Source organism: Macrosteles quadrilineatus, unplaced genomic scaffold, assembly GCF_028750875.1.
Source record: "Macrosteles quadrilineatus isolate MER2022 unplaced genomic scaffold, UCM_ALF_1.0 Scaffold_5__1_contigs__length_97177068, whole genome shotgun sequence".
Lineage (NCBI taxonomy): Eukaryota > Metazoa > Arthropoda > Insecta > Hemiptera > Cicadellidae > Macrosteles > Macrosteles quadrilineatus.
The window spans coordinates 94,814,715-94,958,893 of record NW_026542598.1 but is presented as its reverse complement, the minus strand read 5'-3'; the positions used below and the strand labels follow the sequence as shown (position 1 = coordinate 94,958,893).

General features: G+C 34.5%; 7 protein-coding genes across 11 annotated transcripts; 4 read left to right on the top strand and 3 right to left on the bottom strand.

The window, feature by feature from the left end:
- Nucleotides 1–8,798: 8,798 nt before the first annotated feature.
- Nucleotides 8,799–9,476, top strand: LOC128995804 (probable transcriptional regulatory protein GOX1679). Its single transcript, XM_054420823.1, has one exon. It carries the CDS (start codon nucleotides 8,799–8,801, stop codon nucleotides 9,474–9,476), a length of 678 nt encoding a protein of 225 aa, XP_054276798.1.
- A 970-nt stretch (nucleotides 9,477–10,446) lies between these two features.
- On the bottom strand, nucleotides 10,447–11,331 carry LOC128995307 (uncharacterized). Its single transcript, XM_054420283.1, has 2 exons — nucleotides 11,232–11,331; nucleotides 10,447–10,982 (listed from the first exon to the last, which is right to left on the bottom strand). The coding sequence occupies exons 1-2, from the start codon at nucleotides 11,245–11,247 to the stop codon at nucleotides 10,552–10,554; spliced, it is 447 nt and encodes a 148-aa protein (XP_054276258.1). The 5' UTR covers nucleotides 11,248–11,331; the 3' UTR covers nucleotides 10,447–10,551.
- Nucleotides 11,332–30,936: 19,605 nt separating this feature from the next.
- On the top strand, nucleotides 30,937–32,153 carry LOC128995927 (uncharacterized). Its single transcript, XM_054420983.1, has 2 exons — nucleotides 30,937–31,212; nucleotides 31,788–32,153. Exons 1-2 carry the CDS (start codon nucleotides 30,990–30,992, stop codon nucleotides 32,024–32,026), a joined length of 462 nt encoding a protein of 153 aa, XP_054276958.1. The 5' UTR covers nucleotides 30,937–30,989; the 3' UTR covers nucleotides 32,027–32,153.
- A 19,325-nt stretch (nucleotides 32,154–51,478) lies between these two features.
- Nucleotides 51,479–81,434, bottom strand: LOC128993822 (ATP-dependent RNA helicase A-like). Of its 3 annotated transcripts, none has more exons than XM_054417868.1 (14): nucleotides 81,351–81,434; nucleotides 76,740–76,864; nucleotides 72,563–72,732; nucleotides 70,909–71,133; nucleotides 70,027–70,166; nucleotides 67,078–67,124; nucleotides 64,838–65,067; nucleotides 63,387–63,548; nucleotides 61,685–61,882; nucleotides 59,102–59,315; nucleotides 55,641–57,429; nucleotides 54,986–55,189; nucleotides 54,034–54,206; nucleotides 51,479–51,982 (listed from the first exon to the last, which is right to left on the bottom strand). In XM_054417868.1, exons 2-14 carry the CDS (start codon nucleotides 76,816–76,818, stop codon nucleotides 51,912–51,914), a joined length of 3,702 nt encoding a protein of 1,233 aa, XP_054273843.1. In that variant the 5' UTR covers nucleotides 76,819–76,864; nucleotides 81,351–81,434; the 3' UTR covers nucleotides 51,479–51,911. The 3 variants fall into 3 exon arrangements, with proteins under 3 accessions (XP_054273843.1, XP_054273844.1, XP_054273845.1); XM_054417869.1 differs by lacking the exon at nucleotides 81,351–81,434 and adding an exon at nucleotides 81,245–81,277; XM_054417870.1 differs by lacking the exons at nucleotides 70,027–70,166; nucleotides 70,909–71,133; nucleotides 72,563–72,732; nucleotides 76,740–76,864; nucleotides 81,351–81,434 and adding an exon at nucleotides 67,902–68,362.
- Nucleotides 81,435–81,696: 262 nt separating this feature from the next.
- LOC128994434 (MTOR-associated protein MEAK7-like) lies at nucleotides 81,697–95,695 on the top strand. The gene is made up of 8 exons (XM_054419001.1): nucleotides 81,697–82,040; nucleotides 87,390–87,620; nucleotides 88,298–88,450; nucleotides 89,358–89,748; nucleotides 92,073–92,191; nucleotides 93,413–93,595; nucleotides 94,098–94,263; nucleotides 94,868–95,695. Exons 1-7 carry the CDS (start codon nucleotides 81,909–81,911, stop codon nucleotides 94,230–94,232), a joined length of 1,344 nt encoding a protein of 447 aa, XP_054274976.1. The 5' UTR covers nucleotides 81,697–81,908; the 3' UTR covers nucleotides 94,233–94,263; nucleotides 94,868–95,695.
- A 604-nt stretch (nucleotides 95,696–96,299) lies between these two features.
- LOC128995359 (zinc finger protein 182-like) lies at nucleotides 96,300–103,247 on the bottom strand. 2 transcript variants are annotated; one of them, XM_054420357.1, is made up of 6 exons: nucleotides 103,086–103,247; nucleotides 101,532–101,639; nucleotides 99,668–99,906; nucleotides 98,335–98,531; nucleotides 97,562–97,648; nucleotides 96,300–96,799 (listed from the first exon to the last, which is right to left on the bottom strand). In XM_054420357.1, the coding sequence occupies exons 1-6, from the start codon at nucleotides 103,120–103,122 to the stop codon at nucleotides 96,520–96,522; spliced, it is 948 nt and encodes a 315-aa protein (XP_054276332.1). In that variant the 5' UTR covers nucleotides 103,123–103,247; the 3' UTR covers nucleotides 96,300–96,519. The 2 variants fall into 2 exon arrangements, with proteins under 2 accessions (XP_054276332.1, XP_054276333.1); XM_054420358.1 differs by lacking the exon at nucleotides 97,562–97,648.
- Nucleotides 103,248–104,316: 1,069 nt separating this feature from the next.
- Nucleotides 104,317–136,869, top strand: LOC128994033 (probable phospholipid-transporting ATPase IIB). Of its 2 annotated transcripts, XM_054418236.1 has the most exons (21): nucleotides 104,317–104,429; nucleotides 104,627–104,808; nucleotides 112,513–112,657; nucleotides 112,860–112,973; nucleotides 113,949–114,116; nucleotides 115,084–115,326; nucleotides 115,687–115,872; nucleotides 117,139–117,260; nucleotides 117,593–117,676; nucleotides 118,273–118,411; nucleotides 119,197–119,445; nucleotides 120,781–120,942; nucleotides 121,501–121,677; nucleotides 127,407–127,577; nucleotides 128,284–128,472; nucleotides 129,586–129,775; nucleotides 131,818–131,920; nucleotides 132,553–132,690; nucleotides 133,891–134,057; nucleotides 135,155–135,358; nucleotides 136,477–136,869. In XM_054418236.1, the coding sequence occupies exons 1-21, from the start codon at nucleotides 104,406–104,408 to the stop codon at nucleotides 136,608–136,610; spliced, it is 3,291 nt and encodes a 1,096-aa protein (XP_054274211.1). In that variant the 5' UTR covers nucleotides 104,317–104,405; the 3' UTR covers nucleotides 136,611–136,869. The 2 variants fall into 2 exon arrangements, with proteins under 2 accessions (XP_054274211.1, XP_054274212.1); XM_054418237.1 differs by lacking the exons at nucleotides 104,317–104,429; nucleotides 104,627–104,808 and adding an exon at nucleotides 104,942–105,183.
- Nucleotides 136,870–144,179: the final 7,310 nt, after the last annotated feature.

Below are 144,179 nucleotides of genomic sequence, written 5' to 3'. Positions count from 1 at the left end.
GAAATTTTTTCATTAAAATTTTTTTATGTCTAGTCTATAAAATTGGAGATGTCCGTTGGTATGTGAAATAAAATAAAATATATTAGACTTTCTTGCACTCTGGCAAAAATAACTAAATAAAAACCACATAAAATGAGGACGACTTATATTCTACTACCACTAACAATGAATCAATTCTGCTACACCTAACCAAGACCATATGCTAATTTTAACAAAAGAAATAAAATAGTTTATAACAACATAGCTTTGTTAATCAAAATTTACTAACAAAGAATTTAGAATTTTGTTATTGGTAAAATTCTGTCAAATCGATCGGTGTATAGCAAGGACTATTTGAACTAAGAAACAATGTGCGATGTGTTTGCAGTACCAACCTAGTTATTTCCTTATGTTAAGTGCGACAATTCACTTTCTCCCAAACAAAATTTTTCTCCAAATTTGTCACTTACTTATTATCTTTATCACATTGATGTCCGTTGTCCTTCTCTTTATTTTAAGATTACTCTAAGCAGTTTTAACAGATCTAAGTGTATATTTTTAGTTTTATCTGTTGTTCTAATATATAAATTGTCTGTTGATTTATTATTTAAATTTAAAATTGTTTATAGACAAACACTGAATATAAGTAAAAATAATAACACAGAATATATGTTTATAATCTTATAAACTCCCAAACCAGACTTTCTAAGAAATTTATCACATCATAAAAGAAAAATTTTAAACCTCTTCTTACATAGATTTGCAAGACAGGAAGTAGTTTTAATCAATCTAAAACTACAGTTTATAAATCTATGTAAAGGATTAGAATGTTTTACTAAAGAATATCCTCTAAATGTGTTGTGAGTTAACAATTAACTGTGTCATAATTTTGACATACATTAAAATGTCAATCTCTTCATGCTTAACAATAAAACCAACTAAAATACAGTACTGTAATTATAATTTTTAGTTTGAATTCCTAAGAAAACAGTTCAGTAATATTAGCCTGCTACTAGTTTTAGTAAAAACCTATATATTAGCGTACCTTTAAAAACAGACGGAAACAAAAACGTTCAAAATTTAAGCTTAACCCAATCTATAGGGTCGTTAATCTGGAAATTATCATTTTTCACCAACACTAAATCTGTCCAATAAGTATTTGACGTTACCCTGTCTGCGTAGAGTCTGTCCAGATCATCAACAGTCCAGTTAAAATTGTCCAAAATCTTCAACCTTTCTCGGTGCGTAAAAGGTGTACTAAGATACTTTGGAATATCCGAAGTAATCAAGACATCGAGGGCCGCTTTTGTTGAGTTTTTGTCATCCCACGACAGTTTAACCATTTCTTTCAAATAGTTGTTGAATTGCCTGATGTTTGCAATGAACTGATCACCTTGCCCAACAGGTATAGTTGTGGCCATGCCGTACAGAATGTCTCCCAGCTGTTGTATGTTTTCTGTCAGAGTAACAATATATTGAGCTTGGTCTTCATTGGATTCACACAACACTATGAGACAAGCTAGAAGTGATATCTTCATGTTTCCATCAGTTATAGAGATAGCTGGAGTTTAAGTAGGGGGGATTTAATTCTTCATTAATGTTAAGTTTGGTTATAGCTGGGTAGGTGAATAGTTTAAGTGCTTGCCTGGTAATCAGAAATTCACTGGTTTTGAATCTGAGAGGATACTTTTTGATGGACTTTACCCAGTAGCTCTTTTAATTACTTGGCTTTTCATGGTCCAGTCTAAAGATGAAAACTGCTGGTCTTAGTCAGTAACAAAGCTACACAAGGCACCTACTTCTCTATACTCTTACTTTACTCATACTTGTTTATAAGTCCAGTTGTGTCCCCATTTAATCAATGATTTGGTGGTATTTAAATGAAAAGTCTTCAGAAAGTAAGGTTAATTTTTAGGACCAATCCAGGGTCCATACTAGGTGTATGATTTTTTTTGGATGAAAAAACCAGAAGAATAGCAAATAATAAGTCGCGGAATAAGTCAATAAAACATACTTATTTGCTAAAACAATTTCAGTTTACTTGGGTCCACATTCTAGTTCTTATAGCTTGTAAAGATTACTGTCTAACTGACACACTGAGTGGTTAAGCAACTCGGCTAGAAATCGGATGATTGGCTCAATTCTGATAACAACCAATTTTAGACTCAGAGTTTTTTGAATTGATTTAATTTAATTTGAATTGATTTTAATTTCAAGTTATAGTTTTGGGAACAAAATTAAATTAAAGCCCCATAATAATATACCTTGAGTTCCTGAAACTGAAGAGAATCTTAACAAACAGTTTTTATTTCACATTTTTAAATATCTGTGAAGTGTTGACTAACCAAATGATCAAATGATTAAACACTGACATAAGCTAGTTAATTTATCTAAAAACAATAATAGGTGTGTTGCAAGTGAGTGGTTAGCATCTTAAACTTTGGTTTGAGAAACAGGTTCGATTCCTGGCTTATTCACACAAATTTAATGGGTGTGGGCCGCATGCTCTTAAAAGGGTTTGTGATTTATTAACTAAAGTTCCCCTGGTGTGGAGATACAACAAAATAAAAATAATAAAAACTTTCAAGTGACTGACAGTAATATTGAACAATTAATTGCACTCAACCGATGCTAAAATACACTGTAAAAGAACAAGTTTTAATGTATAGTTTCAAAGCTGATTAATGTTTAAAAATAAAATAAAATTACAACTATATTCTCAACACATCACTTCAGTCCTTTGTAGTAGTTGTTGTAGGTTAGAACATGGTTCCAATGCTGATATGTGCAAAGTCTCACAAAAAACCAATCCTCAATTTCCTTATCATCCCAACCGAAGCTTTTCTTTGCCTCTTTAATTTTTTCATCGTTCAACTCGACTTCTAGGAACTTTGGTTGTGGGCCGAGTGCTTTCACTTTTTCAATGTCTTTGTCAAGGTATTCGTCAGAATGTACGAGTTTTACGAACTGCCGTATACAGCTGTTAAGAGTTTCCGATTCTTGCATCAAATTCGCACCTTGTCCCTGAGGCAATTCTAGTGTCAGTTTTAAAATGTTATCACACAAAGAGACTATTCTATCCGCCAATATTTCAGTGGTCACTTTGAACTTTTTCTTCTTTAGTTTTTTAGACTGACATAAGTGCAGTAATATGTACACTATAAAGATTTGTTTGAAAACCGATACCATTTTATCACTGCAGAGATATTAGACAAAAAATTGAAGATCACATAACTGTTGTTAAATATTGTTGATCACCCACGGAATTGAATTGAAGAGTTTCACGAAAAGCACATTTCAGTCAGTCATATCACATAAAAATCATCACTGATGAACAGGTGTCAATTTATGTTGTGTTCTTATTCTGTGCATACAAAATATTTTTACAATGAAGCTCCGTGGATTAGTTTGTAATTTGCTAATCACTTTGAACAATCAAACACAAAGTTAGGCGTTTCCTAAATCTTAATTACTTTGATAAAACATTGTACAAGGTTGGCTGTTTATTTTGTTTATTTGTTTTTGTTCTGCTCACAAAGATTATTTTGTAATGTTTGCTATAACCAATTTCTACCCATTGTTTACATCACAAGTGATCACACTGTTTATCCTTCACATTTGTGTCCTTGGCAGTTGTGAGTCTTCCGAAAAAGATAAAACGCAAAAACTAAGTGTTTCAAATGAAGCAGATGAAGGAGGAAGTGTAGATGAAGCTGAGTTAGACAGCAAAATAAGTAAAACTATAGAAACTTTAACAACTTTAGACGCAACTTTAGCCAAAAACAGTAATGACCCACCCATCGACGGAGGAGACCAAATGAAGGAGATGGTTCAAAAATATAACAAAGCATGTTCCGATCTTTTGTCTCTTTGTAAAATTGATAAATTGAAAGTGTTAGATGCAGCTAGCGACATGCTCGAACCTGGAGGCCCCAAGTTTTTAGACGTTGAAATAAACAAACCAGAAATGAAGAGGAACTTTAAATGGGATGAAGACAATATTAGTGAATTTTTAGACTTAACAAAGAAGACTTACAGCTATTGGAAAACTCTATGGTCTTTGTATAACAATTTTCCATGATGTTGAATGTGATTTAGTTATGGTTTGGTATTTTGAATTTTTTACAGTAGCAAGATAGACTTTTGAACACTCATATGCTATTTATCACTCAGTTTTTATTTTTTGTTTGTAAATATTTTTTCAATTTGACCTGGAAACCATTATAAGTAAGTATACGATTTTTAGTAAATCAAGATTTGTTTATAGGTTATTTTTTCATTGTAAATTAATTTGTCCCACCAAGCCATAAAAGTGCCCAAGACTTAGATTGCCTCCATCTTTTGATCTTTGATACTTGATTATAGCATGATGTGTTCCGTAAATTAATATGTCCGAAAACTATAAATTCTATAAAGTGATCAACTATACTGACAATTTAAAATATTCATTTTTTGTATCGCCTTCCAGATTACTTAACAACTAATTATGTACAAAAGGCCAAGTAATACTCGAGTCGTCTATATGATGACTGATTTTGACGCCCATGGCATCCTTTCTAAGCTTCCTCCTGTTTGAAAATGACAACATAGGCGTGAACCGGTTGCCATATAGACGACTCAAGATTTACTTGGACAGAAAAAGCTAACTTCAGCTCTTGTAAATAATTAAATAAAAAAAAACAGTGTTTTGTTAAAAGTTGTAAGGACTTTTATCTTTTTTCTTGTACTCTGTTAGCTGTTTAAAGTAGGTTTTTACGTTATGCCCAATTATATACCAGCGTTATATTAGTAAAAATCGTAAGATAGTAGTTTTAAAGGTAAAATTTTCAATTTAACACTATTTATGTTAAACACTATTTATATTGAAAGTGTACATATTCATTTTAAATTTGAGCAATGTTTTTGTAATCAAATTTGTATGTATGATAAAGACTCAATAAGACTCAATAAGAGTCTTATTGAGTCTTTAAGACTCAATATAATAAGACTCAATAAGAATTTATTAATGCCATTAAACTTAGTACAGTAATAGGCAACGTCAAACAGTACAACAAATAGGGTTGTATGTAGCATTTTTGAGTGTTTCAACTTAGATACTACTTTATCCACATGACATTGATGGCTTAACTTACAAGTTTAAAAAATCTTCTACAGTGTAAAAGGCATTTGTTTTTAAGAATGTCATTACATACGATTTAAAATTGTTTACAGACAGAGTTCTAATTTCTAATGGTAACTTATTGAACAATAGATACTGTTGATAATGGTAACTTTTGAAGGTTTTACTTAATCTAATATAAGGTGTAACAATATTGTGCTTAGTTCTAGTGTTGTGGTGATGATTGCTGTCCTGCATGGGAAAGTTAACTAAATTTTCTTTTACATACATAAGGTTGGAAAAAATATACAGTGATGGCAAAGTTAAAATATTGAGCTGAATAAAACTAGGTTTACAAGATTCACGTTTAGTAAGACCCATAATAGTCCTGATAGCTTTTTTTTTGCCAAGTGAATATTTTGTTGGAGGCAGCAGAGTTTCCCCACAAACGAATTCCATAGCTAATTTGTGAGTGGAAGAGACTAAAATATGTCATCCGAAGAACTTCTAAGCTGACACTATGCTTAAGCTTTCTTAACAGGTGGACAATACGAGACAGCTTTTTAGAAAGTTGAGAAACATGTTCTTCCCAAGTCAATTTACTATCTAGATACATACCAAGGAGTTTGACAGGTTTAGTGAGGTTATTGCACAGTTGATTTTTCAAGGAAAAGTACAGGAATTCGGTTTTATCTTCATTTAAGGTTAGATTGTTGGCTGAGTACCATGACTTTGCGGTTGACAAGGCATTGTTGAGTTGAGTTTTTACATCAAATTCAGTTTTAGCAGACACTACAAAAGTTGTGTCATCAGCATACAACACACTCAGAACTGGAATATTGCAACTAAAATCGTTTACAAAAACAAGAAACAAAAAAGGCCCTAAAATGGAGCCTTGGGGAACGCCAGTCGTTACATTAAGCATTTCAGAAGCATTTCAAAGCTTAGTACTTATAAGAAAGTTTGTTTCCTGATTCCATTGAAACATAAAAAACATAATAATCGTGACAAACGTATACAATCGTACAACATGAAAACATTTAAAAAACCTATATTGGCCTAATTTGGAAATCATGTTTTTGTGGTAGAATTTTTAATTTTTAGTCATTGAGTTGTGACCTTTTATAATTTATTTTTTCTCTATATTTTAAGCTGATAATCCTGATAACTTTTTTTAAATGGCATCACAGTTAGGAGCTGTAAACAGGAATGAAGATTAGTATATGATAAATATAATTCCCTATTTATATTGAGGAGTCCAATTTGATTAACCCAATCTGTGGAGGATGGACAATTAGTTTTTTTTAAGATTAATGATATGGATAGAAGGTAGACTATTTGTAAATACAGTATTCCTGCTACTCCTCCAAAGACATGCAATGGATGAACAGGCAAACATAAAGTATTTTAAATTATTGCAATGGAGTAAGATTAATCCAATTTACTAAATGTTTCAATTGATTACTATTATATCATTAAAAATAAAAACAAAACAAAAAAAAAACACATTGCCTGGCCTTGAGTAAGAGGCATGCAAATGAAATACTTCTATTTAAATACATAAAAAATACAGTTTTTTAAGAAGTTTTTTTACATCAATGCTAATTTTTTTGGTATTTTAGAGAGTAAATTTGTTTAGTATTACCCAATAACATTTCTGAAAGTCACTTCATCTACTGTGTTTACCCATAAGATAGACCATAAGTTAAACCAATTAGCAATGAACACAACTATTAGCACATCCGAAAAACCCACATGTAACACCGTTGACCTTTATAAAGGAGATTTGGATCTCATAATGTGATTCTCGATGTAAACACTACTAGCGACAGAATGTGATTTGGACTAAGCTAAACGCTTTCTTGCTTTCTTTCCCATCAGAATGTCAAGCCTGACAATATGCAAATGGACAGTTTTAGTCTTCTTTGTCAACTCCTACGATTCTGTTAGTGCCTCGATAGAAACCGAGGAGCTCGAAGGACTCCCAAAATACGGCCTCGAGGCAGGCCGATTAGACATAAACATAACAGATCTAGAAAAAAACATAGAGAAAGTTTGTGAAAGATTGAGAAAACTCGATGACATTTTGACCAAGATGTATGAAGATCCACCGACTGACGGGGGAAATGAGTTTATGAGACTTTCGCGCACGTTTAACAAAGCTTCGTTGGATTTGTTGTATTTGTGTTCATTAAATAAGCACAAAGCGCTCAAGGCTGCGCAGGACATGGTGGAGAGAGGAGGGCCGAAGTTCCTTGAGGTGGATGTGGACGATGAGTTGATAGAGGAACGATTCAAGTGGAACGGAGACGCGGTGGATCACATGCATATAGTGAGGAAACACACACGGGAACATTGGTATGACCTTTGGCATTTGTACAGCAGTTTACCTTGATTTACATGTATTTTACGAACTATCTATTTATTCTTACAGCCATTCGTGCTTGGTTATGTTCCCACTTATCTAAGTTTCTTATTTATGTTAGTAAATCCATTATTTGCTGATAAAATGCTTCCACCTTAGCACAAAGAAGCAGGCCCGAGTTTACGCCTGCGCTGAATTTGAAATGTTACGCTGAAATGTTACGCTGAATTTAATTGTCAGTGTTCTGAGCTGCCAACAGTTTTAGCACCCTTCCTTAGAGAGTTTTTCAATAAAAGTAGCTGAAAAGAGTTTTTACTATTCGGAAGTGAAAATATTGATTAAAATTTGCGTAATTTAGTATTTTTTATCAAACTAATCAAAATTATAAATTTTAGCTATAGCCTAGTCAGCCCATATACAAAGTTGGGCCTGCAAAGAAGTAGACCTCATTTGTGTTTTAAAATAAAATATTTACTTGACTTGAAACAAACAATTTTTATATTGAAATTTTGAAAGGTGAAATTGGAAATAGGATGAGCTCTCTGTCTCATCCACACGTTTGTTTCTCAATCTCAATTTTTTTGCCATTTTTATCAAATTTCTCTTATATAATTACAACTGTGCTTTTATATAAAAAGAAAAGTAAAAAAATATGAGAAAGTATTTATTTTGTATGGATTTAACTCTTTCCATCAGTATAGTTTTCGTTGTTGTTGAGTTCCTTGTTAAGGAGTGTAAAAGTGTACCTAAGATAAAGCACAAAATGTAATTTATCGGATGCATTTGTAAATGATTCCTGGTATAACTACTAGTTTTTTTTTTCAAAATTCTTAAAAACCTGTTATTAAGAACAAGAATTTAAAACTATTTTAGGAAAATATTAAATTGTAATTTCGTATTAATATTTAGGACTGCATAATTGGATAGGTACTTTTTTTACCAAAATCTGCTGTTTAAAGAAATTGGGAATAAAGGTTTATTATCTCTTATGAAAATGTCTAAAATGTCTCTTATGTTTATTAATATTAAAATAAGTATTTGTCTGTGTTTCATAACTTTACACACATGGCTTAAAATTAAGTAATTGGTCTTGCTTGTAAACATTAAAGACTGATGGAGATAAAACACAGAAGCTATTAAGATGATATCAGCGAGCTCAAACAAACTTTATACAATTAACTGTTTCTAAAACCAATAAATAAAAAACAATGTGTGCCCATAAGTGATCATATTTATAATTTTTAGTAGTTTTTGCTGTATCTACTTCAGTAAGGAAAGTGAAATCAAATGGCAGGTCACAACAAGTTTTCTAAAATAAAAAGAAAAAAAGCACTTTTGGATATAAAAAGAAGTAAAATGTTTTCCAAAATAATCCGCGAGATAACAGTTGCAGCAGCTCGAGGCGGAATCGACCCAAAATTCAACCCGAGATTACGACTTGCGATCTTGTCCGGAAAAGAAGCCAACTTGCCGAAAGTCAGAATAGACGAAGCGATAAAGAAGGCCTCTTCCCCAACTGACACCAGTCTCTACAAGGAAGTGAAGTACGAAGGTTACGCTGCTTCCGGCGTCGCAGTCATTGTTGAGACTCTCACAAACAACAAGAACCGAACAGTCCAAGCAATCCGCTCGACATTCACCAAGTACGGCGGAGCCCTGGGAGAAAACGGCTCAGTGAGTTTCATGTTCAAAAACATGGGACTTATAACATATCCGAAAGAAACAAAAAGTGCAGACGAAATGATGGATCTTGCGATCGAAGCGGGTGCAGAGGATTGTCAGCTTGTAGAAGATGAACATGAAATATTGTGCAACATGGAGAACTTTCATACGGTCAGAGAGTTTCTAGAAAAGAATTTGGGTGAAGCGAGCAGTGCAAAGTTGATCTGGAAACCTAATAGCACTTTGACCTTGGACCATGAGAAAACTACGAAAGTGCTGAAACTATTGGACGTGTTGGAAGATCTCGATGATGTTCAGAATGTGTGGTCGAATATAGATATTCCGGATGATTTTAATATAGATGAGATATAACGGTTTCCATCTTCTTTATCCTGCTTGAAAAATTCTGGGAATTTTTTTTAACTACTTTCGCTGTATCCTCAAAGTTTGGTGGTATTTAAGGTAAACAATCCAAACAGATCCCTTGATAAATTCTGAATACAAACAAAGTTCTGACAAGTTTCAAACATTCTAAAGGATGAGTAAGGATGTAAAATAACCTGAACTGAGCTCCCTTGACATTAGTAAATTATATAATTATATAATAATGTCAGGGTGCTCAGTTGTGTTTAACTTTCTACTTTAATATATATGAAGCTCTATTTCATGAACACCAATTTCAAAATTAAAGGATGCTGTTTTCAACAGTAGTTGCTATTATTTGTGCAGGGATAAGCATTTCATTTTCTGATCAACGAAATGCTAAGAATACCTTCAGACAACGAATTGGCATTAAATAATTATTTTTTTTTATGAACATGTAATCACAGTTTTGTTTTCACAGTAATGCTCTTGAATTATTATTATTATTATTACCAGTTGAGCTGGAGACACCACCCATACCAGGTGCGTATTTTAACCAATAAATAAGTGAAGGATGAGTACAGAATGAAGAATGCTGCTCAAAATTGATTGGATCAAGTAGGGGGGTTTTATCCCTCATAAGTTTATCCACAGGTAACTTTTTTACCAGCCAAAATTCTATGTTGTAAGGTTTTGTACAACATACTTCTGAGGGAGTTGGGGAGTTGCCTACACTGCATACCTCTCTTCAATTTTTCTTTGACATGAAAGTATTAGGTACTCAGAGACAAAATGCTACTTCAGTATGTTAGAAATTGTTTTCTTTATAGATTATCCTGAAAGGGACAATTAAAATAAATCAACTAAATACGATAGATGAACCTGTATTGGCAATAAATGTCAGGATTTTGACTGTTTCCTTACAATAAACATTGAAAATGCTGAAGGCAAGGTATACACAGAAAAAGGGGTACAATAGAAATTACAATTTTCTCGAGTAACCCTTTCCACAAAAGTTTCATAATCAGCCATTCAGCCACATGGCAAGCTAAAAATAAATCACAACAAGGAAAGATGACATTTGTCAACCACTAATGTCAACATTGTTATATAACCTCCACAGATCGAACCAGAGAGCATTAGTCTTTTTCCTGGCGTGCAGCATTTCTTCCAAAGTTGTCTTGTCCCACTCAAACTTTTGCATTATGACTTGTTCGTTCACTGCTTCATCCACAAACTCAGGACCACCTCGTTCAAACAAATCATTTCCCACTTTGAAAGCCTTGGACTTTTCATTTGCATCACTTTTACAAAGCTCCAACAGATGAAAACAAGCTTGATTGTAAGTCCGCAACTGTTTCATCAATTCCTCTCCACCTTTCATTGGTGGATCTTTGCTCAGTTGGGTTAGAGTCTTTTCAAGAGATCTCATTGTATCACATAAACTGGTTACATCTTTTTTAGGTACTAAATCGCCTTCCTTCTCATCAATTGCGATAGGGAATCTCCCATAAACTATGTGAAGAAAAGTTAGTAAAAAAGTGTTTAAAGTCAGTCTGTAAATACTCATAATTTAAGATCTAATGTAATTTAGTTGGAAAGTTTTATCATCAAAATACAATATATTGAACCCCCATTAAATGTAGCAGAGGTTTCAAGAGCACTAAGTTTAAGTCTCTCTATTTAAGTATATTTACCAAATAAGTCATTTAATATCTTATAAAACTTAAAATTAGATTGTATCCATTATTGATAGAGGTATACCTGTGCTCATTAACATAAACCAGACGTTTACATCCAAACATTATTTTGAAACAAATAATACTATAAATTAAGTCCAGTCTTATCAAACGATCAAAGTATGACACCCTAGGAACACAAACAATGTGTGACAGTGATGATGACATATCGGAAAATTTTAGAAATTGGAGTGTTTTTTGTGTGCCTGTGTCTTGTTGTTAGCAGTCAACGTTTGGGAGAGCAGCTGTTTACGGCAGATCGTAACATTACACTTCTCGTGCGAACACCACAAAAGGGGGAAGGAGGAAAACTGCTAAGACATATGGTAACCTACCTTCGATTGATCGGTACGCTGATCGTCCGAGTCAGCAAACGAGTGGAACACGCTAGAAGAGCTGCGCGATACCTTTACAAACACGAGGGTCCTAAGTTCCTTCGAGTGAAGTTCTCGGAAGATAAACTCGTCAATGTTTACGATTGGTCATTAGTTGAACTAAGACACTTCCGGTTTCTCAAATCGGAAACTGTGAGTGAATTTGAACTGTTTTGCAAGTGTTATAAGAGTAATTTGGTGTGGTTTTTATAGTGAATGTGTTCTATATGTATTTGTTTCTAATTCTTGTATTTTCTTTACTGTGAATATAACTCTAAACTAATTTGTATTTCATTTACAAAACTGAGTGAAAACTTTTTTTCTGATTGTGGAATATCACCAATACCTCAAATAATATAATTTACTCTCCCCAAGAATGAAACTCAAACTTATTTCTATCCTATTGGCAAACCACCCTTCTCAATGCCAAGTGTTTGCTGTTCCTAACAGGAAAAAACCAAAATATAGGCTAGAAGACTACTGCTTTTTCTCGAATGATGGATACTGATGAATAATGCTCTATGATAAGAAATACCTAATTCTAAGTTCATAGTAATAAACTGTGTTTTCATGTTCTGTCAATGGCGTTATTAAGCTATCCATGCATGTTTTACTCAAAATTAAAATACTGGTTGGGGCAGAGAATTTGATATTAAAACCATATTGATTGTTGATATTGGATTTTTACAATTCTCTAAAACATCTACATTAAAATCAACTCTGCTATGGAAATATTCGTTAGTATTTTTTGTTTATAGTACTTTTTTAACCCTCAAACTTTTGAGAAACACTAATAAAAATAAACTAGAGGTATGATAGATCTACCCCACGTATCAAATTTCAAAAGATGTGGTCTGTAGCTCTGTACACATGGTCCACACACAAACACCAAAATTTTTAATTTTATGAAAAATATTACACAATCAAAACAACAAAAAGTGGCCAACAGCTTGCATGGCAGTGAGGGGTATTTTGACTGAAATAAGTTTGCATGTCTTAAAAGAATATTCCTCCAGATAGACAAAGAATAAAAATATACAAACTTGAAGTACTAAAAGAAGTAATACTTTTTTAAATAAAGCCAAGTGGAAAACTCTAAATAAAAGGCAAAGAATTGAAGATTTTACTGCCCTAGCAATTATAAATGAAAGACAAAACCCTAAAATAACTTACTCAACAATCAAAACAGCTGATATACAATCAGCTGATCTCCAAGATAACATGTAGTCAGAGTACAGGGAAAATGAAGCTCGCTCTGGTAGCAGAGTTGCTGCTTCTCGGAGTGTTTGTGATGAACCTCGCGGACCAAGACGGGGACAACTCAGCAGCAGTTTGCGACCAAGTAGCACAAGCGGACAACCAGGTGTGCCAACTGTTAGAAACACCACTCTACGAAAACCGAGAGAAGATATTCCCGAGCATCAAGAAATACTTGGAGAAACTAGACATGCTCGTCAAACGTATCCACGCAGACAAACAGGAGGTGCAAGAAACTCCGGCTTGTAAGGAACTCATCGACGATAAACCAACCGGGTCTAAGTATATGACGATAACTTTTGAATTCTACAAACTAATGGAAGGGTTCAACTGGACGAAGACGGACATGAGTGAATACCTTGATCTGAGAAGATCTACAATGGACATGTGGCAAACTATTGATAATCTGATTGAGTAAATATGTTATTAAATAGTTTATGTTAAATAATTACCTTAAATAATACCTTTGAGTACTTTTTTAGATATTTAGTTGATTCAGTGAAAATTAGGATGGTAGACGTGAGTGTAATATAAATAGTATTGTATCTACTCTTTAATGTCCAAGTGTTGTTAGGTCCATTTATAACACTGTAAAGCTATAATGATATATTATATAACTCCAGTTGCATAAACAAAAATTATGTGGTGATGTTAGGCCCAAATATATTGGAACTAGAAATATGGATCCTAGAATTATTTTTATTATAAGGTAAAACTATGTTACTAAATTTGTAGTCAATTTCATTATTGTTACAATTCCCTCACACATCCTTCAGAAATTTTAAAGTTAATAACTTATTCTTATTCAGGGGTATTCTAATTTTTATAAGTAGTAAGTAAATTAAAAAATTTTGTCATATATTTGAAAATATTTTTCTTTTGCTTGAACGTTAGACTTAAAATTTAGTGGTTTCCCCAGTTAAACTCCAACAAATCTTTAACTTTTATAATTAATAACAAAAATTACAAACATAGGTTAAAATTAAAATCTGAATCAAAATCAAGCAATGAGTGGTTAAACAATTAGTTACAAAAATAGCAACTTTCTTAATGTTGTAGAGATGAAAACTAATTAGAGATGAGCTATAAATATGTTTCTACAATTAGAGCCAAGTGTTGACAGTTAACCAGACTTAGGATTTAAAACTGTTTACATGCCAGTGTAAGGTTAGTATACTTTATGATTATTTTTATGTGGGCTATCATGTTGTATGTTTGTTCAAAATTCATATTCATTTGTACTTTATGAAAAAAATATACGTTTAACATCTGATGTAAACCATGCAGAAATGTTAAATCAATAAAACAAAATAATGAGAGTTTATTGTGAAAAATATAATTAAAATATTGCATGATTTGTATGCTTAACATTTAACATTCAATATATGTTGTTCTTCAGTACCAAATTTTCAGAATCACATGCGATTAATTTCCGTCTTAACCTTTGAAACTATCTCAGACAGCAATCTTGATATAGTGATGACAATCGAACCCACATTTTAAAATGAAACAGTTAAATAGTGTGTTCATACTTCTAACCGTACTAGTCATTAATATTGCCAACGAGCCCAACGAAGACGAAATAAACAAGATATGCAACGAGGTGAAAAAAAGAGACGACATACTTGTTAAAGATTTCCAAAACTTATCGTTTGACGAGAGGGACAAGATTTTCCCTCACATGAAAAACTACATTGACGCAATGGAAGAGTTTGTCAAATGTTATGAAAACAATCCGCAAGAAACAACAAAACTTTGTAAAGATGTTATTGACGAAGGTGGGCCGAAATATATGAATCTTCCTTACGATTTGGAGGTTATCCAGAGTAGGTTCAACTGGACAGAAGAGGATACAGAGGAGTTGTACTCACTGCGGAAAAAGACTTTAGACGTTTGGTGGGACCTGGATAACCTTCAACCTGCAGAGGACTATGTGCAGATGACGAGTAGGACTACGTGGTTTTAGACTCGGAAAAAATCTATGTGTGGTGACTCCCGCAAACCTTTTCCCCACAAGGTTTTTTAAATGATGTTCTGTGAACTGACGGATGATAGTGTGTTTTTACACAAATAACTTTTAATTTATTATAAGACTTCTTCAAAACAAATTGGTTTATTAGCTAGGATTTATGTTGTGACTAGGTTATGTGACTTGTGAAAACATATCTAAATGGTGAAGTTATTTAGAGGCAATATATGGAACTGGAAATATCTTTACATAGTAAAGCAGTTTAACATCAATTTTTCTTTTCCAATTGGTTTTAAAAATTAACATACAAAAGAAAAAAACTTCAATACCGCTGACATTATATTTTAAATATTTTTTATCTCTATTATTGGTTCTGTTTAAGCATCCTAATTGGACAGTCAGGTTTTTGTATACCAATATTATAAAAAGTATAAGAGCTAAGGACAGGGGAGACGGGGGTAGAAAATGTTATTTTGAGGAGGGGAAGGTGGAAAGACCTTTTCAAGAAGATTTGGTTGTCTAACAATAGATATAAAGTAATAGGCCTTAACTGGTTTTTATTAGAGAAAAACAGCAATCCAGATAACGTTTATAAGTTACCTTGAATAAGTGTAATTAAAACAGAAATGTCAACAGTTAATTGCAGTTATTAGAGTGCAGATTAACGATGTAAACACAGATAACAACACACAATCAGATATTCCCTAGAATGAGGTTGTAAGTAGTATGGTTTCTGATTGTTTAAGTGATGTAATATGATCGTCATTGTTTCAATCCTCGCTTTCAACTTAGCTATAAGTTTAACAACAGCAGAACTTGACACTTCTTACATTCAGACAGTTTGCGATCGTGTCCGCTCGGTTGACAGCTCGATTTTGAAACACATTGAAAATTTGGCAGCAGTCGATAGAAATGAATTTCTGAATGACATGAGATCATACGTCCAAGCTATTCGTAACTTCGACTCGTGTTTAGACCAAGATAAAGAAACTACTGTGAACCTCGCCCAAGATATTTTGGAAGAGGAGGGGCCCAAGTTTTACTACCATTACGATCCCGAGTTCATCCAAAACACTCTGAATTGGAGCGAGTCGGAAATGGACGAGTGTAACCAGCTGCAAAAACAGGCGGTCGATGTTTGGATTGAAATTGACCAAAAGGTATCAGGGAATTAACATTTTGAATGATAGCGATAAAATAATTTATTGATTGCTGTATTTTTATTAATTAGGTACCTATAAAACTTCATCATCATAATTGATTGTCACTTATTATTTTTTTGTAAAATATCATGTTGAGTGAAGAATAATTAACAACATACACAACACAATAGAATAATTAACATTAACTTGGGTGACGCTGTCAATCCCACATTGTGGGTAAAAGACGAAGAAGGAGGTACAGTAGAACCTCTTTAATCCGAACCCCCGTAATCCGAACGTCCACTAATCCGAACACCTCATTGCTGTACTTTATCCATAGTACAGTAGTTCTATATTGTATACTGTATTTAATGTACAGTACTGTTTATTCACTTTGTTTACTACTGTATATAATAAACACTGTATTTTACTTTATAAAGCATTTTTTAACTTTTCTTGTAACAATTACGATCCATTTTAGCCTTGTTTTAGCTATTGTTATGTAAAGACAACAATATGTTCTGTAATCTAAACTATTCAATAGTCCGAACTACCCCCGGTCCCAATTAGTTCGGATTAAGGAGGTTCTACTGTATTAAGGTTTTTAATTTTTGCTCATAAAAAAAAAATATGTGAAATTTTAATTATTTTTTATGTAACATAAGTCTTAGTTAAAGGGGAACATTTGGTTCTCAACTCAGATAAATCAAATGAACTACATTACATGATGAAGGTGTAGGGTTTACATTGCCACAGACTATAGGAGGGCTGGACTATTGCAGTTATTAGTATTATGCTTGTGAGTGACATTATAACAACAGACAAGGTTACTTGAAATATTAAATAGATTGGATTACCTAGCCTATATGTTATCATTACACCAAGGCATTTATTCTCGACATCACAGCAATCCGATACAGCTTTAAAAAATCTATTAAAAAGTATTAAAGTAGGGCCTATTATTAATCCTGTATATTGAAAACTTTTTTTACTAGAATTAAATTAAATTTGAATTACATTATATTGAATCTGTTACGGTACCTATACGAAAAAGCTGGATGAAAACACAATGACAAATCTCATAAAGTTAACATCTCTGAAGTAGACATGCAAACAGAGAGCAGAGAACAAAATTAGAAAGCAAAGAATGAGAAAAGTACAGGAAAAAACAGAAGAAAGGGAAAAGAACAATGAATATATCAGAGGTTTTTGGAAGAAATATGAAAAAAATTAATAGAGACTTAAGTTGCTCTCTAAAAGGAGGATAGTTAATAACAACGAAAAAAACATTAAATTCATTTTACTAATCTAAGATAGTGTGACAATGTATGATTATTGTAAATAATGCTTTTACAAAATCTCAAACATGAACAAGATAGACAACACTGTGCACCCTGAAGTTTTTTTTATATATATTCATAAGATTCCATAAGAGGAATGACGCTTTATACAACTATGGCAAGATATTAAATAGTAAACCTTCTAAACAGTAAATTATAAACAAATTAAGGTTGTTAATTGTTCTATCAGAAAGAAATTACAGATATGAAATCATAAAATGCACTGTTCCGAATCAAAACATTCATGTAAATGAACTCATAATGAATATAGGTGAATAAGAATCTCTTTTACCCTTTATACCATTCTTTATATCTAAATGTCGGTGTTTGTATTAATATTTCTATCTTTCCTGCGACCTAGCTTCCAGACAGGTCAAAAATCAATCTCTCAGGTTTGCCAACTGGTAAAAGACTGCGACGAAGATGTATACCAAGAAATGATAAAACCAGGACCCCTCAGTTATGAGGCTATGTTTGTAAAAATGAAAAACTATATTGCTGCGATGGAAGAGTTGATCAAACATTTACACAGTGATAAAGAAGGTACGTACAAAGTGGCTAAAGATATAATCGACAAGAAAGGTGCAAAGTTTGTTCAAGATATTCCCTGGACTTGGAAAATGGCGAGGTTAGACTGGGGCTGGGATGGAAGGGTTATCCAAGACTTTCTCAACTACAGAATGGAAGTGATGGAAACTTGGATGGACGTTGAGAAATATTTTGATCCAACTGCTTTCATACCTAAGGAACTTTATACCGAGAGTTATGAAGAGGCTGTGAAAAAGGCAATGTAAATAATGAAATCATAGGAAAATGCAACAGGAAAAGGTATTTACAAAAGAAACTTCTAAGGAAATAAATACTGTGAGGATAAATATTACAAATTTCAGCCTCCACTGGAGTTATGGGCTTGATACTACTTTTGCTTCTTATGTTTTCTTTGTTTATTTTACAATCTATTTCCTAATGCACTCCAGCATTTTTATGGCTAAATTATTCATTTGTTTAATGAAAACCTATATACAACAGTAAAAACTTCAGGATAAAATTATGCAAAGATTTCATTAATGCAATTATTCTATGTCATACTGTAAATAATATATTTTTATTCATTTAATAAGTTTGATTTGCTACTGAAAAACAGTTTTTGCAGGAAAAATTATGTAATATCTAGATAAAGTTTTTTATATGTGCACTAGATAAACTTTTATTCAGTCCTCGTTAAAATTCTGGGAAAAGCTTACAAAGTGTTGATATATTTTTAGAATATTTTTTTAAATAACCATGCAATATTTTTACTATCCTAGTTACAAAGAAAATTATCATATCAATCTACTAAATGGCCAAATCCTGATCAAAAGAAAGTTTGGTTTTTGCGTAATACACCATCTTTGCTCTAAAAACTTGGACTGATACACTTAATTTAATCAATCACATATTGATTAAGTAGCAAACTATAAACATCGTTAATGGATTGGTTTGTTGCTGTACTACACAAATGGACGTTCCTATATCAGTTAGACAAGTGTTAAAAATATTTACTCTAAAAAATGAAGCAGTTTCTTCTCGTGACTTTATCTTTGATTGGATTCACATCTCAAGAAGTTACTAAACCTATAGAGAAGGTTTGTAAAAACGTGCAGGCCCTAGACGAAGAAGTGTTTCAAGAATTACAAAAACCGGGGCCACTAGACAAAAATGTACTGTTTCAGAAAATGAAATCGTACATCGGTGCAATTGATGAACTCTTTGAATGTGTGAACACTGATAAAGAAGGAATGTACAAAGTGGCTAAGGACATTATTGATAAGAAATGTGCAAGTTTTGTTCTTGATCTTCCTTGGAATTATTTTATCGCTCGGACAGACTATGGATGGGATAAGAACGTTCTTGATGAGTTTTTGCAGCATAGGCTAGAAGTTCAGGAAGCGTGGCTACGTATAACAAAGCTGTATGATCCGACGGCTGAACTTATGTGAAATATTTAACAACCTGCATGAGTATTTATACATAAGTTGTAAGCTTTTAAACATAGTTTTGTGTATTTTTTTCTAAACTAGAATATATAAACATCATTAAAACATTATAAAGCTATTTATAAACTCTTCTTGTAAGTCAGGGCCAAAACAAAAAAAAATTAATTTTATTTCAACTAGATTTGTTAGCTAGTAGAAAATTCTAAATGGCTTGTAACTCAATGTGCTATATATGTTATTGAATTAACGGAATTTGAACGAAAAAGACGTCTAACAACACTTGAAAAATATTTAGTACTCTACCTATTTACCCTAATATTGTAATAGCACTAGTAATTTGTTTCGGAACTAAATTAAATTATTAACAAACATGGACTTACAACAGGTTGTTGATTGTATCAGTAAACTTAAACTTAAATAATCACATTTTTCATATAGTATCATGTCACTTCACGGTAATTAGTTTATTTAAACTAAAAAATCATCTCTAGAAAACAATGTTCAAGAGAAATTCCATAGTTATTTATATTTATCTTTCTACTCCTTTCCTCTTTGCGATGGAACGTTCAGAAACCTGTCAACAACCGTTTATAACATTATTACTAAAATCATACAACGATATTAAAATTTTGGAAGATAATCTACATAATAATTTACAAGAGGGAATTGACAAAGTTGGTAATGTCTCGCAAACAATTAATAGCCTCAAAAAGTATAACGTCTGTTTAACTAACCTGCTTACAATGATTAAGGAATCTTTAGGCAAAGCTGTGATGCCTTCTGATATTACACACACTGTTGATTCAAGACGACCTTTGTTTATACAACAACTCAACATGACTGTAAAGAGCAAATGTTGGTCTTCAAAGGAGTTTGATGAAATCTACAAGCATAAAAAAGAAACAATTTTCCTATGGGAGAAAATTAATGAGATCGTAGACAATGCTACGGCGGAAGAAAGTTTACTCGGTTCAAGTGATAATGTTTCTGATTAAACTTACTAATTTTGTAGTATTCAAGTTAAATGTTTTCTGTAACAGTCTGTGTCTATCTTTTACTATGAGGGGATAAATTGGTCAATCCAGATGTGTTTTGGTATGCTAAGATTTAAAAATGTTTTTTACAAACCCTGTGGTAATTTATAACCTTTTTTACTGGTAAAGTCCAAACTGTCGTAATTTCCTATCATATCATAAACTTTACCCAAAGATGAATGACTTCTGGATCTAGAATTGCTACTACGTGAACCAGCAACCATCCAATTTAAAGCCAAAAACTTAAACCACTACTTAATATACTTTAACATGTAAGTAACTAAGTTCAAGTTTTTTTTTAGTTTTAACTCATAATTTCACTATACAATTTTTAAGGTAATGATATAATCTTTATTGAATTTTAAGTAATTATTAATATTGACTGAGTGCAAAACAAAACATTAGGTCTTAAGACAATAGCTAAAAGATACAAAGTATTTACGTTATGCATTCAATTTCATGACATATTCATCAAGTTTTTAAACAGAGGCATGTAGCATAGCAGTGAAGTACCGTAGTTATTAATTACCGTAGAAGTTTTAATAATCTAATTAATATTAATTTTATCAGATTACAAATATCTTGATGTATTAGTAAACATGTATCCCTTCATTCCCACAGTCAACTATGCAAGGTCTAAATTTGGTTTTAACCTTTTTGTGTGTTAGTGTATTAACATCAGCTAAACACGTTGGTAAAGAAGCGGTAAGCAAATATTTCTCTCAAGTATGTAATGAAATTCACGACTTAGATTACAAAATCGCAGAATCACTGCATTTCATGGAGGACGGTGAAACAATAATACCGAACATCAAATCCTACATTGAGAAAGTGAAAGATGTTACGACTTACATAGACGATTACTACGACGAGTTTGCGCGTTTGGAAAAACTTGTGTTAGAGCGAGGTCCTAAAAGATGGTTTCCTGTTCATTTCATTGAAGATGTCGCTGTGGAAAGGTTCGGGTGGTCTGATCCAGACTTTCAGTCACTCAATGACCAGTTTAAAAACGCCCAAAATGCCTTTTTGAATTTGGAGACCAAATGTAAGAAGTGGAGAACTAAGGATGAGCCAGTCGATTTGTGGCATAATCCATTAGCCAAGAAATGATAGCCATGAAATGGTGTACAGGGAACGTGGAGAAATCAAAAGTATGAGTGCTGTGAATTGAGGCTACTGGTTAAAATTTAATGTGAAAATTGCATTAGTGTTTAAAAAAAAAAACGTCCTTTGACAGTCATAATCTGTTTCAAAACAAAATTTTATAAAAATTGTTGTTCAGAACCCACATAGTTGCAATTTAATACTATTTTGTTTTTGCCACAAAGTACCATACACACCGATACACATTCAAAAAGTCAGTTCAGTTAGAAACTAAGAGTAAAGAAAGTAAAAAAAGAAACTGGGTTTTGTTCACATTTCTGAGAAAACACAATACAAATTTATTTTTGGTAAGTAGTGCTCAGTAATAAAAATAATGAACTATAAAAACAATTTCATGACATTAGTAAATATTGTGCAAACCAAATAAATAAAGATATAATGAATACAAAGAGGTAGTGGGTTCTTGTTGGATAAATGGAAACAAATTAAACTTGACAGAAAGCTACAATATAAATTTCTGGTGAGGAGAGTTAATCCATGTGTTTGGAAGCTGAGGAAACATATGGGTTAACACAATAGTTCCTGGTCAAATGAAGAGTAGGGAGACAGGAAGGCTGTCTGCTATGAACATGACACTGGGTGTTGGAATCGCCAACCCATACGCCAAAAATTATAAATTTTAAAAACCCAAGATTTAAATTTAAATATTTTACTTTATGTCTATAAAGATGCTATGGTTTTATTCGGTATATTAACTTTTACAATCACAAAAAAGTGAGTATTTTTTCCTGTAACTAATCATTAATTAATTCTTTAAGCATTTCCCATATTCATTGTAAACACGAATATTAGACAGCACAAATCAAAACATTCACTTAAGAGACCTTGACATAGATTGGGTTTTTGCTTTACTGTATCTAGTTTATTTGTTGTTTTGATTCTACATTAACTCTATTCGATGAAACTAGCACCCACAGTGTGATGGGTAAATTTAAATTTAAGAAAATGTAGAATGGTTGAGTAATGGTTTCTTTCTACTAGCTAACATCTGCTGAATATGTCCGACTGCCCAAGCCGTTGATCAAAAGTTTAATAATTAAGGACAGTAGAATCCAGTTTTAACGCAACAAAAGTGGTTAAAACTTTAATTAGTTTAAACATGCAGTTTTGACAGAAAAAACCTCCTCTGAAGAGGTTTGTGTGTGACAAAAAATTATCATTGATTGCAATTAATAATCTTTTGTGTGCTTGTGATGTTAAAATTTAAATTTTTAAAATGATATAAATTTGTATACAAATATCTTGATTCAAAACAAAATAAGAATATTCTTCTATACTTAAAAAACAAATGACATCCTCAATCTTTACAAATTTATTACAACGTCCACACAAATAATTCACACAAATCTATCACGGTTTCACAGAGTCCATCTTTTTCTTAAGTTTTTCCGCAAAACTGTCGTAAGCTTTTTTCGCCGTTTCATCCAGCTCGTACATTTTATCTACTTCAGTCTTTGTCCAGTTGAAGCTCTTGTAAGTAGCCTCCGGTTCAAAATACGCTGGAATCCATTTTGGAGGACCTCGCTCGAGCAATGCTTTTCCGTAATGAACCGTAATGTTTGTGTATTCGTCAATGAACTGAGATAGATTATCCAGACTCATGGAGTACACTAGCATTTGTTCTAACACTTGTGGGCCTTCCTCCTCGATGAGGTACATCAAGTTTTCATTCACTGTATCGTCCATGTGCTTGATGATCTGAACGAGTCTGTGAATCCTTCGAGTCATCGCCTGAACACTCGTCGGCTTCACCTCACTCCAATCTACTTTCTTATCTTCTTCCTCATCGGAGAAATGTAGTTCGTTCACATCCAATGGAGAACTATTGCACAGCCAGGCTACAAACAGGACGTTGGCAAGAATAACAAAAAATCCCACTCTACACCCCATTTCTACTAATTATTGCCAAATTATTTTGCTAAACAAGTTTTTTATGAGGTTAGATTATGATTGCTAACTTTGTGTAGCTACGAGGCAATGAATAGTTCATATATCTGATTAAATCAGTTTAGTCTCACTGATTAAAATGTCATTTCACAATTGACGTGACACAAAAATGTTTCTATATTTTCTTCTCGTTCTTGTGTGGAATCAAGTGCACGTAGAAGCCTCACTTCAAGATGAGGTCTCCAGACTATGTGCCCATCTGAAGGTTTTAGACGACAGGATTTTCAAAACGCTCAAAGAACTGCCTAAATACGAGGGTGAATATGTTGTTAAAGATATCAAGGATTATAATTCTGGACTGAATAAGTTGCTTCAGTTTTTGGTTGACGATAGAAACTCCACTCTTGAGGTAGAAGAAGCTGTTGAGTTATTGAAAGACGGAGCTCCAAATTATTTTGAAGCTAACGTTGATCCAGATAAAGCGAAGCTGCATTGGGGCTGGCTAGACAAAGGGCTTGGAGAAATTTACCAGCTGAGAGCAGAATCAATCAAAATGTGGAGCAATATTAATAGACAATCACGTATGATCACTCTCGAGTACTACTCGTATCCAGAAGGAATGAACTACACCGGATATCAGGGTTCCAACATTCAACCCCTTAGAGAAAAAGAATGATCACTTTGGAATTTAGGAGTCTTCTTTACGTTACAGCGGTGGAGTAAACCGTTGCAAATTTACTTAAACTTACTTTAGAACTATTGTATCATTTATTAATCTTATGTGTTATCTCTTTAGATTTGAATTAACTAGTGATTTTAACATTTTCAACCGTTGACATGATTATTTATGTTTTTCTCGCTTCAAGTTGGAGCTGTGTGCTTTCTGACTCTACGATTACCGATAGAGTCGTTTGGCTTTGTAGAACTCTGAGAGAAATGGATGAAAGAATTGCAAAAACTTTTGAAGAATTGCCTACAGATGGTGGGGAGTTTGTTTTGAAGGATATATCAGATTACAACGCTGGACTTCAGAGGTTACTTCAGATGCTGAAGGAAAACAAGAAAGAAATTCTGGATGTAAAAGAAGCAGCGGACATGATGAGAGGTGGAGCTCCAGTGTATAGCAAAATTTCCATTGATTATGGAAAAGCTAAGTCTAATTGGGGATGGTTACAGGAGGGGATTGGTAAAGTCCAAAAACTAAAGGCATCTTCGCTTGAGATATGGACAAGAATTAATCAATTAACTTCAGTTTAGTGTTTTGTTTTGTGAAACAATGTCAATTACTGTCAATTTGTACGACTAGTTGTAAGTATGTATGTATGAACTCTTGTAATTGTAAGGAAAGTTTTTGTTATTTTTAAATATCATTGCAGAACTTTTTCAGTATTTCCCAAGCTTTCGTACTCTTTGTGATGTCAATAAAATATAAATCCATTTTATAATCTATTTTATGGGGGCCTTTTTTAAAGCTATTTCAAGAAATACATTTTTAAGCCTAGTATTTTTTACAATTGATTCAATTTAATTTGATTTAATTAATTTAATGTTTGATCAATTTGATTAAGTATTCATTAAAATCAAGTTATTTGAATTCCTCTCTGTCAATCTCATACTTTTAGTTACCAGGTTCAGTGACTTCTAAACTATTTAACTTCCGAGAGAGGTATGTCAAATGAAAACTCATTTAACAGTTTAATCTTTTCACAATAATTCTTGTTGATTTACATATAACATGTATTGTCAAACTCTATTGAATCTTCTATTCAATATAACCTTCAACTGATTGAGATGTAATGATATACTTATCATATGAATGACGTGATAGCGATTGAACACAACCTACCAAACTAAAAGCAAGAATGTTAGTTGCTGTTGCATTAAGTATATTATTTTTTAATCTACCAAACGTACAAAGTGATTCCACACCGTCTCCTGAGACAATAAAACGCATTGACGAGTTGTGCAAAACAATCAAAGCGACAGATCAAGCCATTTACTTGGCTCTTGAAACGACGCATGAACCAAGCAGAGACAAGCACATGTTGAAGAAGAATCTTGACGACTACAACACAGCTTTGGTCGACCTGATAAAAATGTCAGTTGATCATCGAGATGATGTTTTACGAATGGGGAAAGAAATATTCGATGAAGGGCTGCCTAAATATTTTAGAGTCGAGTTTGCCGAGTACAAACTGCAAGATGAGTTAGACATGACGAGCGACGAGATCGAGAATATCTACGTTTTCAGAGGACGAGCGATGGAAATATGGAGCGATCTTCACGCCAGACTTGGGATTCCGTGGTAAATTCTTCGTAACGTAATGCTTAATTCTTCGGTGATTCAAGGTAGAATATTCAGTCAACAATTAAGTGGAACACACTGGATCAACACAAAAGTGAAATTCAAGAACTAAAATATTATGAACCGGTATTTTAAGTGATTTAAAATAAATTTTTGTTTGAAATATATTGGTTTGCTGCAGTTAGAACTGTATAAATATATGCTTATGTGATGTATTAAAACCAAAACAGGATGGGAATTAGATTTTGTGAACTATAACCAAAGTTCAAGTGCTAACAACAATCGTGGTAAAGTAATTTCAATTCTTAAGTTTGGAAATTATTATTATTTATCATTTATCATGTCCTTCTCTATTGGATTTGAGGCATTTATTCAAGTAAGTCATTTCAACTATTAGTAGGCCTATCTGATATTTTGTTCTAGATTCTAAATTTAGTTCTGTATGCATTTTTCCAGTCTATCCGCTAATTGTCAAAATGATATGTTGTTTAGATATATGTTGCATAAATGTATAAGGTTAGTGAACATTTAATCTTTATCTTACATAAAAAGGTATCTGCTGTTTTATAAACTAAATATCTGTAAGAAGACGTAAAAAGCCTTTTAGACAGAGTTCTGAGTAAAATTTTCAAAAATACTTCTTAAAAAACATCTACAATCTATAAAAATCTCTTTTTGAATTTAATCACAGCCCATTTTTTTTAACGAAAAAATCCAGGTTTTATTTTTTGATGACATCAAAAGTATTATTATTATTATTATTGAACCAACAAAAGATTTTTGCCATTAAATTTTGAGCTAACTATTTAAGAAAAAACAATCAGCTAACTCAATTTTGGGCTAAGTGTTAAATGTCATGGAACATTAGGTCTAAATTTTATTTTGAACAAGTATTAGGTTATGCATTGTAATTTATAACCTATTAAACATGTAATGGGATTAAAACATAATCGTGACAACACATCATTGAGAGACTTAATCTATTGCCTTTAGATTTTATATACTGATTACATAACATGATTAGTTTATATTAGTGCCACCATGATGACAATTTACATATACATTGAACCAATGATTTGCAATAACTACTTTAACCTAAACTGTTAGCAGTTAAGTAAAATAATGAGTCACATTAAATTACTTTATTTATATTTATTGTAGTTTGCTTATGCTGCTAAATACCAATATAAACGACAAAATGAAATACTTTACCACAAATCTAGTGTTTGCACTATTCATTTCTCTGTGTGCAGTGACAGCACAGAAAACCGAAGCGCCCTTCGTACACGAGTACGAAGTCTCGGAAATCACTCAGATGTTGATCGACGCAGACAACGAACTCGTCGGAAAGTTACAACACAGGAAAAAAGGAGAAGGTGAATCCGTTATGAACCAAGTCCGAGAGTTTAACGACAACTTGACTTCAATTATCGAAAGGCACAAGGAAAATATGAAGAGGGCGATGAACGAAACTATTTTGGAAGCTGCTCCGCTGATAGATCACGGCGGACCTCACTTCATTGGCTTTTACTCGGATCAGCACACGTTAGAGCAAGCGTTTGGATTAAACAATGTTTCATCAAGGATTATGATTTGCCAGCGTCAAAACACTATTGATATTTACGAGGACTTTGTTTGGTTTTTCAAACAAGCAGCTGCGGAAAACGACGAGAACGAGTCTTCAGAATGAGTTTTTTCAATGAAACGTTTGTGGAACTTTAGTGAAGTGAAAGCATGTTAACCAATAAGGAGTAAACTATATAACATCAAACTCCGCATTATTTTTATGCACGGACTGAACTTTCCAACAGGGTAGGTTTTAGGTGAGAAATGTACCTTAAGATATGGTAATCAGTGGTAAAAGATTACGGAAATAACATATTACGAGCATCTAACGTACTTTTACTAATCCTGAAATACCGATGTTGTATCATTGACTTTGGATACTGCAAGTAAACTTGTCATTCAATAATAATATTTAAAGCCTGTTCATGTGTTTTATGTTGGCTACACAATCAAAACTTCAAAACACACACATAACCACAGCAGTAGAAACATAACTTAAAATTGCAATAGCTGATTTACAAGGACGGCAAGTTTTTAAAACGGTATCTTTAAGGGAGTATGTTAACATTGATTGACAATTTTAACTGCAAATAAAGTAAATAAACAATAAAAATGCTAATGGTACTGATATAGGTACAAAAATATGTATATTATTATTACTTAAGTATTTTAAATCTTTATTAATTAGTATGGTGGCATTAACATTTCTATAAAATACTGCTACAGTACTTGTTTAGGTAAAACAATCCAGTTATTCCTTTGAAAACTGAATAAAAATAAATAAAAAGGAAGAGTGAATAAATGTTGTTGAGTTGTTGAACGGTTTGTTTGTTAAATGTGCTTTGGTGAAATTTTGAATTTTTTGTAGCAAGAACACTAGCTTAAATTTTTTTTTTTCATAATGGGTGGAAAAACTGAATGCCTTCTCAGCAAGTAGAAAATCATTCTACTCTCTACCTGGTAAATTCCGGAGTTTGAAACATGTTTATGTGAGAAAATAATAAAAATATTCTCATTCGATAAATTTTTGTTTACTTATTTCAACACTATCATCTTGTAATATGAAAGGCAATAACCCTGGTTTTTCACTTAATCACCCAATAGTATCATTAATAAATAAATCAAATTTATATTTGACACAGAATCAAAATTTTAAAATGATTCTTTTTTTGGTTTCAGAAGGTGAACTCCATCCCATTCACTATACACACAGTAATTTGATATTTAAATGGTTGAATGATAGTTCTTAAACTTATATTAAAGAATAATCAGTTTAATCTGATAATTTAAATAGTCTTATAACAGTTTTACCTAGTTTTAGAATTGTGTGTTGTTCTCAGAAGTTAATAAGTTATTATCAAATGGATTTATAACATGGTTCTTTCTTTAGGTATCATCAAAGTCTTTTTATATTTAGTAATTTTAAGCGTTGTTTCACCTCAAACTGAAAACCAAGAAATAAATTATGAAAAAGAGACGGTTTCATATTTATGCAAGTTTCTAATCGAAACCGATAAAAAACTAAACAAAGAGTACAGAACTAGACCAAAAGGTAATGGTGAAACAATTATTAACCTAGTAAAAAACTACAATCAGGCTATGGCTTCAATTGTTTCAAGGGTAAAACACGATGAAACAATAGGTAAAAACTGTACGATTGCTGAAGCCGAAGAGTTAATAGACTATGGAGGCCCGGAGTTTGTACATTTCTATGTAGACACACCGTTACATGAAGTGTTGTTTGGCTTGAACAATGTTTCTTCAAAGGTTCTTCATAATGAACGACACAACACTGTCAAACTTTGGCAAGAATTCTTCAAGTGTTACAGTAAAATACCGGACGAAGATGACGTTAGTTTTGAGTAGAGCTGTGTGCTACAACTGAAAACAAAAACTTTGGCAAGAATTCTTCAAGTGTTACAGTAAAATACCGGACGAAGATGACGTTAGTTTTGAGTAGAGCTGTGTGCTACAACTGAAAACAACGTAAACATTTTAGAAAAGTTTTGTGTTATTTTCAAAAGGAGGATGTTGAAATTGCCTTGTAAATGTTGATGGTTTACAGTGTTACATTTTGAATGCAACCAAAACAATCTTTAACATAAAACTGATAAGTTTGTGAGTAATCTTAATTCTACATAATATTAAACACAACGTTGGTTGTTAAACGCTCTAAAATCTCAACTTTTCATCAAAAGTTATATTATTTTAGGATGTGTCATGTGATAAAAACAATTCTCTTTGCTCTCCTTACATTTTATCTCTCAAATGTGTCATTCAGCGATTCTGTTTCAAATGATGAGCTAAACGAACTTTGTTTGAAGATTAACAAAACCGATTTCAAAATTAAAGAGCTCTATCACCTTCTTCCACCAAGGGAGGGCAACAAAATGTTAAAATATTTACAAGAATATGAAGATCTATTTTCTAAACTGACAAACTACGTTCTTTCAAACAACTCAATCACACAGGAATCGTGTCAGTATATTCTGCGTCCAGGAGCATCGAGGTATTTTTACGCGCTTTACGACGACGAGCTGCTGAAATACTATTTCAAATGGACTGCTCCTTACGACAAAAACAAAGGGAAATATGAAGAAATGCTGGATTTCAGAGTGAAAACTCTCAACCTATGGAACCAGCTGCACGACTATTTAGGATTAAGTTATTTTAATTTTTATATGAGTTAAACATTTTGTAGTTTGTTAGTTATTTTTTTATTTTATCCATTAATTTTGTAACACATTCACTACCAGGTCATACAAGAGTCCTCACACAGAGGAGTGTGACGGCTGGTAGGCAACGTGTAAAAATAAACACTGTACAAAGACTTTGCTTACAGTTTGAATAAGGTTTCAGTTTCAAGTACCTATTCTGTTGTGTATGAAAGCTAGCGTTTTGATATTTTTAAGAACCAATTTTAATGTGCAAATATATGAAAATAAGAAAATAAGTCGTTCTGGGACTTTTTTATGTACCACATCTACTCTAACTCATAATGTTAAAATTGACGATAAATAAGTTACAGTAATAAAGTTTACAATGGGCTCAATTTCGACCAGATAAAGATTGTGTCAGTTAGGATAATGTGTGAGAGGTATGAGGGATAGGCTTTAACAGCATTGAGAGTCACACCGCTAGACGCTAGTTGAGTTGAATTGATCCAACTGCAATTGATTTTTGAGATTATTTATAAAAAGATAACAAAACTGAGGATGGTGGGTGAAGGATCAAGAATCAAGAGTTTTGTTGCCACTGACCTTTCTTTGTACAAAGGAATAGACACAGTCAAAACACGGGAGTTCTTGTACTCATGGTCATCCTACTCAATGCATGTCAGAATTTGGCCCGATAGAAGACAAACAGAATAAATAGATTCTTAGCTTTAGAAATTAGTTAAAATATAATCCCTTGTACTGTACTGCTAAGTTATAATGCAAATAAACTCTTGTTTACTCTCATTTCAATTTTCAAAATTAGGTTTGATTCATTACAGGACAAGTATTCTTATTAATTAGTGTTGACTAGAAATTATGTTATAAATACTTTGCAATAATACCATGTTGCAAAAACCGATTCTTTTCTATCATTATACAGCCTTATTCAATAATACTGAACTAAACCTCTCAATTACGTTGAAGGCATATTGAAAGACTTTAGTGTCTTCACATGTTTACATAACAATAAATATCCTAAACACTCTCTGATAACTGAGTCAATCAAATCACCACAATCTGATTATGTGACACAGTTTGTTGTAACACCTAACATGCGTTCCCTCGCACTTGTGTGCTCCATTTTAGTGTTCTCCGCCAACGCAGCTCCGTTCATCGGCAAGTTGAGCAATGTCGGCAACGCTGTGCGCAACATTGGAGCCAGTTTGTTCAACAAGTTGTCCGGAGGTCAAGTTCCCCCGTTACCACCGGCTGTTGCCGAGGGAGATCTTCTACGACAACTCGAGTTTATGAACAAGATGTTGAAGCAAGTCCGAGGTAAAACGATTGTTGAATCTCCAGAATAGATTTTTTAGAACCACGATAGTTTTAGAGTACAGTATAAGGCTTATGTTAAGGATAAGTTTCGTGAACTTGGTGTTTTAACAGTGAAGTAATATGTATAAATGTATTATATAACACAAAATTAACCAAATTGCTGGGCTATAATCATACTTGCACGAAAATAATTAGAAATCGGAAGTACACTAATTTGAATTTTACAAGGAAAAGACCACTTGGGTGCAAGAAATTGTAATAGATTGCCAGAAAGGTTTGAAAAATGAGAGTAACATAAGACAAAATTTAGGGTGCATGATGCTTAAAGGTATTTGTGTTTGAGAACACAACTCGATATTTTATTAAATATCAAGACTACTCAAATGGTCTAATGGAAGAGTGCGGGGCTTCAGTCTCTGTGGTCCCAGAATCAAATTCCGCCAGTACTATGGTTTTTGGCTATAACCTAGCATCCTAGGATTTGAAGGTAGGACAAAAAATTTAATTTTACTATTTATAAATAAGCTCTGTCATTCATTGTACATTTCGCTAAGAATAATTTGATTTGATTCAAGGTTTTGTGATGAGCCCTTCACCGCTGATCAGAGAAAAGATGCGGCCGTACTTGCAAACTCTGGTGGACCAAGTGATTCCGCAATTCGAGCAGTTGCAGTTCACCAACGAGGAGTTGCAGCACATTTACAAGTTGAGGCCGGAAGACATAGTAAAGTTTCGCGCTTTGTTGGTCGATACAATCGATGAACTGAAGATGATGAGATCATCCATGAATAAGGAACCAAAGCCTAACTGCTAGGGCTGGTTTCTGATCAGGTTTTGTATATAAACACATTTTGTGATTTGAAATTTTTGTTCACAAAAGTTTAAATGAATTTGTACAAATGTTCAGTTTTGTTATTAAAACATGACTACTTTTAAAAACTAGTTTAGTCATTATGCTGAATTTTATATGCCTTTTTATACATCTATATTAAAAATTATTGGTTTTTCTTTCCTAAATCGGTTTGGCTCTTCTAGCCGGCCGATTTTCATAATTTTGGTCTTAAATTAAAGTTATGCAAGCACAGATTTGCCATCAAGCATCATTATTCATTTATCTTCTTTATAACTCGACCAAAAAACATAAATTTTATGTTTTTTTATTTTTACTTTATTAACTATGTATTTCAGCAGTTATAATTACACTATCCTTTGAGTTTTGGTCTAAGAACCTTCAGTGACATACCAGCTTTCATTAGAGCTATTGATTATTACTATCTGTACAGAAGATGGCAAAGAAGTTACAAACAGGTAGAATAAATCTAATTGTTTAATCTTTCACTGTATTTTTAGAAGTTTTTAGAATCTTGTAAATTGCAATACCTTAAGTGACAATATAGCTTGTTGCCAATGATCCAAGATACGGTACGAAATAAATAACGAAAATACTGTAGTATAAAAATCAAGTCTCTTTCATTGAGATATTCTGTTAGTAATTTAAGAACGCTTGCAGGGATAGAGAGAAATCAAGGTTATAAATGTCGTTGAACTTCTAAAGAATATTTAAATTCATCAACACTTAGTGTACATTGAAGCTCTTAGGTTTTAAACAATTTTGGTTTCTTGGGAAAATTGAGAATGTAAATCTTCAATACAGTATATTGTTTGTTCATTAACTCCGAAACATTTATTTTTATATAAGTTTTTTTGTTGTATCAGGCACTATATCAGCAAGATCAGATTTGTCTTGTAACAATAACACAGTTGAAAACTGATTGTTGAGCTATTACACTGAATCATAAAGATTATAATTTATCTGATCGTACAACCTCCTAATGGGTTCAAATTTGTCATTAAAGTAAATAACTACCAACGACATTTTTATGTAATTACTGCAAAATAAAATTCAGCAATGTAAACTCTATTCACTGAATATGACTGTAAAATAAATCTTACAAAACGTTTCAGTTCATTACACACAATCAACATGATCAAAATATTAACAACCTAAACTTGATAACAAATTCCGTATCCAACTTCAATATGAAGGTAATCCTACTTAGTGTGTCCACTCTAATACTCGGACTAGGATCACATGGACAATTCGACCCGCAGATTCGCATACTGGGCAATCTAGTTCTGGCGATCGGAAATCACTTGTTCGCGAGATTTACAGACACTGAAGTTCCGTCTGGTTACGAGAATGGAACTTTCTTCGAGCAAGTAAACTACATCCACACAATGCTACACAGAATGAGGGATTTGTTTGTAAAACCTCCAGAACATCTCAAGAGTCAGTTTAGAGACCTCACTCAGACTTTCATCTTCCAAGTGCAGTCGCAGGTGCCGAGTTTGGATATAGAAGATCAAGTTTTGAAAGAGAAGTTCGGCTTGACTGACGCGGATGTGAAAAACTTCCACGATATGGCCAAAGACTGCAAGACGTTTGTGGAACAAATCGTTGAGACGCGAGGAGAGGAGATTCCTGATAAATACTTGTAAATATTTCACTCGTCGTTTTGTTTTCCTGTTTATTGTACATATTTGAATTTTGATTTTCAGGATGATTCACATCACAGCTGGAAGTATTTTGTTTAAGCTATTTGCATTATTAAACCTTGCATGAATATATCTTTTATTAACTAATTAATTTGTCAATTGATTATCTATACTTATTTAATTCATTAATAATTTTAGATTATTAATTATCTCAGGGTTAATCTTTGACACAGACACTTGAGAAAGTTAATATTATAGATATATGCAGGATGAATGAAATAGTAGCTAGTAGCTGTGTTATCGCTGTTTCCATGAATGTATTGATTAATTATTTACCAATTATATTTTAAGACTAGCTGAATCTTTGGCAATGATTACTCAATGGAGGGAAAGGTAAAGTTTAAAAATGACACTTAGTTTCAAAAAAACCTTCAGTGAATCCTTTTATCCTTGCAGAGAAATATTCTACAGTATTTTGCATTTCGGATTTACTAAGTGTCCCCTCTGTAAGAAGTCATTATTGTTAGGCACCATTTTTCAACTTACGTTTGAAATTAAATTTTGAAACCAATTACCAGTTCCAAAAACAAATTAAAATCTAAGGACAGTATTAAAATAGTTTATTTATTATTATTCCTGCGTTAAAGGTTACTGTTTGGAAACAGAAATCTTGTAAACACATGTATTTTAATAGAAAGACAAAGGTAGAACAGATTCTTTGACCAGTGGAGGTTCTCTTTTAGTATTGAGTCTTATTAATTATTACACTTATTTTTATCACCCCAAAACTTAGCAGGAAAAATATTGCACTATAGGTAAATGCCTAAAGTATATTATTAAAAAAACGGCATAAAAAATTGTCTTAAATCCTGCTAGAGTTACGCAAATGTTTTAGTTGCCAAAAAAATACTCTTCATTTATTTAACATAAAAATTATATAAGTACAAAAATAATTTGTTCCTTAATAAATATAAATGGGCTATAAACCGAAATAGATGTTATATGTGTCTTATTTTTATTTAGAAAAGCAGACAATTCTCTAAACAATAAAATCACTGTGACAAAGGAGAAATTGGTTTGCGCTTTTGTCTTGTAGCCACTAACTTATTTTTTTGCTATCTTAAATTTGTTCACTATCTTGTTTACACATTCAATTAAATAGTCATTACACACCTAAACATAACTCATTATTTAATTTACATCCCATTTAGCGAAATTACAAGCAAACTATTAGACTAATCTGTGACGATGAATCACGTTAGCATGTTCTCCGGTTACTACATGTTAGGCTGCGTTTCCATAGTGTTCAGTGCTGTTCCCCACTGGCAAAGACAAATCCCGTACAACGACATCGCCCACCTTTACCACTCCATGTATCGGGAGATGTTCATACCTTTCAAGGAAACCAATCGGACAGCGGGAAATGTGATTTTAGACAAAATGGAGAAAGTTATGGAAGGGGTGAGAGAACTTCACCACCTAACGGACGTAACACCGGAACAGGAGTTTCACAAGAAGTATTTGATGCCGGTGAGGTTCATGATCCTACGAGGTAAGAAGCAATGGAACATGATAACTTATCGAGATCAAGAACTGATAGATAAGTACGGATGGAGCGATTCTGAACTTCAACGCTTCAGAGAAATCTACAGGGAGGTTATGGACCTAGTGAATGAAATGGAGGAGTTTTGTGCGGTTCGCCACATAGACCTGTCTGACAAAAGATAAAGCTTTGAAACGTTAAAAAAGTGTTTAAATTTTGTTCTGTTTTCAATTTAAAATTCAGGGAGAAATTCATTGAAGTTAGGGTATTGTGGTTTTAAGTTGTGCAAATACAAATCAAACGAGTCTAAGTGTTATGTGTAACATAAAAACTAAAACTATAGAATATATTTTTGTGCACACAGTAATTTAAATATGACAAGGATATTCTTATGGCAGTACAAATTTAGACTATGAGAAAGTAGAAAGAAGAACTTGAACTCTTTCAATGTGATCACTACAAACACAGATTTGTCCTATGCGTTGATTTCAATGTGTACCATTACTTAATTGCAGAAGGTAAGTGAAGTTTACGTTTGCTATTTATAACCAATGAGACAACTAGATCAGATAAAGTGGTCGAATGGACAAAACATCAGACAATTATGAAGGTGTAAAATGATTGTGTCAAATGTTTTACTGACTGGAATTATTCTCACAGCAGCAATGTTTGGAGCTCCAATCACATGTCAGAATATAGTGCGGAAAATCACAGATTTAAGCAAGTATCTAACATTGGACAGAACTATCACAAACTGCATTCATCAAACTGTTATTCATCGTAATTACCAACAAAGCAAAGAGTTCCTACAAATATTATCAAAAACAGTAGATAATTTGAGGTATGACATTTTAGAACCAATAACTCGGAACAATATACCAAATTCTCCAAACTATTTTGATATTTACAACAATTTAAACAATATTATTACCAATATACGGTCCATCCAGTGTAAAAAGAAGATTAAAAAGAAAGGCGTGATGAAGAAGATAAAGAAGTACATGACAACAGATGAACCACAAGCGCAGAAAGAGGAAAAGGAAGTGATGAAAAGTTATGAGGATTTTGACGGTTGGACGTATGAACATTTACAATTGATGAAGCAATATTATGCTGAAATACAACAGTTGCTGGGGGAAATACGGGAAATTTGTCCTTCTTGAATGGGAAAAAAGGAATGATAGAAATGTCAATATGAAAGTGAAAAAAACCTGAGTGTACAAATATTTAAAATATTATATAAGTTACAAAGCTTTGAAGCTTTATATGGTGGTTATTTTACTAGCCCTTTTATGATGTTAAAATATTGTTCCGCACAAAGTAAAAGACTCTTCACATTCTTTGGTCAATTATACTAACGGGTTTAATTGTAAACAAAAAGATAATACTTGCAATTTTTATTAGTGTTCAATCATTTTTTACTCGGCTGACTTAACAAACAAGGAATTATTTTTCCTCAACTGTTTGTTTAAAACCCTAAGGAAATATTATTTTCCTACAGTCACCTGACAAAGTGGCCTTCCTTGCACCGATTATAGTACAGAAAGCCTTACTTTGGAGCACAGTTTTTACTTGGCGCACACCAGTATTCCAACCAAACAACACAAAACAGTGTGCTTTTATTATGCATGTAATCCATCTAAGCTTGAAAATAGGTTGGCAGCACTTAAAGATAACCGCAGGGGGCTCACGCTTGCGTGGGTTCGTGGCCTGGGCGACCACGCGGACCCTAGCTCTCCCAGAGGGGAGGTAACTGCCCGGTGTCAGACCCGGCACTTCAGGTAGACCACAGTTATGGACGACTGGTAAGCGCCAGCCCCTTAGGGGGAGCCTCCAGTGACATTCCCTCCATTCAGGGTGGGGGGGGGGTGTTTAGCTCTCAGTGACGCCGTTAATTCCGCCTCTCCTCATCTACCTGTAACTGTGGTTGTGACTGAGTCCTACCTGTTGTGTTCGACTGACATTTTGTGAGGCATATCCTCGACTTTGGAAGTAGCCTCGTCCTGGGAGGTGAAATACCTAGCCCCCAGAGGGGAGGTAAATGCTCCGTGTTGGTATCGGCATTTTCAAGTTGGCCACAGACATGGTCGACTGGGCATCGGGTCCCAGTGACATTCCTTTATCCAGGATGGAGGGGTGTTTAGCTCTAGGAGAGATGGAAGTACATCATAATCTCTAACCTACCTGTGTCTGTGGTACTTTGGGCTTCGGCCTGCTTGTTGTGTGCGACCAGCATTCAGTGGGCAAATCCTCGACTTTGGAAGTAACCTTTCCTGGAGGTGAAAACGGGCAAGTACCCGCAGCTCACGGGGACACTCAAGGGCAACGTAACTTTCCGCAGTGTGAGGGCAACGGTTTGTAGGTACTTATGCAAACCTATCCCTGTCTCTGAGCACGGACGGTATGGTTATCTTGAGTGTGGGGGGTTCTTCCCGGAACCTCAATTGAGTCAAGGGTGTCGCCACCTCTGGTGGATAGGTTCATCCGGGTGGGTCCCACTTCTATACCTGCCTCCTTTTGGGAAACCCTGATGGCCTGGCAGTGATGTTGGGTCTGACGGGCAAACGAAGTAGATCGGGTGCTGGGTCCGAGCCCGCCAGGGGTATCTGGGGATCTATCGCTCTGGTTATCTCTGGTTTCCCAGCAATGGGTAAGGCCTCGATCGGGCAGCGGTGTAAATGGGAGGTTGGGGTTCCCCCCGTCAGCGTGCTGATGGTCCCCTTCCTCCTGGCTATTGATGGCGGGTTCTGCCTGTCAGGGATGAGATAGGTCCCGAGTGTTGCTTGCACTAAATGCGTCGGGGCGCTCTACTATGGACCTCTAGGTTCCGACCTAGTGGAACCCAGGTGGAGTGACGCTTAAACAAGCAGCCGGAATCCCTGGTTAGGATTGAGGGGCAACCCTCTTTCCGAAGGGTCTGCTTCGGCAGCCGGCGAGCCTGATGACCTTAAGTCATCCGCCCATGATGTGCTAAAGGTTGATGCGTAAGCTTCGGCCTACATCATGGGGCCCGGGTATGTCCTGAAGGATAGGTACCGGGTAAGCAGTCAGGGGGCTTCGGCTCTCATGACAACAAATGTAAAAAAAAAAAAAAAAAAAAAAGCACTTAAAGATACTACGACTATGATCAGCTGGTGCAGTTGTTTCCCATTTCGTTCAACGCTTGGATTCAACCTAATATAAAACGTGTGGTATACTGTTTAAAAGACTAATTATTTCTATGCTTTATAGTAACTGTAGGAAAAATTTAATGTGTAACACAAGTGGAAAGTGCTTTGCTGCTCTTGAGAAACTTTGCACACTAGATACACAAATAACTATTTAAAGACGCTTTTCAAGAAGGACATTTTAAGCGTAAAATATTAGCCTACATTTCAGAATTATTTAGGTTTAAATACAATTTATCAAAAGTGTACATTACTTGGTGTTAGTTTTATGTTAATCATGCAACAAAATTCCAATTGAACAATTAATTGTGATAAATTGAAGTGTAATGGTACCAAATATGTTAAGTATGACCTCATTAAAAGACAATGAATCCAATTTTCTTTTTATTGAAAATAAAGTATAATTTAAATAAATTAAACTCTAGACAAAATAATTAATGTTATAACACAAGTTTATGAACACTAATTATTCTATAAATAATTCCTTTCAAGTAATTTACAAGTTTGCATAACAACTCTGTAGTCCAAAATTAACTAATACTTGTTACAACAATCTGTAGATTATAAACTATTAAGAGATGTTATTTATATTATTAGTAGCCGTAACACTTTACAGTAGTTGCCTGAGTCAAGAAGGGCCGTTGTTTAATGCCGGAGTGAGTCACATGTTCAAAGCGCTCGCTGTCACAATATATGACGAACTTCACGGAAAGAATGTCTCAGTGCACGGAGATATTCTAACCAAAATCAGTTTTCTGAACGGAGGATTAAAACAATTGATGGCTTTTGCTGAGGATAAATCGCCGAAAGTGTTCGATAGCATAAAACCAGTGGTGAAGGAAATCATGGAATCTGGAAAACCAAAGTTTGAAAAAATAAAATTTAGTGATACGGACTTAGTGCAGAGGTTTGCATGGAATACAACGCAAATAGCGGAGTTCAGAAACTTGCATCAAGATATAGGAAATATGCTTAATAGACTTAAGGAAATTTGTAAAATACACAGGTTTGAGATTAAATGATACAGGTTTTATGTAGCCAGTAATTATAGAAATAAAATTATACATCAAGGTAAGGCGTTCTACAGCAAGTCATATATTGGTTAAAGTTAAAACATTAGGCTTTATACTGAGATAAATATCTGTGATCGCCCCCTGGTATAGTTCCAGACTCTTATCTCTATTTCCCGACTGCCTTGCAATCTGCCGACAGATGCTTTGGGGGTTCTTCCTTTGATAGGGGAAATCAACAATCATCCTCTTGTACAAAAATGGCATCCTCTACCAGAGTAAATTCCTCATTGCTCTACATGCTTTTGGTATATTCTTTAGCGAGACAACGGTATTCTCGGACAACGCACATATTCTGTGTGTACCATGACATGTAAAGAATATTATGTGCAAATAAATTATGTCTATGACTATGTCAAGCACAATAAGTTGCCATCTGTCCTTTTTAAGGGTTTTCTTTTCTCATCTGTTACTTGATTGCCTTTGCTGGAGTTTGCTGGGTTATTGTACTCCTGCTCTCCAGCTTTTTCCTTTAATCAACTTTCTTCCTAGCCTCGTTAAGTTCAGTACTATGATCCAGGAATTGAATGTTCAGTGAATCCCTGTTCCACTGAGCCCTACTCCACATGGATTGTCCTTTCCCAGGTTCTCCTGGCTGGCCATATCTGTACATGATTACTGTTCCCACAAAAAGCTAGGGATCTGGTCAACCTGGACAGGGCCCCATGTGCCTAGGCAAGTCTACTTACTGCAGGTAATGTTTGAGACACCATTCAAAAGGTCTGGTGCCATCAAACTCTCCAGAAGGTCCATATGATACCTTGGGTTGGTCTGTATCAGAACCAGAGAAAAGGGAGGTAGAAAGATGAGTAAAGAGATGATAGGTGAAGACAATCAATCCATGTTTTTGGAAGCTTAAGTAACACGGAATAATAAAACAGTCCCTGCTTAGATGAAGATTAGGGAGTCTTGGAGGCTATCTGAGATGGACATGCCACTGGGTGATGGGATCGCCAAACCCTACTCCGGCAATTAGGATTTTAAAACTTAAAATTTAAATGTGATCATGTTCCTCCTTCAGTATACAATTTAAACTCAATTACAAACTATTTCCCAAACGTTCGCATGTAGTATAATACATCATGTCATAAGTACAACAAGTACCATTTAAGACAACAGATTAAGTTATCTCGTCTTTACAAACAAATTACACTTATCTGCTTAAGTTTTAAATACAATATAGTGTTTATGTATTTCTTCTCGATAATTCTTTAATTTTTTTATATTTTTGATAGGTCCGTGTGACAGAACGCATGTTTATACAGTAAATTGAGTCATCTGGCCTAGCCTAATTTTAGATTTTAAACATAACATGACTTTTCTGTGATGTGTAGCTCAATTTAATGTTGCAAATTTATCAATGTAAATCATAATACGATGTCTATTGCAAATTTTTTAATTTTATTGAATGACTAATACATGTCTTATTTGTCTTACAGTTAAAGCATAACAGTTTTCTTGTTTTATGTGCTTGCTTGTCAGTGTTAACATATCATTGTAAAGTACCTCATAGGGGGTAAATAAGTGTAAGTTATTAATTTCATAAACATTTTAATCTCAATGTTCAACATCAAGTGTTTCCTTTCAATTGTACTAAGTCTACATACTTTATGCTATAGTGATACAAGAAATGATACAGTAAATCTAGACGACGAGTTAATTGAATCAGCTCTCAAACCGATCAAACCGATTTTTGACGAACTCGATCTAAAAGACGAGTTTCCACACCTACAAGAAAGTATCAAGGAAAAGATTGCAAAAGAAGGAAATAAAACTGAAAATATACAATACTACATGAAGTACTTTTACGATAAAGTCAACGCAGTTTACGAAATGTTTAAAAATCCGGAGTTTATCACAGCAGAAACCGTGAAACTGACTGAAAAGATTTTGGAACAAGTTAGGCCTTGGTTTGATCAAAACAATTTTGATGATGCGACTTTGAGAGAACTTTTCAATCTTTCTGAAGATGAAGTGGAGGACTACCATGAGATGTATGCAAGTTCTAAAATACTCTTGGGAATGATTGAGAGGATGCTGAAGAAGCAGAGTAAAAACTTATAAAAAGTGGGAGAAATATCTTGTGATTACACCCACATTTTAAAAGTTAAACAATCCAAGAGAAATTTTTGGAGATGAATTTCATTTGCAGTTGAGACGGTAAATAATTTTCAGAATCCTTAACAATTTACCAAGACGATTCCAATGTGTCAGAGATATTTCTAATTATTGCTTGAGTCTCATTCATAATTTCTTTGTACCTTACAATCTGATCATTCGTCAGTTTAAACACATTGGCCAGCTTCGCATCGTTTAACTTAACCTTGTCAAACTCATAATCTATTTCAAAAGCCGCCGCTTTTATGTCTACTTCTACGTCTGCGTTTTTTATTGAAGGATTTTTCAAAACCCGGTCAACCTGCTTCACGAGAATGTTCAAAAAATTGACCATATCGACCAAAGTCCTGTTGGATTTCGGAGGCACACCGCTCGCTCTTTCCAAAATAGTCTCTACTGTGTCGGCGAAAAAGTCTTTGATCCCTTGTAGTTTGGCTGTGTACTGCAGAGGGAAACACACACTAAACAAAGCCACGCCTGTTACAAACAACACTTGATTCAACATAGTGTTTGTCAACTGTATCAGATCAAGTAAGAAATGATTACACACTGAAAAACAAACTTGAGTTACCTTGTTTTAATTACGTTTATCAAAATGTACTTGTTTATGATAAGGGAAGTTATATGTTGGATGGTTACAGACTGACTTGATGTTACAATGTTTATTAGTCCCTGTTACTTCTAGGAAACCAGTACTTTAAATACAAATTTATGAAGTTATAAAATGGTTATACACAAATTAATATTCCAAATTGAAACATTACATTAGTTTTACTCATTGATATTAAACTTTTGGTTGCTTATATTTGGATTGGCTAGGTGTACATATATTAAAGTTAGATTATGCCGTTTAACAGTTATCAAAATAAAGTATTACTAATAAATTAATTTACTATTTTTTTTAATTGATCTATTTTTACTATGCCAGAACAGTGTCACACTATTTCATACAAAATATAATACAAAATATATACTATTTCCTTAAATGTCTGGATCTAGGCATTTGTAAAATCAGCTGATTTTAACCTATCCAGACCAGTCTGCTGAGGAAAGAGGTTTTTCTCAACGTTTGGGAAGGTGTTGTACCTTCAAGGTAACTCATGAATAAATGAATAAAAAAATAATTAAGTGGAGTGAAATACTGTTTGAAGTGAACCAGCAATAATCCTCAAGAAGACCAGAAAACACTTTGCTAAACAGTTTTACTGGGACTAAAATAACGGACATTGCATTTATTATTTAACAAAAAAATAGGACCGTGATAATGTCAGATAACTGAATGTCAGGGATTAAAAACACTTAAAGTGCACAAAACACTTTTGCAAAGATCTCACAATCGGAAACCGCCATTCCCACAATCGCCCATGACGATGACATTTCCGTATCCAGGAGATGATCATAATTTTGCCTTGATCGTGGAAGACCACACCTGTCAAAAGATGCCGGATTACTGGAGTGCCGGATCTTAGGGGGTCCACAGTACTAAATGAGCAAATTAAGCAAAGATTGAAATGAAATGAAAAAATAAAAAAATTAAAAATTAAATACCAAGGTACTGTGTTTGGATTGGACTGTTATAATTTTCTTAAGATTCACTCTATTTAGCCTACTTTAGCTTTCCTTCTAGGCAAGGATTTTTCCCCCAGCATATCTACAAACTTTTGAGAGGTTTAGACCGCTCCCCTTAAAAGGGTTTGTGATTATCCATACGAGACTGCACTGGCATGGATACTGAAAAAAGTAAAAGAAACACTTTCTAGAAACATTGTATAGTCCATTAGTAAGTAGAAAAATTCAAAAGTTTTATTGTTTAGTATGAAAAACTCCTATGGATTTTAAATTATAATTTACCAGCAATTAGAGCTAAATTTAAGTACTGGAGAAGTTGAAACATTGGCGTATTAACAAACAAAATCCTAACAATTAACTCAATTTTGCTGATAAAGTAGAAACTAAATAAAACTGAATTTTATTCAACCTTACTTTAATTAGAAAAATCTTTGCTCTCAAACCTAAGCAGAGAAGAAGATTCAAAAACAACATTAAACACTCTATCCTTGTTTGTTTAAAAAATGTAATGGTATAACTTCTTAACAGTCTCCTTCAATTTGAAATCTGTCCTCTAAATCAGCAAACATAGATTCCACTTCACTGTACATTTTACGGTAACCTGCAGCTTCGGTCTCCGTAAGATTAAAGGTTGTCTGTAAAACCTCTTTAGTATGGTCGACTCTCGTAAAATCTGGTTTCAGACTTTTCATTGTAATTCTAAATACTGACTTTAAATCGTCAGGAATATTCTGTCTGTTTGTTATCTCATAAAACTTTTTCAGATTGTCTTTCAGCAGCAGCATTCGTTCCAAAACGTTTAAATCTCTGTTCCCGTACTTTTTGTGGAATTCTGCTTTCACTTTTTGGAAGATAGGGTCGGATTCGTACTGTTTCATTATCAAATCCAATTCATTGTCAAGGTTGGTAGAATTTTCTTGACACACAGTTTGGGAAACAAACCACACTATCGAAGCTAAGACTATCTTCATTATAAATAAAATTCACTGACTATGGAACTTCAAAATAAAGGAGTTTATTTTGAATACAATACTGTATCATATTTTTACCCAAATGACAAGTAAGCAAATATTAAAATATATTTTTTTTTTGTTTTTAATGTCTTTAACCTTGATACAACAACCAACCGTAGTATTAGAATCCTAGGAGTAAAGGGTTTGGTTTACATATGGTTAAACTTCATTGATCATTGTTTTGAATGAACTAAAGTAGGCCTATGTAAACTAGTTATTGCAAATTAATGAGAATCAGTTTACACAAATGAAACGCAATACTTTCACCTAACTGGTAGCTGAAGTAGCATTAACAATTAATTTAGCTATCAGAAGAAATTTAATTGTTAAGTGTAAAAATATCTACTACGTTTTAAACACCGTGACAATCTAAATAAAATAGCATTTGAACAATGTGAACGCTAAAATGCTGAATATATTCTTGTTGTGTGTTTTTGTGTTATTTATTTCCGTAAGTTGTAAAGATTACAAGAGTGGAGAGGGGGAAAGTTGGCCGACGAGCGAGGACGAGTATATAACGGACAACGAAGGCGAACGTTCACTCCTAGAGAAGCTGGACTTGGTGAACACACACGTAAACAACTTGATTCATGCTTTTAACGGAACTACGATGTTCATCAATGACTTGGAGACCCTGTCAAACATGGCGGTAGAGATGAAAACAATTCACGACGAAATAAATGAGCTGAAATATTCCGACAGACAGATGAAAATTAGATTTGGCATGACGGACGATGAAGTGCAAAAAGCTAGAAAACTCTATTCCGATACAATCCTTCGAATGGTGAAGCTAAAGGATATGTTGGATTCCATGAAAATAGTCGATCCAGAATAGTGAAATAGTGTTAAGAGGTGATAGGTTTCATGTTTAAAAAAATTTTTTTTTTAAATAAGCAAAATAACTCAAACTATTTATTTGTTTGTGTGGATTTGGATGAATAATTTTACAATTTACCTTGGTAATCTGTTTTCAAAAATCACTGATTTGACCAGATGACATATGTGGATCAAGTAAAATAATAGTCTAACGTGAACCAACAAAAACTGTTTGAAATTTGTAAAATAATTTTTTAAGACAGTAAAAGGTTTTTACAGATAAAAATTAAATTCTGAATACATATCTTGCACATTGTCAAAGAAAAACAATATAGTTGGTTACTCTAGCTAAAAAAAATCATAAATTACGATCTAAATACAAATTTGACAATGTTTTTTTTTAAATCCATACAAATATTGTTCTAAAAAGGGTTTGTTAATATAACTAGTTATAAAAAGACTACAAGAGGAACTTGTTTGGCTATTAATGTACATAATGTGTTTTAAGTCTATTTATATCCATTCATTGCACAATCAAGAATATGAAACAATCACAGTTTCGAAACAAACTGCTCTAAATTTACAACCATTAGTAACTAATACTTTTTTCTACCAAAGCTAATGCAAACACTTTGACGAATAACACAAAAATGTTATACTTATTCTGTACAACACTCGTGATTCAGTTTGTATTCTATTTCAAAACAAATGGTTTTATTCATGACCTGAGACCCGAGCAGTTTAGTTCTCTCTCGGTCAATAGCAGTTCTGAAGAAGTGATTCCACCTTTCATGGTAAACGGGACCGCTTTGCTAGGCGAACTTACGTTGATTAACACTCACGTACATAAACTAATCGACTACCTCAATGACACTAGGAACAACGAGGAATCTTACACCATGAAGGTAGCTCAAGTTCACGGAGAAATGATGAGTTTGTACGACAGTTTGGCCGATCTTCCAGTCGACGAGAACTACATGAAAACCAACCTGAGCATGACGAACAGTGAGATTGAAAAGGCTAATGATCTGTATTACAAATCTATAGGATACATCCACAACTTCAATAAAATGCTGGACAACTGAATGCTGGATGGAAATACAGTGAGTTATTGTTATTCACCTTTTACGATGCAAGATTTTACATTTTAGGTGCACTGAATAACATTCAAGATTATAAACTTTATGATTTAATTTAAGTTCTTGATAAAACTGTGATATTACACTTTATTACTCTTAAGACTGATATTAAATTAGCATTGAAAATTAGTCCAATGTTCTAAAGTAGGGGTTTTTGACATAAATCTAATTGATTGACTTGGACATTATAAGAGAGACCAAACATTTTTTAGGATGAGTAAAAATTAGTTGATCATGTGTATGGAATATGGAAAATTAAGTCTATAAACTAAATAATTTGTGCTGCCGTGAAAAAAATGGATCAATGTCATATTAAGATTAGGTACCCGAGAAGAAACTTTTTATAGTTATGACATACATATTGTCAAGTATGAAGCCTGTTTTGGGATTTGAGTGTGGTGAGGTCAACTAAAGTTGTTATTGTGTGCTTTACTGTTTTGAAAAGTATACCTACTTGTTGTATTACTGGACCAGCAACGGGTAAAAATCATTAAATTTACTCCTATCAGTTTAAAGTTGGAAAAATAACCATAAAAAGTAAATTTATAAAGCACTCTTCATTCGCCAGACCCTTAATACCTTAAAATTGGGGAGCGAGCTGGCGTAGTGGCTAGAGCGCGGGACTTCGGTCCGTGAGGTCCCGGGTTCGATCCCCGCCAAGTCACCAATGGATTTTATCTAAGTGATAATGCCGCAACCCCTAGGTCGAGCCTGAAGTAATGTGAAAAACAATCCCAGGCTCGTGCCTAGCGTCCTAGGACAAAAAAAAAAAAAAAAAAAAAAAATACCTTAAAATTGTCTTCATCTGATCTATAAATATTATGTTTAAAGGGAGTTGGGAGTTTGTTTGATCTATGGTTTGGGTATATACGTCAGTTGATAAATCTGTTAGTTATTTTCTGGAGATACATTTCCTTAGCGTCTAATCTGTATTATTAACATTTCTAGTTATCCAACTGTGGAGAAATAAACATTGAAATCAAACGGTTTGTCTCAAAATAAAAATACTTCACCAAATCTATTTCATCGTCAGACATTTTTAACTTCACCTTCAGATCAACTTCGTCAAACTGATGTTTACGAAGATTTTTCTGGATTTCAAACATCTGTCCAGCTATTGGCAACATTTGATTGGTGAATGAGTCATCATCGATTAGTTTTGTGCTGTTTATAACATCAAGAAGACTACACATTCTAGAATGTAGCTGGCGTAATTCATTGATCAGTTTTGTTCCGTTTGTTTGAATCGTATTGTTTCCAAATGAAGTAGGCTGTTTAAGATTGCTTTTGTCTGGTTCAACGTAAATACAAAATATGAATGTATTGTACATTAAAATAACATTTAAAATGTAAATTACATAACAACTGTTCATTATTTAGCAGTTAAAACTAAATTATAATACTGTATGTAGATTTTCAAGTGATCAATGATATTTCACTTCTAAAAATACAATTGGTTTGATATATTAGTATTTAGTTTATGTCACACTTCATAGTATTTTTAGTTATAAAACAGCTAAGTTTTTTTGTAAAATAAAATAAAATAAGAAGCTTTTTTATCTCCAACAATATAAGATGGCAAGATATAAAAATCAAACTAGACTATAAAACAGCCACTTAAATTGCTAAATTAGTTTTATATAACACAATGAAAAATTTTACACGTTAAAAACCCTTGTATCATGTTATTGTAGCACTGAAGAGTGACTTCTACATAAAATGATTCTGGCGTTTATCTTTTTCCAATTTATTTACCCCAGCAAGGGAATATTTTCAGTTCCGAAACACCACGAGACACCTTATGTTGACGAAAAATATACAACACCATTTGAGAAAAACTCAACAAATGGCACGCTTTTGGAAAAGATTACTTATCTAAATAAATTGGCACACAAACTTGTGAACAAATTGACTATTGACATTGAAAACTGCACCAGCAAGGAGTTTGTGGGATTTCAAGATGATTTGGACTTGCTTCATAACAAATTAGAGGAATTCCATTTTATCGAGTCAAACAAAACGGAGAATTCCGTCTGGTCGAACAAAACAGCAAGTCTTTATCTTGATACAATTAATACTGTGATTAAGTTTAATGAGATAGTCACCAGACTCATTTGATTTAAGGTTGAAAAATATTTTCTTTAAGTTAACTCAAAGTTTAAAGACCAATTGAGTAAAAAATGTGAAATTCTGTTAACCAATATAGACCGAAATAAAAATTAAAGAATGTTTACAACTTAACTCTGGAACCAAGGTCATTTGTACTTGAAAAGTTACTATAGTTATACTACTAATATACAAAAATCAAATATTTTTATTATTACTAGAGTCAAATAAAATAATTGAATTCTAAATTATCTATACCATATGATAGCCTATAATTCAAAGAATTCGCTAAATTAATTAACAAGTACATGTTTCTTGGGAGCTATCAATGATTTATCAACAAGTTATTAATTTGTGTGGACCAACACATGACAAAGTGCAATTTTAACATGTATACACTGTTGCGAGTATTGATAGGAGTCCTCTGTGTTCAAATAGTTTTAACAAAAAAAGACAGCAAGACGAGTGAAAAAATAGCAGAGTTGGACGATACTATCTGCAATGGAATCAAAGAACCTATGAAAGGTGGTGCTAAAAACCTACTTAGTGACGTAAAACTGTTTAACACTCTTTTCCGTAAAGTCGCTAAAGCTGTGTTTGCAACTAAAGACCAAGAACTGAACCATAAGAAAGCAGAAGTGGCAGAGATTGTCGTCAAATACCATCCACACTTTCTAAGAATTCTCATCGATGAAGACAAATTGAAAAGCGAAGGAGAATGGGAAGAGAATGACATAAAGAATTTGAAAAGTTTGTTTATGGCCGCGAAAGATACCAGGAATAAACTTAGAACTGCTTTACAGAGTTTTAAAAAGACTCATGTGGGTTATATGAACTAAAACGTCAAAAACATTGGAAAAGTGCAAATGAAAATAATTATACCTTAGACTTATTTTGTTAAGAAATTCATAAAAAAAAATTCATTTAACATTCATAAATATGTTGTACTGAGATTGTTAATTCTGTTTGTTAACCTCAAGATGATTTGCATCATATAGCTATTATTGAAATGAGTTCTCTACTTAAGAGAAAGATCTACCCACCTGAGAAGAGAAACCTTTGAAAATTATTTGGAACATGTTGTATTCACTTCACCACTAAAAACTCCATTCTTAAAATAAAAATAAAAACTAGGAAGTATATTTTTATTTCAAACTTTGGATAAAACTTCCCACTTTGCTTCTTTTGGGGCAAACTTCTTGGAAATATTTAAGATAAAAATAGTTTACAATGCATATAATGGCACTGTTATACCAAAAAGAGGATCATTAAGTTTAAAATGCAACAATTAACTTTTGACACCCTTGTCTTGATGTACGTGTAATAAGGTGATTCCAATTGGGGTTCAGAGACCTACTGACCTATTCACAGGTTTAGCACTATATCCTTTTACTTAATATTAATAATCATCACAACCAAGTAAGTTTATAAACAACAATCAGGATTGCGTTTTGGAATATTAAAACAACACAACGTACATGTAAAACACACCAAGCAGGCTTCCGATTTCACAACAGCATGAGATATGTCTATGCAGTATAAAAAATTAATAGTGTTATAGGCAGATAAGCTTTAGTTATCAAAGACATCTCCTATATCCCTAAAACTATGATTGACACCCCACAACTATGTAGTTTCTAATAATAACACGCAAGCATTAATATCTCTGAATAAAAATAAAAATATATATTTATTATCAAAATGGCAGTGGTTTTTTCGTCGAATATTTCACATACAGATTATATTTATACTTCCTAAATAATTCGGCACGTACCCTCTCCACCTCAGCAATAAGTTCATCGAGCAAATCTAGTTCATCGTCCGTCCACCCGTAGTCGCGTCTCAACACTGGCACTATCTCGTCCAAATCCAACAACAAAAACTTCGGTCTTCCTTGGTCGAACAATGCATCAGTGATCCGAATCGCTCTCCTTTTCTGTTTATCGATACGCAGTTCCCGCAACCGTCTCAAATACTTGAGGAAGTGTTGAATCTTTGCGATGACATTTTGAGCTTCCCCGCTCCTGGGGCGGCGGAAATAATTGTAAATGTAACGATCGGAAACCAACAGCTCCGTTCCTAACCTCTCATACATTGCAACGGTTAATCCAAACATTAAAAATAAAAATACTATCTTCATTTCTGTTGATCATTTCTACACAGATGTTGGCAAATGAATCATTTGCCTGAACACAATAACGGTTGAATCCACTATTTACGTCATATACACGTGCGGTTATAATTAACGTAAGATCAGAAGAATCGTTAAATATCAATGGGTGAGATAGTTAACTCACTTGACGAACACTCATAATCAGTGATATTTAATCTTTTTATATAATAACGGATCAACTCTTACTGTATACAGATATACTAGAGAATATACTTAGGAAAAAGAAGAAATATTAGTATAAGTGTTGCTTGTTCTTTTACATTATTAATAAAAAAAATTAAAAATGGAAATATTATGAAAATTGTTATAAGTTTCTTATTAAACACACATAAAAGCACATAAACCTAGTGATAATCAATACAATATACTTACTGACTTTTTTGTTTTTTAATCAATAGTAATTTAATCAGTCCTAAAACAATACACTATTGTAATTGACATTGTCATCATTATTGTAAAAAGATATACTGCAATGCTTATATACTTACTAAAATTAGACATGAAAAATTATTTGAATACTTAGAGTATGCCGTTAATTCAGTATTAAACAGGTTTAAAATAGGCAAAGTTAACATACTTAAACTATGAATGACAAAGGGTCCGAGTTAAAAAAGGCTAATGGTTATCACAGGTGTAATGGACTGATCATAATAAAACTTTAACATGAAAAATTGCACAAGTGACAATGAAATAAATCCAAAAGAATATTTCATTTTCATAATTGAATGAAAAAATTAGGTCGGTAAGGTTGGATAGGGTAGTTACTAATTAGCTATTAATAGCACAGATAATTAAGGTGCAGAGGAAACATTCAATGGTAGCCTACACTTAAGTGGTGTCTAGGGCAAAGTCCAACACCCCCCTCCCTTGTCCACTAAAACGCTTACGGTGGAGGAAGACCCTGTGCCAAGTGTGATGGAAATTTCCGCACAATGCTTACAAATTAAAAATAAAAAAACCAAAAACAGAAACAGAAAAAAAATTAAAAATGGTTATCTTCACAAATAAGAACTAAAAAATACAGTAAATCCAAGGGCACAAATGAAACCAAATTGTTATTATTCAGACATATTTATTTCATCAAGAATAAAAACAATAAAAACCATTTAAAAATCTTCTTATTTATAAGTTCAATTTTCTAAAATCATGAATTTTTACACAAAATTTTCCACAGTGACTTACAACAAAAATTAATACAAAAAATTACAAACATAAAGAATTAAAACCAACTTAAATGATTCAACACATCACATATTTCTTGTTTTTCATTCAACGTATAAGGGAAAATGAAAACAATGATACCAAATTGTCATCATTTAAGCATATTTATTTCTTCAGGATTAAAAGCGTTTATATTCATAGGTAAAATGTTTAGGTTTGTGTTCTCATTACCTGATTTTTCTCAAATAATGAAAAATATTACACTTAAAGAGTTAATAACATCAAAAAAATATGACAGGTGAGTCGACACATCAAAGATGTCGTAGGTTTAGTATCCTCCTCTTCCTCTGAACCCTCCTCGGAATCCACCGCCTCCTCGATAACCACCGCCATCATTGCCTGTTGAATAAACCCGTATTTTAGATTATGTCAAAACAGTAACAATAACAGATGTGGACAAAACAGAAACAACAAAAGTAAATGACAAAACAAAAAATACTTGATGCAACTACCTTCAACAATAACAGCTACAACATAAAGCTGGTTGGTAAAGGGTTGATTGCCTAGACCAATACTGCAGTGAAGTAAATAAAATATAGTGATGGTAAAATGTTAAAGTATAGTTCTAGATACGATTCCTAAACTTGAAATCCTAAATCTGCAATTAAACTAAAATGTACATGAAATATTAAAGAATCTATGTTCAAATCGATACTCACTATTATTTACTGAATAAGGGCCAAAACATGTTGCTTTGTTAAAAGAAATAAAATTATACTAAATGTTTACAGATTTGATTTATTTGTTAGCCTAGTAAAAAAATAAGACAATTTATTACAATGTTGTGAAAATACTTGTGAGCAGAATTAACTATCTGGGTTGCCGAAACGTTTTATTTCTTGCCTTCAAATCCAAAGGTCGCTGGTTTGATTCCAAGCGAGATCGTTACCTGACTCAGATGCCTTTTGTCTATCATTTAGTGAAGCTATCTAAAAAGGTTATGTTAGATGGTAACATGACCATGGTTCGGACCGTTCCTTACAAAATACATTTAAAAAAATGCCATTAGCGTAAATAACACACAAAAACAAAATCTGGTTTGATTACTTACTTTATAGTTTTTCTATGGCTTTGTAACATTATCTTGACAGTTTTTCCTATTCGTCTCACTTAACTCTTGTGTTAACATGCAGTTTTAACTATTAACTAATTCTATTGTTTCAGGGTTACATGTTGGTTTACGGCATCCTGCTCTGAAGACCACGAAGTAGAGTGAAATTGTGGAAGACTTATTTCCTGAGTTCAAACTAGTAACTGTTGACAAAGTTAATGCTACAAGAAATGTTATATAAAATAGCTTAGTTTTAAAATAGTAACTGTTGACAAAGTTAATGCTACAAGATGTTATATAAAATAGCTTAGTTTTAAAGCGATAAAGCCAATAACCGAGTTCTTTTTACAACCTTCAAAGATTTTAAAAAAAGCAAACCAACTTTATATATGACGATTTACAGTGTTTGTTTGATTACACTTAACCTAAAATAATATACAAGTAAGCCTACAGAGAGTCACTGTTTAGAGGCCTAACAAGCTCATAAGTTGGCAGCCCTGCTTCCTTTACATTATTACCAATCAGCTGATGTACATTGTTGCATTCAATTTGTTTATTAACGGCATAAACCAGTTTACAATAATATAGACTTAAATTAGTACTTTACAGTTAACAAGATAACAGTTACAGCAAACAGGCACCATTACACAGGCAGGATTACATTTAGCAGCAAGCAGGTACAGTACAATATAAACAAACCATTTTGACAATTAATTATTGCAGTATTTAAAATCTATAAATACAAATCTGAGCAAAATAGGAAGAGTGATATGAAGGGTGACAAAAGAACAAAAAAAAGAAGAACAAACTGCCTAAATAATCCTAAAAGTAATGAGCCAATCTATTAATAACTGCATTATTGTCTAAAAGGTTTTTGTTAATATTTATTGTTAATAAGGTTTAACCTAGTGTTTTTACAAGCTCACAGAGTATGTATTACAGAATAATACATCAAAAACTAAAAGTATATGATTTGTTTTGTGTCCAGAAGGGTTTGCAATTAGGTTTCCAGAAGATTGCAGTACCTAAAAAGTTACCTGAGACAGCACAGGTTGTAAAAAAATGTAAAGATCCAGAATACGATACTTATTTTTTCATGGGCACCAATTATTATTCTTAAAACGTTATTGTCTAATTTGCAATAAATTCCAAACCCCCTTATTCAAGTAAAGAAAAGCCAAAAATTAACAATGTAGTTTATATCAGCTGATCGGTAATGAAGTAAGGAAGCAGGAGGGCTGCCTTATAACTTATAAGCTTGTTTTGCTCCCAAACAGGGACTTTATACATGTAATTTGGGTTGCATGAAAAAAAAAACTCTGTATATTTGTAGACTGACCTCTGAAACCCCAGCCCATTCCTCCGCGACCTCTAAAGCCTCCTCCAAAGTCACCTCTGCCTCGCCACCCCCTGTCACCTCCACCTCCACCTCCACGAAACATCTTGTTTGGAGGTCCTCCGTCATATCCTCCTCTCCCACCAAACTCTCGGGGCGGTCGTCTGCTTTGGAACCTGTAACAACATGTCACTGTTAATGTGAGGTCTATGTGTTAGCTATCATTTCAGCCTCTGGATTGCTTATATAATCAAATAAATAGTAAAGTCTTACCTTAGCAATCCTTATTATGGTGGTCCGATATTAATTTCAAACCCAGAGGTTCATCATCAGTCGGAAGTTTAGGTAGACCAAATGTTTGTTATAAAATCCACCCGATGGGTTTTGTAGAAATGTTGACATTTAACACGAAGACACACATTACAGTTGACATAAATAATATTCGTAGTTTAGGGATAAAAACCATGGTTTTATAAATTATTATTCTATGTGTTAGCACGATCAGTGATTTAATTCTTCCTTTTATAGAATTAAAAATACCCACAGTAAATTAGGTGTGAATATTATTTGACCTTGAAATAGTCCGTGATTTTCTGCTGAACATTTTTGTCCATCAAATTATTGTTTTTTTTTTTTTATAAAACAATTACTGTACCTGCTTGCTAAGCACACTGGAAATAATCAACAAACTATTTAAAAATTAGGTCTACTAGCTCAACTCAGTAGTGCACACAGTAAAATATAAACAGACAAATCGCAAGAGCGTTTGAGTCGTGGAGACTAGCACAAGCAACTGCATCAGTAAGTCTGCTTCTGCCGTGGAAATTATGTTTTGATATTGGTTTCTGAGAAGAGTACGGATAAAAAGAGGACCAATAAAACTGAGGCTAGTTATCACGGGTTCTACTGTAAACGTTTTAGTGAGGATAAACGACACAAACACAGCTCTACATACCCTGACAGCCCTATCTGCTCCATGTTATGTCGTCCAGCGTTGAGTTTACACAATTGTCGGATAACATTCATCACTTTCTCCTCCAGCGGTGTCGGCTCTGCGATCAGTTCCGGCTCCTTGCTAGCTCGCACCACCAGGCTCTCCATGGCCGGCCGCAGTGCGACAATGGCAGCTGCCACACGAGGGTCCATCTTCAGGTTGATCCTGTAACAAATTCAGATAAGTTTAAGAAACAGTAAAGGTATGAAAACCAATTTTGGAAGGTACGATTTGATGATGAGAAAGTAGTCTTTAGGTATAAAAACAACTTTCTCTTCAACTGATACCTATTTGAAAATGCTGTCAGTGACAAAGAACAATTCTAATTTTTTATGAGTAAATGATGCCAGATTGGAATATTTCCCATTCAGGTAAGCCTGCTATTCTCACATAAGTCCTAATTATTGTAAATTGATATTTCATAAAGTAACACTTCTCAAGGCAAAGCACAAATCTACATGTTAAAGAATCCTTTTTTTTAAGGAGAAAGCAAAATCCAGATTTTTATTCCTCTTTGTATCTATGCTAGCTTTACTCAAACTTAAACACCAGTAAGTGGTAAAATAGAATATCAACACAATTTACCATTGGACAGAGATTTACGTAACAAACTCACCATCCGTCAAGGCGAATCACTCCTTCCAAGTAGTCGACTTTCCGCGACCCAAACAGCAACAAATGAATCGGAGTCACCATGGTGGTCTGTTTACAGCTGACTGCTCTTGTTCGCACTTTCTCTCCAAACACAAAGAACGGAGAGGGGAATGTTTGTGGCAAATTGCTGCAGTTCACCGACTGTTTGTGGATCAAGGCCGCTTTAGATTCCATGGTCAACACTTTCCTTTTCTCCTTGTGGAAGCAGACGTTTGGATACAGCCCCATAGCGAGTAGTGCGACGACCATGTCAAGTTTAGCATCCAGCCCGTTGAAGTTGTACGCCTGTGGAATCATGGCTTCTTCAGGGAACCCAGTAGAAACTAGAAGATCCCTGAGTTGATTCTTCGCTTCCCACGTCACTCTGAGAGTGGGTATGGACAGTTGTTTGTGTTCGCAAAAATTTGCTTCGGCTTGAGGTCCGTTCGTCCGAACATCCTCCCATGCTTGGAAAGCGTTTAACATTGCGACATGGTCCGAATAACGAGTCCCTGCAAACGCTCTTTGTTGATAGCTGAGTCTCCGATCAGTGACAAATACTTCAGGCATTGTGGAACTGTTGGCAGCAATAGTCGCAAGTGCGTCGCCACAGAAGAACATCACTCCCAGAATCATCATTTTTCCCAACCTCGGTTCTATCGGTAACTTGGCTAGAATTTTTCCGAGAGGAGTCAGCTCGTCGTTGCGATCCAAACATTTCATTTCACGTAGGAGAACTTCAGCTTCGATCACAGCGTCAATGGGTGGAGGTTCAATGGCTTTGCTGAGGAACTGTGGAATAGCTCCGAGTCGTAGGAGTTTGATAGAGAGAGCAAGCTCGTGCAGAGGTGTGCGGAACATTTCAGGAGTCATGTGTTCATCTAGTTTGGCGTATCGGGCTCTGCTGCAAAGATGGAAGGAAAATCCTGGTCTGACTCTGCCAGCTCGCCCTTTACGTTGCTCTAGGTTGGTACGCGATGCCCACACAGTTGCATAGTTGGTCATGTTGTTATGCGAAGTGAACAGCTTCATCTTTGCCTTACAACTGTCAATCACATAAACCACATCGTCAATAGTGATGGAGGTCTCAGCGATATTGGTAGACAGTATAATCTTGGTGACGTCTTCCGGCACCGATTCAAAAACCCTCCTCTGATCTTCCCGAGGCAGCTGAGAATGCAGGGGAAGAATGAGGTAGCCAGGACCCCCAAAGACTGGAGACTGTTGTAAATGCTTCATCAACGAGAATATAACATTCCACCCAGGGAGGAAGATCAAAACAGCACCTGGAATTCCTAGACCTTTGATATACTTCAACAACGCATCGATAAGTTCGTACGGAATTTCTTTCTCACTCATAGCTGCAACGCTTTTTCTAGTCGCCTCATTGTAATCTCCTGAGACTTTAGTGTTTAAATTCTCTTCAAACTCCTCTGGGAGTGTGTCTTCTTTATCACCTCCGCTTTTGCGTTTCCTCGTGTCTGGTGGTGGTACAAAGTTCAACATCTGCACACAATCTTCCAGGAAGTATTCTTGCACCGGGAAAGCTCTTCCGGGAACTTCAATAACCGGACAGCCGTTGAAGTAGTTGCTGAAGAGAGTGGTGTCGATTGTAGCCGACATGAGGATAATTCGGAGATCAGGGTAAGTGTGCACCATGTCTCGGAGAACCACCATCACAAAGTCTGAGTTGACGTCTCTCTCGTGAATCTCGTCTACGATGACATGCGACACTCCTCTCAAGCCGTTTTCCAGTTTGCGCAGCAACACACCTGAAATTTGAAACTTAATGAACTTTTATATACAGACAGAGACTTCATAACAGTAATTTATATGTACACATTTTACCTTAATAACACAAATTCAACTTGTACACAACTCTATCATTACAAGATATTAAAATCCCCAGAAACACAACCAAATAATAAAATACAGTAGAACATTGGTTCAGTAACCCGCTTCCAGAAGGTGTGTAATTATAGCCTATATTAAAGCACAGTTAAATATACATCAATACAGTGATTACATTGCATTAATTACTGTAATCCATTTACAACAGGTGCAGTAATTAATCAGGTGCAACACTAAAATGCACTTCTATGCTACTGGCAAGTGGCAATGGCAACAAATCGAGAAACAAAACCAGGACGATGTGGTTCTCCACTCATAGAAAAATACATTGCTTCTAGACTGCAGTTATTGCACATTAAAGTGTTGCTGTAAATCTTTCAGGGCTGTGCGAATAGTTCGAAAAACGAATCGAATCCGAATCTTTTTAGAGATTCGATTCGGATTCGAGAACGAATCTACTATTTCTAACTGGATTCGGATTCGGAATCGATATTCGAATTTACTGGTAAGAGATCCGGGTTCGGATTCGATATTCAAATTTCTTGGAAATAGATCCGAGTTGGGATTCGATATTCAAATTTACTAGATTCTGATTGAATATAATTTTCAATATAATTTTTTAGACACTAAAAAACTACTTGTGCACTCCGATTTGCTGTTGACTGGTTCATGTTAGGAACCTGACCAACTTGGTGTTAGGCTTTAGGCACATTAGTGTAGGTCGCATCGCATTTGAACCCTATCTTGGCTATCAGTAAACTTAACCTCACAGTGTTAGTTGTTACTTGTAATAGTAATGCAGACATAGGCTTGTTTGGAGGATTAACACCGAGGTGTATAATAGGCTGGGCCTATGTTTTAGACTACACAGATTGGTAGTCCATCACTTTTAGCGAGCAACTTAGGCCTAGGTGGTAGGCCTAACTAATGCCCAATTTTTTAGTTTCAAAACTTCAAATAGGTAGGCCTAAATTTTATAACTTTTTTATTTGGCCCATTTCAAGAATTTTTTTAAGCAATTCCCTAAGTTATTTCAGCCCCAGAAAATGTGGTCTAAAAATGTGAAAATTGGTACTGCTGACTTTCCTCGGATTCGGATTTGACTCTGAACAGGTTTAAATATTCGGATTCGATAACAGCTTTAAATTTCAGATTCGGATTCGATCCGGGTTCGATAATAACTGTAAATTTGAGATTCGGATTCGACCCAGATTCGACTCGGGATTAATTAAAATATTCGGATTCGATCCGGATTCGATAAAATCTGTACAGCTATGATTCGGATTCGGATTTGAACCAAAATTTCTGGATTCGCACAGCCCTGAAATCTTTGCAGGAATTCTGGACTCAAATTGACTTAATAGTAACACCAATTTACTATTTAAATGACTACTACTCTCCATGGTCAGGCTTTTTCCTAAATACGTTTTACTAGCTGCCTGTTTAAGCAGGATTGTCCTGGAGGTTCTACCGTAACAGCAATGACAACACATTAAGTATAGTATTAAAAGTAGCCTAGTATATATTTTGTAGATGTAAACGTTAAAAAAAGTTAAAAATAGGTACCAACTTCACAAAACACATATCACTCACCGACAGTGCAGAACATAATTCCCCCGTAGGGTCGAGGTAGGCAACTCTCAAATCGCACAGAGTAGCCAGAACTCACACCTAACTCTTCCACTCTCTCGCACGCCACTCGGTCCGACACCGACACAGCGGAGATACGACGAGGTTGAGTCACTACGACGTTACAGTACGCACCTTGGCCGGACTGAATGTAGTCGTCCAGTATAAACTGACACACCTACGGAATACATTTTGGTTACATTTTTATTTTTTGTATACATTTTGTTTGTTTGGAAAAACTAACACAGTAGAATTCTAAATATCCAATTGGGACCGGATCCCATTCAAATAGTAAAAACCGTGGATAATGGAATCTCTACGTGTTTTTTTATGTGTTGACTTTACATCCTAGGGATTCAGGCTCTATCCCCGGACTGTTTTATTTTACACATTACTTCAGGCTAGTACTAAAGCAGTGTTTCCCAACCTTTTTCCGTTCAGGGCACACTAACTAGAACACGTTTGTAGTCACGGCACACTTTTCTACAAAAATATTGTGACAAAAATATCATGACCACAGTCGTGTCCGCCGTGCTACCTGCGTCAGTTTGTCCCTTATAAATGTGGCAGACTACCTTCATTAAATGTATTTTGTGTTAAAAATGTGTGAACTTTATGTTTAATGTTGAATGCAATTTTTTAAGTTGAACTTTATGCTTAATTAACAAGATGACGTGTATTTGTATCTTATAACGAAGACTTCTATCAGATTTATGGACCAATCAATTTGATGACATGGGTTTGAAAATGGGTCATTTATGACCCAAAACTAGTCACCCTTGACTATTTTAAAGACTGGACACGGAATAAAAAGGTACGGAACCTATCATATCATTCGTACATCAGTCCTGGTGGCAATGATGTTCGAAATATCAAGGGATAAGAAGTACTTTTTTATATTTCCTTCAAACAGACGCAGACTTTTCAAAATTGGAAACATGGATTTAACACTTACAAGTAATTCTACACAAAAGAGCGTGTTCTCATGAACGCGCAACCGCACTTAAAGCACCTCTATTACGACATAAAATTTTTTTTAACTACTTCAAATTTTGCGGCACACCGGTTGGGAAACACTGTACTAGAGGGTGGCGGCTAGTGATGTGTCAAAACCGAATCTCAAATCTCAAAACTTAGGAAAAGTTTCGGTTTCGAGATTCGATCACCAAGTTTTGAGATTCAAAAGTTTCGAAATTGAAGATTTTGCCAGTTTTATTTTTGAAACTGCTGACATTTTTTTTGTGTCATTGTTATTGTTTTCACACAACACTGTTTCCAAACAAGATGGTGGCAATAGAGCAAACATCACCATTAAACAGTAATGAAATACAAGTAAATTTTATTCTGAACTTCAAAAGGTATCTTAAATACTATAACTGGTACAATTCAGTTTCACATCAATATCATAGACAAACCAACACAAGGGAGTATGTTTTATCTATGTCAATATTTACTTAATACAAACAAATATTGACCACTAAATGTTCTAATTAATCTAATATTCATGTTAATGTTGGTGTTAGAAGTTTAAATTATTTATTTTTTGTTGGTTGTTTATGAAAAATTATTTTGTATTGGGTTTTAAGATTATCAGTCACATTCACATATTTATATTATGTCACGGTCGATCTCTTACAGTTTTGATTGCATACTTAACATTTTATGATTATGTGTATTTTTTTGTAACCTTGACCTTTGTAACCAGCTAAGTAAAAAAGTTTCGCGTTTAGGTTTTGAGATTCGAGATTCAATTTTTTAAAGTTTTGGTTTCGGTTTTGAGATTTGAAATTTCTGGTTTTGACCATCACTAGTGGCGGCATTGTCACTTATGGATCAAATCCATTGACGATGGGTAGGATTTGAACCTAGGACCTTAGGAACCGAGCTCCAGCGCTCCACCACTAGACCAGCTCGCTCCGTCAATTATAAGACACAAAAGTATATGATGGAAAAAATTGGCACACATTGAAATATGTAAAAGGTTGATGTAAACTGCAAAAAACTTAGTAATTCTTTTTATCTTGAGGTGATACTGATAGTTGGAGTTTGGATAATTGCTGTTCTACTGTGTTTGCAACGTTACTCAAAGTAAATACCTTTCTATGTTGCAATGAGAATAAGAAATTATTTGATTCAAATTGATTATGACTTACTACTCTTATACCAATTATTTTGCTATTTATATCCAAAGTGGATTCCAATAAATCAAATTTTATAGCTACAAAAAAATTTTAATTTGTTTTTGGTGAGATCCCCCAACTAAGTGCTTTGTGCTCTCATAACACAAGAAGGTCGCCAATTCAATTAGCATGCATGTAATGAATGTGACATTCTAGACAGTGTATCAAACTTAACAGTGTTCAAACTTTAAATACTACATTATGACAACTCTAATCTGTTCTCAAAACGTACCTTGAAAAATTCTTACTCAACATAACTAATTGTCTGTTTACAATATTATGATAATTTTAAAATTATTAAATTTAAGTCCTGGATAATGAATTTTGAAATTATAATTCAAATACATGAATAACAATATGAACATACCTGAGTAGTTTTGCCACAGCCTGTATTTCCCCGGATGATAACGACCGGGTTTTCGTTGATAGCGTTCATGATTTCATTTCTCTTAGCAGCCACGGGCAGCTTGTTCCTAGCCTCAATCATGCTCTGTAGCTTCGTATCACTCATCAATCGCTCTTTCTGGCCTCGCAACAAGTCCTCACTGATTTCATCCATGCTCACCTGCAAAAGCAAATCTTGTAGCAACTTAAAGCTTCAAAGAGAGTATATTATTTTGTTTGCAGTTTGGATGAAATTTGTATAGCCTACGATGATAACTAATTATTTGCAAAAGCAAAATTTTTAACAATATATAATGTTATCACTCTGCATGAAATGCATCAATCGTTTAGATGTTCTGTTAATTTCACTTACTTGTCAGAGGCCTATTATACAGGGTGTTTTTTTAAAAACTTGCATCTTTATTTATGTAAAAACCGCAATAGATAGAAATATGCAGTTTGCGGGAATCATCTATTGACGTAGGGGGCCCAATTGTTTTGAATTCAACGTTACATTTACATTCCCCCCCTGCCCCCAACTTATTTTTTTTTAAATAGCAAGGTACCCTTTGTGACATATCAAATGAAAGAGCATGAAAAAAGAAAATTTTTGGTGAAATTTATTTTTCATTTGATATGTCACAAGGGCGGGTACCTTGCTATTAAAAAACAAGTTATGGGTAAGGGAAAAGGGGGGGGGGATTATCTCACAAATTCATGAGCCGATTTTAATTTTTTTTTCACCAAAAATTTTCTTTTTTCATGCTCTTTTATTTGATGTGTCACAAGGGGTACCTTGCTTTAACAAAAAAATTAAGTTCCAGGAGGGGAGGGGGGAATATCTCACAAATTTATGAACCAATTTTTTTCATCAAACATTTTCTTTTTTCATGCTCTTTTATTTGATATGTCACAAGGGGTACCTTGCTATTTAAAAAAAATAAGTTTGGGGCAGGGGGGGAAAGGGGGGAATGTGAATGTAACGTTGAATTCAAAACAATTGGGCCCCCTACGTCAATAGATGATTCCCGCAAACTGCATATTTCTATCTATTGCGGTTTTTACATAAATAAAGATGCAAGTTTAAAAAAAAACACCCTGTATATTATTCCCACATAATTCTACATTTTACTGACCGTTTTACTATCTTATTATTTGTTTTTATTTATTTGAAAAATTGTAGATGCCTCTCAGAACAAGATTTCTTGGGGAAGAAATCACATTTCTCAGAAAATAAAGCAGATTCCACTGAAGGAAAGAAAGCAAGCCTCTCAGAAATTTAAAGCAGATCTTTTAGAGGAGGCAACAGGCCTCTCAGAAAGTGGCTGGTCTCTCGGAAAAAAGTGACCGATCTCTCAAAAAAGGAGACAGTTTTCTTTTGAAAAAGGAAGCAGATTTCTAATAAAATGAAGGTGGCATTTCAGAAAAGAAAGCATAAATCTGTGAAAAGAAGGCAGGCTATTGAGATAAACACTCAATTATCATTAAAGGAGACATGCCTCTCAAAAAAGGAGGCAGGCCTTTCAGAAAAAAACTAGACGTCTCCCAAAAGAAGGAAAATCTCTCAGAAAAGGAGGTAGGCCTAGCCTGATAACACATCTAAGTATTATTAAGTTTGGGACAGACAAAAACTGCTGATCATCATGACAGCTTACTCCACATACAACTGCTTGTAGAGTACTCACTGTAGCTAGAGGTCCCTCGTCTATGTTGCAGCCTGTCCAGGGGTTCCAGTTGGGTTGGGGCGGAGACCACGACACTACACCTGCGGGTTGAGGCTTGCTGGCTACAAAGTCATCCAATACTTGGTCCGACAACAGGGACTGCGGATCCTTACTGTCTTCCCTCTGCAATACATACAAGATTAGTTCAAGTTTGTTTTTGGTGATGGTGATTTTACAATATCTGACAAAGTAGCCTATAGTGGATTATTTGAATCTTATTCCAGTAGACTCCCTCTTATCCGGACATCAGTTTAACCGGACTACACTAGGCGAAAATGACATATCTTTAACCGGAAGATTTTTATCAGCACATCGGTTTAACCGGACTAGATCGGCAGGAAGTGTGCGGTACTGAAACGACTGTTCTCGTGGGAAAGATTTCAGACCAGTGATCACGTGTCTAAATACAATGCCCTCCTAAATTTAAGCCAAATACTACTGTATACAGTATGCATTTAAATAGTCAGATCAAACGAGTTTTTAGGGATGTCGGTTTAACCGGAAAAACTGTTATCCGGACTAGCCTCGGTCCCGAGGAGTCCGGATAAGAGGGAGTCTACTGTAGTGAAAAACAAATGTTCTCGACATGCCGGAATTTGGACCCCGTATTCAGGTGAGAGAATGTATATAACATTACAAAAATATTAGGACATAAACCCAGCAGAAATTTGGAAAACACAATGAAAATCACCAGCAGAGCAGTATAGCAGTCAAATACAAATCCTTAAAAACCATAAAAGTCCTTAAAACGGAAATCATAAAAAATTAACATCATTGGAGAAGTTTTCAACAAGTGGCCAAAGCGATGGCAACGAGACCCAGAAAAAGTGTTCTTGAAATAAACAACATAACACAGTGACGCAAATAGCTGCAACCAACACACTGCATTAACTCAAAGCAAGTCACATGAGAATTAGGAAATAGGTAAATAAATAACATAAATATGACAATCACTTGAATGTAAGTTTTTCTGTTGCTGCGGCTTAGAACTTATAGTTTAAATTATCAAGTAAAGAAGCAACTGATCTTAGTAAGGATACAAAAGTTCAGAATCACCCTCCTCAGACACAAATCCCTCAATACACCATCAATGTGTCTCCAAATAATGGTTATCAAAATACAGCAAGTTTTGGATGCACAAGTAACTTACTCGGGAAAAATTTTCTGCCAGTTAACAGCTCACAAAAAGTTCACAATACAATTGATTTGATTTTTCGGCCCCACAAGGGTAGAAGGAAGTATTAGTAAGAATTTTACTATTTCCTTCTAAACAAACCCCTTCGTAGGGGTGAAATATCAAATTAATCGTGATGTGAACTTTTGGCGTGATCTGCCTAGACCTCGTTTCTTGCGTAAGTCAGCTGTGTATCCTTAATATAAAACAATTAAGTACTTAAGTCTGGATTTCTTACGATCAGAATAGGATTTATCTTCAAGTCAGTCAGGACTTCAACAATCTGATTCTCCAGTTCAGGGTCGACCGCCACTTCGTAGGCAGGGATCTGTTCAGCCTCCTTGTTCTTCTTCAGTGTTCCGCTGAACGCTTCGATGACTCCCAGATGGAACAGTTGTCTGACTAAAGACAGGGCGCAAGACTTGGACGCAGACTGCTTGTTAGAACCTGCTTCTCGTGCGAACACCTCTACAACAAGACATGGTGTTTACTAGAGGTGTGCGAGCTTCAAATTAAGCTTCCAAAAAAAGCTGAAGATTTTCTGAGCCAAGCTTTATTTTCATGAAATTACCTTTTAATTAAAGTAATAAGTTAATCAGACCTAGTCAAAAACATTTAATAATACACTTTAGTGTTAAGATGTAGAGTGTAATATATTTTACAAAAAATTAGGGATGGACGAGATTGGATTTTTAGTTCGAGACGGGACGAGATTTTTTATTTCTCATAAAATTTCGAGACGAGATTTCTCTTCTCATACACAACGAGAAATGCTCATTCGAAATTTTTACCTGATTTTGTAACATGACTCTTTAAATACAAAAATAATGTTAATAGGCAAGAATATTTACAATCTTTTTTTAAATAACATCAGCATAAATTTTTTTTATTAATCACGCCTAACTTATTAAAAAGAAACATGGTGATATCAGTTAGGATAGAGTTCAACTTATCCTTAAATAAAATAAATCATAAAATAAAAACAATATTAATTTTTATAAAATAGTTACTTGTTTTGACTTTTTTTATAGTAATAAAACATTCCTCACACTGCTTACACTAAACAAAACTTCTCAAATGTTATTAAAGTAATATTATTAAAATAATTAAAGTAATATTTACATTGAAAGAATTAATTAAATAAGAACGCCTTCGCAAAGGAAACGCAACTACAACACGCTCCTGTATTGCGGGTATTGCATTGACTTTTTGCAGGCGTTTTTAAATTTTTTTTTTTTATTCTCGTCTCGATAAAAATCTTGGCCAAAAAAAATCTCGTCTCGTGTAACGAGATTGAAAATTTCCCAAAATTTCGAGACTTGACCATCCCTAAAAAAAATAAAAGGATGAAACAAGGAACTAAGTTTGAAATAAATTTCAACTCATTTCATTTTATTCAATAAGATTTTTTTTTTTGCCCCCCATAGATGAAGAATACAAGTGAATATTAAAATAACAAACAACTATTCCAACAATAAATTAAACAATTTATTGATTTTGTTATTTTTATTTGAAGTGAATGAATGAATGAATGAAAGTAAACTTACTATAGTGATAATGTTATTATTTGAAATGAAATATAGGATAGGTAAATAGTTTATGATAAAAATAAGAGAATATTTATTTTAGGAGGAAAAGTTAAATTTGCATTCCATTTTAAACGCCAGTAGGCCTACCTCAAATACTTGAGTTTAAACTAGCATGAGTTGAAACTCAGTTTAAAGATCACCGGATTTCGTTACCAGTATTAAATTTAGTAATAACATAAATCATAAATCTGTTGTATTTGTATTCATCACAATGCTGTTCTGACTATAATCCTTAATATGTGATCATTTTCATTATCATCATCACCTTAATATGTGATCATTTTCATTATCATCATCACCTAAGGTACATTGTAAGATACATTGTCTTCCGCAATCATGGTAAAATCCCTAATCTCCCGCGGTGAACAGAAAAGTCATCATCATCGTCGTCCGTGACTAGCGGCAATATCCTGAATATCTGTTCATGAAAACATCATCATCGGCGGCATGATCTTGAACAACTCTCGTGGTCATAGAGACATGATAATTGTCATTACCCGCAGTCGCGTGGTCATTATCATCGTCTTCAGCGGTCATGGAGACGTTATCATCGTTATTCGCCATATAGAATATCTCCTGCGGTAGTGTGGTCATCATCGTCTGCCGCGGTCAGAGAAACATTATATCATCATCCGCGATCACGTCACAACCCTGAATATTGGCCAAAAGCTGATAAATTAAGTGTAATTAATGCCGTGGTCGTACTATAGTAGGTATTAGTTTACTTGGTGGTTTGCTGAGGGATATAATGCACTAGTATAATATTTTAACCGGCCTCTTTTTTGCAACATCTATGGTACTCTTCTCTGGTAGCTCATTTCTCTTCTTTTAGTTTTTAGCTAGACAACAGTAAAATAATATATTCTGTTTAGTAAGTAAGTTTACTTACTTCTATTTAGCTGTTTTACGAAGAATCCCATTTCACAAATGAATGACCTGAAATTGTAAAATTATCAGATAAGTCAAAACAAAGTAGAAAGCATTTAAAGCACTTGAGCTAGACATAGCCCTAATATAAGATTTAATTTAACAACACGAAACATGCATGTGCTCAAAACTTTTATTTTATTTAAATATGGGCAGTTCATACAAATTTTTTTTTTAGCTACCCGTATTTTCATAAAATGTAGAAAGAACTTTAAAAACATTCCTAGTATGAGGATTTTCTCGATACATTTTTATTTAGAATAGTAAAATTAAATTCCATGCATCAAAATTTAATAAAAATAAAAATATTTCAATAACTATTGTCTCTAATAAGTATAGGAGATACTAGGAATTTCAAAAACTCAGTTTTCTCTACTTTTAGAACCAGAATTGTTACATTAACGGTGATATTATTTTGTTAGGACAAGTAGCCTATTTATGAACAAAAAAAATTAATCAAATAATATTAAAGCTTTAATTGAGTGATCATTGGTTTTTCTGAACTATGATTAATTGTGCGGGATCAACTGCCATTTAAAACCTTATTGCATATTATAAATAATAAAAATCGAGCCACTGCTGTGGTCTATATGCCCAGTTCCGTAAAATCCCACCTACCTACACACACACACACACACACATGTCTAATTCACCAAAGATATAGATGAAAACGTATAGAAAAAAAAGAGAAAGTAAACTAGAAAAACTAAAAACATATATTACATGTTTTAATCCATATTACTGAAAGGCAAAAACGATTACTTTAATCAATGTTACTGGACTTACCCTCACACCAAGATTTCCTCCAGTCTTAGGCAGCTTCACGCCTAAACAAGATGGCAGTGCAATACCAAAGATGTGTTTGCTTCTTAGAGTTTTGCATCCCTGAAGGTAATTTTCACAGGTGAAACAAAACAACAATCTAAGATCATCATCACAGCCCCAATCCAACTTGCAGCATTAGTTAAATAATGGACACGTGTTAATATTTTTAGGTTTTATATTAGAAATTTGTAATTGAGACTCACTAACCAATAGAGGAAATGAATCAGAATATATGTTTGCATGGGTAATTTCAATTAGTCAATGTTACCTCAAAAAACTTTACACAACTAATAAAATGGTTTAAGTATAGTAGACTCCCTCTTGTTCAGATTCATTTGGTTAAAGTTTGGACGACCATGCACTCAGTCACGTGCACTAACGACCAATTTCTATAGAAATGTTCAGTATGTTATTGTTATATTCCTTTGGTGATTGGTACATCACTGAGGTTTCCTAATTTCCCTTCCATAATGTGTTATATGAAAAATCCATTTATTTTTGTACTAATTGTGATGTGGAAAGCGAAAAGGGACCTCTTGTCAGAGATTTTCAAAAAATTGTCAGTATGTCCGATATAAGTAATTAAGGTCGAAAATATCGAATTTCGGGTTTTTATCGATTAATATACCTCATTTAACATAGAACATGACAGTATCAGTTAAAATCTAAAACTGAAGACGCAAAAGGTCGAAATAAATCATTTTGTTAGCCTCTGCACGGTCTGAGAAAAGGTACCTCTTGTCGCTCAATGTTATTTCACCATAACGACAAGAGGTCCCATTTCTAATATTCCCTTTTTTAACAGATTTTAGTCCAAAAAACGAATTGTCCTGCATTCTAGTGGAAATTTAGAGAACTGCAACAAAGTTCAGTTCACGACGAACAAAATATCTCCCGAATTTTGCGGTCCCGACAAGAGGTACCTTTTCTTTATGGTAAAATAACATAGCGCCGACAAGAGGTCCCTTTTCTGAAAGCGATTTTTACAACATGCTTCAATAAAACAATTATTCAAATTAAAACCATCGTGAGTTAAGAAATAAATTTGTATTTCTTTCAAAGAGGACATTATAAGCTTTCTTTTGATACCAAAATCGTTTCTTAAATACGAAAAAACACAATTTTTATGCGTATTTGAAATTTCAAAACAGTTTTTCTCAAAATGACCCTTTTCCATAACAAAATTTTAAAGTCCTATAACTTAAAAAAAAAAATCATACATGCGTGGGAATTGCACAAATCGATTTGGAATTTAATAAGGAACTCAAATATGTTTAGGCCTATAACTCAAAATCGAAAATTCCCGACACGAGGTCCCTATTCGCTTTCCACATCACAATTAATGGCTGAAACTTGTTTTTAGTTCACACAAGCTTCATTCAGTCTCAAATGCATCCGAACAAGAAGGAACTTACTGTTACAAACGTTTACTATTTTTATTACATTTTTTCAGGCATTAATTTATATGTTTATACCATACAAAGTTTTATGTCCATCACAAAACTGGCTGTAAGTCGGGCTGAAACTTTCCACAATTATTTTCACTATCATTCTGTGTACATTGTATATGGTATTGCACTGCCATTCTTGTCCAAGTGAAAACCAGCTGATTTTCTGCCAAGTCCACCAATGGTCAATAGTGTACACATGTTAATGGCCAAATATTTGACAGCTCGCTCAGGAGTGAATCATTGCTAACTATTTCACAAAGGTGGACTAAGCGTAAATGTTTTACCAAAATGTTTTCATTTAAAATTGAAAACCTCTTGGTATAAAATTGTCTTTCCAACTAATAATCATACTAAATAGAGACTTACATAACTAATATTTTACATCAAAACATACAGTAGAGACAGGAACAAATCATAAAAACCCATCACAAGACGGTGTTGAAATTCAATAAATAAAAAGTTTGACTTTGTCTCTTAAAAAATAATACTGAAACTTATTTAGATAACCCCTTTTAAATGTATTAGGCCTACACAAAATAATGTGTTATCATTGATATTTTTGAGGTTGATGTTATCATTGATATTTTTGTGATTTCCAACAATTTCGTAAAAACAAACCTACTCTAACTCCTTACTTGAAATTATCAGGCCCTACGGTTGTGTAGGCGTACTCGGACTTGATTTTATTGACGTTCATAAACTGGTGAAGTTTAGATTTTGCGTTTTCAACAGTCCAATTTCCATGAATGGCAGCATTCATGTCTACATCTTCGGCCTGAAAAGAAAATTATAATAAGCCTTCAAAGTCAATTTAGCAATTTAAACAGGCACATACCTTTCTACTGCATTAAACTCTACATTCTAGTAATTTTTTAATAATAAGCCTCAACAATTTCTTGGTTTAATTTAAACAACAAACTGCTAGCTCACCTTGTCTGTTACATAGGCACAAGAAAAATCATTAATCTCTTCTTAAATGATGAACCTTGTGACATTTTGAAACAATCTGCTTCCAGTTAAATACAGTGTAAAAATTAATAATAAAATAGGCTACCAACTACCAAAATCCCACTAAGACGAAGGTCTGGCAAACCTGAAACCCTGTTGGAGAAAAAAGGTCATTGGATTGAAATTAAAAACAAAGAAAACAATACCAAGCTAAGTGTCCAGTTGATCGAGAAACCGGGTATATTGTGCATCAATTCTGTAAGGAACCTTCAAATTTGGAATGATTTCACCAATGTCTGTCCTATGGCTTAGGACATTCATTGATTGCTTTCCTTTGCATCTATTTTCAGGATGTCTTTAAGCACGAACACGGTAGCAGGAGAGGATTAGGTATTTTCATTTTGTCGTAATCGCAGGCAAAATGTATATAGTCATAAAACTATGTTTTTTTTTTACACAATTTACTTCATTTTCAGAAAATCTGAACAATTAGGAAATCCAAAAAAGGCCAGGTCCTGATTATATCAAATTAGGACTCTATGGTGTATAATTAACCAATCAAAACACACCTCTTCAACTCGCTTCTGGTCAGCGATGATGTCATGGTAGGTCTGTGGTGTTTGGCCGTCCCGCTGCAGAGGGGTGTAGGCTGAGCCAATGGTGTTGGGTCCTTGGCCGGGTTGGAACACTGGCCTAGCGTTGAGGCCGAGCGCCATGTGAGGTGGGAGAGCACCGGGCAGCGAGGCGCTGGGAGTTTGACCATCCTGCATCCCTGCGCCAGCGCCATCTAAACTCTGTAACAGAGCCAGGGTTTGTTTACTTTATTTTTAAAAAATAGGTTAAGTTGAACAATATTTTTCAAATTTTATCTCCAACATAACACTTCACAAATATATATATATATATATTTTTGCATACCACAATTAGGAATATATATGGAATATTAATATTATAATAACCTAACTCATTTTCCAACTATAACCATGAACATTTTTTTTTTAATAAGGTTGTATTTTTGCAGTTGATGAATACCTAAAAGAAGGACTGAGCACTGAGCTCAACAATTTTCATTTTGCCCATTTTAGGAGTTTGAGTGCTATTATTTCAAGTTGGTTATTACCCAGTACCTTAAACAATTTGTTATCGTTCCAACCTTACGTTGGACTAAACATAGCTGATGTGCTGTCAGTAGCCTAGACAATCCTGACATAATATTTGAGCTAAGAACCTCTCCAATGGTTGGGAAACACTTCTGTAGACCAATGTGATAGCAAGGGGCCATTAGGTAAAAATGTTGATCGTTCTTCACGAAGGAGAAGAAGGTAAGGTTAGTTTGGACGTATGTTTTAGTTAATTCGTTGTAACATGTTTGTTTTCATTTCAATATCTTTATTCAATGATCGCACATTCTACGAGGCATGTTTTTTTAGCGAGTAGGCTACCGTTTTTTCACACCGTGGCCATAGCACTGTGGTTGGCATTCTTGGCATGCACACTGAGTCCGACATCAGTAGCCTACGCACTGACACAATTACAATCTGATTCTTCATTGTTGATGTTATGTACTTATTGTTAAGTATGCCTCCAATAATCGTGAGTCCCGCCGACGGTGAAGTGCAGGCTGTTATATGGTTTCTTATTGCTAAAGGCCTAAAAGCGATCCATGTTCATCGTGAGATCGGTGCAGTTTACGAAGAAAACATTACAGTATGAGTGATGGAATGGCAAGAAAGTGGGTGAGAGCTTTTAAAGATGGCCGCACAAATGTACATGATGAACAACCAAGTGTACGCCCTTCGGTCATTAATGAGAGTTTGGTGCAGGAATTGAACAATCAGGTGAGGGAAAACAGACGTTAAATGATTTCGTCCTTGCAGTATGACTTTTCTAATGTTTCTCTTACTGTAGTGTTTTGTATAGCATTGTGACCGAGCACTTGATTTAGGCCTACTGAAAATTGTGCGCACGTTGGGTACCGAAAATATTGACAGATGTGCACAATTGATTTTCTAACCATTGATGGTTATTTCATAGCTTTAAGTGGAAAGATAAAGGTTTTATGTTTGTTTGAAATTGTAATTTTTTTTATAAACACCCTGTATTATTAGGCCTAGGTATTACAAAAACTAATTGTTTTCAACAGTTTGATTTGAAATAATACTTTAGATATTAGGATACTTAAGAATACAAGTTATACATGATGATAGAGAAATTAATACTTACATCTTTTGGAACCTCATTTTCATTCACGACCCCAGTTCGAACTAAATACTGTACAAAATCTTTAGCAGCATTTTTCTCCGCATCTTTTTTGGTGCTGGAATTTCCTGCACCGACATATGCATATCCTTCCACTCTACATTCACACAGGAATCTTTGTCTGTTCTTCGGTCCTGCAAAGTTGGATTGAGGTTAGTTTATATGGTATACTTGTAATACCAGTAACTTCTTATGAGGTATGGAGGAAAGGTCGTATTAGGCTGGTTTAGGAACACATTTAAATTGACGTTTGATCTAGAGTTCTAAAAAATCTAAGAATTTTTACATGAGCGTTTGTGTCTTTGGACTGAAACTTACAAAAGACATCCAAGTTATGGAAATGTTTTTGCTCATAATAACCTTGAAATCTTAAGTAGGTAGAGTACCCTCTAGTCTCGGACATAGACATAGACATAGACTTTATTTGCACAAAACATTCCATACATGTCATAACATTTAGAATAGGTGCATTGTCAAAATTAAATCCATACATAAAATATTTAACATTAAAACTTTTAACTTAAAATTAAACACTTAAAAATTTCTAAATTGTAGTTCTGTAAAAATCTTCAATTAAGTAAAAAGCCTTGTCAATAAGAAAATTATCTATTGTATCTTTAAATTTGGTTTTGCTTAATGACTTATAGCATGGCGGAAGCACATTGTACAATCTCAGCCCAGCGTACAATGGAGATTTTTCATATAGGGTCAAACGGTGACTGGGGAGTCTAAATATATTTTCATTTCGGGTTTCATACCTGTGATTAAAATGTATTGTTTCTGGTAGCTCATTTTTAACTGAATGTATGTAATTTAATAATTCTAGAATATACAACCCCGTTAATGTATGAATTCTTAAATTTTGAAAATGTTTCTTACAAGAACTGCGTGGATGAGAGTTGGTAATAATACGAATAATACGTTTTTGTAACCTGAATAAAGTTTTAATACCAGTAGCTTGACCCCATAAAATTATGCCATATCTTAACACTGACTCCACATAAGCATGATAAACTACTTTAAGTGTCTCAATAGAAACACAGTCCCTTAAATGTATGAATAAAGATGATATCGACCTAATTTTGTTACGTAAATAATTCAAATGTGAGTCCCATTTAACTGCGTCATCTACGTAAACCCCTAAGAATTTATGAGCTTCAACTAAATTAAAGGAACAGTTTTCCATATTTTTGTGTCTAGTAGAAAATTTAATAATATTTGTTTTTTCAACATTAAGTTTTAACCCATTTTCTAAAAACCATTGCTCCATGTCCTTTACCACACTTTGCAGAGAAGAAAACATTTCAGCTGTATTATTATTTTTGATCAAAGCAGTAGTGTCATCGGCAAAAAGAATTAGTTCTTTATTAATAGCTTTTGGAAGATCATTAATGTAAATAAGAAAAAAAAGTGGGCCCAATACTGAGCCTTGGGGAACACCTGTGGATATAATTTCCCATGGTGAATAATGTTTGTTGTTATCTTCTAAAATTAAAGTTCTTTGTTTTCTTTCAGAAAGGTAAGATTGTATTAAAGAAAAGCAACTTCCCCCAATCCCATAATCAATAACTTTTAGCAACAGGAGTGAGTGATCCACACAATCAAAAGCCTTAGACAGGTCACAGAAAACACCTGCTGTGGCCTGAGACCTGTCCAAGGCCTCTGCAATCTCATTAACAAACTGAGTAAGAGCAGAAACTGTGCTTAAGTTTTTTTGGAAACCAAATTGTTTATTGTAAAATAAATTATTACTTTCAAAATAATTAACTAGTCTATAGCTTATTACTTTTTCAAATATTTTAGAAAAATTACTTAATACTGATACTGGACGGTAGTTATTAATATCTGATTTTGAACCTTTCTTAAAAACGGGAGAAATTTGGGAGTACTTGAGTTGATCCGGAAAAATACCATTCTCTAAACACTGATTTATAATAAGAGATAAGGGTTCGGAGATAATGTCAGCAGCAGATTTGATCAATTTAATTGGGATTTCGTCCCAGCCTACTGAAATTTTGTTCTTTAGAGAAAGGATGATCTTTTTTATTTCATCTTTATTAGTGGGGCTAAGATTGCACAATGTAACCCCACCATCACTGCAGTATGATTTTACAGACGAATGAACACCATTGACAGAAGCCTTTTTTACATTCAGATTAATAACTGTATTACAGAAAAAACTGTTAAAAAGCTTAGCTACATCATCAGGATTATCAACAGTGGTTTGGTTTGTATCATCTTTTAAAATAATTTTGAATCTCTGAGTACGGTTTAAACCCAGTTCATTGTTAACAATTTGCCAAGCTGCCTTAGACTTGTTTTCAGATTTTCTAATTAGGTTATTATTTGAGAGAATTTTTGAATTTTTTACAACTTTATTAAATATTTTTTTGTATTGCTTTACATAGGATAAAAACTCTTGGTTTCTACTAAACTTGGCTTGCAAGTGCAATTCTCGTTTCCTCTTACTGGAAATTCTTATGCCTTGGGTCACCCAATTCAGAGTAGATTTATTAGTTTTAGCATTCTTTTTTAGTGATTTAACAGGAAATATATGATTGAAAGATAATAAAAAATTTCTCAAAAAACTATTGTAATTTTCATTGGGGTTTAAAGCAGGGTTAAATACAAAATTATTATTAGTGCTCTGTAGATATTTGCAAAATTCATCTGTATTTCTATCAGAGATGATTTTTTTCTTAAAAGAACTAGAAGTATTCTTGATGGTTTTACACTTGGCTAGCTTAGGGAGGTTTATAAATATAGCATTGTGATCAGAAAGACCTAACTCAGTGTTTAACCTGTAATGGCAACTAAACGTTTTGGGTGTGATAAAATTATCCAAACAAGTAAATGAAGTATTTGTTATTCTAGTTGGCTCCTCAAATTGAAAACAAAAACCATTACATTCGACAATTTCTTTAAATCTACTTGTGAATGTGTCATTCGTTAAAATGTCTATGTTAAAATCTCCAGTTACAAAAACAGTATTTTTTTTTGAATTTTTTCTGTATTATCAAAAAGAGAATTTCAAGTCTATCTAAAAACTGTTTACTTATGTTGAAATTTGGTACTGTATAAATAGAAATTAAAATTAAATTAAAATCCACAAGTTCAATAGCAGAACATTCAAAAATAAAGTCTTCATTTAAATTGGAAAACTGTGTTATTGTTACATATTTACAGTTCTTATCCACTAATATGCAGGATCCGCCCCTACAGCCACTTTCTTTCATATAAGAACTAGCCAATTTAAAATTATTTATTGTATTTAACAGAGAGGCTGAATTATGATCTAACCAATGTTCATTAAAAGATATAGCTTTAATATTCAAATTGGCCTCAGATAAAAATAAATTGAGAGCTGAAATTTTTGTTAAATTTAACCCTTGACAATTGTAATGCATTATTAAATCACAGTTAGTTGAATAAAAAGATTGATTACATAAACCTTTTAGTTCGTTATTTTGAGCCAGTGAATGTGTTTTGTGCAAAGAATTATCTAAGTTACTTAATTTAGCAGGTACAAGGTCATTGTCAGAATGAATCAGTTTAAAATTAAAGGAGAACTATCATCTAAACAGGAATCTAACTCTAACACTGATGGATCACCCTCAACACTTGACACCACACATTTGCTCTGCTTTTTCACAACACTCGATGGTTTTGACTTAACAACTTCGTTATAGCTGAGACCGCTATCCGTAGTCTTGGTCATAAGTCTGACCAAGACTACGGTAATACCAATTATAAGGTACCTTTAAGTGTACAATCAACAAAGTTTCAATGGTCAAACTCACTACGTGTTTTGCCTATTCAGGCATTTTCAAGTGATCTTTGAAATATGTTTCTTCCATGGAATTAGAAGACTCGTTAAGAATATATTCAAATAAATACAAAACAACACAACGCAAAAAAAAGTGTAATCATTTAAGTACTGTAGGCCTACTATTAACCAATAGTGGTATGGAGGCAGAATACCGGTACCTTATTGTAGGCCTAGTCTAATAAAACAGTTCAAGGGCTACAAAATTAATTTTAATACTACGGTAATAGACATAGGCTACTTCTCCATAGAAAAGACTTAAAATAGGCTAACATTATTTATTTAAACAAAACAAATTACTTTTTTACTCTTTACCTGTTGATCTGCATTCAAAAGTAGGAACAACACTCTTCTTTGTACACCATTGGTGAAAAAATGCCTTGACGTTGCTCATTTCTATCAGTACTAAACACTTGCTTTTTAGACGTAACTAACAGTATCTGCAACAATTAATAATATAGATAATCAAAAAAGGAACAATTAATATGTAAAAATAAGTAGGTAACTAAAAAAAAGACACCCACTAGGACAAATTCTGTTAGGCCTAGATGTCTACCAATCTAAAACTACTGTATTTGCATTGGAATTTGGAAAGCAATAATGTTAGTAATTATAGAATTAAGACAATAAGGTCAAGTGGGATATGTGTTCGACCGGAACAAGTGGACTTCCAGCTAATAATAAATTTGTTTATTAACAAAAAATATGAAAACTTGGCCAAAGGTATTTCAAACTATGCCCTTTTAAATTATAATCATTTCTATAAATTGAGTTTAGACGTGTTTAAGAACCTCTTACGTTCTCAAAACACAAGTGCACACTCGGAAATTTCAAAAATTACTAAAAATTGGAATACAAGGATAACTAACTGAAATTTGGTGATCTCACTTATTTTTTGAGGGAGAATTCAAAAATAACATTTTTAAACCCCTAAAAGTCAATTGTGGGGAGTTGGGGGGGGGGGGGGGGTGTACACTTACCCTGTGTGAAAAATCTAAAATCATATCTTGACAAAACATGGGTTGATAACAACTTAACATTTGGAAAATGCCTGATCAGGGACAATGTCTCCGGGGTCCTCACAAACACCAGCTCATCAAACCTAATAGATTTATTGTGGTTAGTGCCGGTTCAGAAGATGGTTTTGTGCATGATGCGACACTAATATTTAGAGCCGGTAGAGCAACTGGAGATTATCATGGCCAGATGAATGGAGTAAATTTTGAAAAGAGGATCGATGAAAAACTTAGGCTATAAGCCTCTCTAGGCCCTAATAAAAGTGTTATTATTGTGCTAGACAATATCCTTTACCACTGCTTAAAGTAAACAAGCCACAATCCAAATACACAGTCAAAAAAGAAATGATTAATTGACTAACTGACAAAAAATAAGAACCCTTGCTCGCCGGAGATAAAGAAATTTGAGTTGTGGGAGTTGATTAATCGGCATTTAAGCCTCCTGAAAACATGTATCATACAGATAGATAAAATTCTTAAATCACTTTCATGGTCAAATCATGATTCGATTGGACCAAGATGAAACGGAAAATTAAGGGGGGAAATATTATGGGTGACCTGTCACTGACAAACAATAGATTGGGAGGGGTTTACCAGTCACACCCTCAAAATAGAGAACAATATTAGGCCTTACTGGATAAGAGGTAGCATAATGGAGGACGCTGTGGACCGTTTTGTTATTGAACTTGGAGGTGTGGATTCAAAAGCAGAAGAAAGTGAATGTGAAGATTCGAACACTGATTCAAAATCAGACTTCTTACCTTGCAACTCAAAATGTACAATGCCGGTGTGTCCAACATTGTTTTGTATGAAAATGCACTGAATCACATAAAAATGAAACTTTATTCAACTTGAAAATAATAACATGATTTGCTTGTAAAAACTGTAGGCCTAAATATAGGTAACTAACATTGACTAGCAGTTAGTTCCTGCCCACCAAATCTGTTCGGGGAGCGAAACTTCTAACCTCCCTCCAGCTGAATTTTTTTGGGAAACACCATTACCGCAACGATACGACTTGATGACATCGGCCGCGGTGGTATAGTGGATACAGTACCAGGCTGATGAACTGAAGGAGCCGGGTTCGAATCTCACCCGCGGCACTATTTTTTTTGTCTCAGATTTTTTCATTCAGCAAGTTTGGTTGGTTTGGTTAGGTTATGACAGTTTGATTTTATATTTAAAACATTATAAAATTGAATTTAAGCCATTTATAGTTGTTTTATTTTATGAACAGAACTAATTTTTTTTATTAACCCTCCGAGTGTCCATAGTTTAGGCCTTAATGTCCACCTATTTTTGGCGCATTTGCAAGGTTTTATTAAAACGGATCTGAAAAGCTTAAAACAATGTTAATTCTACTGTTCTATATACCATTTTGTTTGGAAAATCATGGGCTTCAATATCATACATAAAACCTAAGGAATATTTGTTTCCAAAAAAATTTTTTAGGTAAAAATAAAAATTATTTTGGAAAAATTGAAAAAAAAAATAAGTTTGAACTCAATGAAATTGTATAAATTATAGGCCTATAAATATTTGAAAATAGCCACTTTGTTCTAAATTTTACGAGGATTGCAAATATATAATAATATAAGGAAGTAGATTTGCAAATAAATAAGTTATGGGCAAAAAACTGATTTCAGTACATAGCGTTTAGCTAAGAATGCATAGCCTAACCATAGCTAGGAATCTGGCTGATAATTTACATCAATATCACTACCTACTTCTTCAGGATCATCAACCAGCCCTTCAAAATCACTTAAATCTTCTTATAATGCACCACGTATATCACTACTTTTGATTTTTACCACTAAAACAATGATAAACATAATAAAACACATCAGTCATCGGTCCGAGGTTAACTAACCTCAACCTGTTTACAAATACGCACGTCAGCTGTCTGCTACAATTAAGATCGGCTCGGAGAACATAAAGCGCTTAGAGACAGACCTCTGGAGAAAGCTTAGAATATAACGAAAAGAACGATACCTAACTCGATCCAGTTCAATCCGATTTTGTCAGTCATAGAGCCTTCGCCGTAAACAGTGTTCGTGAGTCGCTGCAGCGACGCATGACACTACACAAAGTGTGTTACACGTCGCTGCAGCGACGCATGACACTCGGAGGGTTAAACCTTCATTAGATTTTTCATTATCAGCAAGTTTGGTTAAGTTTAATTTTATAATAAAAAAATTGAATTTGAGGCATTTATAATTTTATTTTATGAACAGAACTATTTTTTCGATTAATAAACCTCCTTACAGAAAGAAGAAGCAGAGGAAAAACATAGGCCTAGTGTCTTTGCGATTATCATAGGCCAGTACAAACTAACATTGACCCTACTGTTTTTGTTTTTATTTTGATAAAACAAAACATTTTACTTAATTATTATCACAATCATGTGTTACTTTAATACAGTTGGTTACGAGATTGAATAGGCCTATGTCGCCCCATTGGGTACTTGAGTATTAAACGGAGGCCACCTAACCTACAGAAATATTTCGTACTTATTTTACAGTGCGCTGCGGCGGTTATGTTAGGTTGGGTTATCATAAATATGTTTGTAGGACCTCCTCGTTTCGTTATGAATCGATCGATACCAACAACAACAAATATAAACAAATTATGATAACCCAACCTAACATAACCGCCGCAGCGCGCTGTATGAAGGCCTCCGTATAATACCTAAGTACCCCCCATTGTAACATACGGTTAACTGATATCCTTCACTTACTATTAAAGATACTTTAATAAGAGTATCCTTAAGATTATCTCTTTCATTATCATTGCTTATTTATGTAAGCAAGTTTAAGTTACCGGTAACTAATTATTCGTAATTCAATAAATTTTAGTTTTCTGTTATGTATTGATAGATAGGTAGGCCTACTATTAAAAGTGTTTAATTTGTAAGTTAAGTATATTTTTGTCTAATAAGGTGACAAAAATATTACCGTACAAGTTAACCTAATGGAAATTGAGTCATTATAAAACTTACAAATATTTTGTAATTAGGCCTAAGTATAGGTTAACTTATGGTTAGGCCTATTTAAATTTACAATTGTAGCCTAATCACACTCCCTATAGCTGACCAACAGGCATCGTGTGTTGGTGTTACGTCTGCCGCTGTAAAATCTAGGAGAAGAAGTAAGTTACTTAGTGTAGACAACATTTTTAGGGTGACTAGGCCTAATTGGAAGACCGCCAAGCGCCGCGCTGTGGTAGGGGCCCCTCCTGACCGCGGAGGGAGCACACACAAACAAGTCGTGCGCCTATGTTGTTCAGCTCAGAGGCAAGTGGGAGGGTTGATGGTAGCAGGCCTTGACGGTTGCAGATCTTGCAGAAAGAAGCGCTAGAGAGTTTGATGCCGGCCAACCTGGGTAGGCTATGATTCCCTGGTAGGCCTAAGTTATAAGTTAAGATAGGCTAAGTTGAGCCTAGATAGCCTAGGGCCTATAGCCTAATTATAGGCCTAAGTTAGAATAAGGTGCCTCGCACATTGTTCTAATTTTGATATCTCATTTTGGAGTTTTTTACCTCCATAACTTAATCCAAATAGTCCTACACCATATTTTTTTAAACGCAAATGAAAATTACCATAGACCTTAGGCCTTTCCTCATTCCTAGGCTACCTAGCCTATTTCAAATTAGGCTACCCTAATTTGAAATTAGGAGGCCTAGGTAACTGAACATAAAACACTAAATCGGTTATCTACTTTACATAAGAACGTCAATTCAACGTGATAACTAGTAAGCCTAGGCCTATGTTCCAGATTCCAACCGGGAACTTTAGTTATCACTTACCGGTACGAGACACAAACTAAAGAATTGGCCTAGGCCTACTGACTTGAGTAATTGGACTAATCTGACCAATTCATTCTATATAAATGCCTTGAAATTATTCACTCACCATCTGCAGTCAATAGCAGTGTTCGCTTGGCCACATTATTACTAATTTTAATCGCAAATTACCATTCAATCAAAAGGCCAAGTCCCCCAAGCCGGAAGCCCAACGCCCATCTGATTGTGAAGTGATTGGAAGTGAAGTGAAGTGAAGTTGAAGTTAAGTTAAGTCAAGTCCAAGTCAATAAGAATAAGTTAGTCAGTCTCACTCCCAGTTCCCAGTCCCAGTCAGTCCAGTGAGTCAGTCGAGTCCAAGTCTAGCTCTTGCTCCTGATTTTGATTGGTTTGGGTTTGTTTTGTTTAGATCAGGTGAAGTGTGTTGTGAGTGTGTGAGTGAACAGTGAAGTGTCAGGTGCTCTGTTCTCTGATCTCATTCTTTCAAATAAAAACATTTTTTTGTATTTTATTTTGTCAAAAGATGAGATGTTATCGTTATCTACTTTTAGCTTGAATTCACTTTAACTTAAGTGTTTAGGATGTGATAATTTAGTTACAAGGCACATTCATAAAATTGTTTTACTCATTCTGTGGTTAAGTGTGTAAATTAAATACACTTGAGTTGGAAATGGGAAACAAACAATCTGGTAGGAAGGCAAATAGGTCAGAAGGCTCTCTCCATCCTCAAGAAAAAAAGAGATTAACTATTTTTTTAGATGAAAGAAAAGGCTCTGCTAAATTCACTTTCCTTGAAATAAAGGTAGGCATAGGCTTACGCTGTTTCATATCTAACTTAGGCCTAATATCTAGCCTGGCTGCACTTCGTTTATGTCCTACACTACTTAATTCAAATGAAAAATATTGATAGGCCCTGGTTTGGTTAGTTAAGTAGGTTAACCTAATCTAACCATCCGAATGAAATAACCTATATATTAATATTTTTCATTCGTATGATTGTAGGACGTAAACTAAAGTGCAACCTCTAGCCTTAGACTGACTAGTGAACTTAGACGACCAGCTACTCGTAGGCTATCGCTAAGTTATCATCTGTAAATAATTTTTATAAGTTAGTAATGTAGGCTATAGGTAGCTTAAGTTATAGCCTAGCTGTAAATGAGTGAAAATTTAAAAACGTACGTTTTCAGGAAAAGCACTTTGCAAATTCTTTTCCCCTTTTTTCAAAACTTTTATTATTATTTTTATTTCATTAACATTTGAAGTTTCATAAAATGTCCATGGTAACGCAATATCTTTGGTAGTTTATTTTTAAAAGAGCATCTTTAAAAGTGGAAAAACACAAAATCCTGTCACGACCATAACGGACGTTTAAATTAATAGTAAAAATAGTTAATATTATTTTTATTATGTTTTGCTATAAACTTATTTACTTTTATGACTTTTATGATTATACAATAAAAAGGTCACTGAGCTTTTGGTATAGGCTATTTGGTCTTTCTAGAAAAAAATAAAAAAACTCAAAAAATTGAAAAAAAGCCAATAAAATCTTTTTAAGTTTGTATAAATCCGAAAAAACTTACTTGAGACCCGAAAAATTGTTATAATTGTATAGAGGTGTGCTTCTTTTGTGTATAAAACATTGAAATATGACGATATTTTAATTTTTGAAATTTTTATGATAGAAATCATAAACGTGATGGTCAGGGACAAGTGGTACGGTCGTGAATTGTCTGGAATAATCTAAATCTTTCTAAACAATCCTTCAATTATCCTGTTAGTTATAATAAAAATGTGTTTCAATTGAACTTAAACTGTTCAATTTACAATTATATTAAAGTTATTGTCACGACCAAACACACTATAATCCATAAGGCTGGATTGGTCGTGAAAAAACCCTCGATGGTCGTGAAATTACGTGTTATTTGGCTCTGTTCTGGCGGTAGCCCTGCACCTCATGTTCGAGGATACAAAGTGGACTTCTAGGCTAATCTAGCAATTAAAATATCTTATAAACAAAAATTAACACCATGTCTACTTCATTGAATGACTACGTACGGTCATGGACACACCAAAATTACTAAAAACACAATCTTTCCTTTATTAATCTTGTAATTCCTCCTTCAACTCGAAACGACCGGCACTACAATCCTGACATACACCCCGAACTAGTCTCTAAAACCAACTGACTCCATCGACGCCAGGCTTGCCACTGTCGTGCTCCAAAGTTGAAAATTTTTCCCAAATGGTCGTGACACCAAATCGAGGGACAGACTTATTTTGTCATGGTAGTCAGTGTTTAATGACAATAAAATTATAATATGCTCCTTTTTTGTAAGTTTAATAACCATTGATGACATAAAAATATGGCTTTATATATTTCGGCATGAATAATTAGTCTAAAAACAGCGTGAAAGTTGGAAAATGCACCCTAGGGACACGTCATGGTCGTGAATTTTGAGACTTTAAAAAACGAAAAAAATACCTAGAACCGTCTATTTAAAACCAAATAAATGTGTGTAACATGTTGCCCCCGTCCCAAAAAATATTAAAACACATAATAATAAACTACAAATCCACCTATCTACGAAGTAAAAGGCCAGGGACATGAAAATGTACGTTTTTAAATTTTCACTCAAATAAACAAATAAATCATTAATAATTGGTGTGAAACTAGCAATAACTCAGAAATAAGTAGTGTGTGCGCTTGTTAAAATCTATTGCTGGCTGGTTTGCGGGAAAATACGGCCGAGTACATTAATACCAATAATGTCACGAGATAGAGGCAGGGGTGCACAAACCCACGGCAGAGGCGCAATCCCTAGACCCAAAGCCAAATATTCTGATCCTACTGATGAACAACTTGAGGGATTACAGTAAGAGAGAGGAGGTGCATGATTACCATACTAGGAAGGCCCAAAACATCGACGTTCCCCGCTGCCGTCTCAGTCGTACCTTGAGTTGCTATCCCCGTTCAGCGATTAGAATATACAATACTCTGCCTACCCAGATACGGGAGATGGATGTCCCCTCCTTCAAGAGGGCACTAAAAGAGATATTTGTGATTAGACCGCTCCACTCCCTTAAAGAATTTGAGGATGAGCCCCTTGCAAGATAGTGTATGTCCGCCTGGCCATCCAATAGACGGCCAAGTTTTTTTATAGTAGCCTATTTTTATGGTTTTGTAAATATTGTAGGCTATAGGCCTATAGTTTTATTTTATTATATTATAAATCATGATGCAATCTATCAGACTAAATCTGTCAAAGATACAGGATTCAAGTATCAAGTAAGTATCAAAGGAGTCTAGGTCTAGTCCCCCCCCCCCCAATTTATGCTGCTGTTTATTTAAACCTATCCCCCCTCCACCAATTTATCTGACAATTTCTTCTTTACCTCATAAAACACGCATTTCAAGTAGGGTATTTATTAAACTTGAGGTAAAGAAAAACAAACTTGCTGATAATCCAAATTAAATGTTTAGTAGGAAACGTAATTTAACAAAAGGCCTACCGTACATCATTCCTACCTAACTAATGGACAAATTAGAAGTTCGCAAACCCACCACAGTACCTCCCCTCTGGGCACCCCTGGATATAGGACACTTTAAGTTAACGCACACGACAGAATATCTAGGTCATATATACCTGGCGAAAAAAATTGGTCATACAAAAGGGGCATAAAATCATCAATAAGTAGTGTGCACGCTTGATGAAATCTATTTCTGGCCGTTTTGGGGAAAAATAAGGCCGCCTAAGTTACATTTATACCAATAATGTCACGAAATAGAGAATGTCACTCTTTAATGCACACGACAGTATCAAGGTCATATACCTGGCGAATAAGTTGGTCATACTAAAGGGGCATAAAATGAACAACCAGTCAATTGTGTTATTAAGTATATTAAAAAACTTACCACATTTTGTTTCTGTAGGCCTATAGGGTATTATTGAGCCCACGATATGGCCAAAAATCTGTGTTTTTTTCTGTACAGTAACTAAGAATATCACATGAGATGAACCTGACAATAATCTAAAACAGTAACATGTAATATTATGAGATTGTTGTTCATTTAGGATTACCCAGGGAACATGGGCAAAACAGTTTGTGTGCCCCATGACACTACACAAGAAGAACCACTTTTTGTTAGAGACTTTAGTAGATGCGACTGCTCAAGGATTTTTATGCATCTCAGTTAATCACTTGGTACGGTGTACTATGTACCCGAGGACGTCAATGAACACTTCGACCAGTTCCTACAGTTGGTGCGTCACGTTGTTCTAGAGAATACTCTCCCCAACTCACTTCCCACTCTGGTTTACCCCTGAGTTGAGGCGACTGGTCATCAAGGAGAAAATAATCCATTCCCAATACAAGTCCACCCTTCGCACCTCGGATTATGTAGGCTCAAGTTTTCTATGGCTCGTTCCCAGTGTAAGATCCTTACAAAACAATGTTACGATAACTATATCAATCATGTGAACTCAGCCATCACTTCAAACCCAAAATCATTCTGAGGCTTTATTAAGAGCATGACGTCATCCTCCGCCAATAAACCTTCACTTACATACAATGGTCATTCATCACAGTCGCCTTCTGAAATATGTAACTTGTCAGCTTCCTTCCTTTTCGACTTCTCATTATTTTTATAATGTTGATTGATGTTGGTTTGAAGTCAAAAAATTTGGTACAAAAGTTTTATAGGTTTATTACTATGAATTTTTTTCTTCCCAAAATCGCTAAAATATAAAAACATCTTTTGAATTACCTACAAATAAATTTTTTTTACCATAATCATTATGACTTTTGGATTCCTTACTGCATTAGCTTTACAAATATGTATAATACATTATTATTATTACGGTACATACAGGGTGGTAAAAAAGTCCCTGGACAGTTGAATATTTTAAAAAATAATGCAGATAGAGCAAATAAAAGGTCTTTTTTTTTGTAGAATACAATGCCGCAAACCGCACTTCAAAAGGTTGATCCTGCGTAAAATGACAGTTGTTCAAAGATTCATTTAATTTACATTGCTATTATACGCTTACTCCTCAGGGGCACAGCCCTAAGAATCGGAAGAAAATTGTTAACGTAAGCATAGGTCGATATGCACATCAAATTAAAGGTCTTCACTAGTAGATTACGATGCCGTAAATTCAAGCTCAAAAGAATGCCTGAGTAAAAAATGGCAGTCGTTCAAAGATTCAAAATGGCGTATTCAAGAAATCTTTGAACATCTGCCATTTTGCGCAGGATCAACCTTTTGAAGTGCGGTTTGCGGCATTGTATTCTACAAAAAAAGACCTTAAATTTAATGTGCATATTGACCTATGCTTCCGTTTAAGATTTTCTTCTGACTCCTTGTGGGCCGTCCCCCTGAAGGGTTATTGGATCACTGAATATGTGTTAAAATAGAGTTTTATGCCCTGTAACTTTGTACCAAGTATTATAGCTCTATCTGCATTATTTTTTAAAATATTCAACTGTCCAGGGACTTTTTTACCACCCTGTATATTAGCCTACATCGCTTTTTTACAACACAAAGTAACACTGTACCTACGTTTTTCAATTTTGTCGGTTTTCTGTTTGTTATTATACTACGCCCAAAAAACTTACAAAAGAAAAAAACTAATTTCCTAACATGTTATATACCCTACCTATTTCTATGAGGGAATTAGATTTTCTACAAAATGTATATGAATTTCCCATAAAAAATCTTTAGAACAAATTTTACCCAGGCTACTTTTGAAATGTCAAAAAAACATTCTAATTGTTTTTTATTCTTTATTCACTTTGTCAAAAAAACGTTCTAAATCATTATTTAATTATATAGGCCTACTATTTCTAGAACCTACTGTTCTTTCCGAACGAAAGGAATATGAGGTTGGCTAAGTTTACTCCTACGGTTGAATTTTTATGAATTTTGAAAAAAAGGTCTGCAAAATTGCCAAAATATGTTGGCTATTCCTCACTTCTAACACCGGCCACTGCTAGGGTTAGACAATAAGTTAAGCCTAGTTACAACCTACTTGTTTAAGTTAGGTGTAAGTTAATACTGTCTTACTTAAGATTAAAATCATGATTGCTCGTGAGTAGGCTACGAGTTTATGAATAAGATAAGTTATCCATTTAATTGCTATTTATATTTCAGAGGCTCTGGAGTGATTTTTTGACGCCCAGCCTACTGGAATCTTATGCAAACTTCCTTCTGAAATCTACTGATGGGCGAAGGGACGAAATTGACCTTGATGATTTTATCAGTATTTATGTAAAAATAATTAGAGGATCATCCAATGAAAAGGCTAAATGCATTGCAACTATTCTGGGGACCCAGACAAATCAAGAAGGCGTAGAAATCATCTCCTATCAGAGCTTGTGCAAGGTAAGAGTTAACATGATTTTAAAGACAGTTCCGCAGAGAACCTGTGATCTATTACCAGGTTAGATAGGCCCTATTGATATTATAGATTTTGATTCAGTACAATATAAATGTCAGCCTTGGCGTAAGTCATTGAATTTAATTTCACCATGATATAAATATAAACAAAAACTAAAATATTAATAAAGTTGATTGTTTTTTTTTATCCGTAATTATATCCCAAATCACCTTACCTAAGTTAGTTCAACTAAAAATGTAATGTTAAACATTGATAGGTAAGTTAGTTTTATTTAAACTAAGTTATTAAGCATCAATAAAAACTTAATAGATCATTAAACTTACTAAATTTGATGTTTACATTTTATTAAATATCAATAAAAACATAAGCAGGTCATAACTTACTGGTAATTCAATCTTTATAAGCCTGCACAAAAACAAAATGTCTAGAACAGATAAATCAAACTGAATCAAAACCAATATATAGGCCTATTTATCTATATTTAATTCGGTAATATATCGCAGGTTCTCTCCGAAATGTAGCCGACCGTCCTTTTAGTCTGCTGTGTATCTGATCAAAATATTTTTAAGGTTTAGGCATTACTTAGTTGCATTTTTTTACTTTGCTGTTTGCAAGAGTAAGTCAGCCTAAATTGATTGAAAAAATATTATATATGTTGCAGTATTTGAGTGATCTTCTAAAATCATACTTTTTTGGACTGAAGTCACGCAAGGATGATTGTTACACTAGCTGGAACTGTGACGAACCTCGAGAAAATGTCATAGAAGAAGTTATTAGAGGAGTTTGTAATGATTTACAACGTACTGATGATGAAGTGAGTAGACAGATTGTTTGACCTCTTTTAATCTTGATAGCTTAGGCCTCATTAAATATTAAAGATTTCATGATTAATTATGAATTATAAATTATTATAGGCCTAAATCAGTTATAAGACTTTTTATGGTCGCCATTTCAATGAAAAGTATCGAAGCATTAAAGAAAATTATTAAAGTATTGTGTAATTCAGTAATTTATAGTTTGATAAAATTAAGAAATAACACACATTCATCCTTGGAAAATCATGAATTTTCTAAAAGTGTACTTAATTTTATAACTGAGATCCATTGCAATTTTAATTAGGGTATTGTGTCCGAGTTTATGCTTCCACTGCCGTGTCGGGCCGATCGGGCTGACATGGCAGTTAACGTGTTCAAGGCAATGCTCCCTTAGTAGATTTGCCATATTTATGGATCAGCTGAAGACAATTCTAATGACGTTTCTGTCAGGTGCCTCTAGGGGTGTATTTTGTGTACAATTTGTTTCCTGTTATTTCAATACTTAGCTACTAGTTTAACCAAATAACACAATCTAATTATAAACAAAAGCTCGAATGTTCTGGTTTTGAAAACCAAAAATCAGAGCACAAATCATAAAACTAACCCTAAAATAAGAGAGAAAAACAGCTTCACATTAATTTAAGAATGAGATGAGAAGTCAACCTGTGTGAGAATAGTATTGCATTATTCATTTTGTAACCCATAAAAATGTGCATACCGGTAGGTCCCGTCTTATGTGTGTGTTCAATATAGTTATAGCTAGCCTAAAGCTTGAAATTCAGGATGAATTTTAGTTAGATTTAAATGTTAAAAGGATCATTTATAAGCCTATTTATATTCTTATTAGTTAATCGCATGTGATTTATTATATTTTGATACATACTCTACTCCTTTTCTTTTTCAAAGGTCAGAGAGAATTTGTTTGAGGACTGGTTGCACCACAGCGGTCTAGTCAACACACTTCACTGTTACGTCCTCGGAAGCATGTATAATTTGGAGCCGGAGCATCAATTCAACCTCATACCTTACGCACAGTTTCCTGCAAACATCTCAGAGCACAAGGTCTCGCTCCTGTTGGATCCGTCACAAGTTGTGTACCTCAACTCCTTCCTTCCGTCGGAGCATAAGGAAGTCTGGAGGTTCCTTTTTTCTACTGATTCTCATGGCGAGAGCTTCTCCAAATTCGTCGGATGCATCGTCAATCAAGGCCCGATCTTGGTGGTAGTTAAAACTGCCAACAATAACACTTTTGGAGGATTCATCTCTACAAATGTCACTTTGAGTCCGAAGTGGATTGGTAAGTTTTTGAATTTATTGTTCAGTAGTAGGCCTAGTTCAATTTAGACACAAATTAGTTGTGACTTTCAGCTAAAATGTTTCGAGTAGATGTGGGTCAGAGTGTCTAACATGATTCCACAACTCATTAGACACTGAACTTGAAACGTAATTGATTTAGTTGTGTGTTTTTCTTATCTATCTTATAACACTGTTTAGTGTTTTGTTCACGCCATTCGTACGTCATTCGCCTATTGGGTCTGATGATGATTGGAGTGTCCAATCGAAATCGATCACCTTTTACCATCTTTTTTGTATATTTACCGTCTTGTGAGTAACAGTATAAGCGTAAATATATGTTTTAAGTGTTATAAGACGTTTCTTTTATTTACTTTCCGTGTTTTGTTCAATGAAAGATTCAAGGCCAGGATTTCGATTTGTAGAATAAATAAATCATCCTGCTTACCTTAGAAGTACAGAAAGGGCATGGATCTCAGTTAACAAGGTTTAAAATCTTGAAGGCCATGACAACAATCATTTTGTAACTAAACTTCTTTGCCTACACTTCCCTCAGGGGATGAAATATTTGTGTGTTTTTCCTAAATAAACTAAATGAAACCAGCTGCTATCTCTTTGACTACCCTGTCTAAACTGCTACTGTAAAGTTAATGGCAATAAAGTTTACAGTTCAATTGTTTAGTTCATCTTCTTCTTGAGCCTTAACATCATTTTACCTGATTTCCTAATACTACAGAGCTGTAGCAAAAACCTACTCCTGCAGCTGATGATGCCAAAACACTTTTCAGATTTATAAAACTTATTATAGTGAACATTTATTGTTTTTACCCCCTTGATCTCACAATATTTTGTAGATTAAGACATATAAAAATAAAAGGTATAGATATATATATAAGATTTAAAAAAAAATTAACCCTAGAAAATTTAAGGACAGCTTCCTTTTAAGGCGCCAGACAAAAATTAAAAATACATACTAAAAACTCCTTAATAATTTGGCATCCTTAGTTAATTGTATTCAGGAGACCATCATCGTTTGACTTGTATGTTGTTTTATACATATAGCAGCCTGAGTTACTTTGAGACTTGAAAATCCGTGATATGTTTGATATATAGTTGATGAGGATGAAAACAATTATTTGTTATCATATCCCTATTATTTTCATTACGTGCGTTATATCTTCAAGGCATCTTAGTAGGGATGGCCAAGTCTTGAAATTTCGGGAAATTTTAAATCTTGTTACACGAGACGAGATTTCTTTTTGGCCGAGATTTTTATCGAGACGAGAATAAAAAAAAAAAAAAATTAAAAACGCCTGCAGAAAGTCAATGCAATACCCGCAATACAGGAGCGTGTCGTAGTAGCGTTTCCTTTGCGAAGGCGTTCTTATTTAATTAATTCTTTAAATGTAAATATTACTTTAATAACATTTGAAAAGTTTTGTTAAGTGTAAGCAGTGTTAGGAATGTTTTATTACTATAAAAAGTTAAAACAAGTAACTATTTTATAAAAATTATTATTGCTTTTATTTTATGATTTATTTTATTTTAGGATAAGTTGAACTCTATCCTAACTGATATCACTATGTTTCCTAATCGTAGGGATTTTTAATAAGTTAGGCGTGATTAATAAAAAAATGTTATGCTGATGTTTTTTAATAAAAGATTGTAAATATTCTTGCCTATTATCATTATTTTTGTATTTAAACAGTCATCTAACAATGTTCCAATCAGGTAAAAATTTTGAACGTGCATTTCCCGTTGTGTATGAGAAGGGAAATCCCGTCTCGAAATTTTATGAGAAATAAAAAATCTCGTCTCGTCTCGTCTCGAAGTAAAAATCCAATCTCGCCCATCCCTACATCTTAGTAAAATTACAAATGCTAATGAAACATACTATGAAAACACAAAATTTCTTCTTTACATTTTAAACAAATAACATTACAATATTTTACTTAAATTCCCTAAAACAACTAAAAAACAACATAAAACATACTATGGAAACACAAAATCCAACGTAAGTTATAAACAAATGTAAACTTGAAACAGTTCAGATGATTGACAACAGAATTCAGGACAAACTCTTAAATTTTAAAAGCCCGTAGGACGAAGGGCTTTAATGAGATATCATCCAAACCCGCAAAAGGCACATCTAGAGGATAAGAGCTTTAAATTGATAACCAATATGCATATGAAAATAAATATTTAGGGGTAGAATTGCTGCACACAAAGATCCAAAAAATTCTTTTAATAATATAGATTATATAATACATATTATTGTTGCCAGTGAAAATGTTTACGCTATAATTCAATTTTTGTATTTATTTGTAGGCTCAGAAGGCAGTTTCCTATTCAAGCTGGGCTCTTCAGTCGATGTGTTCACTGGCACCGGATACAATGACCACTATGCTTATCTGAACTGTTCTCAGAGTACATTACCCAATGGACTGGTCAGTATTAGTGAGAGTGGGCCACTATATCAGACTTAATTAAATCTTTAGGCAGGTTACACAAACCGGAAGACGCTTGAGTAAATGTTAGAGACATGCATGTCTTTTGTCTTTTTAATCTTGGGACATTTCTCTTACTACACTACAGTTAAGTTAAGTACAAAAGTCGCCAAAAGATAAACAATTGATGTTGCCCTTCCCAGAAAACGACATCAACAGTGGGTGGTTTTAAATACCCTTCACACGTTCTCTAAAGCAAATGCAGAGATATCAAGCTAGTTTGTTACAATCCAACAACAAACGTACGATCACACTTGCTTCAAGAATACTTAAGAATCAAACTCAGCAATATGAATAACTTCTAAAAACAAGCTAAATAAACGACTGGACAACCTCATTGCCTAGGGATGAGTGGCAGTGTGCATGCGCCTGACTTGCTTTTGTACAACATAGCTCATCAAACATAACACTGACCAACCTGTAAAGTAAAACACATGTCTAAACACAGAAGACGTCTCTGGCAAAAGTCGCAAGGTGTGTGCAAGCCCTGATTTGATAACATGGGTTGGTTTCATGTGCGACATTCCTCGGATATGAAATATGTTTCCATCATCTGTGCAAACATTACTACCTAACATAGTCTAACACAGATCTTCATGATCTGGTGTCTTGCATAAGAGGATTCTATTGTGATGTGAAGATTTGGGCCTTTTGTTATCCGGCTCTTTTTAATACACCACTGTACCACTAGGCCTGTAATACCCAAAGGAGTATTTAGATGATGAAAGGGAATATAAAAATAATAGGGGAATGAGTGACAAAGTAAACAAAGACATTACTTTCTAGATTCAGCCTCAGGGCTGCACATTCGTATATGGTGGTTTTTGACCAAACTATGTTTAAGTGTTTTTCATGTATACACAAATGTTTTTGCGTGCATCTCAATGTTTTTTCTTAACTGATTGGGGATATAAGGTACGATGACGTTTGCCTGAGAAATATTTTAATAGAAACTGGTAGCTGTTCAAAGGTTTAGGATCACTTGGCAGGCCAGATACATTAATTTAAACAAACCAGTTGAAGTGATGAGAAAAATCTTTTTTCATATGATATGCCTACCACTAACGTGTTCTGAGTTTTGTTTCTTAAAACATGTTATTTACCTGATTCATATTCCTATGTTCAAAAATCTGTAAACATTTTCCCTTGTATGTGTTTCAGGGAATGGGAGGCCAGTATGGGTATTGGGGTCTCTGGATAGATTCCCAATTCGGAGTTGGGGAGTGCAGTGAGACCTGCACAACATACAAAAACTACAAAATGTTGGACTCGGGAAAGAAGTTCCACATAAAGAACTTGGAGGTTTGGGCTGTTGGGGAACCTCCTCCAACTGAAGAAGAGCTGGTAACATTAACATTTGTTCTTACAGGTTTTTTAGAATTTTTGATTATTGTTTGTGTTGGATTTTAAATGTCTGCAATAACTACAGTAGATGCTCGCTAATTTGGCGCGTTCGGGATTTACTTGGCGATACTGGATAATTGAAGATTCTGGGTTGCTGAACATCCTCTAAAAACAACGGTTACTGCAGGACTAGCTCATTTTAGAGCGTTAAATGGAAGTTTTTGGCCGGCGACTCGTTATTTGATTTTCATTGTGCTTCTGCAATTTTATTATTGATATGAAATAGTTGATATTTTAAAAATTTATGGAAATAACTAAAACTAAAAAATTCAATCATCTTTGTGTTAGAGTAAAACAAATTCTTAAAAAAATTATAGCTTACTTTACAAATGATTTAACAGCTGTGTTTCACTGCTAATCTTATGAAGGTAAGGGTAAATTGTATTTTTCACAGGAAAGCCTGTTTAAATGTTGGTAGTAACTTTTAATTTGACATTTTTAGGGTGAGAGATCCACGAGTAAAACAGGTAGGTCGGCCCTAGACCAAGACCCTGCAAGTGCCACGATTCTGGAGATGGCTGGACGAGAAATGCACAGTAAAGGCATCAGAGAGGGAATGGCAAAAAAGAAGCATTGAAACATCGAAATTCTCCAACTTTTGGATAGAGGTTAGTTCAAAATATGTTACCTCTTGGAGTTAATTTTGAATATAGTCTATAAATTGTGAAATTTTCATCGCATCCATTCAAGGATTTTACTACAGTTGAACCACATTAGTACGAACCTCGGTAAAACAAATTCCTCGATAAGACTAATTTTTTTTTTATCCACTTGAAACTTTCATTGAGATCAATGCTAAAAACACCTCTATACAACGTAGTAATTAGCTTAAAAACCTCCACAAGACGAATTTGTTTGTGACGTGGACTAGGACTAATTAACCTCTACAACGAATATTCTTAGCACAAAACCTCTACAAGACGAATTTCTCATGTCTTAACCTACATAGGGACAAAGTATTCAAAACAAACAGAAGCTTGTCTTAACATAAAACCCCCACCCATCCCTCTTCCTTCCTCAGTCATTGTTTAAGACCTCTATAACACGAGTAGGGAACGGCAGTATTAAACCTCTATAAAACTAACCTTTTTATTAAGAATACCTCGATCATACAATTTTTTCCCCTACCCCTTGAAATTCATATTATGGAGGTTCGACTGTATATAAAACTAAATCAGCTGGTTTGTAAATTAATTGTTTGATTTTTTTCAGGCAAATCCTAGCTACAGTGCTGGAATATGGTGATGGTCTCCAAGTACTTTTGTGCCAAATAATGTTACCAAGCCAAGTGTTGACACTTAGGCTAAGCTTAGAATGTTATTGTATGTATTAAAATATTTTCTTTTGTTGATTTTTTGGTTGATAACAAGCTTAACTTTAATTTCATACTTCGGGCAAGATGAATTCTTGGAATGCTTCTGAAGCGTTGGTCACTTATGTATATATTTCCGTTAATTCAAAAGTCATCTATGACAGTCTTATTTGACCGTGGAAGCCTTACTTCAAGATTAAAGTTACTACACTAAGGTATTGATATCGTTCTTTTCTGTGTTTTAAGTTTTATCTGGAAATGCTTCGTGACAATTTTATTTCCGACGAGACATCATAAAAGTCTACTGCTTAGCTCTAATAGTTTTGGATTAAATTTAAATTAAATTTTAAACCCTTGATTTTTATAACAACTTTTAAAACCTTCATCAGTATTTTGTATCATTTGGAAATGAACCTGTTCCATTCCACACAGTACAATACCATTGTGTGAATTGTGAATGGTTTCCAGTAGGTTACCTATCAAACTAAATCAAATCTGTTGCTCTGATTGCATAGAGACAAGTGCTTTCTCTAGTCTTTCGTCTTTTAAGTGAAACGATCTGTAAAATTTTTAATGTAAAGGAAGAAAAACATGTGAAATCAATATCAGATCGTTTGAAAATTTGTACTTTGACAAATCAAAGCTTGACAATATATTTAAGGTTGTATAAAATTATTTAAGACTAAAATTGTAATATTGTTGACAAATTAAATGTTTATTGAACATTGCTTATGATTTCCTTGGAAATTTCTCCATTAATAAGGTTTACAAAAGAATGGGAAATAGTGCTGATTGATTTGGTAGTTGATTGTATCATGTTTACAACTAATAATTGTAAAGCATATTTATTTGCATTTTACAAATGTCTTCTCTTTGAGAAATGTGAGAATGCATTATTTTGTGTCACAACATAATTGTATACACAACTTGTGTGTGGTGGTTCTCTAATAGGCGTTTTCAAGTAGATATTTTCGGTAACTGTTTATCCCAATTAAATTATTGGATTTATAATTTTAAAGCTAAATCCTCTGGTTAAACTGGTACAGTATAATAAGGTATAATTTAATATCTTTAGTTAAAGGTTCAATTTGGTTTACATACAAAGAAAATCTTTCATTAAGTAAATAAACACAAGCCTATGTATTTGAGGGTTATAGGATTTCAGTAAACGAAACTGGATCCTGAGAAAAAGTTTATTTGTAACAAAAATATAATTTGTAGGCTTATTTTATGCAAAGACATACATTCATTAGTAAGTGTAACTTGCTACTCATTTCAAAATAGCCTACATCTTTTCTAAAACTTTTACTCCATAAAAAAACTTAAATTGCTACAAACAATGCATGTATTTACGGTTGCAGCATTTAGACAAATATAAAAACTTGGGTCACATATTGAATCCTCACTTCAAGACAATATAGATTTAAAACTAGACAGAGCCTATCATTAATTACAAAAACGTAACACTGATAAAATTTTACTTCAAATTTAACAGTAAGATGGCTGTAAACAAATTTGAAAATTCTAGTAACACAACTACGAAACTCCAACATCAATGTGATTCAATTGGTTCTCCCATCAGTTCTTCACTGTTCTCGCACTTCAACCCTTCACTTTTATCATTCTTCAATTCTCTCCTTTTCTTTGGCTTTTCATTTACAATGTTCTTGGATTCTTCAGTTTTATCATTCTGGGTAAGTAGGTACTTGATGCAAGCGTTCTGGCAGTGGCGTACCATGTATTTCCTCTGGGAGAACGCCTTTCCGCACATTTTACATCGCCAAGCCCACTGATGATGACCTCTTGTGCGTTGGTGCGCTCTTAGATTAGACCTGTTGTAAAAAGAGATCCTGTTACTACACCAAAAATTGTTCAAAGATATAAACATAGATTAAACACAACCAACATGAATACAACACAAGGATTTTCACCATGTACCATAGGGAACTTGGAAAATAAACCAATGAAGATAATGCTGGACATAGGTTTGATTCAAGTTGAAGAGAGTTTTAGAGAGAGAGATTTAGATCATTCATGCAGTTTTTTTCCCCTAGGACGCTAGGCAGGAGCCCGGAATTGTTTTTCACAATACTTCAGGCTAGACCTAGGGGTTGTGACATTATCACATAGATAATATCCATTAGTGAATTGGTGGGATTTGAACCCGGGGCCTCTGGAACCGGAGTCCTGCACTCTAACCACTAGACCAGCTCAGCTTGCTCCCCGTTCATACAGTAATGACAATCTTAAGTTAGATTTTACGCGGTATTGATACTGGACCCAAATGATATTTGCCATATAATTAAAATTAATTTAACTATCAATTAACAATGCTATCTAACAAATCGTTCAAATAGTAACAAGACAAGGGTTTAGAACACAAAAAACGTAAAAATCGCAATAGAGTAGACAAACAAAACAAACACACAAATCCAAAACAAGATAAGTACAACACTTCTTCAATAACTTTTACCACAACCTTTTTTACCTTTTGGACACTGATAGGTTACTAGTAGGAGTAGGGAAGGATGAGGAAAGTGTGCCAACAAAGACAAAACACATTAAAGAAAGACATAGGCCTAAGCGCAACTTACCTCTCAGCCAAGCTCGCATAACACATAGAGCAATAAATCAGCGTCTCGTCTAAGTGCAATGCTATGTGGCCTTCAATAACCAACTTCCTGTCAAAATTTACAGACAATCTTTAAAACAAACTGAGATAACGTTCAACACAATGGATAAGGACAGATGGATGGGAAAGAGTTCAGGGACGATCTCTCTGACCAGAGATCGAAGGAGGCAGGAAAGATATTGGAAGCATAAGAGTTTGGTAATCAAGGATCAAAACACAAAATAATTGGATCTCGTTATAGTTACAATTTTTCTTCGGAACCATGTTTCCATCTAGTATGGCATCTAACGACGACTACAGTCAATCTTTTTTATCAACACTGATTCAAGATGAAACCGACTGCAACTGGGTATCAAAAATTGTGAAACATTAAGTCTTAGGAAACTAGAAATACACTGGGTGTATAATAAATTGCTAGTCTAGTGTTAAGCATTTTCGTTGCTGGAGCAAGTTTGGTTACGTCATATCCACAAAATGGATGTGTCCGCTTTCCATTGAAATTGTTTAAAAGGTTTCCAACCCATAAAATATTAGCTTGGACCCCAACATAGACAGCCAAATGTAGGCTAAATGTTCTACAATGGATGTAAATTATAATTTCCATAACCTATTATTTAAATTTTAAAACATTGACGTTGATAGAAAAACATCAAACACGTTTAATACGACTCCTTTCCTGTAACAAGCTTTCTTAAGCGAAATATCAAATCATAATAAACACTAAAGTCCACTAACCTGTCAGCAAAGCTCTTGTGGCACATGGAGCAGGTAAATGGTCGCTCACCGGTGTGAAGTCTCATATGACCCTTCAGCACCCAAGGTCGGTCGAACCCCTTGTTGCAGTACGAGCAGTAGTGCAACGTAGATTCTAGCTTGCCTTCCGCAGACTTATGCTGGCTGTTGCTACTCTCAGTTGTATTGTCCTTACTCATCTGCCACAAGAATTCACAAAATGATTATGGATTTAATCCTTGTGAGTGCAAGAGTGTGTTTAGTAAAAAATGCGGGACTTAGGTCCCAGATTCAAATCACCAATGCATTTTATCCAAGTGATAATGTCGCAACCCCTAGGTCTAGCCTGAAGTAATGCAAAAAACAATCACGGGCTAGTGCCTATATTTCCTAGGATAAAAGAAGAGAAAAAAATTCTTGTGAGTGTTTGTAGAAAAAACGTATTTGTTTTATATAGGTTTACCCTATGTTTGCCAGGTGAAAAGTGGTGAAGCTTGGTGTACATTTTAGACAATAGACAGTTTCCCTTATTTGTAATTTCGTTAAAAAATACAATGGTGTCACAAAAATCCAGTATTTTTAACATTTAGATTGTTTGACAGTTTACATTTTTTTGTATTGAAAGTTCATAATTTTTCCACTTGTGTAACTAAAAGTAGTACTTTATTTACATGCTCATTAACAGCACAGCATACAATCAGTTTACAGCAAAGTTTAGTTTACATATTAGTACTACCGAACACTTACTTAACCATTACAATTGTTACGGTGTGAACTAGGAAGGTAGTCAGCTGCGATTTGTCTGTATCTATATTAATTTCACTTTTAAAATTCATCAGTATAACCCAAAAGGTATTTTAAATTGTTAATTGCCAAGTCAACTATTTTTTACACATGAATAACCCAACCAACCCAATATCTTAAACTAGACAATCATTAACGAATAAGAATAAGAATCTTTATTACCCTTTAAACATTTTACAGTGCAATAGGGTTTGTCATTTTGCTACATAATATTAATATGCAATTAATTGTGACATTGTGCATTGATGCACTCAATTAGGTTATGAGTTGAGTTAACAATTCCATTCAATCCAGGAACATAAATTATAAAGCGATGAGTTGCTGTAAAGTTCTGTTGTCAATGCCATAGTTCCAAATACTTTGTGTTCGGAGTACTTTGTGTTGGAAATACCCGTAGTGTTTTTTACTATTGTGTTGTTTTGTTAACGACAGCCCAATTCCATCCAGTACCTAATCAAAGGTATAAATATTTTAAGTAGGTATTCTTGATTGTAATATTAAAACTAAATTATAGCCAAATTCATAGATTAACCTGACTGAGTCCTGTAAGAGCATTAAGCAGATAGCTCAGTTCGGCCATGTCTTCTGTCGGCATTGATTCTTGCATCAAAATGCTTGATGAATCAAGAGCACTTTCTGTTTCATTGTCCGATGTTTCACTCAACGGGGGAGAGTCATACTCTGGTTCAATGTATTTTATCTCTGTTTTATCTGGAAGCTTAAAAAGGTCCCATCTTATTGTAATAGGCAGCTCGTTGACTTCACTCCAATCTAAAAAATATAGAAACAATCCATTTTTGGATGAGTATGATTATTGATAAATTACAATAAAAGTTAAATTTCAATTTTTCATATTTTCACATGTGAGTTGTTCATTACGAGACAGTATGTGCTAGGATTGGATCAATTACAGTAGCCTCATCTGTCCTTTGTATTGCTTCTTGGCGACTAAGTCAAGTCAATGCAATGACTACAATTAGGTGAATATCAAGGCGGAGATTGTGTGGTAGGCACGGAAAATTCCACAATGTGTGCTTTGCTGCACAGAAATGACAAGATTGTGTACTGTTTTATCTCTTGGCAATGGGTATTGCGTCAATTAGTGGAAAGCAGGATGTGCATTCCCACAAGAAACCTTTTCCCACCACTGTTGCTTAATTTTGTACGGAATTTCAACAATTAATTGCTATTGAATTTAATACCACTTGCAAATAGTGGTGAGTGTCTGGAGCATTTTCCTAATTTTTCTCTACATACCATCCTAAGACACCATCTATATCCACCCAAACTTTGAGGACAGAAGAGTGGAGTTTACTGTACATAGAAGACTAGCATTAGATATTTCCCCCATCAAACTTCCGATAGACATATCTACCTTTGAAGCTTTGATATATGCTATTTGCAATTTTTATAATATAGTGATCTATATAAAAACTGCACCGTAGTATTTGTGCAATTAGTGAGCAAATTAGTACTTTTTTTAACAAGGAAAGAATTATGACAAATGAAAATTAGCCACAGAAAGTCCATGAAGAAAAAGTAAAATATTTATAAGAAAACTATGCCCTATTATTCGGAAAATGTCCTCAACAAGTTGAGAAATTTTGGAAGAAATTCAATTTAGAAAATCAAGTGCAATATTTAATATCTTTAACAGCCATAAAATTGTCTATTAATATTATAAGAAATCACCTATATAACAATTATCATAATTAGGTTTAAACAAACTTGTAAAATTTCATGTCATATTATTCTTTGTTCTACAGCAGACTACAATGTGAAGTAAGATTTCAAATTTTAAAATAAATTTTAATTTATATGATGTAGTCATAAATAAACGTTGGTTCCTCTACTAAAAAACCTAGATTTTGATTTGTCATTTAGTATAGAGTGGGAAAAGTATTGGGCAATTAAGTTGAGAAATCACCTGCTTAGCTAACTATAGACTAATCGGTTGTTTTGCACTAATTTAAGTGAAGAAAATGTCACTTTTGGTAATTTTTCCATACTGGGAAAAGGCCTAATACATGAATTTGAACAAAGGGTGTTTTTGGCCTCTGGAGACCTAAAATCGAAAAAGTAAATCGGTCCGGAGTCCAGATTTTACCATCTCCACTGGTAAGCCTAAATTTTTATTTGTCATTTCAGTTTGTCATTTGTTTATACTGTAGAGTGGACAAAAAGTTGAGAAATCATCTGCTTAGCTATAGACAAATCAGCTGTTTTCAGCAAACTAATTCAAGCGAAGAAAATGTCACTTTTTGTTAGGCTGATAATTAACTGTAGGCCTATATACAAAAACTAATAAATCTTTCCACCTACATAAATGGACTCCAAATGTAAAATTTTGTAATTAGTTCATATTGTAATTTTTATCAGAAAAACTATTTACATACCATCATTATTTTCCTTGATTTTTAAATTACTTAACATATCAGGCTTAAGTGCTTCACTTCTTGTGATTCGATTGTGGCTCATGTTCAAAACCGAGCCATCTTCTCCACCTGAAAAAATAATATTAATTTAAAACTTTATACCATATATCCATCGTTGACCAGTAGTGACTGGATAGATTTAGTAAAAAAATTTAGTTTTAATAGGTACTTTAGTTATGCGGTTAACATGGCTGTAGTTACGAGGTCCATTCACCATTTTCCTCTGTGAAATATTCCTTCATGAAGTACAGGGGCCGTGCCTTGAGTAGCTCCTCTATTCTCTTTTTAAAATTCTTAAGAGGGAGTGATTTTGTTTTGGTGCAGGTGGTTATAGAGTCTGATGCCAAGGACCCGGTAACACTATTTTTGTTTGCTCAGTCTGCAGAAAGGAATGCTTAGATTTTCTCCATTTCTTGTATTATAACTACGTACTATTATAACTATGTAGTTGGTTTTTGCAGCTGAGGTAAAATTGTATCATTTAGGCTTCAATCTGCTCTGGTCTCAGGCCAAAAGTAAAAATATTTAAAAAAAATTGGGTGCCATCAAGATATGGATTGTGTTATAGGCTACTTATTTTAACCCTTTAACTAGCAAATTATTATAGTGTATTTAGTAAGGCAAATTATTATGAAAGGAGTAAGTCGTTCCATATAACGGCACCAGCAAATGTTCAAAGGAGTAGTAACGTTTTATAAATTAATTACAATTTTTTGCCATTATGAAAAGCGGGACTATTTAAAGGGTCCATAAACTATGGCATTTTATTTAACTTACCGGTATCTATAAGATTCGCTCTTATTGTCAAGTGAAGTATATTGACTTTTTGTTGAATATTGTACAGTTTAATACTATACATTATTCAAATTATTTGTTTAACAGTATAGCATTGAAACTTGATTTAATGTTTTGAATGGCCTGTTTGTGCTGTTATATCTCGGCCAGTTGACTCAAAGCATTGCCTTTTAAATAAGTAGACATCCCATCTAGGACCAGAGGTGTCCCTATAATTCTTTATGGAGAAAAAACATATAGTTCTGTTAGACAGTAGCCAGTTGCAGATTACACTAAGTTAAAAATTCAAAATTAAGTATGACTTATTTTTTGTTACTGAGGCTGGGATATTTTAAAAACGTGACATAAAAGTAAAGATGCTCACAAGTCGTCCTATGAGTTTGACTTGGTTAATATAAGTTTTCAAGCATAACTTATTCAACAAAAACCAGTAATTTATATCATCAGTGCAAACTGTCTGTGGAATGTCTAGTTTTATGAATAGGCAAAGCTTAAGTTAAAGTCTCTGTGAATAACTTTAGTGTTATTTACATTTCATAAATTAAATAAATTCAGTAAGTTTAAAATACGAATTTGTATCTAACCTAAACTATAACTTAATTATACAAAAGTCACTGTTTAATTTTATTAGTTTTAAGTTGATTGTTTAGAACTGTGTGGTGTGCATTTAACTAAAACGAACATTAGGCCTACACTTATAGATTAATTATTTTTTATTACCTCTCTTTCTTGAAGGCTTGATAAAACAGCGAGGCATATGTATTATTTCTTTATCGTCGGAAATAAAAACTAGAGGTACACTTAATTTATACAACCAAATGAATTTATTTTGATAATAAAATTGTAAAGTGATTCAAGCACTACTCTGCTACCAATTTGACAGGCGCCATGCGGAGCGGAGCGGAAAAGAAAGTCCGATTTACCAAGCGCTAGCGGACGAAAAATGTTAGTTTGTAAACATTGCTGTGTTTCCACGTTGTGCAGGCGTCAACTTACTACGTAATATAACTATGTAGCCATAGCGTAGTTGTAGTAAGATTAGCAATATAGGAATATAAAGTAGTTGCAAATTTTACTGTTGCTTCTGTCCGGTTTTCTGTAGATGTCGTGTTTTGTTTACAATTTGTTTCTTGCTATATCAGTAATTTAAAATCTCGTTTTTAACCAAATAAAACTATCTAATCATAAACAATAACTCGTCCACTAGCTATATAACCTATGTCCACTAGCTAAGGGAGTATGTTTTATCTATGGTATGAGTATCTATTTTATTTATTTCAGTTTTTACAAAATCGTAGAGAGGACTGTAATTCTTCTGTGTTGGAGTATTTTCTACTGATACTGTAGTTAAGAAGTGTATAAGTTAAATTAGGAATTAGATTGATTTGGCTAAATGAGGTAGTCTTAACGTCAAAATTTACAGTTTTTGTGCTTTAGGCAGCAGGTATTGTTTACGATTTATAAGGGTTTGACGCTCTAAGTGTATTTTTTTACTTTTTGTAAGAAAGCAGGCCCAAACCGTAGTATTTTCTAACCATACACTAACCTAAGGGAGTATGTTTTATCTATGGTTTTATCCATGGACTAACCAACACAACACACGTAGACGCGTAGACTCATCGCATTGCAAATCTTGAAGCGGTTATGTTGCAAACAGTCAAAGATGGCCATGAAAGAGGTCTATGGCTATATTATATAATGTTTAGGTATGTAAAATCAAAATGACTGAGGTATGTAAAAAACCTATTATTGTCTTATATTATATAATTTTGTAGTACGGATTTTAATTACGTGCTGAAGAAGACTAAGTATCCAATTAAATATGTTTCTTACTCTATGGACCATTTTTAGATTAAAGACAAAACAAAACATTGTCAAATGTCAAAGTACCACGATGGTCAAGTTAAGTTTAGTTTAGGTTCATCACTTTTCACGTTTATAGGTTAGAACCAACCAACGCATAGTTTGTTGTCATAACAAAGGGTCCAAATGGATGCAGCCGAGAATAGTTCAGGATTTATTTTAAACATTAATTAGGTTATGCATTATTCAGCTTATAGAAGGGTATGATCGCTACGTAAAATTATCCTAGCAATATTATAATTTATTTTAAATATTGTTTTGGTTTGTTTGTTGTTGTTATGTTCTAATGATCGTTCAGTGTAAGGCCTACACCATATCTAGACGTATGTTTCTAATCGAATACCAATCAATATCCCTTGAATTAATGCAAAATATAATAAGTTGTTGTATTTTAACAGAACAGGTCCTTAAACTCCCAAGAAATTCCTCTGGTTATGAGTTCTGACGAACGGGATTTTGAAGCAGACGAAACCGATTATCTCCTTCATCCTGATAGTGAATACAGATCTTCCAGAATGAGTGGGAATCGACCTAGGACTTTAAGAAATTGTAAAAATGTTTTGTCTCGGCTTATGTGTGGGTAAGTAAATTCAGAATAATATAAAATGTAGTGAATTTAATCGCAAAAGTAACGAGATTTGGGTGATATAGTTTTTTTGTCCTTGGTGGGTTTTATCAGCTGATGTCATGGATCAATATGGACTGTGGACTTCTGTTTTCCAACAAGTGAAGTAGGACGTCAATGATGGTGAAGCGACTTGTAATCAAGCCATGACAAATTAAACTGTTTTGTTTAGTGAACCATTTTGATATTTTATTATAAAAGACACTTTTGACTCAAGATGGCAGCTTCATCTTCTTTGTGTCTTGTTGAATTATCTTCTTCTACCACTCAGTTAATGAAAGAAGATGTGCCCCTCATTTCTAAACCACCAGAATCAAATTCATGTTCAAGGTTCATATTTAGTCATTTATAATTTACTACTGTATGTTACTTTAGGATTAACAGATCTGCATGTTTAATAAGTTAATTTGGCTAGTGCAAAATAAGTTTAATTAGCCCATATTAAGTTTAATTACAATTTAGGCTAGCTAAATGTTTTGTAAGTTACAAATAGGCCTAGGCCTTGCTGAAGAATATAGGCTCCTCGATTATTGATCTTATTACGCTGTATTTAAATACTGATAAAAGTGTAGGACTTACCTGATTAAGTACCGTAGCCCATTCTTGATGATTATATAAGTAGCCTACTCAACTTGGCCATAAAATGCTAGAATTTTTGGCTGCACTTTGGTAAGTTATCTGTCCTACACTCATTTGAATGAATATATCAAATATTTCATTCGATATATCAAGTTTGGTTAGTTAGCCTAACCTAAACCAACTTAACCGAATGAAATTCTATATAGGCCTATCGAATAATCTTTAAAGGTATCGATATTTTTATTCGAATGAGTGTAGAACAGATACTAAAGTGCAGCCGATTTTTTTTTTGTAATTTTCCAAAAAATGCTAGAGCTAGCCTATTTACTTAGCCTATTTTGTCTGAAAAAGTAATAGAGGTACTTTGGTATTATCCGGATGCCACCCTTATACAGCCTGCTGCAGCGGTTATGTGAGGTTGGGTTATCATAAATATGTTTGTAGAGCTTTCCTTGTTTCATTATGAATCAAACAATACCAGGATGAGTCATACTTTCGTTTGCTAAACCCCCTCCAAATAGGCCAAGGTGAGGTCGTTAACCGGAGCGCCTGTATTACCAGTCACCACCTGTATCTGGTGTGGCAGCTAGATGCATTCAACTCAATCCTCGCCAACATCGCTGCCTTCTAGGAGGTAGAACTCAAAGGCCCCCTAATTTTAATCCTTTCAAATATGGACAGTAAGTCAGTTAAAGTATGTTCTTTCCATTTATGTTAACCCAACCTAACATAACCGTCGTAGCGCGCTGTATAAAGGTGGCCTCCGGATAATATAGTACCGTGCTAGGCTTGCTACAGGGGGTTAACTTAATCTTAGTGTGCACAAAAATCGGTAAAAACAAAATTTTTCATCTCAATAGTGCTGGAAAGATATATTGGGCCTCGATTGTAAGAGATATTTAAATAAACCATCGCTGTTTCGAAACCACAACCAAGTCAACCGAAATGCCAATTTCAACTCACACGGTCGAACGTCGCGTCGGTAGCCTACAATATATAGCCTAAGCTTAGCACTATTCGGATGAAACGCGAACAAGGATATATCTACTACTAATCTAGAGGTTAAATACCTTGTTGCCAACGTAATCCTTGGTAGACTTAATGGCTACCGGTTTCGACACACTTAATTGGTGTCATTGTCAAGCCTAGACGTGGTTTTTTCGCTCCTAGGAGGTCGTCGTAAAGTCTTCAAAAACACATAACGAGACGAACAAATGACAAAAACGAACACGAACACACATTTTAACGAATAATACTCTATGGTCATACTACTCATGACGCGGCTGCGGGTTCAGGCTGTAGGTCTAGACTGACCGTCGCCGTGTCCTTCCCCTCCCCTCCTATCCTTTGTTGTTATCAAACTTATTGTCTACTGATAAGTTTTGTATGAATGAGGCTGCTTCGTAAATAATGTTTGACTCAAGCGATGTTTTTTTCATTGAGGATGTGTCGGGTATGTTTCTTGCCGGCCTTGAATAGGCCTATCTCATATTCTTCGATCGTATCCAGGAAACGACCTCTTTTTCTATAAAAATGTAATACATTGATGGATTTGTCAATAGATGAGACATCATGGTTATTACTTATCAGGTGATCAGCAAATGCAGAATTGGGTTTGTGGATGGATGGTTTTGGTAGGTGTTCCGTATATCTAGTTTTGAATGGGCGGGGTTTGTCCAATACAAAAACTAGAGCAGCTGTCACAATTAAGTTTGTAAACACCAGATCCTTCTGATTTATCAGTAGTAGATTTATTCCTATTGCTTCTTAATGCAGATGAGAGTCTATTGTTAGTACCAAACGATACTACAACATTGTTCTTTGACATTTCTTTCTTCAATGTGCCGTGAAAGTACGTGCCAAACTCAGTAGATATATATATTGGTTTGTTTGTTCTCTTGTTGGTGTGGATATTTTTATTTTTGTGTTTCTTAATGAGTTTGTCAATAATATTACTATTGTAGCCTATCCATTGGACACCGCAATGTATTTTAGCGTGTTTACCTCTTCCTTGTAATCTTCTTCGGACAATGGAATTGATAATAATCTATTGACAAAACTATGGTAAGCGGCTAATTTCTGATTTTGAGGCGAATAATTTAGATAGCTTACCTGTATTGAAACCAGGCAGGCGCTTAACACCCCTTTTAGGAGTACGATACTTAACTTAGGATGACTTCTTTGGCTAACTTAAATATAAACTTATTAGGGATTTTCTATCCCAGATTTTATAATATGACAAATTGACTGTAAGTTAATCTATGTCGGGGGTTTCTAACCTACAGCCTACGGGACACAACCAGCTCTCGTACAGATGTTATCCGGCCTACCAAAAGGTAGCATAAGCTACAAAAAATTATATATTTTATAGTGTAGCGTAGGTCTTATTCTCTGTATACACTAACTTGGCGTCTGAACCCTTGACTACCTGCGGACGGACCGGGGCCGTCCCTTGCTCGCCCACTGTTGAGCAGCTGTTTCTATAATTAGTCACCTAGTAGCACCTCCACTGCAATTATGAACTTTTTTGTGCGGGACGGAATTTTAATGTTTTTCCTGCACAATCAAAAAGTTCATGAAATTTTAAGAAAAGTGATACTAAACTTGACCATATTCCGTTAAGTTAACCTTAAGTTTAAATTATTTTTAATTATTCATATTATGAATACCGTTGATATTGTTATATCTTTAAACCAACCCCCATGTCTTCCGGGAAATGAGTGATTCACGTCCTAAGACCTCTGACGAGCGACGACGATTCTGACGTGGGATATCACCATTAGATTAATCGCGTATTGGGTATTGAAATGCTATTGATGAAATATGTATAATCTGCCGAAAAACTACGGTAGGCCCGTCGTAGGCCTACACTTTATACAGACATTGAATTAGCTTAAAAACATTTACTCAACACATGCACATGATTCTGTAATTTTTAATCGACAATTGACATATCCTTAGAAACATAATGATTGTATGATTAATTTTAAGTTTCATTTGACCCGTAGAAAATGACGCAATTTTGACACTTCAAGCCAAATGCTACTTTCGCTCGCATTTAAGATTATTTTTTTTTACCATTTAACACATAACATTACGTATACTAACTTACGGAGGGAAACGTACGGTTTAAAAGTGTTTCACGTTTACAATAATCTTAAATGTGATTGGTTAGATCTACTCAATGAAACATATGAATTAGGTTGTGACAAACTACATCACCGCAACACGTTTTACATGTTTTTACTTGTTAAACTTTATTCCCCTAACACTATTAGGAAATTTAAATATATAAATCACTATTCCTTTTTTGTGTTTGCAGATTCGCGGTGCACGTCTAAATCAAATTAATAATAATTCATACATAACGATATTGTTTTATTTCTATCCCTAATAAAGTTTCTATTCCTCAGTAGCTACTGTACATATAGAGCCTGTAGCACAGACAATATAATACTTTAATGTTTATTCCATTGTCTGTGCCTGTAGGTTCTACAAACATAATAAGAATATAGTCAAGTTTGGTATCATTTTACTTATTTATTCATGGACTTTTTGCTCGTACAGATAAAAATGTAAAATTCCGCCCCGCAAAAAAAGTTAATAAGTGCAGTGGGGGTGCGACTAGGTGACTAATTAAGAAAACGGCTGCTCAAGAAGTGAGCGAGCAAGGGACGGTCCCGGCCCGGTCGCAGGTAGTCAAGGGTCCAGACGCCAAGTTAGTGTATACAGAGAATAAATGCGTGACAATTGTCTCTCATGACTACAGCAACACATGAGTGAGCGTATATTGTAGTTCCTGCAATATTGTGACATATGACATTTAAGAGAACAAGTTTTAAGCTATTAACGAATGCGGCCATATGCCAAGTTATAAGAATTCGATAATCTCTTAATTTTGGTTAGGCCTAATCATTCAGTACCATGGTGTTTTGAGTTCAAAGCCAAGTGCCACTATTATATTTTATTTTACATTCCAACGGACAGCTCCATTTAGATATTGGTAAACATATGATCAAGACTTGCTCATATGTTTTCACATATCTCACATATTTTCAACTCATGCAACTAGTACAATGCAAAAGTTGATAGTAAATTCAAATTGATTAAATAAATTAGTCAAAGAACAAAACGACATAAGTGAAAGCCAACAAGATGGCAAACACGACAGCCAGGTACAAGTACCTAGCACACAAGTAAAAAACGTGACAGGTAAAACAAAACAAATCCAATAATGGTATAACAATAATAACATTTGAATTGAGTAACAATATGAAGAATAGCAGTTTATAAATTAACGATGAAATAACGATAAATTAACAAAGAATAACTGGGTGAAGAATTAACAAAGAAATTAAGTTTTCAACAATGATCTAGCTTGTTTAGACAGCTTGTTTAGACAAGCTTAAAAAAAAAAATAATTTGGTAGGTATGTTGAAGTGTTTTTGTACAGTTAATGGCTACAGAGAAAAAAATGATTAGGCCTAATTTAAAATTCTCATGTTATTTTTATGGAGAATAGTGAACTGTTTTTACTTTTACTCCAATGCAAATGCTGGATGATTAAGCGCTTGTTCTTGATTTAAATTAATTTGATCAATGTCCATGTCACAAGGTAAAATATTCTACCTAGATGCGTTTTTTCTCAGTTGGATTGGAGCACATAAGGCTCCAGCCAAATTCTACGGTTATTGTGTCATTTAATTGTGTAGGCCTTAACAAAATTTTTCTGCATCAGTTGCTGTGTTTTTAAAATATAATACTGAAGTAATAAGTAAACAGTTTAAAATGGAATTCAAAGGTTTGAACACCATCCCACATTATAAGAAAAATGTACCGTCACTTCTCTTGATGCAATAATAAAATCTACGGTATAATCAAAAGGTTAACTTGGCAAGGAAAATAAAACTACTAACTAAATACTAAATCTAAGAGCTGATGTATCTTCAAGAATTTAAATGATGATTAAAATACACCCCTTTAACTGAGGTTGCTGCCCTTAAAACGGGATTTTTTGAAAAAACTGATATTTTTTGGGCAAGTTTCACTTAAAGACCTTTCATTCAAGTATGGTTGATTGGTATGCAGCTTATGGTTTTCTCAAAAGTTTTTGATCCTCATAAGCTTAGCTTATGGATAGGAAATAAATCAGATAATTTTAGAAAATTATATTATTGATAATCCAACAGGGCAGTTGGAAATTTACCAAGTCTGCAGGTTTGCCGTGGCTGGAGTATTTATTTTTTATAGAAGATGCTTTAACAATTAATTTTTATTTTAAAACAAGTTCTTTTGTTGAGAATGCTTGTTATAGTCTCTGATATCTTTAAATTTTTTTAAAAGCTCTTAATATCAACATTACAATATTTTGAATGCATCAGGTTCTTCGTCATGTAAATATAAATGGTAATAAATGTTTAAGTACTGTATGGAAATTATAATGTCCGGTGAACATTAAAATAATATTTTTACATCAAAACCGTGCAATGGTTTGTCCTTAAGTTTTTAATAATGCTATCAGATTGGAGTAATGACTGTTATATGCAGGTTGAGGATTTTAATTTGTAAATATCCCTATAGCTACAACATTTCTGGTCAATTTTTGTTATCTTAATTTTTTTACTTACCAAATAGTGTTTGTAGCAACGTAATACACTTAAAATGGATATTTATTTCTCTTAAATATTTTAAATTTAATTTAACACAGTACCTAGGCTAAACTGTCTTGTTTAAAACCGCCAACCTATGGATTTGTAGGTTAATTTTGCTGAGGTAATGAATCAACACTGCAGGAAATGTACCTTAGTGTTTAGATTGTGATCTTTGTTCTGATAGACATTGAACCTACCTTATGTATGCGTTGCTACTTGCCAGTGATAATGAAATTGTGTAATAGTGTAGATTTATAACTTCAGAAAATGTGGAGGAGACCATTTAACGACCATTATAATAGGTAAAAACTCATCAGATATGAAAGTTGTAATATTTATTATACCCTATAATATATATTATTGGTATATTTTGTATTACATCTGTGCCACAAATTAAAGGAATTTTGTCCTTTTAGAGTGTTTGAGAACTAGTAATATGATAGGTCATTGTTTCTGGGTCAAAACCAAATGCAAATATTGATTTAAAGCTTGAACAGTTCCTCACAAAGATGCTATTTGGTTTTTTACATAACATTTTTTTTCATCTCCTGATTATTTTTTCTAAAATGCTACTTTTTAAAATGTGAAAATTAAAATGCCGGCAAAACATCTGATAGTATAAAAAGTATAACACCAATTATCAAATAATATTTTCAGACGGTTCATTCAAAATTTAATGACACAGTCAAGGAAATATGTTAACAAACTGTGAGTAATTGATAAGTGTCTTAAAACCACAAAGACTAATTACTATCTAGGTCCAGCATTAGCCTAGTGGAAAATAATAAATTACTCTGTTAGTAGGCTAACTGGGGAATTGTTGACAATTTGATGATGATATTTGGATATGGTTTATACCTAGGATTAAAACCCTTTAAGAGTTTCAAGAGTTTATCACCTCCACCAAAATGGGTGGAGGGGGAAGGGTCTCCTTCATCCAGGGTGCTGTATGGGAACAATACAAAGGAGAATTTTGTTTATAAAAAATTGTGTTCGTCTCATTGGAAAATATTAACTAAAAAGTAGGTTTTACCTTCGTCAATCAGCTCAAAAGTTGTAACTGTTGTAGTTCGGCATTACAATGCTATCATCAGACGGTGTCTTGCTCAGATTGTGATAATGTCAACCGGTACCATGTGTGCGACAGGCTTGTTTGTTTTTGTGATGTTTAATTGTAATATAAAAATATGTGTTGTGTTTTAACTTCAACGACTCTGCTTGAGCGGAGATCCTCAAGTCTGATGATTGCATTGTGATGCCAAAACGGCTATAACAACAGTTAAAACTTTTGATTTTATTGACAAAGGTAAAGCCTACCTTTTGGTAAACGTTACAGCTCAAGGCCTGGAAACTAAGATTTTGATGGAAATTATTCTTGTAATTCATATTTTATTGGTGGGTTTTAACATTTTGTTCGCTACTGTTTCAGATGCTGCCAGTGGATATGGCGGCGATGTTTCCGAGAACGAGAGCTAAGGGCTAGGACTATTGTTATTGGGCGTCCTAGCCCGGAAAAGTTCCCTGCCAATGTGATCAGAAATCAGAAGTACAACATCATTACGTTCTTACCATTGGTGAGTTTACAATCTTTAGAAAAGTTTTACTTCTTACTAACCTAATTCTGATATACGTCAGTTTTCCTGCGGGCGCATTATTTAATAGGAAACGATGTGTTATTGTCAGTTAGTTCCAAGAGTAACCGTACCTGACGCACCTCTGATTGTCGTTTGATTTGTAATGTATAAAACTGTGACTGAACTAATTCTTTGTTTGCAGGTATTGTTTCAGCAGTTCAAGTTTTTTCTTAACTTGTACTTCCTGCTGATGGCAGTGAGTCAGTTCATCCCAGAACTAAGACTTGGATTTTTATATACCTATTGGGGACCACTGGTGAGTTATAGGAATCTTCAAAACAAATTTACACCTACTTTACAATGTTTACCAGATACCAACAATACAATGTTCCTTCTGTTCTCTTTAAAGCTTGAATCCATCTGTTTTTTGCCTTAGACATTCCATCCCCATGTTATAGTTCTCGCCAGTTTTTTTTATCAAATTTGTCGTAGTTGATGTGAGCCACTGAAAATTTGCGCTGATCTAAATTACTAATTTCTCTTGAATAAACTATGTTTTTTTACCAAGTCAAACTGAGGGAACAACTTATTATGAGCTAAAGCAACTGTTATGACCCATAAACTATGTCAGCAACGAAGAATAAGGTTGACAATAGAATTTTAGACATTATGTTGTTTACCTTTTGATTGCCAGGTTCTTGATGAATTAATAAGTTTGAGCTCTATGTACATTTTGCCACAAGTGTGGCATCATCAGGAGCTGCTTCTGGTTTCTTCTCACATCACTATCACTTAGTCACTAAAAACACACTATCCTATTTTATTTGCACTTATTTACAACATAATTAATTATTTGTTCTTGAATCTGGGAATACCACATAAATTTTAGACACTAACACATTCTGTGACTGGTTCACACAACTACATTCTCTTTTAGTAAAAATTTGGCAACAGCTGGTCTATATAGATGGGAGGTCTAATTCTGTACATCCAATAGTCAATGGTAATATGTTCCTGATTTTCACAGTTATTGATTAAAGGTTTATCTTACCTAACATCAGCAAACTTTGCAGCTGTAAGGGTTAGGAGGTATAAAGGCAGAGGTTTTGTCTTATCTTCCAATCAGTTCCATCCCAATTTTCAATTTTGTTATATCTCAATTTTTACATACCCATATTCCATATCTCAATTCTCAATTTGTTATAAGAATCAATCCTAAGGCTTACCTTTTAAATAATGTTTCTGAAATGCTTGAGTGGAAAGCAGTGTGTCTAATAGCTTTGTTTCACAGTGTTTTGTCCTGATCGTGACAATTTGTCGGGAAGCGATTGATGACTTCCGTCGTCACCAGAGGGACCAAGAAGTCAACAGTCAGAAGTACAAGCGGCTGATACGAGCTCGGGACGGTCTCGTGGCCACGGAACTTGTACCTGCCAGCAAACTTAAAGTTGGCGATTTGGTAAGTTATACCAAAGTGCTTCATATCCTGAATTTGTTCTGTTTATGCTACCCATAATAAGTTAATAGAAGGAATTCACAGTTGATAGTGATAAACTCATTGGTTACAAAGAAAATTTCTTTTTAAAATTAATTCTGAGTTTTGTCAGTAAATTTATACCTTGCTCATTTTTTGTTCAATCTCTTATTGACCTTCACACGTTTTTTGCTTATGTCTTTTGATTTTAAAATCTAATTTAAAAATACAAAATGTAACAAAGAACCAATATTACAGTACTTTGGATTCCAGTTTGGACTCTTCAGGACTAAATCCATATCAGAATCTCCAGTATGGCAGTTAAAACAAAAATGGACCTTTCTCAATTCAGTACCACTATATTTAAATTAAATTTAAATGTAGCAACACACAACTAAGTTTTAAGCTGTGTCTTGGTTTTTACGTAACCTAACCCAACCCAACATCAAATAACCTAATCCTAAACAAGATTTGTGTATAATTATACTATTTCAACCTGAAAAAAAAAACATGGTGGTAGTGAATTAAGGGAATAAGGTCTCAGAAATTGAATGATTACATGAAAAAAGCACCCATGGTGCAAAATCAATAAAATATGTACAGTAGGCCTTCTGTAATACTACTCCACTAATTTTTAAAGAAATAAGCTTTGGGCCTACTGCATAAATATTTATATTGAACAGTGCAAAACGAATAAGTTGTGACTTTTTTTATTACGAAGGCTAGGTTTAACAAAGTGGCTTAGTTTTTCTCAGTAGGCTATCCAAATCATCTGAAGTCCAAATCAAACAGATCTGAATCAGATGGACTTCACTTTACTTCATTGGTAAACTTTGTTTGTTTAGTCGCATCAATTTTTAAGGGAACTTGTTTACAAAATATTTGACAATTAAGAATACAATATTACCTTTTCCTATTATTTTTTTCCATTATATTCCTTTGGCCTCCACAGATCATCGTAGAAAAAGACCAGCGAGTACCGGCAGACTTGGTGTTGCTGCGGACGACGGAACGTTCTGGAGCTTGTTTCGTCAGAACCGACCAACTGGACGGAGAGACAGACTGGAAACTACGTCTAGCCGTGCCTGACACTCAGAAGTTGGAGACAAACGCTAAACTGTTTGAGATCCATGCATCCCTGTTTGCTGAGAAACCGCAGCGGGATATTCATAGCTTCATTGGTACTTTTACTCGGGTGAGTAAGAGCGTTCTATTACTTTGCGTAGTAATAGGAGAGTTTTTTTTATGGTAAAGAGGCCAAGCCTCCAGTTAAGTACTAAGCTTTTCCACATAAGATTTTAAGTTCTTATGAAAATTTAAGGTTTTCCTAAAGCAGATTTCAGCAATTCGCACTACTCTACCTTAATTTTAATTGCAAAGGTTACAATTGTATTTTCTACAATTTTAAGGTTTGAAAAAAGTTTCTAGTGTGCTGCAGTTTCAGGTTATGTTTCCAAATTGTACGCCAACCTCTTGTATAGCTGTGATGTTATTGCTTATGCTTACTTTACGTTAGGATCACACAAGTTCTAACATTAATTACTGATGTTGATAGCACGATGGTAGCGGAGAGGACAGTCTGGATGTAGAGAACACGTTGTGGACCAACTGTGTAGTAGCTTCGGGCACAGCTGTGGGAGCCGTTGTCTACACTGGTATGGAGACTAGGAGTGTGATGAACAACTCGCAGCCTCGCAGTAAAGTGGGACTACTGGACATGGAGATCAACCAGCTCACTAAGGTATGAATGTTTGAATGGCTGAGAATACTGTTTGGTGGTTAGACAAATGGGAAGATTAAGGTTAACTACCTGGTTCAACTTCTGTTTTTTTTAGAGCATGTAATAAGACTAAAAAAGTGTAAAGGATGGACAATCTACATTAACCTTTACTTACTTACTGCCATGGCCACTTGTACCCAAGCTGGTACTTGGCCTCGCCAACACATTGTTGCCAGTTCTCTCCGTCTTCTGAATCTTTCTCTACTAGTCTCATCTTTTCCATATCATTCAGGACTTGATCCCACCACCTAGCTTTTGGTCTTCCTACTCGTCTCCTTCCCCTCGGATCTCCCCTTATTACCTTCTTCAACAAGCTCTCCTCATTTCTCCTCAAGATATGGCCAACCCACCTTAGTCTTCTGCTGACCTCTCTTACAATATCGGAGTCTCGGAATGATTCTCTTAACTCTTGGTTTTGGCAGATTATCCATACTCCATTACGTTAACCTTTATCTATTCTAATTTATCAGTCTTGGTCGGTGAGAATGAGAATGAGAGAATGAGAATGATTTATTTCCTGAAAGCATAATATGTACAAGGAAACGTCAATACATCAAAATCTTAGCATAAGCCTGCAACACACCATGCAGAGAATTGAAAAACAAAACCAAAACTTATTTGGTGGCAAGAATATGAAAGCTTACTAGAGGAAATCCGATGCATGAATGTTAAATGAAACACTTGCATTCCTTGAGAAACTATAGTGCAGATATAACATGTGGAAGTCTGAGACAACATGTTATTTGATTGCACAGAGCCAAATGAGGCAATTTAAAGTGCCCTGAAACAATGAGGCAGATACCCGCATCAGTCCTCTTAGATTGGATGCTGCCGTTCATCAGGTATCATAAGTTTAACAGGCTGTGAAGCACACTAGTGTGCAAAAAAGCCTACAATGTGGTTGACAAACTTAGTAAAATGGTCCACTCCTGCTTAATCAATAACTCTCACATGGAGTTTTGTTTGTGGCAATGAATTGAACTCAGTTAGCTTACCAGGGTAAATTGTATTCTAGAGGCTTAGGACTTTGATGAAATTCATTTAGAGCCACTGGAAAAGTTGTTTGTGCCTAAAACTTTTTTTAAGTGTGGTAAATTGACCACAACAAAGGCTTTCTGGTCCATAATGAATACAGAATATTCTGCCTACTGTGTAATGTGGTAAAAACTACATTGCCTGTTTCAGTTTTCAGCTATGATAGCATTTCATGCATGTTGTCTGTTCCAGGTGCTGTTTGCTGCAGTTATTGGGTTGGCGTTTGTGCTGATGTGTCTGAAAGGTTTCCAAGGGCCTTGGTACAGATACATGTTCCGATTTGTCTTGCTGTTCTCGTACATTATTCCCATCAGGTTCGTTATCAATTTTAAAAGTTTAGTAATTTTTGTTTTGTTCATTGCCTTAACTGTGTTTTGCTAAATTAGGTTGTTACTGAAAAAAAATTGTGTTATAATGTTATAATACTTTCTAGAGAATTCCGAGTAAAATGGTTCGCTAGAAAGTTTAAATAGGTCATTGGAAAGTTTTATCAATTTTTATCTTCTTTCAAAGGATTACCGTAGTATATTTAACTTTTAATCCTTGCTTGTTGACTTGTGGTACATGAATTGCAATGTCGGATGCTACTAAATAGCCATTAAGGTCAAACACAAAAAAACTTTACTGTTTCATATATTTTTTTTAGCTTGAGAGTCAACCTTGATATGGGGAAGGCTTTCTACTCTTACACGATGCAACGGGACAAGGAAATGCCAGACACTGTTGTAAGGTTAGTGTTCCATTTTTTAACATCACAGTCAATATTATTTTGAAACTAACAAAATAAGTTAGGTATTTACACCCAAAAGAAAGTTGTAGGCATATTGTTCAGTACTTATCTCATAACTAATAGGATTAAGAGGTGAAAAAATATTTAATCCAGGTCGCAGTTCAGAACAAATTTGGGGTTGATATTTTTTATATGATTCTGGCCAAGAGCCGTGTAAACTAGAAAGAAATTAAGTGAAATCCATCCCTTATAAACTATACTGTGTCATCAATTATAACGTTCAAGTAAAAGAGATCGGATAGTGTTGGATATTTGAGATTTAGCATGTAATAAATACTTATCCTCTCCGGTTCCAATTGTTCCCTGGTCTGAAGATCAACTAGGCCTCTCCATCTTCTCCTATCTCTCTACAGTTTCTTTCCCTTCGCCATCCGTCTTATTCATCACTTCTTCATATCCCTATTCATTTTTCCACCTTCATCGGTCTTATTTTCTCTAACTGTAATTGTATTTTACTAAGAACCCTTTCTTCTCTTGCTAACATCAACTATTGTTATATTTAAGTTTTCAAAATGTCATGTGACTCTTGTTTACAGGTGTACCACCATCCCGGAGGAGCTGGGCAGGATCTCATATCTCCTTAGTGACAAGACGGGAACTCTCACTCAGAACTCGATGGTGTTCAAACGTCTCCACCTGGGAACCGGCTCTTACTCGCCCGAATCTTTTGACCAGGTCAGTCATATTTTGTCAACACAAATACTACATATAAACAACCATAAGAATGTATGTTTGTATATACTTTGCTGTTTCTCTGCATGTAAATTGGGTAGATTGTTCTATATTCCTTGGAGTATTTATTTCTTGCTAAATATAGTTGAAGTGCCCCTTAAATATACACAATGAAGTGTCACATAACAAAACAGAAATTTGTGATCGTAGTACTTCTTCAGACAGTTGTCTACATAAAAGACTTTTTTCTACTGCTTCATCTGGAGGACAGTATTTTGGGATTATGGGAGGCCAAAGCTATTAGCCTTAACCGATTGGCATACCACAATTGCACTACCTGATATTAAACATAAGAATTCCTATTCTTTGGCTTTTTTAGTGACTTAAAAAAAAACTACAACTTCCTTATTTATTTTGTCTTAAATTATCATCTACATTCTCAGAAAGATTGGAAGACAATTCGCAATCATACCGGTTTAATTCACTCCATCTTAAAGAAGACAGTTAAAATGTTTTGACACAGGACATAACCTCAAAATTCTCACTAATATTTTTGTTTTCCAAAACAGGGTAGGCAACCAAAAAACTAAAAATACCCAAAATAAACATTGCAGATTGGTAGAAAAAATTATTGACCTGACAAGTGCTGCGATCCCTCAGAATAATGTCGAACTAGTAGCTATGTCGCAGGCAGAGCACCCAGAACCAGACTGCTTCTCTAATCCCCTCGAGACAATTCTTATCAAGGTTTCACGGGATATGGTTTTTGTTTACACTGTGATGTACAGGTGAGAGAGAAGGTTGCCCAGGCGTACACAACAGACTCCACGTCACCCGCCAAGCCAGCAGCTCAGGTGTCCAAGATCCGCCGCAGTGAGCACACCAGAGTACACGAGGCTGTCAAGGCCATCGCGTTGTGTCACAACGTCACTCCTGTGTGGGAACCAGCGACAGACGACTCACAGTCTGAAGCTGATCAACATTACAACATAGAGCAGCCTAGTGGGAGAGTCTACCAGGCTTCTAGTCCTGACGAGGTGAGACGCCAAGTGTCATTGTTGGGTTTGGAAATCTTGGGAAAGTAGGCTTTGTATTTGAGATACGTCCACTAATGATTTGTGTTTGGTCAATAACTAAAGCATTTCTGTAGAATAATTAGTTTTTGATGCTCTGATTGCCCTATAGAGAAAGAGTAAAGATGACCAAACACACTATGACACACAGTAGACACTTAATAATTCAGAATTGGTGGGCCAAGTAAATGAATTTGAATTATCCATAGTCTGATTCATCAAGAGAAAAATAAACCATTCACACTATGAAGAGTTCATTTCTTTATACTGTATTATTTAAGGCACAGGACATTACAATTAAACAGATTATTTTGTTACTTTTTAGTTTTCAACAAACAACTGCTTGTTTTTTTATTAATTGATTCTTTTGTTGTTTCCTGTTATGACTGGATGGAATCCCTCTCTTTTGAGTTATAGAGTGTTTTGCCAAAGAACCTTAGAATTACTGCATGTTTGTCCCAAATCGGCCTGCCCTTCGCTAGGTCTTCAAATTGCTTGGTAAAATTTCGGAATATTAAGAGATTCTCAACGGTCTGGGCTTTAATTTTGAAATATAGAGTGTTCTGATTTAAAATATATATAAGGTTACATTACCTTGATCGCCAAGTGATCCATGCAAGTCCAAAAAATATGATTACGCGCGTTTCGACGTCAAAGCGTCATTGTAAAAAAAAAACCATATGGTCACGTCACAGTCTTTCCGACACACACAAAAAACACATTACCGGTACAAAAATACATTTAAAAGTAGGCCTACTAACTATATTTCGTGGTAAACGCGACAGATCTGCTCGCATGCCGAGACTCGACATTTTTGGACTTGCATGGATCACTTGGCGTTCAAGGTAATGTAACCTTATATACATTTTATCATCAGTGATTCAGAAAAACAACATACAACATGATGTTCTGATTTAACAAGAGTTTGAATTACCAAGAGTAGACTGTCATTTCAAATCCAAGTTTGAGGAAATTTTATCATGAATTTTCAATCAAAGTAGTAATTTAAATACATTATAAAATAATCTACTGTGACACTCGTAACTATTTACATTTTTTTAATCACTTCTAAAGTTTGCTACAAGTCTTTTAATGCCAGAACTGTATTGACCTTAATCTGTAAGCATCTATCACAATTACATCCGTGAGCATCTCAGTTATCGTGATTCCTGTCCCAAATAATCCCTGTTGCTTGACAAAATAAAACTGTCCTGAAAAATTCTCTAATTTTTTGTAAAGTTATCATAACTATTAAACCACTTTTGAGTCTGTAAATAAACTAAATCAATTTTGTCGCAGGTTGCTTTAGTTAAGTGGACCGAAGAGGTGGGTCTGGCATTAGAGAAACGGGATCTTGTATCCATACAGCTGAGGACACCCAACAATAAAATCTTGGACTTCTCCATCCTTCAAGTGTTTCCCTTCACCTCAGAAACCAAGCGAATGGGCATCATTGTTAAAGTGAGTATTGCATTTATTTTTTATAGTAGGCCTACATCAAGAGTACAAACTACAATGTGTTATCAATTAATATTGAGGTTTGTTGAACTTAAAAAAAATAAAAAAGTACTGTAGATTTTTGCTGTTTCGACATTAATGTTTCAGGAAATAATATTAACCAACACTAAATCTGAACAATATATTGTTGCAAAAAGGTTCATATATTTAAATCAAAGTCAAGGCCATTTGTTCTGAAAAGTATTTTAGATTATATAGCTTAGATTTTGCCCTGTTTAGTAAAACAGGGTTGTTGAAGTAATCAAGGAAATAATCGGTTGTCACGAGGAAACGTTAACAGTGTTTTTGTGATGATGGCAGATGATCACCGTGTTCTCGTGATTTCTGGAGCAATATATAGTCATGAAAAACATTGTTTAAATTTTTTATGTAATTTGAATTTTTAATCTAGAGAGTTTCGTAGTCCGAACGTGGTCCGGTCTCAACTAGTTTGTATTATTTGGACTCTGATGTACTGTATTGCAGTTGCAACAAAGCCTCCTCAATGTTTGTATATTCCAGGACATGACTAGCGGAGAGATCACATTTTATCTGAAGGGAGCGGACGTAGTTATGTCAGGCATAGTACAATACACAGACTGGCTGGACGAGGAGTGTGGGAACATGGCAAGGGAAGGGCTGCGAACTCTGGTGGTGGCGAAGAAATCACTCACCGAGGAACAGTACTTGGACTTTGAGGTGGGTTAAAAACATTTCACTTTGTAGCAGTTTACCATTTAGATACTTAACTAGACATAACATCTATGTTGACGAGCCAGAGCTGTTCACTACCACTATTTTTAACAAAACACATTTTAAGTCTTGACCTTAGTTCTAACCTAACCCAACCCAACTTTAAAATAATGTAATCCTAAACAAATAATTTTTAACGGGCCATTTGTCTTTCCTTTAAAATGAAATTAATGTTTTGGCAACAGACAAAAGCTAATGGCACAATTTCTGCAATGGTGTAATTATATTCTGTTACAGCAGTAGTGTATAAGATTTTGTGTAAGTTAAGGTTAACCTTAATAATTGCAGCCTTCAATGGTGAGCGCTTTATCAGCTAAAATGATGTAATGATATTAATACATCTGCTGTTAACAATTTTAACTCTAAGCCATAAGCTGTAAATATTAATAATAAAAAATAAAAAAAATCCTGTAAGGAAAACCAGGTGATCTATCATACATGATTTATTTTGATTTAGAATTTCATATATAGTTGAGAAAAATTTCATTTAGTGACTCAGGAAAATTGTTTGAAAAAATAAGTAGTAAGTTAAATTGTTAATCGTTAGAATTTTTTTTCTCAATTATTTCAGTGTTGATGGAGCATCTCACCTAAGCAAATAAATTTTAAAATCAATATTTCAATTGTTTGAAGAATTTCTAGAGAGTTGATCACATTTCAAAAATATTAATGTTATTTATGGATACTATTCAGTTTGCCATCATACGCTGATTTAAAATTGTTCTTTGATTTACTTCTTTGTTGATACAATCTCTTATCGACTTTGGTTACAATTTGATTTGATTTATAGTCTTCAAATTTAGATTCATTTATATGATTTTTTACTTTTCCTTTTTGTCTTGGTTAACTTCTCTAATTTCTTTGCAGCGTTTGTTAACAATAGGTTGGTGTATGACGGACGGTTTTTTCCTACTGGCCTTACACATTTTAGTTTCTTTAATGGACTTGCACATTTTGCCTCTATCAAAACTTTATCAACATTGTTTTGTTGTTTAGCTTCCTTCAGAATACGCTCTAGGTCTTTGATGTCCAGCTCTATTTCTATTGTCTTTTCTATCTCGGTTGATGTTTTTGAACTTGATTTTCTTGTTATGGAACTATCAGTGAAGTTTTGACTTGTTTCTAACCATTCCTCAGAAAATGTTTGTATCCTACCTTGTGTTTTGGTTTTGTTCCATGTCGAATCGTCTGATTTGATTACTTTTATGAAACCTGTGGAAGTAAATCTGTTATTCTGGTTTTTGCTATGATCAATATCCTCAGTTAGTTTATTTCGCTTATTTGCCATAGTATCGAATGTATATACATCTACTGTTTGAGATTCTGTATCCCAGTTTTGTGTGTTCTTATTTATGTACTTGATTTCTACATTATTCCACCTAACATTTGAGGGATCTGGTATTAAACTTCTATTATCTGTTCTTTGTAAGATTTGCACCTCTTTTTCCACAATTTGATCTTCGTTTATATCCTTGCAGTATTTAGAAGTTAGTTTGCCCATGATAGGTAAAGTCTGAGTTCCAATAGACGCTATTGTACGAACCCTTCTGCTGTCTACACAATCGAATCCTTCAAATTTGATAATTTCTTGAGAATGAATGCTAACCTTACTATGAAGTGATTTTTTCCGTTTCAAAATTTTCTGTACATTTCTGTCACTAATGTCCAACTCGCACACAAAAGACGACATCTTGTCACCTGTATCCGAGCTTTTCCAAGTTTCGTCTGTTGATGATAACGAAACAATGTCACAATGCATCCCCTCTTTCAACGGAACATTCTCAAGTTCGTTAACTATGAGCATTTCAATTCTAGTCTTTAAATCTTTACTAACTTTCACATTTCGGCCATTCCATTGTATTAGACTTGTTTTTGAGAATATTGTTCTTTTGTGTGGAATATTTGTAGGGACTTTTCCAATTGTTTCTTTTCTGTCACATTTCACATTCGCCGTACAATATTGGGAATATTCTCTGTGTTTACTCTTTTTTCGTTTCTTCTTCCTTTGTTTTGTATCTCCCGCACATTCTTCTCTGCTCGGTGTAGTCCTGTCCATACAAGATGTACATCCGGATATAGAGTTTGAACTTTTAACCTTAACTTCCATTTCACTCCGCAATGGTCGTACACAGCAGGTATCGGAGTGTGAACGGTATAATCTATTGATTGACAGTTTAGTTTTTTTCTTTGTGGACTTCTTTTCTTTTTTATTCATTTTCTTGGTGGGTTGGAAGAAACTTTGATAGTGTAATGGTAGAGAAAGTTCTGTGTTGTTTTTCACTTCACCGTCCTTACTTTCCATAACATCAAATAAAATGTTGTTTACCATTTTTCCTAATTTGACTGTTGGAGTTTCTTCCGTGTTTTTCTTATGATACTTTTTGTTTTTGGTTGCAATTTTCATTTTTCCTATCTCATTCTGTAACATCCTCACGTCTTTTTCCACCACTTCACTTTTACTTGGCCTTGAACTTAGAAAAATACTACTTATTTTGTTCACTATATAATTTGGTTTATACAACTTTTCCTGGATGTTGTGTACTTCTTTAGTTCTATATACAGCTTTTGGTTTATCGGAACTTTCTGTTTTACCACTTCTTTGATAATTTTTCATATTTTGGTCAATAGTTTCTCCTGGTAATAGGTGGTAATAGGTGTTCTCAAAATTCACCTTGGCATTTTGAATTTCTGTTTTGCTCAGATCTTCGAATTTTTGACTAGCTACTGGACAGAAAAGAGGCTTATGAATTTGTTTTGTTTTTATCTTAAGCATATTTTCACCACCTCCTTTCTTATTTTCGATGCTTGATTGGTTCATAATGTATTCTTTACTGGTAACTTTCCTAAACCAAGATTGATGCTTCTGAGGAACAGATTCTTTTTTCGTATGATTATCGTCGTCAATTTTAAACAGCATTCTATCTTGCGTCTGATTAATTTTGGACGATCCATCCTTGTTGTGTTGTATTATCGTCACCTCTACTAACGAGTTAGCCGGTGAGTTTGCGAGCGAGTTCATCAACTCTATTTCTAAAGTAAGCTCTACACTTTCTCCTTTTTTCAAATTATTTTCTCTCGTAAGGTTTGATATAGTGTCAGACAAAATGTCTCGTAGTTTTGCAATGTTTTTTTGGAAGTTTTTGTCTTGGACAATGTTGGTTTGTGTGAACTTTGGGTGCTTTACAACGGTGTTTTGTACACTTTGGTTTTGGTATTCACGCTGACTGGGACACATGTAAGAACGATATGTTTGTGTTGGTAGATTCTTGTAAGAGGTGATCTTACTTTGGTCAAAGCAAGACATTGTGTACTGCCTGGAAAAAATATAGTAATTAACAGCCACAACAGTTTAAATGGAATCATAGAGTTTGAGAAACTACTGAAATGTTATGTGCATCTACCAACACATGTAAAGAATGTTATGTGCAAATAAAATATGTCTATGTCTATGTCTAACAATGAACAACCAACCCAAGAAAATAGTTCTAGGTTGTAGCCCATAAGTTCTCAATACAGTTAATTTCTGTTTGGCTTCTCCTTATTTAGCTGAGTATCAATTACTCCTTTGTTGAACAGAGTATATAAGTTATATATATTTTGTGTAAATACAGAGTTGGCTAAATGATGGTATTTTCATTTGTAAATTTTTGTCCTTTCACATTTAACTTAATTTTTTTGCAAAAAAATATTATTGTTAAGGCTTGTGATCTAAAAATATAAATAAACATATAAATTTGTGCAATATGGAAATACTGGATGTGACTTAGTCTCTACACTTTAAGTAAAATCTACTTTTTTATTTTCCATCCACCAGTAAAGTAATAACAATCTCCTCAACATAAATTAATATTTTTACTCATGAGAGTAATTAATGAATAAATCCTACCTCTACCTGTAGACTTTTAACCTCACCTTATCTAAAATGAAATTTGAATTTTCTTTTTCATAATCCTCTTTCCACTAAAAAACTAATGAATTGTAACCAAGTTCTTCAAAGATTTGAAATTTTTAATAAGAAAGAATATTTGCATAGTTTAATTCATTTTAATAACTGAATAGGTAGTTTTTTTAAATCTTAGAAACCATGTTTATTTACAATTAGAATGGAGTAAACAAAATGGTAATAAAATATGAACATGTGACCTTAAACATTTGTTTACAAATAAGTACATGTTTAAAATGTTCCCATTTTCCCATCCAGACATTCCAGATAAGAATAAATAAGTTAGATTTTTACATCCTGACACATTTTGTTTACTGTATAGTGAATATATAAATATTTTAAAATAAAAATGTAACATCTTTTATAATAATTTATTTAAAGGGAAATACGATAACCGGCATAGATATTCCTTGGTTTTTGCCTTTGGCTGATTTGAATTTGTCACTTTTTGCTATTAAATTACAGGGAACCTGGAAGATAAATAAAATGTTAGATGTGTGTACAAATATTCCCTCTAAACTTGAAAGGTAAAAACACATATATTTTATGCCCTTGGGAGTACATAGGAAACACAGATAAAAATTGGCTTTGATAAAAAAGCTTACTCTTTCCAAACAGTAAAACAAATATAACTATTAAAGCAGCTTTAGATGTACTTGAGTAATGGTGGCCTAGTCCTGTCCTAGTACTTAACCTTAACTGTGGTAGCTGGAGTCTTTTTCTGTTACACTTAACCACAATAAGTTACTTACAAGTTTACTAAAGTAAAACAAATTTTGTTCTCTTTCACACAAATGAAAAAAATCTATTCCTTAAACTACTATAAAAAATAAACCAATGAATCAAGTGAAATTAACTAAATATTTAAGCTTTATAATTTCAATGATCATCTAAAGAATAAACACAATAATATTTTGTTTATGAAATTAAGTAGAGGATATCGTTTTGACCTATGTCGTATCTTTTTTAAAAACCAGTGTTGAAAATTATTTACCACTCCTTTGTAGAATGGCATATTGGTTATGGAATAGAAATTTATGGCAGCACTTTGCACAAGAACTTGCAGAAAATTTTAAACTGCAAAAACAGGCTATTATAGTTTGGCCGCTTAGAAAGCGACCTCCTCCAGCATTGGTTTAGCATTAACGCGCAGGTCGTTTTCTAAGCAGCCGAACTATAGAATCATTGACAATGTTAAATATAAGAAATCAGTGAAACCAGGATTCAGGAATTTTTTACAGTTTACAATATGTACATATTTAAAACATTCAGCGTTTTTATAAAGATGAGAAATTGTAGGCCTATATAATTAATAAATTCTTAAATATAACACTAGGTGGAAAAATCAAACAGTAGAAAGTTACCTCCACCTGGAATTTTTCAAAATAAATCCATCCTATATTGGCAATGGCAATCTATTTATGAGAATTCTGCCCTTTTCACTTAAAATTTCGCTAAAATAAAACAAAATTACACTATAGTCTTAAACAAATTAAAATTTTGCCGTATTAGATCAATCTCTCTACAGTTTTCAAGAATAAAAAAAAACTATTACACTCAAAAAATTAATCTGCCTTTTAGGCATAAATAGTTAGTTTTTAATTGTTGTAACAAATTTTACCAACACTATTAATTTACAATACATGTATACAAAGAATAAAGACAGTTTGATTTGACTACATCAACTAACGTAACATGACTGCAACAATTAATTACATAACCTGTATTACAGACCAAGTACAACGCAGCCAGGATGGCCATCACGGACAGAGGCTCGCGAGTGTCAGCTGTGATAGAGAGTCTTGAGAGAGAGATGGAGCTGCTGTGTGTGACTGGGGTGGAGGACAAGCTGCAGGACAAAGTGAGGACTACGCTGGAACTTCTACGTAACGCTGGCATCAAGGTAAACATCTACTTGGAACTGCGGTTGATTAGTAGACGTTTTGCTGTACAGGTTTTGTAATTTATTTTGCCGTTTTTGTTTTTTAAATCATAAATACATTGGCTATGTCAACGCAAAAGTTCAATTTTTCTGAACCTATTTGTCTTAACTCATTTACATTGGATGAATCCCCCCTTAAAAATGCACTTTAGACTATGACTGCCCGTCAGCAAAAACCTCATTGTAACAACAATTTGATACTAGTAATTTTCTGAGTATCAGGGGATGGCTCAATTTATGGGTGATTAGGTAAAACATTGAAGAACAGTATTCTGTTGTAATATACATCTTTTTGAAAAAGGTAGTTGAATGCTTTGGTTTAAGAAGATTGAAACTGTTTCGCATAGAATAGGAGCAAAATCTAAAAGAATATTTGAAGGATTTGCTCAAGGATATATGGTGCCTAAGTTGTAATATTAAAAACCGAAAAAGACTTAGCAAGGAATTCTTTAGCTAATTTTGAAGATCGAATTGTTTTCTTTGAAGTCCAAGTAGAAATTGAGTTTTTTCATTCTCACATCCCCATGTCAGCACTGCCATAATAGGCTATCAGAAGTACAGTCCTCAGAGAGTAATTTTACCGAATAAGACCTGTCAATTGTTTTTTGCAAAATATTTATAGTAAGCATAGTAAAAAAATTACTTACAGTAATTCTGTTTTACCAAGGTTTGGATGTTGACTGGTGACAAACTAGAGACAGCTACTTGTATTGCCAAGAGTAGTCGGCTGGTGAGCAGTCGGCAGGATCTGTACGTGTTTGCTCCCGTTGTGACACGCACGGACGCGCATCTTCAGTTGAACACCTTCCGCAAGAAGCAGGACTGCGCTCTGGTCATTACTGGGGACTCCCTTGAGGTGAGGGTTAAAAGTTGTGAAATGTTTGTGTCTACTTGAATATTCTTTTCCAGGTCTCGTCTTCTGCTAGCCCTCCACTATTCTTCCTCCACCATCTTCCTCCTCCTCGCCTAATTAAACTACAGTAGACTCCCTCTTATACAGACACCTTTTAACCAGACAATTTTTATCAGCACATCGGTTAAACTGGACTAGATTGGCAGGAAGTGGACGATACTGAAACGACTGTTCTTGTGGGAAAGATTTAAGACCAGTGATCACGTGTTCAAATACAATGCTCTCCTAAATTTAAGTCGACTACTGACTACAGTATGCATTTAAACGGTCCACTTTAACGAGTCTTTGGGGATGTCGGTTAAACCGGAAATACCGTTATCTGGACTGGCCTTGGTCCCAAGGAGTCCGGATAAGAAGGAGTCTACTGTAGGTTCTTGTAGGCGTCCTCTTCCCTCTACCACTGTCAACTCCATTTTCCTAGGAATTCTCTCTTTTTCCAATACTCTAAGTCACAACCATCTTGGTTTTTATTTTTATACTCTGTCTCATAATAAGCTGTCTTCAACTACTACTTTTCTGATCTATTAATACATAACTATTTCCTACCTTGTTTTAGTCGTGATATTCTCCTCTCTCTACTGTAGATCAGATAAGTAAGTAATTACCTCTTGTACCAAATGGTGGTTTACAGTCCTATTTAATAAGTTTATAAATTAATTGTGAATTATAGGAATTTCATTTTTTAAGTTTGTGATAGGCTGAATCACCTCTACTCGGTATTTTTTATGACTCAGCCCAGTTGTAATATATTGGGAAATACAAGTTGAGTTGCACGTCATGCCCACTGTCTACAAGTTAAATTACTAGTGTTGATCGTGCTATTTATTGTGCAAGAGTTGACTTCACATTGTGGGTTCAAGGGAACACCTACTCTTGAAAGATGTTTTGCTTGTGAAAGTTCATTCAGTTCAGGTTTTTGGTTGGCCTGGTTCTAGCAGATGCGAGCCAGTCAGATTTTTCTGTGCTTGACATTTTCCATCGTTTTTCTAAATTTCTTAAAACAAATAAGTTGTATAAATATCTAATGTGTAATGTGTAACGTATGTTGTGGTGTAGGTGTGTCTACAGTACTACCAACTGGAGTTGCTAGAGCTGGCGTGTCGCAGTCCTGCAGTGGTGTGCTGTAGATGTTCCCCAACACAGAAGGCTCAGGTCGTGCGACTCATACAGCAACACACGGGCAAGAGGGTGGCGGCCGTGGGAGACGGAGGCAATGACGTCAGCATGATACAAGCTGCAGACACAGGTAAACTGGTTGTGGCTTGTGGTACTTAAGAATATGCAAGGTTGAGGGGAGGAACTAGTTCCCAAAATTAGGGATGGACGGGATTGAATTTTTAGTTCGGGACGGGACGGGACGGGATTTTTATTTCCTTCCCAATTTTCGGGACGGGACGGGACGGGATTTTTTTCTGTGCATAAAAAGAAAGTACTGTATTGCAGTTACCAAAAAAAGACATACGAAATCAATTTTTACCATTTGTGGCACTGATCTATAAAAACCAAAAAATGGGTAACAATTTACAGGTACCTATAGTAACTTGTGACTCGCGGGTCACGGGGTGATCGTCTGTATGACTCACGGTCACGGCGAGATCGACGTCATGACTCGCGATCACGGCGCGATCGTCGGTATGACTCGCGGTCACGACGCGATCGTCGTCATGACTCGCGGTCACGGCGCGATCGTCGGTAGGACTCCGCGGTCACGGCGCGATCGTCGGTATGACTCCGCGGTCACGGGGTTATCGTCGGTATGACTCGCGGTCACGGCATGATCGTCGGTATGACTCGCGAACACGGCTCGATCGTCAGCATGACTCCGCGGTCACGGCGCGATCGTCGTCATGACTCGCGGTCACGGCATGATCGTCGGTATGACTTGCGGTCACGGCGCGATCGTCGGTATGACTCGCGATCACGGCGCGAACGTCGGTATGACTCCGCGGTCACGGGGTTATCGTCGGTATGACTCGCGGTCACGGGGTGATCGTCTGTATGACTCACGGTCACGGCGAGATCGTCGTCATGACTCGCGATCACGGCGCGATCTTCGGTATGACTCGCGGTCACGGCGCGATCGTCGGTATGACTCGCGGTCACAGCGCTATCGTCGGTATGACTCGCGGTCACGGCGCGAACGTCGGTATGACTCCGCGGTCACGGGGTTATCGTCGGTATGACTCGCGGTCACGGCGCGATCGTCGGTATGACTCGCGATCACGGCTCGATCGTCAGTATGACTCCGCGGTCACGGCGCGATCGTCGTCATGACTCGCGGTCACGGCATGATCGTCGGTATGACTTGCGGTCACGGCGCGATCGTCGGTATGACTCGCGATCACGGCTCGATCGTCAGCATGACTCCGCGGTCACGGCGCGATCTCATGACTCGCGGTCACGGCGCGATCGTCGGTATGACTCGCGGTCACGGCGCGATCGTCGGTAGGACTCCGCGGTCACGGCGCGATCGTCGGTATGACTTCGTCTCCTGCGTTCGCGGACCTATCGCTCGCAATAACGGCGTTATCGGCACTCGCGAAGCGAAAAATCGCCGACGATCGGACCAAATCCCGTCCCGATAATCGGGAATATTTTTTTCCCGAAAAATTCCCGAAATTTCGGGACCCGTCCATCCCTACCCAAAATGTACTTTCTGAGACTCTCAGCTAGATTACCTGTGAGACGTTTATTTTTCAGTAGCTGGTTTCAGTTGTAAGAAGTAAATATCAGTTATTAGTAGGGATGGACGGGATTAAATTTTTAGTTCGGGACGGGACAGGATTTTTATTTCCTTTCCAATTTTTGGTATGGAATGGGACAGGATTTTTCCCTGTGCATAAAAAGGGTTTGTTTTTTAAGTCTTGAGTATTACAGTTGAACCAAAAAAGACAAAACAAATAAATTTTTACCATTTGTGGGTCTGATCTATAAAAACAAAAAATGGGTAAAAATTTACAGGTATAGTAACTTGTAACTCTTGGTCACGGCGCAATGGTCGAAATGACTCGCAGTCTCAGCGTGTTTGTCAAATTGACTCATGGTCTGGGTGCGATTGTCGGATTTATTCGAGATAAAAAATTTCCTGATTGTCGGACGGGATTTTTGGGACATCAGCCAAACCCTGCCACAGAGTCTGCCAATCGCGCCTGACATCTGCTGATCACTCCAGACCTTTTACACTTACTGACAACTTAAATATCATGAAGTTCTTATACGATTATTAACAACCATACCAATGTGGAGCTGCTATATCACACTACTAAGTTAGTTTTGTATACTTTGCAGGTATTGGTATAGCAGGTCTAGAAGGTAGACAGGCAAGTCTGGCTGCTGACTTCTCTATCACCCAGTTCTCCCATCTGGCTAGACTGCTGCTAGTTCATGGCAGGTTAGTGGCAGAGAAATACTGACAACTTAATTAGTACTTGCTACTCTTAGGCTGAATGAGGAATAGTTCAGTTTGGCAAAAGAAACACAAAAGTTTGAGTATTCAACTGTCGCTGACAGCATTTTCAACCAAGGAAGTGTTGAGTTAGGAAGAGAAATAATGTCTTCCTTACCAATATTGGTTGATATGTTCGTTGATTAAACATGCTGTTTATAACAGTGAGCATTTTTATTTTCGTTATACAGTATAGTGTAAATTTATGTGTTCTTACGCCACAGTGAACTTTCCCCCAATTCAGGTAAGCCTGCAATATTAAAAACCTTAAACCTTGGCTCTTGTACTAGTCTTAATCGCATTACCCTTAGTTTGAATTATTCAACGAATTTGTTGTACTTAAATTTTTATGATGGCTCAACACATTGTACAACAGGTGTCTTAAAGGTCACGTATTGAGTAGCAAACTTAAACCGCATACGTCAAATTAAGCAAGACTAAGAACCAATGCGACTCATTAATTTTGGAATGGATTGACTGTTTAGTAAAGTATAGTTCAATGCACTACATTTATTTTGAAATTTGTTTATATTTTTAACTACCAATCAAATTTATAACCCTATTCTTGTCGTCTCCAGGTACAGTTACAAGAGGTCTGCATCTCTAGGACAGTTTGTGATACACAGAGGTCTTATAATCTCCATCATGCAGGCTATATTCTGCACTGTCTTCTACTTCTCATCCATTCCACTCTACCAGGGATACCTCATGGTGGGGTGAGTATCATCATAGACTAACCAACACAAGTAGACTTCTCATCCCATTGTAAATTTTGAAGCACGTTTTTCGTGTCTAGTTCATGTACGGTGACAGTGGGCGCTAGTGTCAACAAAATTTTGTTTCTGTTATTTTAGGGTTAATTTTTTTATTTATGCTTTACTGTTATGTTATACAACTAGAGGACAAGTTGTTGTTTATGATTAGATCATATTATTTGGTTAAACGAGGTTTTAAATTACTGTAATAATGAGAAACAAATTGTAAACAAAACACGACCTCTACATAAACCGTACAGAACTAACAGTAAAATTGTCTTCAGCTGTTCCATAAGGATGAGAAATGTTACTAAGGGAGTATGTTTTATCTATGGTATTATCTACTATCAGAGAAATTATTAATCAATAATCAATGTTGGGTTTGACTATTAGTATTCGTTTTGCAAGATGCTTACTGGAAATAGTTGAGTATGTGCATAGAATTTTGGTTTGATTACCTAAATAAAATAAGTTTCTTTCTTCAAATATTGTTGACTCAGTTAAATTGTGATTGCAATCTTTTACCCTCGCAGCAAAATCTGGAATGTCATCTGCGATTGTGCAGATGTTGTGTTAATTTAAGATAGCAGCGAAACTGTGATTCCTCGTCTCCCCCCAATCTTGGTAATATTGAGGACATCTCCCACGATTACAAAGGCATCATAGTATCCCGTGATTGCGAGAAAATTTAGAGTACCTGCAGTCACAGAAAAATCTTGAATATCAGAGGTGATGTCTTGCAATCGCAGCTGACGTGCCCAAATCTTCTGCGATCATGGCAAGATCTTTGGATAACTGACCCATTGTTAGAAATAATGTTTAGCTAAAAAATATGTTATAATAAAAAACAAAACTGAATACTTTGTCTATTCATACATAATGCATGAACAAATTCCCTTATCTATGCACACCTAAAAATAATCTTGGGAGTTCGTGATATGGAGTCTTAGACAGTAGCTTGAAGGACTGAAACCAAAGACAGGAACATTTTGGATTTGTGGTAAAGGTACTTAAAATTAATTAGTACAATTCATTCTTGAACCATACCAGATCCTCTCTTGCTTATGGTTTCAGGACTATATGGCAAATTAAAGGTAATAATAGATCATTTGCTACAAAAAAGGAATAGATAAATAACTAAATAATGAGATTTGTCTGCAGGTATGCTACCATCTACACCATGTTCCCTGTCTTCTCACTGGTCCTGGACAAGGATGTGTCTGACAAGATAGCCCTGACGTACCCGGAGTTGTACAAGGAACTCAGCAAAGGCAGATCCCTCTCTTACAAGACATTCTTCATGTGGGTGCTCATCAGCATCTACCAAGGTAGGTTGGCGCTATACTGGAGGAACTACAAACCAGATCATACTCCTTAAATGTTTGTGGCACATGCCAGGAAGTTAGGCTAAAACTCTTCTCTCTTTCGCCCAAATCTTAGGCACTAATCAGTAACTTATCAACACAGCTCTGATTTTTCGACTGATTATTTTTTTTTTTTGTACACTGCAAGAACACTTACTTGGTGTGTAAAATGTAGGCTATTTTGAATGAATGAGGTTTTACTGTATGACAATGATTCAAAATTCGCTTTACACTAACTAATCATCAACAAAGTGCAAAATAACTTATATTCAGGAATTTTGTAGTTAGTGTAGATTGGTTTCTGACTATTTAATTTAAACATACTTAATATTTACTTTTAATACCGTACTTTTCGATGAAATGGCGACCATACAAAGTAGTTATTTTAAGCCAAGTATGAATGGAGATGAGTGTAGGATGAGTAGCGCGATCTTGTAGTCTTGTTAGTGACTAAGGCTGACGTATTCCTTAGACACAGCTGTTAATTAATAGCCCATACAGCTAATGGCAACTAAGAGACCTACAGTTAATAATAGTGGAATCCGAACCACATTTTTGCCTTGGTATATACGAATTGGTCTAATTATCAGGATGGTACTTCGGATAGTCATAGTACTCACTCGTGCGGACGTTAATCCACACGAGAGAGTATCGCATCCACAGCGCATGCTTATAAATATCCACAATTCGTGACCTCCTAGTAGCTGGATTACAGGACGACGCCACCCGTCCAAGTCATTGCAGGGTATCTGAGTTGGTATAGTGCCTGCTTTATGAAAAGTTGTCTGTTCGATCCTGAGAAAAGTAACTGCACCCAACTGTCCTGTGGATGGCTCAAATACTTCACATATTTTCAGATTGGGATTTTGCGATCTAGCTACAGAATCAGCTGATCTTTAGAACGTAACAAAGCAAAACATTTTATCAATAACCCTAAAATACACACCCTGGTTTATCAGCGTTGTTTAACCACGTCTTGATCCACCAATCTCAGCAGTTAATAGATAAACGACATCACTATTTATTTAGAGTTCTAATCACATTCCTTGTTCTGTGTGCAGGTGGAGTGATCATGTACGGAGCTCTGTTCCTGTTCAAAGATGAGTTTATCCACGTGGTCGCCATCAGCTTCACGGCTCTCATCTTGACAGAACTGATCATGGTGGCACTGACAGTCAGGACGTGGCATTATCTCATACTTCTGGCCGAGGTTCTATCTCTGGGAATCTATGTTTTGTCTCTTGTCATACTTAAGGACACTTTCGGTAAGTATTTGCATTGACTATGGGATACTCTGTAGTAGAGATCCCATCTATATGGACCAGATGTAGCCAATTTTTTGCTAAAAAAGAACTTAGTTAGTGTGAGCCAGTCACAGAATCCGCTAGTGACTAAAACTCTATTTCCTACGTTATTTTTTATGCAGGCCAAGTTAATGGGTCATGACAGTTGCTATAGATCACAATAAGTCATTTAATTAGTTTGAATTAATAAAGATGGTGTATTGAACAGAAATCAATAATTTAGATCAGCACAATCTGTCAGTGGCTCACATCAACTACAACGATTTTGGTAAAAAAACTGGCTACAAATCTAACATGGATGGAATGTCTAGTTGTAGTATTTGTTAACTTTTCAGCCTCAAATAGGTTATATGTGATGGAAAAGTTAAGAGGCTAAAGTTCTTTTTGGAAAGAAATTGATTCCAGGTTGTTTTCGGGAGAAAACTAAGGTCCAGGGATTGATAGATGTACAGGAAAGTCGCAGAACAAAACACTGATAGGTACTCTGTTTTTGTGTATTACTTGGAAAGTAATTGATTAAAACTCCATCAACTTTGTGTATCTAAAATCTCTTTGACCCTAAATTTCTAATCAAAGTGTTCACCGCCTTATGAATAAGTGTTAAGCTAAAGCTAGCTTACCTAAAAATTAAAGTACATGTCTTATAAATGTACAAAATTGTATACTTAGTCAATTTACTCCTTGAAGAAGCTGTGCATCAGGGAAATATTAGTGATTTGTTTTTCGTCTTTTCTTCTGAATCTATGAACCCATTTGCTATTTATAATATTCTCATATAAGCTAGCTGAATTCAAGTGCCTTGTTCCAAAAAAATATAATGTTAAACAGCTTCTTAATAGACAAATTACTCCTATTCCTTTTTGTGATTGTGGTGGAAAATACAATATCTAATTGAATAATTCATCAAGTTGTGTAACTCATGGTTTGATATTTTGTTGGGAATGTAATTATATCTTTTAGTTGTGACTTTTGCTTATTGTATGTGAATAGAATAGCAAACAATCAGATAAAAAAAATGTAAGTGTACTACTGTAAGTTGTCTTCATTTTTGTTCTTAATCAACAACTTGTTATTTACAGATGAGCAGTTCATCACAACGGGTGATTATCTATGGAAGACGACAGCTATTACGCTAGTCTCCTGTATGCCTTTATACATAATCAAATTCTTGAGGAAGAAGTTCTCTCCTCCTAGCTATTCCAAGTTATCTTAGTTTAGTAAATGTGCTTTTGTTAAGGTAAATATAACATCTATTTCCTCATTAATTTATTTTTTGAGTTCACTAACTCGAGTCATTTATTAGTTGTTAAGTTTGTTGTACGACCATTTTGCACTTATTACTCTATGTAGTATGAAGATGAAGCTGTGATTCTTGTATGAGGTTTATTATTAACGCTATTATTTATTCGTCTACACCTTTTATGCATTATTGTGAATTTAATTTTAGAAAGATAATAAATATTTTTAATTAAGTTTTTGTTACTCTTTGGAGTTACCTGGTTTTTCTGAATCCTTCCTCGTCTCAATAAATGTTTAATTTAAGTTGCTTGATTAATTGACGCCTACTGTAATCTAGTTGTACATGTAATCAGCTACAGTTATCGCTAATAGTTTAAACAAGCGATGAATTACGGTTTAATCACTAAGTCTATTGTGTGCTGGTCCAGGCTGTCAGAGATAATGGATTATTAGTTCGTCTACAGCAATTTTCATTTCAACGAGTGTCTGTACTGTACAGTTCAATTGTTTTTGTAGTTTTACAGTGATGTTTCATTAATACTTTAATACTTTAGTTTATGAAAAATATTGCTTTTAAAATGTTATATCAAGTATTTGTTTACACTTACTTTCTCTGAGGAAAAGTTTAGAAAATTTAAAGTAACCTTGTTTTGAAACTTTTATTCATCGCAGATTTACTTGTTGCAAATTCCAATCTATTTCATCACAGAATGTGGCATCCTCATTACATTATTTACGCTAAATTATAAGGCGGTGCTATGTATGCTGAGTTCGTGGCGCAGCATCCTCATGAAGATGTGTACGGATGCGAGCATGGACGTGCGTAGTATACTTGTTGTGGACGTACACATTGGTCAAGTTTGTTTCATCCACAGAACTACTACAGGGAATGGTGTTGCAGGTAGAGAGCCAGGGTACTGTTGTGGTGGGGAACTTTACTTTAGCAGTGTTGCCAAATCTGTCTGTAAATAGTGTAAAAAAACATGCCACACTCTGTAACAATATTGGAGATTAGTATAAGAAAATCTGCAAGAACAAAGGTTATATCAATATTAAAGATGTGTGAGTGGCGATGAAGTTGGCAACCCCACCGCCTGGTGCATGTCTCAGTGACATACCATCTGTGTCTCCATGATCTTTGTATGCAGGGACTGTCCTATTAATCCATCTTACTTCAGCTTCCTAACACATGGATTAACAGTATTTTCCTGTCTATCTCCTGTTCTCTTCATCCATCTTTCTGTCCACCTTTTCTTTATTTCTGTTACAGACCAACCCGAGGTGTCATGAGGGAGGACTGGCCACAGATGTAGATGTTGATGGCACCAGACATTTTGATTGGTGTCTCAAACGTTATTTGCAGTAAGCAGCATTGCCTAGGCATACAGGGCTCTGTTGACTTCCATTGCTCATGAGCGGATTACCCCCATCCCTAAGATTTAGACAAATATTCATTTACCTAATTGTCAAGAAGAATGTTACTTCAAAATTAAAATTCAGCGTTAAAATATAAAGGTTAGTGAAATTGTAAGTAATGTGTACTATATGGTGTTTAAACCTATTTTGTATTCTAGCTAAAAGAGTAGAATGACTGTTCCTTGCATTACTTACTTTGCGAATCCAAGTCTTTGTGGGTTGCGCAGCGCTGTCGATGACACTGTGATGTTTCCCACAGTCGGCCGCAAGGGAGCTAAGTATCTGGGGCTGACTAGTAGCGGTTATAAACATTCCCTGTTAGAATCGTCAGATACTGGATTTTGTGAAAAAATTAGGTTGCTCTAGGCAGAACTGGACCAAAGTTTGGGTTGAACTATAGATCTATTTAAGTGTATACTTTACCCATTAACATTACCATCAGCGGAAACCACGCTTTTATCCTCCCTATATTATTTGAATTGCCAAAAGTGACTGTAGAAATTGTTAAAAGAAAGGAAAGGTTTACAATTCTGTCATGATAACAGAAGACAATGTCTTTGTGACTGGCTAAGATATTCTTGATTGAGTTCAGATTAGTGAGAATTCAGTGTATAGCATATATTCATGCACCATACAGTACTATTAATGACTCACAAATTATGAGACGAATATTGTTGTCATGTTTTGTTTGGTTATTCTTGATCAAATTCAATGTAAGAGGTAAGTCAAATTTAAAATTTAGCTAATAAGATGAGGAGTAGCTTTTGAGAGGCAACTTGGTAGTTTTGGAGTTAATTAAGGGGATTACACAACTACAGAGTCAAATTCGAATTGATAACCAAGTGGGTACAGCAAAAAGGAGCTGGCTGCAGCGTTTTGTACAAAAATATTTTTTGTAGTCAAAATTAAATTAAATTTTCAGCTAAACAGTTGACAATTGTAAGCCAAATAAAACCCCTAAAAGTTAGATTTTCCTACTATATTAAATGTTAGCCTGTTAACTTTTCATTAATAGTTTGTCCTTTTGAAAAATTAAAAACCTCTTAATTAAGACATAAAATTATTTGGTTGGGTTGTTATCGAACCTTTCAAACAAATCTTATCATTTCCAAATGAATCTAGGAGTTTAGTGAAATATTTTACTAGCGCCTTCAAACCCAAGAAACTTGACTCAAAACGTGCCAGTGTGGCTGTTGCATTTCCCAACGTGAAGGCGCTCGACTATTGACGGTGGCGCAACATCCAATAAAGTAAATTTTGTTTGCCACACTAAAAGTTGAAACAATATTTTTTTATTCCCAATATAATTTCTTTATTTATTTCCATATGAAGTCAGACCATCATAATGCTTCATAAATGTACTTGTAATTTTGTTTAACTTTGTGTCGTCGATGGATGTTGTCTTCTCGTTGGACAGTTTTTTACATTAGACCACAGATAATATAAGACAGATAATATTATCTGTGATAAGACCTACAGCTTTTGGTGGGAATCGAACCATCAGCATTATCGTGCATTTAAAAGCCATTAAGTATTGGCAGAAATTTGAACCCGACCCTTTATACAAAAGTCCTGTACTCAACGTGTAAAAATTTAACAAATTTCATACGAAACATTTATTTGCTTTAAATGCAAACAACAGAGTTTATTTTTTAAATTCCTGAGGAATATAGGAGGAAAATCAAAATGGAACCCTTTGGACAAAAGTCCTGCGAATAAATTACAAAACATATATTTGCTTTTGATGAAAACAACATAGTTTATTTTTGAAATACATGAAGTAGTAATAGGAGGACAATAAAAATGGAACAACCAAAACTTGGACAAAGAAATTCATCGTTTCGCAGTCGTACAATATTTTATTCATTTAAATTTTTATCGTGTAAATTTAAAATCAACAGCTTCAACAATGATTGGTGTGATCAGCTGTTTTACAACAAATCTCGAACAAATTACGTTCTATATCATGTTTGTAGTTGTGTTGTTTGAAAAGTATAAACTGATAATTTATATTTTTTACTTAAAAGAATGATTATTCATGAGTTTGGACGTGAGTTGGTGTGCACAACAGTATTTTCTTTCCCAATGGAACAAGGAATTAAAGCTTGGCAGACATTACTCGGCGTGCCAAAATCGTGACTCGTTGATGGCTTCATTGGAAAATCGTGTGAATGTCCGTCAACTTTGAGGAATAAAACTCAGGACACAAGCCTGTTTGAAAAGGGAACGTTGATTTTCAAACATAAACTATAGGAATGATAAATTTCAAATTTTTTCTTGTATTTACAATATACCTATTAAACCAACATAATCCGACAGTTGGAGTTGAGGTACATTTTTAAGTAAGTTAACTTTACGTCCGCATACGTAAAATATTTTTCAAAGTATAATAATTGAGCTAACCCATAATGCAATGTTGTAGCTAAGCGTATTTTCTGTAGTGTACGCCTATAGTTTAATTGAAACTCCCAATAAAACGTCAGTTTAGTTTAATGCTATTTGTTTTTATCGGTTATCAGAGCAAAGGAGTTTTCAAAATTTTCTCTTACGATCAGCTGATTTTAATGCTAAAGATGTTTTATTCGTCGGGCGTCTACTATGATCAACTACGACACGGTATGATACAGGTGAGTATGGAAAATAATACTTTATCAATAGGAGGACAGTGCTTGATTTTTACTTAAAAGTTTGAAATTATATTTCCGTAATTAGTACATGATATGTTGCTTTTCAAACAGTTTTTATTTCTAATTTTACTAGTTTTGATTACAGAATGTGAATTCACCTTCGAAGACGTAATTCGACACCGTCACATCACAACAGGTGCGTAACTCGAACCGAAGACTTCAAGGAGGATAAAAAATTATGTTCTTTGTTGTGAAACATATGACAATGGGTAGTTTACTGAATTGCATTACATATCTGCAACTACGACTGGACGAAAATGAATCTACCTGTGTTTATAAAATAAAGTAGGAATTTATAAATGTGGATCTAACCTAAATCTGACGAAATAATGCGTGAAATATTCTACCACTTCATGAATTGTATGAAGATGGTAATTAGATGAAGAGCCAATCACCAAAAAGACTATTTGCATACTGTACTTCTAATAACGATCAGAATGATTAAACATTTGTCTTGCAATCAGCTGATTAGCGATACAACAATGCAAAAACAGCTGATAATAAAAAGAAAATGTCTATTACAGACAACAGTGTTCCTCATTTTAGATTCCATGATATACTACCATCTATACAACCTATCTTTATGGACCAGCTGTAATAATTTATTTTAATACAGGTAGAAAATGCACTTGTTTTTCAATTTGGGTTGTAACTTAAGTTTTTTTTTTTTGTATTAAAAAAATGTATAATCAGTTATTTTAAGATTAATTTATGTTTTGTGCCAACTATTTTCTGCTGTTATCTATACATATTGTTTGTGTAATAAACGAATTTCCATTTTATTTAAGTTTCTCTCTTTGATTTTTTTACTGAGATAACCTAGTTCGTGGGACATAACAAATCTTCTAGTTAACACTTAGTTCAGCGCACTCTGTCGGTAACTTAATTTAAATTCAACTGTTGTAATCTAATCTGCAACTTGCCACAAACTAAAACGTGGAAATGGAACGTCTAGTTACATAAAAGCTACTAGTTACGTTTCCAAACATCAAAACAAGTTATGTGTGTGAAGTACATCTTTATTAAACATTTTCAATTGAAATTACCTCATTTAAGGCTACATTCCAGATTTTCTACATTGGTGCCAAAAGCACAGTTATTGCGCAGACTATGTCATCACACAGGAGGACATCAACAGCATACTCAATGCGATCGAGGAACGTCGACGATTTCTCTCCTATAGAAGGCAGTGAAGTGCTGCGCGCGGTGGTCTCGGCGATCTAGAAGGCTAAGTCCACATCCTCCTTCAATAAGTCAATACATATTCAACATCTGATTAAGATTCGTCGCTTAGTTAATTCCAGCCGAAACTTGAACCGAATAGAGATGGGTCGTTCTTCAGAAGTTTGCGATTAGCATTAGGTTTTGACTTTGTTCGATTTGAGTTTTGCTGAAGGTCGAGTTCTGCTGAAGCCCATTGACACGTTACTTAGTTGAGCTTCCTTTGCGATTATTTACTGTAAAAAAATGTTTCCATTGTTTTTAGTACTTATTTGAGCTTCCTTTACGATTGTTTACTGTAAAAAATGTTTCGTTTGTTTTCAGTAAATCTTTGTCTACAGTAATTTTAATCTATGCACAAGCCGTACGCTAAATCCCCTAGAATATTCTCCAATAACTTTATCCAATTGGGAGTTGAATTTAAGTTTAATTTTATATCAACAAATTAGTGAACAGCCAGCCGTAAAAAGTCGTTAGATCATATGTAGCCAGAGAACAACAGTTTTTAAAGAAGAGTTCTATCTCTTGCAATGGTTGCAATAATCTTTCTTCTAGCGGAAAAATGCAGTATTAATAAATTTTTACACCCAAATCCCATTGCAATAAATTGATTTTACACTATCAGGTGACGGTTACTTTGAAGAATAGCAAAATTTGAATCGGAGGCATAGATTTAACTTATATTGGCAAAAGCAATGTTACCACAGTGTGAGTGTTTTACATACATTTTATTTTTAAAGAATTTGACATTGTTTATTAGGCCTACAAAACAGAAATTTTACATTACGTGCGATTTAAACATTTACAGAACGTTTCGCTGTAAAACTACCAGTTTAACAAATGTTTCAACCGGAATCGCAGATTCACAACGGAGTGTATTTCCCAATGAGTTCCAAACTCGTTTGTCCCGTGGTGTGGTGAGGGTGTTCTGATTCTTCCCGGACTGTACGCTTTGTATCACGGTTTCTCCAATGAATCTGAGCTCGTCGTCTCGGCCTCTGATTGGTTGAAATAAAGTGATGGGCGGAGCTAACTGGTCCAGTCGCCCCAGCCTCCCGCTCCAATCACAGCGCTCTGCCAGACAGCTGATCCGTTTATCAGCTGTGCATTGTTGACCAGCTGACTGATGTGCGATTGTTGAATGTTATGATTTGTGGAAAACTGTGCAGATTTCTTTACTATTCAAATCTGTTTGTTATCAGTTATCAGTTGTTATTGTAATGTTGATAAGCTTACAAAATGTGAGATAATTTACTGTGCTTCAAATATTTCGGTAGTTTATGCTATAAATTGGTATTTATGAGTGTTAAATGGTTTTGTTGTTTACGGCGCTCCTTATTAGAACGGGATTACTAGGTCTATTGGTGAGCAATCGTAGGTCTTAACGGTTCGCTACGTCATCTTGAACTTTCAAACAAGGCTTAATGCTACTACGCTTAGCGTAACGTGGCTTAAAATACCGGCTTTTTGTGTTAAACATCAAGTCTGAGTGCTGATACAAATTTTGCAACCGAGTTTTGTGTACCGTACGATATATTGTACGCGTGAGGTAGCAAAATATAAACACTTTTGGAAAGCAATCTTTATATTCTCACGTGTTTTAAAATGCTAAAGTTACTCGACAAAAACAAAACAGCGTTTAATTTATATGATTTAAAATTTAAATAGTTTTTTCCTCACACAGCACAAATTTTGTCGAATTGCTAATGACGATTCCTGGAGTACCTGCTTTAAATGGACAATCCCTTGTCCTTTGTCAAGTTTTTTTATCTAAGCTCGAATAAAATTACAGCAAAATGCAACTTCTAATGTACACAATCGTTTGAGAGGCGAACAATGCTGAAAGTCCTTGCGCGGCCGTACATTTATCTGAGGATGAGACAAACCTAAGCCATCTCCGGATGTGGAATCCGTAAACAGGTAAAAGCACTCGATTGTTTCCCTCCAAATACACCGAAAACTGCTTAAAGCGGGCTAATTACGCGGGAACCGTCGAACTGGGAGCGGTGGAGCGTGAAACCATCAGCGGACGGCGTGAAATGCGCGGACAACGCTGTGTGCGGCAGTTGGGACATTGGGTGGACAGACGAGAATATATTGTCGGGCCTTGACAGCTCTGTGCAGGTCAAAATCACGTCCGTTCAACAGCGTGATAAATTTTTTGGTTGGAAATAAATCTTCAGATAAACCTATATCTATAGTCAACCCTTATGAGCTAC

Coding starts and splice junctions, on each gene's coding strand:
- LOC128995804 (XM_054420823.1), top strand. CDS start 8,799: ATGTTTTCCAAAATAATCCGCGAGATAACAGTTGCAGCAGCTCGAGGC.
- LOC128995927 (XM_054420983.1), top strand. CDS start 30,990: ATGCGTTCCCTCGCACTTGTGTGCTCCATTTTAGTGTTCTCCGCCAAC. Junction 31,213..31,787: donor GATGTTGAAGCAAGTCCGAG/GTAAAACGATTG, acceptor ATTTGATTCAAG/GTTTTGTGATGAGCCCTTCA.
- LOC128993822 (XM_054417868.1), bottom strand. CDS start 76,818: ATGAGCAACGTCAAGGCATTTTTTCACCAATGGTGTACAAAGAAGAGT. Junction 55,190..55,640: donor GTGATTCGCCTTGACGGATG/GTGAGTTTGTTA, acceptor AATTTGTTACAG/GATCAACCTGAAGATGGACC. Junction 54,207..54,985: donor GAGCAGATAGGGCTGTCAGG/GTATGTAGAGCT, acceptor ATGTTGTTACAG/GTTCCAAAGCAGACGACCGC.
- LOC128994434 (XM_054419001.1), top strand. CDS start 81,909: ATGGGAAACAAACAATCTGGTAGGAAGGCAAATAGGTCAGAAGGCTCT. Junction 82,041..87,389: donor TCACTTTCCTTGAAATAAAG/GTAGGCATAGGC, acceptor TTTATATTTCAG/AGGCTCTGGAGTGATTTTTT. Junction 93,596..94,097: donor CTCCAACTGAAGAAGAGCTG/GTAACATTAACA, acceptor TGACATTTTTAG/GGTGAGAGATCCACGAGTAA.
- LOC128995359 (XM_054420357.1), bottom strand. CDS start 103,122: ATGCCTCGCTGTTTTATCAAGCCTTCAAGAAAGAGAG. Junction 99,907..101,531: donor AATCAAGGAAAATAATGATG/GTATGTAAATAG, acceptor TATATTTTTTAG/ATTGGAGTGAAGTCAACGAG. Junction 96,800..97,561: donor TATGCGAGCTTGGCTGAGAG/GTAAGTTGCGCT, acceptor TTTTTACAACAG/GTCTAATCTAAGAGCGCACC.
- LOC128994033 (XM_054418236.1), top strand. CDS start 104,406: ATGCATTATTCAGCTTATAGAAGG. Junction 114,117..115,083: donor AACTTAAAGTTGGCGATTTG/GTAAGTTATACC, acceptor TGGCCTCCACAG/ATCATCGTAGAAAAAGACCA. Junction 134,058..135,154: donor GCTCATCAGCATCTACCAAG/GTAGGTTGGCGC, acceptor TTCTGTGTGCAG/GTGGAGTGATCATGTACGGA.